The following is a 144,179-nucleotide window of genomic DNA, read 5'->3' on the forward strand; positions in this document are numbered from 1 at the left end:
AAAGCACTTGTTGGCATCTACAATAGTGTCTTGGTTTGGTAACTGTATATGGGATGGATTCCCCAGGTCACTGGATGACCTTTCTTTCCTTCAGTTTCTGCTCCACACTTTGTCTCTGTATCTACTCCCATAGGTATTTTGATCCCGCTTCTAAGAAGGACTGAAGTATCCACACTGACCAAGTAGGCTTCATCCCAGGGATGCAGGGGTAGTTTAATATACGGAAATCCATCAACATAATCCATTATATAAACAAACTCAAAGACAAAAACCACATGATCATCTCGTTAGATGCTGAGAAAGCATTTGACAAGTTCCAACACCCATTCATGATAAAAGTCTTGGAATAATCAGGAATTCAAGGCCCATACCTAACCATGATAAAAGCAATCTACAGCAAACCAGTAGCCAACATCAAAGTAAATGGTGAGAAGCTGGAAGCATTCCCACTAAAATCAGGGACTAGACAAGGCTGCCCACTTTTTCCCTACCTATTCAACATTGTACTTGAAGTCCTAGCCAGAGCAATTCGACAACAAAAGGAGATCAAGGATACAAATTGGAAAGGAAGAAGTCAAAATATCACTTTTTGCAGATGATATGATAGTGTATATATATAGTATATATAAGTGACCCTAAAAATTCCACCAGAGAACTCCTAAACCTGAAAATGTAGTATTAATAAGTAGTGCCTCCAAAATGGCAGTGGGGAAGAATTTCTGGTTAAGCTAATAGTATATAGGCTATGCTATCCTAGGGATATCAGCAGTTATGTAATGCCCTCATGATAAGCCAACCCAGAGGAATAATAACAGTTTAGGATTATAATCTTTGCATGAGGGTACACACATTCTGAATAGAACAGACTTACTCTTTGTAGTTTCCTTGACAAAGCATCAACCGATCCTTTGCTTCAGTGCACTGGCCTTATCTACTAGTTTACACAGTTCTTTGGTTACTTCCATAGGATGAGAGTCCATCAAATAAGCATTATGGATTCAATTCTATCACAACCTAAATTAAAGCCACAAAACTTATTCCTCCCAATTGGTGGTATATCTGAAGTTTGTTTAGGTGCCATTAGCAAACAGATTAAACTCATCTATGACTTCATTATACAATTGCCTGTTTAATCAATAATACTCTTTATTACTAAAATCAAGGGAGTCATTGTTTGCATAAGTGATTCTCAAACTTGATTACCCATGTGTCATCAGGGGGAAACTGATGTCCACACTCATCCAAATTGGGTACATTAGTATCTCAGAGGGTGGGATCCCGATTCTGTATGCACTAACAGTTCCCAGGTGATTCTAACATGTAGCTGAAGTTGAGAAGTACTTATCACAAACAGATTGTTAAATGGCAATGTAATTTAATAATATTTATAATAATAAGGAATACTCACCATGTTCCTGCTATGTACCTATTCAACAGTCTCCTGTTGTCATGAATTATTTCAATATTATCTGCTTATTACCAATATTATTTATGTTCCTCTGGTACTATTCAGATCTCTATGTTAGAGCTGCCAAAATAAGGCATGGATATTAGCTAGGTTGAAGTGGCACATATTTTAAATGAGAGTCATGATTTTTTTTTCTCCATCAGTTCGGCTATGAAGCCCTATTATTCTCCCTCTGTTATTCTATCTCCAGGAGTGTAGCTGTGGCTGTGTGAGACAGCACACCCTCTCAGAGCACTTCCATCAGATGTTCGTTCCTTGGTGCTTCATACACAGAAATGAGTGGCAGATGCGGGAAGCCATCTGCAACAAGCAGCTCTGATTAGAGACTGCTTGGCCTAATACCATTTAGAAAGTGTTATGCTCTGTGAATAAACCTTTTTTTACCTCTCACCTACAATCTCAGGGTCGTAGAAATTGTACGTTGCTTCCTAGGAAATCTTTTTGACACTACTAGTATGCTTTTTCATACACTAATTGAAAATTGCCTTTCCAACATTCTCCACTGACCTCCCATCTGTTTCCTTGACCACGGATCCTCGTGACACTGAGAACTGGCTTTAAGAAAAAAAAAAAAAAAACCAACAAAAAAACCCTGATGTGTGGAATGACTCACAATGGGGCTCTCCTAGTTGTAAACTTAATAAGTGAGCACTCTGACCACCATTTCTGCTCGGAATCTATAGACCTCTTTATTCTAGGAAGATGCTACATTCCTATAAGTCCACATTGTAAGTTCACAACACTGCCTTCAATATGCCTCTTAGATGCCACTGGTTAGCAAGGCAGCAAACTGTAGAAAAGGGGTTGTTAATTCCCTAGATTACAAATCTGATGAGGATCCTTGACTTACTGCACTGCCTGGGAAGAAAGTGCCACATGTCGCCGGCGTGGGAAATAAAATCCTGTTTCATCTAAATGGCACTTGCTTTCTCACATCAGGGCAACCATGTGCAGAGACTGATTGTCTAGCCACAGTGTGTTATCAATGACTGGCTGGCTCCCTGATGTCAGGTCCCCTCTGAGGACCTCAGCTGATGCCACTGAGATGCCGCTGAGCTGATGCCAGCAGAGTCTAGCTGTGATACCTGGAGTCAGTCTTCGGCAAGGCCAGCTGCACGTACACTCTGCCATTCTTGATGGTCCTTTTAGTCTACTTCCAAGTGGTTTGTTAACTTGTTTCCTTGCTGTACTTTATATTTCAGTTTTAAGAACTGGGCCTCTGTTTCCATTTTCTTTACGCTTACCTTCATAGCCAAGAATATGACATACTCCTAACTCAAGGCAATGGTCCTTTCCTGTTTTCTTAAGTCCCATTGGATTCTGTCATCCCTAATTCTAGCTCCCAATCTGGACTTTCCTCCTGCTGCCTGAGGCCTATGATATCCATTGTTTCATAGCCCCATATAGGGCTATTACCAGGATAGCCATTGTCTTAGGCCCTGCTCCTATTGCCATGACTGGCATTGTTTCATGGTCCTACATCTATTGTCAGGCTGCTGATCATCTGAAACCTTCTGGATAGTTTTGACTTTCTTGTTTTCTGCTGTGATTTCTTGCTCTAACTTAGTCTACTTGAAGATTCTGAGGGTATTTATGAATGTTGGTGTTCACTATCCAGACGCATCCTGTGGGTCACTTCAGTCTGAGGTTTGGTAGACTTCTCCGCACTTATGCTAAGATCTGTTATAAATTATTTATATTCCTATACAATTTTGTTTTTACTGAGCTATGCCACACACTTTTTAGCTATTTCCTCTGCTTCTATGGGGGCAATAGATATAGCTGAATTTTTTATTCAAGGATCCAGGTCTTATTTAGTAAAACATCTTATTTAAAATAAGAAAAGCTGGGCAGCTCAGTGGGTAAAAGGACTTACAGAAAACGTGACAACCTTGGGCTTAGTACCCAGAACCTGGAACCCACTGTGGAAGGACAGAGCCAACTCATGACTCTGACATCTGTATGTGTTGCCTATGGCATGCTCAAGTGCATGTGAAAGAAAAAAATCAATAGCAAACCTGCTGGAATACAATAATCCTTAAGGCACCAATACCACAGATCATCACTTCCCATGCACGCTGCATTCCTTATCCTCTCCAGTATCACTGATGAGCCTTCAATATAATACAGACTTATTATTCACTTTACCATGCGAAATACCTCAGTGGCATTGTCAAGGTCACTTTCTAAACTGTATTCATTCTTCAGGCCGTGGCTGAGAACTAGGGTCACACCTGGCTCATTCTAAATTAAATCCAAATGCAGCAGGAAAGATTGGACATTGATCGAATGATTCTAATGAACCTTTCAGCTTGGTAATCTTGGTCTTAGGAACATACAGGCTTCCTGATTTTGCAGGAATGTAAGAAAAGGCTCTGCCTTCTAGAATTATCCACTGTATCCTGTTATTCCTAACATAACATGCTATGTGCCATATTTAGGGAGTACTCATAAAGGACAAGACATTACTACAGGTTCTTGGAGAGAGGCTTTAACAGGAGCAGAGATAGAATGCATAGATATAAGGAATTAGCAGTGAGCCATAAACTGTGGTGGGGGGAGTAGGGGCTGGGAAGAAGAGGGAAACATGGAAGGATAAATAGAGCTCTCTCTCTTCCTCTCTCTCCCTGTCCCCTCCCTCCTTCTCTCCCCCCCCTCTGTTCTGTTTTTTCTGCAGACACCAGAGCCATGTGAGTGTGTCAATCCACATGAGGCAAAAATGGAAATCTGATTCAGCACATCTCAGTAGCCAGTGTTGGTTCAAACTTTAAAATGTGAAACCAGACAGTTTATTTTAGGCATATTTAAGCATAGCACAATTCTGGAGTAAAGTTTCCTGATGGTAACACAACCCTATTTGTACAACAATGCTTGAACACTTTTACATTGAAACTCTTTGTAAAATACAGATGACTTCACCAAGAATGATGGATTCTATGGATTGAGAAACAGTTCTTAAGATAAAATTCTGGGGAGAATGACCAAGATAAACATAAAAGTTAGGTGTAGCCTGGTCCCATAAGTAGCAGAGAGAACATCTGGACTCTGTTTAATGTGTAAAGTACATGTGATATTTTTCATAAATATGTGTTCTATTGACTGAAAAACAATATGCAAGATAAAGGTCTAGGATGCAAAAGTCTGGAATAAATATAAAAGTCTGGGAATTCAGGTGTTGCCTGGCTGTACAGATAGCATAGGTCACCAGGCTACTATTCTCAGAGCCTTCTGGGTGGAAAGCAGGTTATAAATCTCTTCTGTTGAAGAGATTACTCTTGTGTGTTTAACATTTCATTTTCTCTAGAGCTTATCTGTGAGAATAAGGATCTTGTGCCCTCTGCACAGAGACTTAAAAAAAAAAGAAAAGCACTATGAAAACCTACACTAAAGAGGCTTCCTAAAATATATCTATACACATACAAAATATTAAAAATGAAATTATCCAATAGTGAAGCAATAATGTCCCTACTAGACACCAGAGACTAACAAGTAAAAGGCTCAGTGTTAGAAATGCATTGCTTCTTTTAGACTTATTAGCCAACAAGATCCCACTGACCTCCAAATATTAAAGGCCACTGCCAGTGCTCCTGGTTGCCTCCCAGATTTTGATAGTAAATTCCTCCTGCTGAAGATCCCGCATGCCTGAGTGACAGAACATGGAGAAATCAAGCTGCTACTGACCTAGAGGCTTCATCCTTACTAGCTAGGTCGCATAGTATTGGAAGATGTTGTGCACACTAATGAAGAGAGGGAGGGAAGAGAGGGGGAGAGGGTAGGGGGAGAGGGGGAGAGGGGGGAGAAAGGGTGAGGGAGAGGAGAGGGATTGAAGGAGGGGGAGAGGGAGAGGAAAGGGAGGGGGAGGAGGGATGAAGATGGAGGGTGGAGGGAGGGGAGAGAGAGACAGAGGGAGAGGGAGAGAGGGAGGGGAGAAGAAGAGGGAGAGGGTGGAGGACAGAGAGGTAGGAGAGAGGGAGAGGGTGGAGGAAAGAAATGGATGGAGGAAAAGAGGGAGGGGGAGGGGCAGAGGGAGAGAGGGAGGGAAGGAGAGAGAGAGGGATGGGGAGAGGAACAGCAGGAGCAAGAGCTAGAGAACAGGAGGGGGGGAGAGGGGGATGGAAAGGGGGAAGGGAAGGGGGAGGGAGAGAGAGAGAGGGGGAGTGAGAGGGAGAGAGGGAGAGAGGGAGAGGGGGAAGGGGAGAGGAAGAGGGAGAGGTATAGGGAGATTTCTGGGGAAAACATCACTTGGTCCTTCAGTTAATGTGATAGATCAGTCTATTAGTATTGATCTCAAACTCATGGTTTTAAAATACCCATTTTATTTTTAGGGGAATTCAAAATTTGGGAATTTTCACACACCTGGTTTTCCTGGACTTCTTATTGTCAGAGATTTTTAGAAATAGCTCTTCAACTGTATAAATTTTCCTTATGCTTTATAGTTTCACCAACTATTTTCATCTTAATGTAGAATCAAAAGAGTTACCTTATGCAGCAGGCGAACCCCATTTAACCTCTTAATTCTGCAGCAAATCTACTCACTGCTGGACAAATCTTGTCCAGAATCCAAGGATCTTGTTTTAGTCATCAGCAGAGCTTATGTTATTTATCCCAAATAGAACACAGTTCTTGGGGCAAAAACTGGCAATGAGAATTTGTATTCAGGGCTGGTAGTTTGAGACGTGAAGGGTTTCATGTGTTCTAAATTTTCTCTAATTACGTCAAATCATCAGAAAGCAGCACACCTGCTGTAGTTTGATTTGAAAAGTCCCACACAGACTCATGAATTTGAACATGCTTTTTTCCCAACAGCTTTTAGCTGGTGGCAATGCTTTGGAAGGTTCTGCAACCTTTAGGAGGCAGCGCCTTACTGGAGAAAGTGAGTCCTTAGAGATAGGCCTGTAGGTTTGATAGCTTGACCCCATTTCCTGTCTACTCTCTGCTTCCTAACTATGAATGTATGCAACTGACTCTCTACATTAGGCTGCCACTACAATGATGACCCGTCTCCTTCCAAAAGAAACACCTCTTCCTTTAAATTGCTACATGGATATTTATTTGTTCACTGGGACAAGGAAGCAATTACTGAGCTTCTTCATGTTATTCTGTTTCTCCACAGAAATAATTTTTCAGAATTAAGCCATCAGCTTACACCACAGCATGTTTACTCTTAGAAATGACTACTGTAGAATCTTCACTCCCTTATGTACTTCACAGTTTCTTATACAAAAACTAACAAGGAAAATTCCTTCCAGAGGTCAGAGCTAGCTGGTCTCTTCTGGCATGCCACTTCCTCTCCTCAGTTTTCATATAGTGAAACCTGTGCTGTTTCTTTATATTTCCCTCTTGGTCCCGATTCTTCATCGGAAGTTGGGAGCTGCTGTGTGCTGTGTTCCTCCAGTTTGTAATGTCCCCTCCAAACTTCTTCTGGGAGGGAAGGAGATGCTGTGTTACTCTCAGGAGGTAAGTAAAAGGTCACATGTACAGGGGAATAAAAATTTGGAAGATTCTCAAAGGGTCCTACCAAGAGTATAAAAAACGTTAAACCACTGCTTGGGGCAGAGACTGACCAGCTGAATTTCAGGAAAAAGAGATGTTGGGAGTGTTGAGCTCTCTGCATGCTGTGTAGATACCTCCATGGTTGCAGTTTTCGGTCTGCAGGTTGCAATCACCAGTGTTGAGTGGATTTTCTGGTGATACCTGCTCCTAGTAAGTAACAAGGCACCCATACTCCTGTTAGCAACCACAATAAAATAATCATTGATGCACAAAATTGGACATTAGCAAAAATCATTACTGTGGTCTGTCATGCGTTCTCTTTCTGGGGAAGAATAGACTGTGTATTGTGTCATCCCAGGAAAAGGCTGTCACCCAATGATAACTAAGTGTATTATTCAGTTGTTAAAGCTCCCTGTAATCTACATTTACAGGTGGAATTGCCTACTTGGCTTTTGGACTAATCTATGTCATCATCTTTCCCTTGTTTTGTCCTTTTGTGATTTTAAAATACCTCCTTAGAAGTCAAGACAGTGTGGGCTGCAGTCTTAAAGGATGAATTACCTGCTCTTCCCTGTATAACATGAAGTAAATTTCAGTTGAACTGTGTAAGGTGAAGCCTTTTCATCTATCTGTAAGATAAGAATGGTAAATGCTCATTTTCCCTCCTCAATGTTTCCTCTTTATTTTTTTCCTTATTTACTTTCTTCCTCCGTGTTTAATTGTTTCCATTTTTACTTCAATTAAATACTCTTGCAATTCCTATTCTGAATTCATCTTCTTGGATTCCACCTAAGTCCCTCTCATCAGAAGCAATTTCTATGGAACTGGTATTTGATGTGTTGTTTGTTTGTTTGTTTGTTTTGTCTCCTCCCTAGGGCTTGCACATCTGGGCATATCTCACTGGGTGGATGTTTTTATATTTAACTGTCTCATATCATTGAGGTACTTGCAATTCTCATGTTAGATTATATTACAGTAGAGTTGAGGTGTCACTCCCTCCAGATAATTTAGAGTATTGAAAAAAGAAAATTAAATCAAAGGGTGAAATTGGGATATTGTTGTGTTCAACAGTGACTAAAGACTATGAGAGTTATTGAAAGTCATATTTTTTCTAAGAAATGTTCATTTTCACAGGACTCTGGTGACCTTTCTGTGTTCACATCCATGAGTCTGGGGAATGTCCCCTGTAGACTCATGGATCACACTTTGAGCCTCACCTGTACACTGGTGCTGATTCTGGGTTTCCCTGAAGACAGTGTCTTATATGTCTAGAACCAAATCCATCACTCCTCAACTTACTCTTTCTGCAAAGCCTTGGTCTAAGGCAGAAGGGCAGTGTCTCCCAAACACTTCCTGTTGACCTCAGCCTGAGCTCTGTAATATACATGGGCACTGGTTGACCCCTTGTCCTATGTCCTTCATGGACATTACCTGGCCTATGCTTGGCTTTCAGTTATTGCTTACAGGAACCTGGAGACTGATGTGCATCCTGCCGACAGTGCTATTCATGTGGGGGCTTCTGCCCTCCCATCTTACCCACACATCCTGTTTTGACCAGTTGACAATAGTAAACCTAATACATGAATATGAAGTCTCCTCTCACTTGTCTCCTTAACATCTTTCAATAAAAGTTTGTAGTTATCTGTACAAATCATCGTGTCCTTGGTAAAATATATTCTTAAGTATTTTACCCTTCCTGGTGTCATTGTGCAAGGAACTGCTTTTCTGTTCAGATTGTTCACTGTCAGCATACAGCATATATAGGTGATTTTTGAATTGCTTTTGTATCCTCCAACTTGTAGAACCTACTTAACAGTTCTAAGACTTCATCCAGTATTTAGCTACAATTCTCTTTAAGCACAAACCACCTCCAGTTATGTCAGTAGTGAATTAAAATCCTCACTATATACACTTAAACACTTTTTCTTTCCCCTTTTTCTGTAGGCACTTTCAGTCACACATACAAATTATTTTGGACTATCCTGAAGTTTTTATTTCTAGATATTTCTATATTTGTGTGTGTGTGTGTGTGTGAGAGAGAGAGAGAGAGAGAGAGAGAGAGAGAGAAACTCTATTAGAACAGAACAAATGTTTGTTCTCTCACAGAAGTACTAATAATGATTCTATAGACTTTTAATGTACCAGCGGATATAATGTCATTAATTTTTTTTCATTGTGATGTTCTCTATATCCTGTCAGTAATTTCAATGCCTATGCCCCTGACATTTGTCAGCTTCCATTGTGGAAGCTGTAGCCAAGAGACCACTTATTCGTTTTTGTCACCAGTTTGGCTTCTTGAAGCTGGAAATTCCTATCTGGATCACCCTCACCTTCTACTCAAAGCTAACATCAATACCTTCTTGGGCTTCTGTCAGTCTCACTTTGTCACGGAAATCTTGCTCTGGGCTTACTGTGAACTCACAGTGCATGTGATCTTCACTGAAAGAGTTCTCCTCAAACACACAGAGTATAGGTACTTGCATAATAAAATGTGTCAGTCTGTCAAGGAATGAGAATGGACATAGGCCCCAAAACCATCACAATAATTTACATTGTAGACCGTCTTAATACTAGCTCCAAAATCTCTAGAGCTTTTTGTAATGGACTTTGTCCTCTCCCATCTGATCAATAGGATCATTTGGGACAAATCTTATAGGAGGAAGTAAGAATACACAAGGTCCTTTATCAAAAAGCTCTGTGCTAGAACATAGGTTTAGGACTCCTGTAACCATGTTTAATAGTTACTTCTCAATGGCCATCTAGGCAGTTTAGGAGGTCATTTCTCTTCCCATTCCTTTGACCAGCATTTAGAGTCCTACCATTTCTGTTCTTTGATTTGCAATCCATTAATTATGAAGGAGAGACCTCTTCCCAATGTTTGTCAAGATCCTAATATATAACCAGAAACCTAGCAATCTTATTTCAAGGGTTCAGATCATAAAACCATTCAGATTTTGTTCCTGAAGGCCTTCCTGTGAATTCTAACTAGCATCTGTCTTATCTATACAAAAAGAATATTCATGCTTACCAAGTGAGTGAGGCATTCTCTGTTAATATAAAGTTTGATAGCCTGTTACAATCCACTGAATCTATTGGCAAGTTGGTTTAAAGATGGATTGATCACATCAGGGAAGAGACTACATTTACAAAAGAGCATCCATTAAGCACCTCAAGAGGTGCCAAGTGAAATCTGGTATGGACTCTAAGAAGAGGTAGGAAGAGTTGCTTGGCTAAGCTTCATTTATCCTCACTTTCTAGAGACTTTATAAACTACAAGGTTGTTAGCAAATAGTCCGTCCCCTCAGTCTAGTGAATGTTCCTTAGAAATATTATGGCTATATTAACAGGCAGAACGCTACAGACAGAAAACATGCACTGACAGAATAGCTTCAAAGACTTTAAGGGTCCATATCACAGCACACTGATTTCCACCTACGATTCATGTTAAGCATCTCTATGCTTTCTCTAATGTTACCAAAATGTCTGAATTATAGCAAGGATTGTTAATGTGACTAAAATGGGGATGTTCTATTCATCATTCAGCTCATGTATTATAGAAGTCAGGAGCTTCTTTTCTATATTTCAGTCTAAAATATATTTGAAAGAATCAAGGATCATTGACTATAACCAACAGAATATCCAAACTTATTTCTTAATGATGTGAGACTGATTGCTGCCTTCAAAGATCTCAAAGCCAAAGAGTAAAGGCAAAACAAGTAAAATAAACTTCAATTTATAGCGTAAGCTGCAAGTCTAAAGATATATTAATTTTATACAATTATATGATTTGATGGCTCTTGTAGAAATGCTTGCTTAAATTATACACCTGAATTTACCAATTAACACATATTGATAGATATTTTCCTTCCCTACAATAGTGACAACTGGTGAATATTTTCAGTTCTCATGTGACATATACACATTTTTCAAGAAGATAAATATCATATATTTTTCATCTTTTATTAGTTCTTTGAGGATTTTATACATAATGGGTAAATTTAGGTCTGATTAGCATATTTCATCTCTCAGGAGGACTGAGGTCTTTAAAATGAATGGAGATAATATCTAATTTCCACAGGTTTAGCTGTAGCTTGAGTTATCTGGAAAATCAAGGAAGGGCCATTATCACCTTGATGAGATTTTTGGAGGCCAAATGGAGGAATACTGATGTGGAGTACAGCCTGAATAGCTTCAGCAGCTTAAAAAAAAAAAAGCTACAGTAATCATGTTTTTAGCTCTTAGGTTCTCAGGGTTACTTTATGGCATAAGACCTGGTAATATTTCATTTAAATAGGGTAAAGAACTAGATTGGCTCAGAATCTGATTCTGAACTTTATATGATCACCAGCTAAGACACCACAGGTATGGCTAGATGCTGTAGTAATCCACTAGGCACTTTTAAAAAAATCCTATAATGGCTGCCATAGTACTTAGATTCTGTCTAAGTTACTTTTCAATTGCTATATAGACATCCACTGGGACTAAGGTGAATTATAGAAGGAAGGGTATTTGGGACTTACCATTTCAGAGTGTTAGAGTCCATGACCACTATGTCAAAAAACATTGAGGCAGGCAGCGATAGCACTGGTGCAGTAACTAAGAGCTTATATCACGAATCACTGAAATATAGAAAACTGGGAAATGCTACAGGCTTTAGAAACATCAAAGCTTGACCCTAGTAACACATGAGATCTAAGAAGGCCATACCTCCTGATCCTTCCCAAGCAGTTCCACCAACTAGGGACTAAGTCTATATGAGCCTATGGTGTCATTTACATTCAAGCCATTAAGAAGTCTTCAAAATATAGGCTAGTTTATTTGTTTACTTGGTTTTCTATTATTACCAATTACTTCATGGTATGGCTATTGTCTACTATTGAGTGTTTAAGACCATGTAGGTGACTGGAATTTAAGGATTATGCTTTGCTATTTATGAAGAATTTTGTAGGATCACTTAAGTTTTTCATCTACCAGTTTTGTCATTTGTTGTTCAGGGTCATGCAGACCATATGGCTTCAGTTGGTAGTACTGAGGAAGTTTCCTTTTGTAATGACTGTCCTCTCTGTACAGTGTGCACTGGTTAGAATACAATCTCTGATGTCTCTAGAACCTCTCTTGCCAAAAGGATGGTGACTTAGCAGCATCTAGAACCATTTTAGAAGTGCCCTATTATCCTGTAGAACTGGCAACTGAGAGCATAGTTCAAAATATTGTTGTTCTTTTAGCTCCTTTGTCTTCACACCAGATTTTGGCCTCCAAGCATGGTTGCTAAACATCCAGAAGGCCAGTTTCTCCAGCCCTGAGGAAGGAGCTGTGGATTTCAATTCTAGTACACAGCATTTAGCAAAAGCTTGACAAAAATAAGTGGCTTTTAAAAAAGATTTATTTTTATTTTTTATGTATACATGTTTTTCCTGCATGTATGTATGTACACTGCATGCCTAGTGTCTAAAGATGTCAGAAGAGTGTCTTGTACTGTAGTTGCAGAAGGTTGTGAGCCTCCTGTGGGTGCTGGGACCTCAACCTGGGTCCTCTGTTGAGCCATCTCTCCAGCCTGAAAATAGCCTTTAAAATACATCTTGACTCTATGAAAATTCAGGGTTTTTTTTTTTTTTTTGGTAGTTAAAAGTCTATCAAACTCAGGAGAAAAGAAGTAATAATTTTGAAAAAATGCAAGATCATTGAGTTTTTAAATGTTAAGGTTTTTTTTTTCTTTTCTGTTTTTTATTTTTGTGGTTTTGTTTTGTTTTGTTTTTGCAAATGTCATTAAGAGTGGATCGATATTTTGGAAAATATTATTGTAAATAGAGTTTTGTTTCAGGGAATCAAATGCCAATTTAATCACATTTTAACATGAGGAATTTTAAGTAGCAGTATTATTACAATCCATAGCAACTTTGTATTTGTGCCTTTAGTTAGTTAGTTTGTTTGTTGTTCTGGACCTTATTTTTTAAAACAGGCTGGCTTCAAATTCACAGAGATTTGACTGTGTCTATCTCCCAAATGATGGTATTAAAGGCATGGATGCCACCACAACCTGCCATAAACTTACAAAAACAAAACCGTGTTTGACCTTGCGACTTGTCCTAATTTCTATTTCCATTTTGGAGTATTCATTGACTTGTGTAACAAAACTATATTTTACCATGTAAAAAATTTTTATGACAAAACAAGTTTTTTTAAACCAGAAATGTATCTACATAGCTTTGTTTACCCTTTTTAATATTTGTTGGTTTCTTTCTGTCTTTTCTTTACAATAATTTTTATGTAATCTGAGTTTTTAAAACCACATAGGGCATGTCTGAGTACTGTTTTTTTTTTTGTTTGTTTGTTTGTTTGGTTTTTTTTGGTATTTTTCCGTCTAGTTACAGAATCACACTAAACTTTAAAATGCCAATTACCAGGATTATTTTAACACACAACGGGCATTGCCTGGTCAAATTGTCCGTATGTGTAAGGAACTTTTATACTACTTGAGATAATTTGTTTAGTAACTTACAAAAGGGATAAAAATATTAGTGATAATGTCCAGGTCAGTTAACCAGTTCTTCTTTTAAAATTTGGAATCAAAATTCTCCTAATCATGGAGGATACTTATGAATGATGAATTAATGGGCATAAAAGTGTATTTAGCAGTCTAGAAGAGAAAGAAAGAAGGAAAGCAGGCAACCTGAGGCACTTCTCAGGCTCATAAAGACAATACAGGAAAGAGGGAGAGATCTCATAGCTAGAAGATTTAAGCTTATGTTCATACACAAAGGGCATCATAAGCTTAAAGGGACAGAAAATTGCATGGCCTTACTTCAAAGAAGGGGAGACCACAGCTTGATAAATATAGAAAAGCTATGGCCAGAACAGGGAAGAGGCTCCAATGGGTGCTGCTGCAGTCTCATTCTCCCCTCCGCTTGGCTCCTTGACGTTTACCTCTTCAGGAAGCATCTGCAGACAAACAACACAGCATGCAGATGCAAAGATAAACAGAGCCTACTGTAATGTAGTGCTGAGGGTATGCTCTGGGTGATGTTGGATAATGACCAATGGAACATTGTACTAATCTATGTTCTAGACAAATATAGGAAAAAATTTAAATTCATTAGTGCAAGAAGTCTTTTCTGCGGGACTTGGTCTTGTCTAGGTGATTGACAGGCCCATTTGATTTGAGACTTACAGGAGGGGCACTGTCCTTAGCAGAAAGCTTCCTGGTAGACAGGGCTTTTCCTGTAAAGCCCAGGGCTCCTGGAATCAAGTGTAGATAGCTTTTTGGTTTTAGTGGGTTTTTTTGTTTTTTTGTTTTTTGTTTTTTGTTTTTCTATCAATGATCCTTCAGGCAGTCCAAGATGTCACACCTCTTCCCAGAACCAGAAAGGAGTACGGTCCCATTCCTGTGACCAATAATTATGATCCTGCAGTTTTAGTCCTTGATTATGAAGGAGGGATCCATTCCCACATCCTCCAAGCCTGATAATATCCAACATCTAGCAAGCTACAGTTACATCACCAAGTCTTTACGTGCTTATCAGGATTCAGAAGAGGGAACTAATTCTTCTATGGGAAGTTTACTCTGTCTTCCTTGTAGACCAATTTATATTACAGTCTGCTTTCTTTAAGAACCATATACAGTTATAACTGGTTTAGATTCTTAGAATACACCTTTGCTTACTCACTGAGCTAAGGATATTAAAACGAATACATAACCACTCACTCTGCTATACTGACAGAATCAGAGGCTGATAAAATGTCTCCTGCAAAGTGTCAAATAGAAAATATTTTCTGTTTTGGGGCTCTTTCACAAATGGGCAACTGATATGCAACTATTGTATAACAGCAGTGTAGACAATGTATGAATCAACAAACAAGGTTCATTTTAGTAAAACGTGAAAAGTTTTATAGACAATGAAATTTTATGAAACAGCAGAGAGAAATTGGTTTCCACACTCCCAAAGCTGGATGAAGTCTTAGAGCCTTCTGAGAATGTAACAAGCCTTACCTTTATATCACCATGAGACCAGATAGGCAAGGGGTTATTTATACCAGAGAAACTAAGGAAACTGGAGATTTATCGTGACACTTGTGCTTCCTGATAGTCGGGATGCCCCCTTGTGGGTAAATACTCTGGGAGCTACAGTTAAATCTTCTCCACAGTATCAAAGGAGTGGTAGGAGAATTTCCTCAGTTGTACACTAATTTAGGTTTTGTGGACACAGAGAAACTAGCTTGCTGTATGTATGTATGTATGTATGTATGTATGTATGTATGTATGTATTTTGATTTTTTTTTTGAATCAAAGTTTCTCTGTGTAGCCCTGGCAGTCTTGGAATTCACTCTGTAGCCCAGGATGACCTCGAACTCAAGAGATCCGCTTGCCTCTGCTTCTGCCTCTACCTCTGCTCTGGGATCAAAGGTGAGCACTACAGTGCTTGTTGTTAAGCTTTATTAGAATTTCATTTGCATTGTGAGTACTGACCTGCCTCATGATAATGAGATATTGGGGAAAAGTACTCTGAAAGGGAGAACTAATCCATGATTTGGGTGGATAAGCCATCTCATAAAGAATCATCAAACACTCTCTTTTATCAAGCGCTACCTGAGATTTTTTGCTGTTACCCATCCTGGCTCAGCCGTCTGGAGTATGTTATTGCTTTGCCGAATGAAGGTCTGCTTAAAGTGTCTGTCTCTCAACTGGATTCTTCCCTTCAAGAAGATAATAATAGAAAAATTGTAGCCCTCCAGCACTTAAAGTTAAGAAGGGGAGGAGAAAGAAGAGAGCTCAGCAGTTAAGAAAACTCATTGCTCTTGCAGAGGAGCAGGGTTGGGTGTCAGCCTTCACATGGTGGCTTACAACTATCTGTACCTCCAGGATCAGTGGACCCTACTCTCTCTTCTGACCTTCACTGGCACTTACATGGTTCACATACATACATTCAGACAAAACATTAATTCACATAAAGTAAAATTAATAAATCTAAAAGAAATGTAAAGAATGTGAAGTAATAAAAGCTAAGATGTCCCAGATATAGTAAAAGACAGGAGTTCTGAATTCAAGAGCCTCAGGAAACCCAAAAAAAGGATAACCTAAAGACATCAACATGAAGACATATGCCCTACAACTGCTGCTGTGGCAGGGATGGGGATATTTTAAAGAGACACTCAAGCTGGCTATCAGATTACCAAAACAATGGGCATCAAGAAGCTAGAATTTCTCCAGCAAACTCTTGCTGGGAGAAGAAAAAAGAAACAAAATCCTGGGCTAGCCAGAGATTGACAACTGGATAACAACCTTCCACAGAGACATAGATAGTCAATGGAGGTCAGGACAATATGTGGACTAGAGGCTGTTTAGTTATGCATTACTCTGTCTTCAACATCTCATCAGGATCCTGATCACAGACTGGGGCTTCATTTTCCTTCTTCACAATTGAATGCCATTGAATAATTCTCCATTTTCTGCTTTTTGCTATTGTTTGGCTCATTTAATTAATTTAAATAGGATGGATGCTTGAACCTGGCTTTTGGGGGCACAGGTTTTGATTTATGCTGGTAATACCAGCAAAACTTATGAAAGACAAGGACAATAAAGTCTTAAAATAATACCAAGAGAAGACATCACACCTGCAGGAAGAAACATACAGATCACAGAAAACAGACCGAAGTAAGAAAGTCTTTCTCAAATGCTGGGAAAAAAATAAAAAAATCTTCCAATCCAGACATCACAGAAAATGTCCTTCACAAACAAAGGGGGAAATTGAAGCATTCTTTACTAAAGAAAAACAATGAGATGTTGATTCTAGCATCCTTAAAATAGACAACAAGACAATGTCTCCTAAGCACAAAGGAAATAATAAGAAAAAGAATTATCTAGGGCTAAGTGGGAAGAAGTAAATGGCCCAATGACCCAAGTCTGATCCTCAGATTCCATAAGGTGGACTTAGAGAACAGATTCTTGAAAGCTGTCCTCAAACTTCTTAGTTGTGTGTGTTTGTGAGTGTGTGCATGTATGTATGCATGCATGTGCATTGTGGGTCTGCATGTGTACATGTGTGCATGCATATGTTTCTGTGTGTGTGAATTTTAAAAGGAAAAGAATTATTCAAAAGGATATCCTGTCATAATAATAAGGAACAGAAGAAATAAGAAGAGTGAGAGTAAATTGAATAGATTTTCCATTTCCTCTTAATGATCTTGACTTTTTTAAACAGGTGAAGATAAAATTACTAGAATAACAGGTCATTCTAAATGACTGTAGAAGAAATCTTTAAGACAGTGTCTTAGTCAGGGTTTCTATTCCTGCACAAACATCATGACCAAGAAGCAGTTGGGGAGGAAAGGGTTTATTCGGCTTACACTTCCATGCTGCTTTTCATCACCAAAGGAAGTCAGGACTGGAACTCAAGCAGGTCAGGGAGCAGGAGCTGATGCAGAGGTCATGGAGGAATGTTCTTTACTGGCTTGCCTCTCCTGGCTTACTCAGCCTGCTCTCTTATAAAACCCAAGACTACCAGCCCAGAGATGGTCCCACCCACAAGGGGCCTTTCCCCCTTGATCACTAATTGAGAAGATGCCTTACAGCTGGATCTCATGGAGGCATTTCCTCAACTGAAGCTCCTTTCTCTGTGGTAACTCCAGCTGTGTCAAGTTGACACAAAACTAGCCAGTACAGACAGTTATATTGAAGAAAGCTAAAGGGAGATAAAAAGTGAAATTTTTATGCTTGGCTCAAAGTGGTATCCTGATATCAGCAGAGTGTGGTGAGTTATGTATAAATAACATAATGCAACTATTGATACACTTTTGGGTCCTCTACCCATTGGAGGGGTACCCTGACTTCAATACTCAGCTACTCCACTCAACTTCTTTTCTTTTTAAAAAATTAATTATTTTATTTGCTTACATATCAAATGTTGTCTCCCTCCCAGTCTCCCCTCCATGAAGCCTTCAACCCATTAATCTCACCTTTGCCTCTAAGTGGGTGTTCCTCCACCTACCCACCCACTCCTGCCTTACCCTCTAGCATCCCCCTTCTCTGGGGGCATCAAGCCTCCACAGGACCAAATGCCTCCCCTCCCACTGATGCCAGATAAGTCAGTCCTCTGCTACATATGTAGCTGGAGCCCACGTATACTCTTTGGTGGTTTAGTCATTGGGAGTTAGTTGATATGGTTCTTCGTATGGGGTTGTTATCCCCTTCAGTTCCTTCAGTCCTTCTCCTAACTTACTCTACTCAGCTTTAAAAAGCCAGAAAAATCAGCATTCCACGTTCTTAAATGGGAGTCAAGGTCAGAGAGGAGAAGGCTGAGAACAGGACATAGCTGCCAGACAGGCAGTTAGCGTAGGGACCCAAAAGCAGCACTGTCAGAAACATCCTTGGGTCTCTAGTCAGCAATGCAGCCAGGAACTCTTTATCTTCTGGATGAGCAACCTGTCCAAATATTGCACGTGAGGTTGGGGACTAGAATAGCAGTCTAGTCACCAAATTTGTCTATTGAAAAGGTTTGGACTAAATTTTTAAGTTTTCATGGCAATCCAGGTTGTATCTTCTCCAACTTTGGGCCATTTTCTAAATGATTTTAGAATCCCCCCCCCCCCAGCACTCATGTGTTACAATAGCATTAGAGTTTTATTTTAAACTATAGGGCTCCTAGAGCTTTTTAGCTTCTTTTTATGAGGCTAGAGCACAAGTAGCAATACTTTTTCAGTGGTCCAGAATCACCCCAGTAGCTATAAGACATCAGGGCCAAAAGCAGCTTGAGGAGAAAGGGCTTTCTATTTCGCTTACAATTCTCAAGTCATACCCCATCAGTGAGGGAAGCCATGGCAGGAACTCAAGGCAGAAGCCTGAAGACAGACACTGGTACAAGGGCTTGAAGCAGTGCCGCTTACTGGCTTGCTCTTTCATGGCTTGCTCAGCCTGATTTCCTATATCGTCCAGAATCACCTGTCTGGGTTGGCACTGCCTACCCAGATCCGGGCTCTCCCACATTAGTCTTTAACCAAGAAAATACTCCCCAGACTTGCCTATAGGCATTTTCTCAAATGTGGTTTCCTCTTCTCTTGTGCTAAGCTGATAAGAAACTCTGCCTTGTACTAAGATGTTTAAACAAAACAAAAACAAAACAAAACAACTAACTAGAACATCACAGACTAGACAAACTTCTTGATGCTTCCCATAATTAAAGTGCAAACTATAGCCATACAGAAACCAGTCCATGTTTCTTCATAGCAGTTTTATAGCCCAAAGCTGGAGACACCCCAACTGTTTTACAAGGAAGGAATAGTGAAATAAACTAGTATATGTCAGCAATACACCCCACAACTTGGACAGATTGACAATACACTTCACAACCTGGTTAGATTTACAAAACATCTCACAACCTGGATAGGTTTACAGCATATTGTGTCAAGGTGGAGGAGATCACATACACACAAAGTATATAGATTCTGATTCTGTTTATATTATTATACTCTTGACAGATGTGCAGAGACTGCTAGAGGTTAGAGGTCATGAACGGAGGAGCGCGGTCATGGTCATGAAAATGTCCCAGAGTGAGATCTGGGCGGTGATGGAGTTTTGTATCTTGATTTTGTTACACACACACACACACACACACTCTCTCTCTCTCTCTCTCTCTCTCTCTCTCTCTCTCTCTATCTATGTCAATTTTTAGGTTTGTACTTTGTCATACACAGTTATGACAAAACGGAGAAAGTCAGAGTATGCCTGGAACCCTCTTTTTATGACTGCAACTTCTCTTCTGTAATTATTATTTCAAAGCTGAAAAGACTTGAACTCCACTTTGCCATGGGTAGTTGTGGCCCATACATGATTTTACAAGAGGAGAACCAAGAGGCTTTCCAAACCTCAACAACAGTTTTTGTTTTAGTATCATCAACCTGGGCTGGGGCATGGCTTTGGGTGGTTCCAGCAAGGCAGGGCACTCCTTGTTAGGTGCTTTGCTGCAGGAGGCGGCTCTCCAGGGGCTGGGAAGTGCGCGGAGGGGCGGGGTTCAGCTCCACTAAGGTCCAGAAAACTGGACACTGAGCCTCGCGTGGCGCTGCGAGGTTTCTGAGGACCGCAGCGCCTGGCTGGGAACTTTCTTAGAACTGCAAACAGTTTGGCGGCTCTGACTTTGCTCTGGTCACTGCTAGACTCTCTCGCGCCGCTCGCACGGCACGGCAGGGCACGGCACGGCACGGCACGGCGGCACGGCTTCTGGCTTCTCTCCTATACCTCCCGGTCCTCGACTGCCCCACGCGCGGACGAGACGCCTCCCGAGCCCGGCATGTCGTGGAACTTGACCGCGGAGCAGCTCTCGGCGCTGCTTCGGCTGCACAACCTGACGCGCGCTCAGTTCATCGCGCACTATGGGCTGCGGCCACTGGTGCTCACCCCGCAGCTTCCCGCGCGCGCCAGGCTGGCCCTCCTGCTGGTCGGCATGCTCATCTTTGCCCTGGCGCTCTTCGGCAACGCCCTGGTAGTCTATGTGGTGACCCGCAGCAAGGCCATGCGCACCGTCACCAACATCTTCATCTGCTCCCTGGCACTCAGCGACCTGCTCATCGTCTTCTTCTGCATCCCGGTCACCATGCTCCAGAACGTCTCGGACACCTGGCTGGGGGGTAAGGAGGTCCCCGCTAGGCATTTTCCTTTCTGGTCGCCTTTTGTTTTCTCCATCAAGAGAACCCCTGAATTTTTGGAACTTCTCAGCAGGGCTTACTTGCTGAGGGGGCGTTTGTTTCTTTGTTTTATTTTCTGCTTGGGGCCAGCATCCCTCCTTGTCCCATAGATATATTGATTGTGGTAAGATTTAAGTACAGTCCACAGCAGCATGATTCTTCATTCATTTCAGCCCCTCACCGTAATTACATGCTGTTCCCCCACACGCTGTTTAAAATAAACCATTGCAATTTTAGAATAATCTTTCAAATAATAAAACATTTCAAAGGTCATTTTTTTTTCTCTTCTTTCCCCCAACTTCCAGGTTTCCTTCCCAGTTATATATGTGGCTTCCAGACAAGGTTTTGCATGTATTAACTAATAACACACAGACTTAAAACCTTTCACAACAAGTAGACACTGAGCAAAAATGTGTTGGTTTAGTAATATTAAGTAAACATGTCCCCTCTTCATTTCTAAAGGACAGGTGAAATTGCTCTTCATTAGAACAAGGGGTAGGACTGGCAAAGAAATCAGAGACTGGAGGCAATGAGAGAGGCAGTGGGTGGAACAGAAGAAAGGTGGACGCTGGGTTCCAGGGGCCTCGAGATCACTGATAATGATCTCCCACTGCTTCCAGGGCAACTTAGGCAGGAAATAGCAATTCTACCCCTGCTTTCTAGAGTGCTGTATCCTGTGGGTACATTGAAATTCTTAGAAAGTGGTTGTAAATGCATGAGAAATGGATCATTATGCCTTCTTACCCTGCCATTTCTGTCCCTAAGGCTAATTTATTTAAACTACTGGAGGCTCTTTCATCACTCCTTACCTCCTACCACTAGGGGATTACCAGCGAATACCTTCAGTGTTGCGGTTTTTCATGAACTTGAGTTGCATTAATTGTTGGGGATAAGGATAGTAAATTGCTGTCATTTCATCTGATATATTTCCTAAAAAAAAAAAAATCCATCAAATATTGAGTACATAGGTTTGGCTTGAAAGTGACCCAGGGTATATAGATCACTGTAAATAGATTATAGGTTAGAAATGTTTTATCTTCTCTGATAAAATAATTGCATTTGGGCATTCTAGATTTACCTGAGACAGCTAAGTTCATCAATGGAGGGTTTTGGATTATCAAATATTACATTTTTGAGGAGAAGTCATAGAGTTACTACTACTTTTCCTGTATGTACTTAGAAACATATTTGCTCTGCTGAGGTGGTTACATCATCACTGTGACACTGACCACAAGAATTGAGGTTCTCTGCTGGCTATGGAAAGACCAGGTTCACTACTTTGCTCTAACGTGGGGCTAGTTGAACATGTCTGGGCCCCGATTTTTAAATACCATGTTACAATTTGGAGAACTTTGCAAGAAGGAGTGAGACAGACCTTCTGTTCCAAGTCAGGTTAAGGGACGATACTCAGGAAGGTCACAGATCTTCCCTGAGAGGGGAGTCTGAGGAGTCTCTCAAGCTTTCTGCTTCCCCCCCCCCCCCACTCTGGGAAAGATGTGTCACTGTAGCTTCCAACTATTCACTGAGGGTCATATGTTATTCTTATATTTTATGGAGATGGTGTAAAAATAAAGTGTGTCTGAAAAAGTAGTTTGTAAAACATGATTATCCCCAGTTCAGTAGAACACACGTCTAATTCCAGGACTGAGATGGGTAGAGAGGCAGAAGAATTTTATGTTTCTGGCCAGCCTGGGCAGCAGGTGAAGCTGTCTCAAAACCCAGAAATAAGCCAAAAAAGTTGTCGTATCATGGAAGTACAAGGTATTAGAAGTACTATAGATAGCCTCTTCTTACTTATCTAGGACAAGACTTATGGAATAAATAATATTCCATATATTGAGTGACCAACAACAAAACTTTAGAGGAGGAGAAATGGACTACAGAGGGACTGGCTAAGGATACGAAAGAGAAGTAACTTGTATGTTATAGGTTAGGAGAGTATTGCAGAACTTCTTTGATAAATTAACACAGGTTAACCCAAATTAATGAGACCTAAAAACTAATTCTTAATTTATTCATTTGATAAAATGATTAAGAATCTGCTATATGGCAAAGGATTTTTCCTTGCGATTATAAAAACAAATAAGCTTATATAGTCCCTTGCAGGGCCTCGGAGAATAGAATGGAGTCCAAGTGAGCCAGGACAGTAGTTAATATTTAGAAAAAGATTCAGTTTGCTCTCGGACCATAGGGGAGTTGGGAAAGCTTTCTGAGGCTATGTTGTTTGAACTGTGTCTTGAAGGATGATTCAGATCGTTTTCCACAGAGGAGAATGGGTTCATCCACAGTTTGGAGAGAGAAAGGTCTGATGTTTTAAGAGCACTGTATAAGGTGTCTCAGAAATACACAGCTGGTACGTGGGAATTGGTAGGAAATAAGAAAAGAAAGCTACTGTAATGGGGAGAAAAAATGTTACATAAAAGTGTAAAATATAAATACCTCTGAGATGCCTCCAGGCATAAGGTGGGCCAGACAATGGCAGGAGGGAGGCTGCCTCCTAGATGGGCAATGTAGCTTACTCCAGAGCTGTGGGCAAGGCTGTCACATTTTCTGGTGTGGCCACTATTTCCAAATTATTTCCCCTTTCTTTTCCTAAGAGAAACCATGAACACATTTTTACAAACGATACTGGCATCTAACTCAGATGTAAAGAGTGAGATACAATTGCGTAAAATAAAGCAGCTGTCTAGCCTTGGTCACACATAGCCTATAAGCTCTACATGCATGCATTCTCTCAACTAAACAGTGTTGACAGTGGTGGTCTGTGGATGACTGCCTTTCCTTCTAGTTTACTTCTCTCCTGTCCTAGTTTGCTTTCCATTGCTGGGATAAAACACTAACCAAAAGCAACTCGGAGAGGAAAGGGTTTATCTGTCTTACATATCCGGGTCTCTGTCTACCATAAAGAGGAGTTGGGTCAAGAACTCAAGGCCAGAGCTTGGAGGAAGGAACTGAAGCAGTGGGCAGAGAGAAACACTGTTTCTTCCTTGTAGGGTTGCCCTTTCTACTTGCTTATACAACCTAAGAACATCTTTGCAGGGGTGGCACAGCCCCCAATGGGTTGAGCCCTCAAATAGTCTTTAATCAAGAAAATGCCCTGTAGATTGCCAGCAGGCAGTCTGTTAGAAGCATTTTTCTTTGTTATTAGACGCGTTCTCACGACCGGCCAGGAAGAACACCACAGACCAGAATCTTCTGCGGCAAAGCTTTATTTCTTACATCTTCAGGAGCCAGGGTGCAGGAAGCAAGAGAGCAAGAAGCAAGAGAGAAGAGAAAACGAAACCCCGTCCCTCTTAAGGAGCATTCTCCTTCGCCTCGGACGTGTCACTCCCTGATTGGCTGCAGCCCATCGGCCGAGTTGACGTCACGGGGAAGGCAGAGCACAAGTAGTCATAAGATACCCTTGGCACATGCGCAGATTATTTGTTTACCACTTAGAACACAGCTGTCAGCGCCATCTTGTAACGGCGAATGTGGGCGCGGCTCCCAACATCTCCCCCTATCCTTTTAATAAGAGCAAATAGGCCACCCATATTAATGAGAGTGGAGATAGAGGTCAAATCCCCAGTGTGTAGGTAAAGGAGCCATGTACAGGATTAGCTCTTAGGCTCACAGGCTTTTACCCAGAGCAACCCTGACCTGCTCCCGTGTCGTTTTGCCTGGGGGAAGGGAACTAGGACACTGAACCTTCATGAAAGATGACATGTCTCCCTAGAATAGGCTCATATATGCCGCAGAGCCTTTCCATTGCAGTGCTTAGCCTTGCAACTCTCTCGGGCTGCTGAAGCACACTCACTCTATCCCGTGCAATGAGTCTAGCCTCATGGGATATAAGAGCTGAGTGGCCAGCGACCTATTGCCTAAGCATAGATATATCAGGGGAAGCTCCATGTTCTAGTCCTGCAAGCGCCTGGGCAATAACCACCTTGTCTCTCCTAGTTTAGGCCTTAAGCTTACAGACCAATCAAAGAAGCAACACTAATCCACAGCAAAGTGTATCTCCAAATAATATTAATCCCACCCATTTTTTAAAGAAAGAAAATGCTGAGGAGATCCAATTGGGTAATCCTTTGGTCAGGGACAGGTCCAAGCGCGTGGAGTTGACCTGAAGTCTCAATTCCCGAAGGATCTGTTCAAATTCAGCCATCCAATTCTGTAACATATACTGAAAAAGACTTTTTGACAAATTAGCTGCCCTAGTAAATTTAACATACTGAATGGAAATAACACACAATCCCGGAAACTTTTGTTCACAACCCTGCTGAGTTATTTGTCATAATACATCTAGTTGTATCTGGACAAGATCTATGAGTTGATTAACCAGCATGAGACCTCTCTGTATCTTGACATTAGCTGAGGCCTGTTTATCTATGACTGTAGTCACTGAGGCTGACAAAGTGTTAATGGTGTCAGTTGTCTGGACCTGTCCAGACAGAGCCAAGGCTGTCTGAATTAAGGCTAAACCCAGTTCCCAGTTAGTGGTAAAAAAGCAGGAGAATACTTGAGCATTATACATCACCGTCATTGGGAGTGGAAATGTCGACATTATCCCCCAACGCTGCTCTCTCTTTATTATTGACGCCCTGGACATCACCAAGACGAGGGACATTAGTATTCCCTTGGTCAGTCTGGATTTTTCGGGTGAGTCTTTCTGGTACCCAAAATGGGTTGTCTTCATTCTGTGGGAAAACACAGATAGCTCCCCTGGATCTTATCAAGATAGGATCCGGGCCATACCATTTATTATCAAGGACATTTTTCCATTTAACCATCTCATTGGGCCTATCTGGCTCTGAACAATGACGTTCAGCCGCAGTATGGCCATGAACATCAATATTTAAAAAATTGAGTGTAAAGAGTGCCAAAGACACCGACACTCTTGGTGCTCGGGGTACAGTCTCCTCAAAAGTTCCCCTCTTCTGTTTTATAAGATAGGCTTTGAGGGTGCGATGCGCACGCTCAACAATACCCTGTCCTTGAGGGTTGTATGGAAGTCCAGTCAGGTGGGTTACGTCCATCTGACGGCAGAACTGTTGGAATTTTTGAGACGTATAAGCTGGTCCATTATCAGTCTTAAGGAGTCTGGGTTTCCCCCAAGCACTCCATGCCTCAAGACAATGTTGAATCACATGTGAGGCTTTTTCTCCGGTTAACGGAGAGGCAAACATGATGCCAGAACATGTGTCAATGGACACATGGAGATATTGAAGTTTTCCAAAGGAAGAAACATGTGTAACATCCATTTGCCAGACCTGTAGAGGTCGAATACCGCGTGGGTTAATTCCCACATGAGGAACTGGCAAGAACTCACAGCAGCTTTGACATTGAGTAACAATGTCACGGGCTTCTTTTCTTGTCAAGGAGAAACGACTGCGTAATGTTTCAGCCGTCACATGAAAATTGTTATGAAAATTTTTTGCAGCCTCTACCGGGGATGATAGGGCAGCAGCCACCACTTTAGTGGCCTTATCTGCCAAATCATTTTCCAGAGCCATGGGGCCAGGTAGGCCTGAATGGGCTCTAACATGAGTAATATAAACAGGAGATCTTCTAGATAACAAAACTAATTGTATCTGCTGAAAAATATTGGCAACTCTACTGGAAGGCTTAATCACTCCAGCCACTTCTAAAAGATTTACTGCATTAACCACATAACAGGAATCTGACACAATATTAAGGGGTTCTAAAAAGGTTTTTAAAACTTCTAAGACCACTAAACATTCTACCACTTGAGGTGAATTTTCATTATATTGTTTGGATACCACTTTACCATTAGCCACATAGGCACCTATGCCAGTTTTTGATCTATCAGTATATACCACAATCCCATTTTTAAGTGGGTTTCTTACTGTTATTTGTGGAAACACAACAGATTGATTTTGGGCAAACTGTAAGATTGGATGCTTTGGATAATGGTTATCTATTTTTCCTGAAAAGGAGGTAACTAAAACTGCCCAATCATTAGATGTGGCTGCCAAGGTTTGAACCTGTGCAGCGGTATAAGGTACAATTAAAAGATATGGACTTTGCCCAAAGTGGGTGATTGCTGCTTTTAGACCTTTAAGGGCAAGCTGTGCAATTGCATCAGGATACCAATCTATTATTTTAGCTGGGGATACGTTTGGATGGATCCACAACAATGGCCCATTCTGCCACAAAACTGCAGTTGGCAATTGTGCTGTCTTAAAGACACACAAACTGAAAGGCTGCGAATCCTCAATACGTTGTAATTGTGCATTCTGTAAGGCTTTTTCCACTCTTTGTAAGGCCTGGTTAGCAGCTAGAGTAAGAGTCCTAGGGGAGGAGATATGAGGATCTCCTTCTAAAATACTAAACAAAGGCCTTAACTCAGCAGAAGGAATCTTTAAAAAAGGTCTGAGCCAATTAATATCTCCCAACAGCTTTTGAAAATCATTTAAGGTATGGAGGTGATCTCTTCTTATCTCTACCTTTTGGGGCACAATCTTATCTGGGGACACCACAGAGCCCAAGAATTGTCCTGTATCAGAAATTTGGACCTTTTCTGTGGCTATCTGTAAACCCCACTGACTTAAAGTTTTAAGTAGAAGAGGATATGCCTTTTGTAGCATGGTAAGGTCTTTATGGCACAGGAGGATGTCATCCATGTAAAGGAGCAAAATTAAAGAGGGGAATTGTTCCCTCACTGGCAAAAGAGCTTTTTGCACATAAAGTTGGCACATAGTAGGACTATTGGACATTCCCTGTGGTAAGACCTTCCATTGATACCTCTTATCAGGTTCCATGTGATTAATAGAGGGGATGGTAAAGGCAAATCTGGGCCTATCCCTTGGACACAAAGGTATAGAAAAGAAACAATCTTTAATATCTATAATAATTAAATTCCAGCCACGTGGTAAGGCGGAAAGTACAGGGAGACCCCTCTGTACTGGGCCAAATAAGTTCATTTGCTCATTAATGGCTCTGAGGTCATGGAGCAGTCTCCACTTTCCTGACTTTTTCTTAATTACAAAAATTGGAGTATTCCAAGGTGAGGTAGAGGGTTCAATATGGCCTAGTTTTAATTGTTCCTCTACCAGTTGAATCACAGCTTCTAGTTTTTCAGAGGATAGGTGCCATTGAGGAACCCACACTGGGTCCCCTGTTTTCCATGGTATGGGTCGTGCTGCCCCAATGGCCGCTAAGGAAAACCCAGACCCTGTCTGTCTTGGTTTCCATTAGGTAAGATGGGCTCTATCCTTCCCTGTTCTTGATGTCCTAACCCTTTTCCTTCTTTATAACCCATCTTTGCCATGATATTTTTTGCTTTAGTTGAATACCCTCCCGATGGGGCGTTTTCATTGGACAAAATAAGGCCCAAATGCTGCATAATATCCCTTCCCCAGAGGTTAACCGGGAGTGGGAGCACATAAGGTATGAATTTCCCTTGCTGCCCTTCAGAGGATTCCCACGTCAAGGCAATGGAGCTTATAGTGGGACATGATTGATATCCTAGGCCCTGTAATGAATGAGATGACTCTGTGGTGGGCCATGCTTTGGGCCACCAATGTGTAGAGATTATACTTTTATCTGCTCCGGTATCAAGGATGCCTTCAAACTCTTTTCCATTAATCTTAAGGCGGAGCTTAGGTCTATCATTTAAAGATACAACCAAATAGGCAGAATCATTTCCTGAGGAGCCCATTTTCTTTATCTCAGGTCCTGCAGATTTCTCCCTGGTATTATCAGGGAGGAGCAGCAGCTGAGCTATCCTATCTCCTTTACTAATAGAAAAAACGCCCTTAGGGCTTGAGCACAGGACCTGTATTTCAGGGGAATGTTGACAATCCATAACTCCAGGGTGGACTACTAAGCCCTGCAAGGTGAGTGAACCCCGGCCGAGAATAAGGCCCATGGTTCCCGGGGGCAAGGATGGTATAGGCTCCACTGGCACCGGCTGAATACTCATTTGAGGCATTAGTAGGAAGTCGGAGGCGGCACGCAGGTCCACCCTTGTGGGTCTTCTTGGGTCGCCTCTCTGACTGCTTCCTGGGTCCTGACAAACCGGTTCCCATATCTTTGAGGGCCCTGGGACCGAGGGCCCGATGACCCGTTTTTTGGCACATCAGTTGATTGACTATCAGGTGGGGGAAGGACTCTGCCCTTTATATCCCTCACAGAGCGACACTGGTCAGCTCTATGATAACCCTTGCCACACTTAGAGCAAAGAGTGAGAGTCCCTCCCTGTTTATCTGGAGCTCTGCAATCTTTCTTAAAATGCCCAGGCTTTCCGCAATTAAAACATGTCCTCTGATCATTTCTGCTCATGGAGCGGTTCTGAGATTGGAGGATGGCGGCCGCTAAGCCTGCATTGGTGAGAGGTCCCCCAAGCTCTCGACAGACCCTGAGCCAGTCTTGTAAGCCTTTGTTCTTTCTTGGGGCTATGGCCGCTCGGCACTCCTTTGTGGCTTGCTCATAGATTAGCTGTTCTATCAGAGGCGCGGCTTGCTCTGAATCTCCAAAAATACGCTCTGCTGCCTCTGTCATTCTGGCCACAAAATCTGAGAAGGATTCCTGAGGTCCCTGGATTATCTTTGTTAACTGACCAGTGGTTTCACCTGCTCGGGAGAGTGCCTTCCAGGCCCTAATAGCCGTGGAAGAAATCTGGGCATAAGCTCCCCAATGGTAGTTTGTCTGATCAGCAGAATAAGCTCCCTGACCCGTTAACAAGTCAAAAGTCCAATCTCTCTGCTCTGGAGTCAAAGCAGCTGCGTTTGCTCGGGCCTGCGCTTGTGCAGCTTCGTGCCAAAGCGCTCTCCATTCCATATATTTGCCCATACTAGGGAGAGCGGCTTTTACAACCGTTTGCCAGTCGGCAGGAGTTAGTGCCATGCCAGCGAGCCTGTCTAACTGCACCAAGGTAAAATTAGCATTGGTTCCGTATTTACGAACCGACTCGGCAATTTCCTTAATTTGTAAGTATTCTACCGGAGCGTGGACACGCCCACCCTCGGCTCCTTCAAAGACCGGAAATGCCTGTTGTATTTTCCTTTGTTCCTCTCTGGGAATGAATGAGTCTGCGCACTGCCTCTCTGCGCATTGCTGACGCACTACGCAGGGCGGGGACTCCGCATAGGGCGGACCTTGAAGCCGACTGCCCTGAGGTTGAACAGTACGCTGGCTTTCGCCAGCCGCTTTTGGCTTTTTTCTTGACCAATTAGCTGGCTGGTAATGGGCTGCTTCTTCCTCCCAGTCTGTTTCCTCAGAGGAGAATTCTTCATCTGCTTCAGAACTACTAAGAGCTGGCTCCCCGAGCCCATCCAGCGATGAGCACAGGCTCCTTTTCCTAGAGACCTCCGCTAATTGATCTTTCTTCTTTTCCCTTTTTCCTCTTTTTCTTCTAATCTCTCTCCAGGTATTCCTACCTAACCTTAACTTTTCCTCGGGTTCAAGACCCTTGGAAAGGCCTGTATACTTATTTTGTGTACCATATTTTCTCTTTGCTCCTACTCTCTCTCCCCGCTTTACTTCTGATAGCTTGTCCTGAATTTCCTCTAGAATCCGCCCTATCTTAACCACTTGATAACATGTGAAAAGGAACAAAAGGGCTCCTAACACTAGAAAAAATTCAAGGCCAAATATACCTTGCAAAGCCATTTTCCACTTTACTTCTGATAGACTGTCTTGAATTTCCTTAGAAAGTTCAAGATCAGACTTACCTCGTAAAGCTGTACTCACTGGTACTCTCGTTCCCCAGCTGAAAAGTTCTGAATTCATACAGTTGAATCCTTCTTAACAGTCTGCTTTACGGGAACCTTTATTACCGCGACCCGCAGTTCTGGTTCTGGAATGAGGGATCTTCCTTGCGCCAGTCCCGAGTTTTTTCTCGTCCCGGAATTCGGCACCAATTGTTATTAGACGCGTTCTCACGACCGGCCAGGAAGAACACCACAGACCAGAATCTTCTGCGGCAAAGCTTTATTTCTTACATCTTCAGGAGCCAGGGTGCAGGAAGCAAGAGAGCAAGAAGCAAGAGAGAAGAGAAAACGAAACCCCGTCCCTCTTAAGGAGCATTCTCCTTCGCCTCGGACGTGTCACTCCCTGATTGGCTGCAGCCCATCGGCCGAGTTGACGTCACGGGGAAGGCAGAGCACAAGTAGTCATAAGATACCCTTGGCACATGCGCAGATTATTTGTTTACCACTTAGAACACAGCTGTCAGCGCCATCTTGTAACGGCGAATGTGGGCGCGGCTCCCAACAACCAAAAGCAACTCGGAGAGGAAAGGGTTTATCTGTCTTACATATCCGGGTCTCTGTCTACCATAAAGAGGAGTTGGGTCAAGAACTCAAGGCCAGAGCTTGGAGGAAGGAACTGAAGCAGTGGGCAGAGAGAAACACTGTTTCTTCCTTGTAGGGTTGCCCTTTCTACTTGCTTATACAACCTAAGAACATCTTTGCAGGGGTGGCACAGCCCCCAATGGGTTGAGCCCTCAAATAGTCTTTAATCAAGAAAATGCCCTGTAGATTGCCAGCAGGCAGTCTGTTAGAAGCATTTTTCTTAAACAAGGTTTCTTCCATCCAGACAACTTTAGCTTACACCACAATGACACAAAACTAAGCTCCCATCTCCCTTTCCTAGCGATCACAGCACCTACTGAATGACCCTTTCCTAAGATCCTCAGGTGAGGGCTGGATGGCTGTAAATGGCACTGTATGCAACTATTTTCAGACCTGCCTGTGTAGAGACTCTTCTGAAGGGCTCTTAAAAACTGCTCCTGTGAGCCCAAGTCTAGACAGCAGCTCTCAGCTCAGATCCAGCTTCCTGTGACTTTCGGAGGCTGTGGTATGAAGCAGCTACACGCAGAGATTGTGTCAGGTTGTCTTGTTGTGGGCCTAACAATTATCCCTAGTGGGAGTATTTACACCATAGAAATCAACAGCTGTAAATTAGGCCTGCAAAACAAAGAGCCGCACAAATGGAGACACCAGTCAGCCTCTTCTATCGAACCATGGCACAAAGATGTTGTGTTTCTTTTTGATATTACCAGCAACAGCTGAGTCGCTAAATCTGTAAACACGGGATAATTTGCCTGAATTTCATTCTTCAGGAGATACACCTGATTTGCAGCAGTTACTTTACTGTTCAGCAGGAGGTGAGCTGGTGTGCAATCTTCTTTATCAAGCCACATCCCATGCTGCTGTCTTTGGCTCACGCATCACCACTCCCCTCCTCACCAATTCTCTGAGCTAGCAGGAGAGGAGCGTCTCGCCTTGGGGTACCTTCCACAGCATATTCTTATTTCCTTTGCACTTGATGTGAGTTTAGGGTGGGGGTGTACTGAATATACGGGCCTTGGGAAGTTCTGGTCACTTTCCTTTGGGTCTGTTTGGTCAGATGTCAGGGCTGAACTGGCCTGTGACTGTGCTGGGACTCTGACATTTACCTGACCTCCTTTCAAGACTCTGCAAATCACCTCTTCCTTCCTTCCTTCCCTTTGTATCTTTCTTTATGATGTGTTAAAGATCCCTCTAATTTCACTGAGCAAAAGTGTTTTGTTTCTAGATAAATTCAGAATAACTGATTTTGCTCTTACCAATTCTCCAGGGCACTTTCCTCTAGCTTTCACTGACTCCTATCTACCTATTATTCCCTTTGCATTTCTATACCCCTTTTACTTTTAACTCCCCTGTCCTAATGCATGAGCATGGAAGCAGGATGCAATCTCTTCCTTCGAGATTCATTTCTGTGTAGAGGTTACTGTCCGGCGTCAGTCCTGGCAGACTCTAAGCTCTATGCTAATCATTCCTTGAAGTAGTCTTGTACCTGATCTGCAGCAGAGGCTGTTACAATAGGACATCATCAGCATGCAGAATGCCCTCATCATATCTCGTAGTTCTGCCCAGTCTCAACTATAATCACACAGTCGGAATCACACAGGTATTCAGCATTTTGCAGGTGTGCTGTAGGTGTGAGAGAGAGGCTTAATATTCCCGTGGAATATTAAGAAGGGCAGGGAAGTATTCAAGGAAGAGATGGGGGAAGTGGGATGAGTTTGTGGTACTCAGGGTTCCTGAGTGCACAGCACTGCCCAAGAAGGAGCAGGACTCAGCAGGGGCTGTTCAGACCCTGATGGCTGAGACTGGGAACAAGGGTAGGTCTAGGAGAGAGAGGTAACTAGGAAAGGGGATACCATTTGAAATGTAAATGAAGAAAATATCTAAGAAAAAAAAGCTTAAGGGCTGTTTTGAAGATCTTCTAGAAGGAAATGGAAAATAAGTTCTAGTTCTAGCTACACTTTAAATTCTAGGCACTAATAAACGGAGACAGTGGTGTTTGCAAGAAGCCTGCAGTGACCTGTGCCCATTTCTTGCTACCATGGGTACAGCGCAGTCCAGGGCCTGGAGAAGTCTTTTGAACAACACCCTGAGCTCAGGGACTCCTCCCACCATCTTGTCTGGATAGTGACATTAATTTTTCTAATAGTGACTGAAAAACCTACCAAAATCAATTTCAAAAAAGAAGATGTTCCAAAAATAACCTAAGTGATGGTAGCAAGCTCAAGAGTACTTATCCTAGATGACTTCCTTTAGAAAGGTGCTCGTGGGGAAAGGAGAGGTAGGACATTGAATTTCCCATGCCTGATCTGAGAGTTCTTGAACAAGGAATGGCTCTTACCCTTGACAACACAGAACTCCTTGAGTTTTACAAGGTATAGGTACCTTGTTCCCTACAGATACTAAGTGAATTGGCATGAGTGTGGATACCGCTACTATGCTTTCAAAGTTCCAGAGAACAGGAAGCAGCTAAGGCTGAAAACCACAGACAGCCTATGGCACCAACAGTGTTAAAATAACAAAATGATAGATGCAGTGCTTTAAATAGCACAGTCCTGTTCACATGTACCAGCTAAATTTTGATTTTAATTTTTTCTTCTTTTTTTTTCTTTTTTCTTTTCAAGACAGGGTTTCTCTGTGTAGCTCTGACTGTCCTGGAAATCACTCTGTAGACCAGGCTGGCCTCGAACTCAAAAATCCATCTGCCTTCCAAGTGCTGGGATTAAAGGATTGAGCCACTACTGCCCGGCTGATTGTAATTTTCTTAAGGAATAGAATTTGAAAGTGCTTACCAAATGCAGATGGTGGTACATGCAGTCTGTTATGTCTTTATCGAAGCCCTTAATCTTTGTAAAGTCTTTCAAGATGACTTTAGAATATTCAACTCAATCTCTGGCCCACACGTATACACACACAGGTGAGCATATTCCTGTGCACACATGTACAAATACCACACTACCACACATGTATCATATACACATATCACATTGCATATATACCTTAGGGCGCGCACACACACACACACACACACACACGCATATGCATATGCACACACACATATATGCTCACAGAGGCAGGTTGGAATTCAAAACATAGAGTAAAATAAATAGCCTCCTTTCTAGAGAACTTAACTTCATAGTAGTTAGCACAATTCACATCAAAGGCTTCCAGTGTATTTTACAGGTTTTTAAAGGTTTACAGGTAGTATTGTAAGTAGATGATACAGGAAAATGGTTCCCAGCCTTCATCACAACAGCACGTGCATCTCCTATTAACAAGTAGACCTTTGCAGGTGATTTCATGTAAGATAAACAATGGAATGTCGCTAAAATGGAGGGAGGGAGAAGAGAGGAGAAGAAAGAGCGCATCGTGCACTAAGTATATCGTATCCGACTAGATTTAGAAAATACTGGTAATTGGGAAGACCTGCTCAGAGTGATAGCCTGATGCTTTTAAAGCTTGATTACTTGATTAGGGATTATAAAGCATCAGTGATGCTTGTTAGTAGTTCCCTTTTTCTATGACACTTATCAAATTTACATACGATGACATTGCTGTAATATCAGGACAACTGTGGGTTTTTTTTTTCTTTTAAAATCTATTAATAGGAATGATGGAAACTATTGAAAAAAAAGTCCTATTTTAAAAGAAGTATTAAAAAAGGAAAAAATGAGGGAGATCAACAGGAGTTACTCTTGAGGTAAAGGGAGGAATCATGCCATGTGGGGAGCCTCTGGGTGCTCTTTGCTGCCACCACATTTTGCAAGTCAGGAGAGTCACTAAGTTTTCCTGAGTGATGGAATACCAGCAGTAGCAGCCATGAGTTTTTATTTGGGAAGGCCTACTTGGGTCAATTGTAGGTAAAGTTACATCCTAGGAGAAGACAGCAATGGCAAAACCCAAAAGTTCTCCCTGTACCCTTAGCTTACAGCCCAAACTGTGGAACCCTCTTTTCAGATATTACTCCCTTGTCCTGTGATGGTGATCTGCTGGAAGAGGGCTTGTAGGGAGGGCTAGACTCACTCCTAACTGTATTACTTGGGTAGAATAGGTAGGGTAGGCAGGGTATCTCTACAGTGGCACTGTGGCTGACTTACACATTTTCACCCAGACTACATAGGCTGCAACATCCAACCAGAGTCTTCACAGGATATCTAAGGTACCTCTTGGAGCAAGAAGCTACTCAAGGTTGATTCTTGTCCCTTCCTGTGGGAAACTATTTCCAGCCATCTCCCTACTTTGCTTTCAGTTGATCTGAGAACTTCTCACCTCAATTCAGGCTGTACAGGGGCATGGGATACTTGCTTTTGTAACTATGTTATTGGTCATCTTGACCTTCAGGTTTGCTGTCTTTAGCCACAAACCTTCCAGGGAGTGCTTGACTGCTAGAAGGGAAGTTTTGCTGGAGGAGGAGCATATGCTGGGCTGTCCAATGTGTTTAGGTCACATGCATCTTTGGGGCTGAAGTCAATTGATGGGTCTCTAAGGTCCTTGAACCTACATCCTCTGCCTTTGATTTCTTTGATGTTCTTCTTCATAGCCCTAGTACCAACGTAGGCTTTTTTTTTGAGATCAAGATGAACCCCTGTCAAACTCTCCTACTCTGGTATGGATACAGCTCTCTGCCACTCCTTTTATGTTTATGTTCTCTGTGGTGGACAACTCCCCTGCTCAGTTTTCCTGACTGTATTTTTTCACTGAAGTATCATGGTAGGTTAGTGGATGGAGTTCGGTACCTTCTCTGGCCAGCTCTCTTTCAGCCCGTGGTGCTGAGAAAGATTCACAAGAAGCTGTGCTCACTTCTATTCACATCTGAACACTGCAGGTTCTTCATGACTTGTAATGAGACCCACAGGTAAAGGCTTACTGTTTGATCTGATTTCACAAAACTAAAATTAAACAGACTCCATTCATTGTTTCTATGACTGAGTGTTTAAGAAATGTATACTCATACCAACTAGATTGTAAGTCATTCATACAATGGAAATCTAAAAAGATAGTCTGTGCCTCTCCTGGGAGAAAGACAAAGGCAGTGCGGGGCAGGAAAACTAATGTGTCTTGTGGAATCACACAGCCTTGGCTATCAATTCTGTTTTCCCACTTATTGCTGTATTAACTAGATTCTACAATACATGCCTGGCCTTAAGTCAGCTCCTATTAGAGGACAATGCAGAGAAGATTTATAAAATGATGCCCAAAGCTGTCCCAGCAGTGTTAAATGAAGCCACAGAAGAATTATATGGCAAAGATGTAAGTTGTACAACTCGCTGAATTTTAGCAAAATATACTAATACATATCCAGTTCTTAGAAGTTTCAGCTTGACTTTAACATGCATGTAATATTTACACCTCGGAGCTGGAGAGATTGCTCAGTGGTTAGGCTCACTTGTTCTTACAGAGAACAAGAAATGGGTTCCAAGCACCATAGTAGATAGCTCACAATCACTTGTAACTCTAGCTCCAAGGGATTCAACACCCTCTTCTAGCTCCAAGTACACACACACACACACACACACACACATACACACGATTAAAAATAAAAAAATCTTAAAGGGTTTTTTGTATTTGTCACCTATAAAACTCTTTCAAAGCCAGGTATGGTGGTTCATGCTTTCGATTCAAGTACTTGAGAGGGAGGCTGAGGCAGCAAGATTGATGCAAATTTGAGGACATCTTGAGTTATTGGGTGACATTGTTTAAGTAAATGAGGGAGGAGGAGAGGGAGAGAGAGCTCTGGGAGGAAGGAAAATCTTCAGTATATACATAAAAAGTCATTGTGGAACTAAAATGCATTTTCAATCTGTTAACAATATAACTTGGCAAAACATCATGTTTGACATTGGGAAACTATTTAAATTTTTTTAAAGAAAGTATTGTTTCCTCACCTGTACTCTTGGGAAAACATATGCACTTGGAAGGAGTGATATGAGAATAAAGGACCTCAGGCATTAAAAAGGCTGAACACTTATCAAGACCTCACAGGCAGGAGACTACAATTGTTCAAAGTCAAATTATTTCTTTGTATCTATTTGGTGTATTTGTGTGTAGAGTAGATTTTTATCAGATAAAAATGATTTAAATAAAAAAAAGACTGGGGGAGACAAGGAAGCTCAGCTGATAGGATGTTTGTTCAGTGAGATTAAGGCCCTGAGTTTGACGACAGAAACACACAAACCAGGTATAGTGATGTACACCCATAATCCTAGGAAGCTCAGACACCCAGGGTCATTCTCCACACATAATTAGTTCTAGGCCAGGATGTATAGAACCATCTCAAAAAAATAAACCAAAGTGGCATAAGAAATGGCTCTGCAGTTAAGAGTACTGACTTCCAAAAGAACCAGGATCCATTAGAGCTCCTGTACGGTGGCCAACTCCAGTAACTCCTGTTCTAGAGGATTCAACAGCCTCTTTTGACTTTTCTGGGTAGTGCAAGATATATTTTCCAAACAAACATGCAGGCAAAATACCCATACACATGCAACATAAAAACAAACCTCAAATACGATAAAGTGACAAGAAATTTAAAAACTGTCACTATATTGTTAGTAATATCTTAAATACATACTTTATATATTTGTACAAAACAATTGCTTTAATCCTATCTATTTCTAGATAATTTATGTTAACATTGACTAGTTATATAACACTCATCTCTTCTGTTCTGAAAGTTTTAGGATACAGACTGGCCCTTTGTACTTAGCAAAAAGGAGCAGAGTGCTGCTTTCATTTACTGCAGAGGTGGGGACAGATCCCTAGGGCAGGGTAGTGGAGTGGGGCTGTGAAGGCTTTGTTGGGGTCCACACTGCTTGGGCAATACCTGAAAGGCTTCTTTGACTTTCCAAACTGTATTGATAATGTCGACATCCCAGAAGAGCATACAGTGACCCTGTTGACTTGTTCCCCACCCTTTTTATTGAGGAAAGTCACTTGTGACAGCATGGATTTTCTCCATCTGGACAGTCATGAAGTGCCTGGCTCTGCACTTCAGAGAAGAGATAATAACGGTGAGAATAATACCCAGCTCTGAGCAGAGCATTTAATGTGTACTAGGTACATTATCTTCGTTACACAGGTGAGGAGGGGGTGCTCAAATGTACTATGTTATCAATTATATGTTTGTGTACGAAGCCACTCAGAAATAGGGTGATTTAAGAAGCCATTGCTCACATTTTCGGAGGCAGCATGTTCATTTTGGCTAAAACGAGGGCTTCTTATAGTGATCTCTCTGGAATCACTCGAGAGACTGCATTGAACTAATGACCTGTTTGGCACTCATTATACTGGATGTCCCAAGCAATGGACAAACCATCTCTGCCCCAGGTAGTTTCCTTCATCTGAAGAGCCCACAGTTGTTTTTTTTTTTTTAAATACAGATTTGTTTGTTTTATGTATGTACTCACATACATAAAACCAGAAGAGGGCATCCAATCCCATTACAGATGGCTGTGAGCCACCATGTGGTTGCTGGAAACTGAATTCAGGACCTCTGGAAGAGCAGTCAGTGCTCTTAACCACAGTACTCTTTCTCCAGCCTCACACAGGTTTTGGTTGTTGTTGTTGTTGATGATTTTTTGGGGGAGGGTGGGGGGGGGCTACTTCAAGCAAATGAGCACATGGGTTTCCACAAGTGTCTTGCCTCCCAGGATTTGAAGATGAACAGTATTAGGCTGGGCATGACTCCTTTGATCCCAGCACTCGGGAGGCAGAAACAGAAGGATCTCTGAGTTTGAGACCAGCCTGGTCGGCAGAGTGAGTTCCAGAACAGATATGGGTACACAGAAAAACTCGGTCTCAAAAGAAAAAACAAACAAACAAACTAACTAACTAAATCAAACCAACTAAGCAAACAATAACAACAACAACAAAAAGTTGTCACAGGTGCCATCCCATGACAGAGCAAGTCATCTCTGCCACCTCTTCAGAGGTCTGAGCAACCTGCTTCTTCATGAGAAAGGTAGCCAAATCTATTCCCCCGTCCTCTGGTAAATTATCTGTGCTCACTCAGGAGGGAAGAAATGATGCCAGGATATGACATGAAGAATGTGCTCCAGTGTGAGGTTAACTAGAAAATCCTATTGCCTCAGTGAACTGTGCCCCATCCCCTACTTGAGCACTGCCGGTAACAGCTCTGTCTTTGCAGTCGGGTTCCATGAAATGAAAATTTTCCATATTCTTAAAATGTTTATGAAAAAAAAACTTTTCTGTTAACTAACTTTCCTTAGCCCTGCTCAGGCAAAGACCCCAACATTTATCCGTGTTGTGTTATACACATGCTCTGTGTTATCTCAGGATGTAGATGACTGTCGAGCTGCTGCTCAGTCGATGATGCTTCATGCTTGGTGTTTAAAAATGCTTCTTTACTGCAGCATCTAGAAACAATAAAGAATGCGTTTTTAATAGCAAGTGTTTTATTGCAGTAAAAGATAATCTGAATATCAGTATGAGCCTGATTCAAGCAGTGACTTGACCAGCATGTGCGGAGGAAGAAACCTGAGTGGAGTCTGAGACTTTCTTAATAGTAAAGTAGCAAAGCCTTAGCAATTGATTAGTCATGGCTTCGGTTTAAAAGATTAAATGAGTACTTAATGAAATAAAATAAAACTTCAGTTTAATTTATATTACAGAATAATCAATATGTTGGCAAGATGCTAGGGTGATGGTTGATTTAGTAGACACATTCAAAATTCAAATTAAATGTATATTTTTAGCATTGAAAAATAACCTATCTGGGTTTTTTGACTTTTATGACTTTGTGGTCATTTGCTTATTGAATTTCCATTCCACCACCTAGAATATAAGTACCATAAGGTCAGAAGCAGGTCTGTTTAATCTCATGTAGCCTGTTGAACAGTTCTTATCACAGATTCTAGACACTTGTATGAATGAATTTATGAATGTCATTTTCCCATTTTCGTCATGTTTGAAGCTTTTGGAGGGGTCAGTATTCATTTCTGTGATGACCTATGGAATTGCACCTATTTTTTCTGTATTTTCTACAGGTTTTATTTACTTGCAAGGGACATCATTCAATTTACTTCAAGTAGTTGATGCTATTGGATGGCTTATTTTGTGGCAGTAACGAAGGAGGCTAATGTCTTTTGAATATAAGGTAAGAGGTAGGTAGCTGTCATGGAAACTGAAGTAGGACTCAGGGCAACAGCTTTGTGAAGCTAAGCAAAAGGAATTCACAATCACCAGGCTCAGCCACGAATGCAATTTTGTCCTTCTCTGCAGTGAGCAAAGGACAACATATTGCTCTTTATCGCCAATTTCGACTATTTTGATTTATTCCGTCTTGTTGAATTTCCCAACTTCTGCTTTCCTCTTTATTCATGGAAGGGCGAGTAAATCCTTGCCCTCGAGAGTTTACCGAAGCACAATGTAAAAATCAACTAAATGTGGTTCAGTGAACAACGCTATGTAAATGAATTTTACTGTTTAATTATTTATTGAGAGGAAATTTACAGGGATTTCAATTTGTTGCGCATCAAAATCCCCAAATCTCCCTTTCATAGTTGAAAATATTCAGGTCTCTCCTGCTGCGCTCAGTGCTGCCCTGAAGCTTCACTTTGTAATGTTCAAGGCTCATGTGTCTTCTCAGCCCACCAGTAGTATCAGCTCAGAGCTGATGTTCTGACTGGGGCTTGCCTTGTTTGTAGCGAAGACCTCAAGGTCCCTCAGCCCTTAAGCCAGCTCTGCTTCTCATCCTATTTGAATCCCCTTGAATAAACAAGTTCATTGGGTCATTCTTTGGACTTCCAGAGCATCTGATTTCTCCCCTCTGCTGTATGTAGCACAGGACATTTTCATCCCCCCTCTCCTTATCCTTCTCTTTACTCTTGACCTTTCCATCCCCAGCTTCACTCATTCAAATATCCCTTCCTGCTTTCTGGACATCAGCCACCACTTACACCACCTACCTGATTAATTAAATCACCATCAGAGGGATTCAAGATTTTAAATCACCATCCAAGATTTCCTTGAGTTAAGAATGGCAGGAGGCAATGAAGGAGCTAGAGAAAAGACCCAAGGAGCCGAAAGAGTTTGCAGCCCCATAGGAGGAACAACAATATGAACCAACCAGTACCCCTAGAGCTCCCAGGGACTACAAAGAGTACACATGGAGGGACCCATGGCTCCAGCTGCATATGTAGCAGAGGATGGCCTTGTGGGACATCAATGAGAGGAGAGACCCTTGGTTCTGTGAAAGCTCTATGCCCCAGTATAGGGGAATGTCAGGGCCAGGAAGCAGTAGTGGGTGAGTTGGTGAGCAGGAGGAGGGGGGAGGGAATGGGGGGTTTTTAGAGGGGAAACTAGGAAAAGGGATAACATTTAAAATGTAAATAAAGAAAATATCTAATAAAAAAAAGAAAGAAAAAAGAATAGCAGAAGGAAGAGAGGAGGAAACCAGAACAACTCCGACCTTGGTGTGAGTCTTCAATACTGCTGTGATCAAATACCTAAAAGAAAAGACTCCATTTTACTTCATGGTTTCTGTGCTCTCATCCTACCCTAGAGGGGAGAACTTGAAAACGAGAAAGGGAGAGCTGTACTGTGGCAGTTCTATTTCCACATCCTGACGTCCAGCTTATGGAATGATACCGCCCACATCAGGTCCCATGTAGCCTTTTAATTAATCCTCTCTAGAAAGGCTCTTAAAGATCACCAGAGTGTGTCTTGATAATCTTCTAGGCACTTCTTAATCCATGCAGTTAGCATAATGATTAGGTATCACTGCATTAATGAATGTTATTTGTCTCCATATTACTATTTCTGTAAATCCATTTGGTACCATTCTTACCCATAATTTTCTTTATATCTTTATGAATTCAGCTTTTATTGCAGCCTCATTATTTTTTTCTTTGTTGTCAAGAAAGATGAATCTGTGATGATTGAACTGAGCTTTCAACTTGATTGGACTAAGCTTCACATCAAGTCTGTGTGTCTGTGGGGGGTATTTACCAAAAAACTGCCAGGTGGGGCAGAGACCAGACCCATCCTGAATAGCAGGGAATCCCTAAAGTGGACCACCTGCCTCGATGCATAAGAGCTAAGTGAGAAGGCAATGTGAGCAGCATGCTTTTATGTTCTAAGTGACTCTGGCTGTCCCTGATGCTCCCTCCAGATGTTAGACTCCAACTTCTTTGGCCCCTCAACACATATGCCTTGCCAGTCACTCTCTACAGAGCCTCCAAGTTTTCAGTGTCAGATTGGAACTACTGTGGTGTCCCATTTCCTGGGCTAGAAACTTGATTCTCTGCCTTGGGATCACTGAGATGGTCATTTTCTTGGACTGCTTTGTCCTGTTGTATAAGTCAATGCAAAGAAATCCTCTTTGATAGCTGTATTAGGCAGGGTTCTCTAGACGAACACACTGATAGAATGAGAAGACGTGTGTGTGTGTGTGTGTGTGTGTGTGTGTGTGTGTGTGTGATTTGTTAGACTGACTTATAGGTTATGGCCCAAATAGTCCAATAGTGGATGTCTCCTAATGTAAATTTTTTAAAATATTTTTTATTACATATTTTCCTCAATTACATTTCCAATGCTATCCCAAAAGTCCCCCGTATCCTTCCCCGCAACTAATGTAAATTTTAAGAGTCCAATAGTTTCTTCAGTACACAACAGGGTCCTTAGTAATATCAGAATCCTAAGAGTTTGGCTCATTTCAGAGGAATACTTCAGCAGTAGTACATACAATTGAGTTAGCACTGAGAACGAGGGCAAACAGGCAAAAAGTCAAAGCTTCCTTCTCCCACGTATTTTTCTGCAGGCTGTCAGGTGTGGCCCAGGTGTAAGGTGGGTCTTCCTACTGCTAATGATCCAATTAACGAAAGTTGCCTCACAGGTGTACCCAGCCATTCCTTGTCCACCTGTGTCTGAGCCAAAGTCTTATACTAATGGATTAAAACATTTTAGAATCTATTAACTGAGCAGATGGCTTCCACCAACTCAGACAGCATCTTGTTCCTATTAGGGTAGCCTCCCCCCTTGCTGTGCCCTCTTCTCTGATGTCAATGTATTTTAAATTGCTTTGATGCATGGCTGTCTTTGGAAAACTATAAAAACTTCATGAAAGACTGCTTCCACGTTTGAACAGGGAATTTGGAGTAACCCAAATCTGTTCCTGGGCCAGGGTTACTGAGAACGCCCCCAGAATCCACTCTCTATAATCCCCTTACAATGAGAGCTGTGGTCCTAGAACTGACACACCAGTGCCTTATGTCAAGTAGTAGTACTTCTTTAAATTGGATTTCCTGCGGAAGTGCAGGGTGTGCTGCGCTGCTCTTCAGGTTAAGGCAGGAAGATTGCTGGAGCTCAGGTAGGAGAGTTTATATAACACAGTACCACATCTCTCGTTCTACTCCCTTAGAGGGGAGTTGCTTTTCCTTTATCCTCATGAGATAATCTGAAAAGGGAACATGTGTTTGGGGTAGGAGTCAAAGGAGAAAAGACACTAAGGAGAGGGAAGGTGCCATCATGATGAAGCCATCTTATCTCCATTAGAACACGTAGATCGCCTTTTCCAACATGGTTTTAATGCAGCAGCTTCCTTTGTTCTGGGGCAATACACCTTGGGGAGTAGGTAGGGGTTTTGGGGGGTGTGTACATTATCAGTTGGGGCTGACGTGCTAGGAATGCTTCATTTACATGAAGAGGGATTTCAGGTGCTTGCTGGACATATCCTTATAGGCAGAGAAAATTAAACCTCTTTGGTCATCAGGCTTCATAGCTACCTCGATGGAGTTGGAGGTCACAGGAATATGTGCACTAGAGGATATAGGCCAGAACAGGGAGGGAGCAATCTCTGCTTCTGCCAGTCTCAAGATGGGATTTTTGGGGTTCAGACACTCGACCTCACTCCTGCCCCAGGCCTGTTCCCCCTAGTCACACTTGTCCTACATCTCCCCCTCACCTTTTGTTTTAGAAAGGGACAATTTCATCATAGTCATCAGCTGCTATGTTGGCAACAGTTTGGTATTAAAGCAGAACCCAATTGACAGTGATATTTGTAATGCTACTTATCTGACGTTTTAGAATTTGGATGAGGCAAGGTGCCAGGAGCAGTGTGACCAGTGGCCTGTAAGAGTTCAAGGAGGGGGACAAGCCAAGCTACCAGAAGATTTGAGTGCCATGGGCTAGAGGTGGTGGGCTCATAGCATGCCCAGAGATCTTGCCTGAGTTCTTTGAGCATTTGTTTGTCTTGTTTCGCCAGCTCAGATTGATTGACATAGAAGCAACATTTTTTCCCTCAACACAATGCAAGTCCATCCCTGTTCACCAGTCATTACTTTAGTTTTGGAGAACAACACCCTGTAGGGAGGTGATCTGTTGTTGAAGGGATTCGAGACTGTCCATAGTGGAAGTCATAGCCTGGCTAAGCCTGTCCTGGAAGTGGATGACCAGATGGCATGTTTGGATGAGGGCTGCTCCAGTGGCTCCTGTGATGCAGTGAGATTGTGAGACCCAGTCTGATCATTGAAGGGTGAAGATCTCTCGTTCCATCTCCTCCCAGCTGTAGAGAGAACTCTTCAGGCTTATAGAGATAAACCTGTGGAACAATCATTACCGAGGGGCAGAAACCTTGAAATGGGGTTTAATGAGGGAACTGGTAGTGTTGTTGCACCAGAGAAGAAGGGCTGGACATTAGTACATATTGGCTTCGTGACAGGGAACATTTAGAATGAGATCTTGAAGAGTGTCATGTAAGGCAAAAGGGGAGGGGTAGATTAAAGAGAGGAATCTTTTGTGACTTTCATGGGAGTTCATGGAGTGAGATATTAATGGGAAAAGCTGCCAGTAGTGGCCAGGGAAGGGAAGTACAGAAAAAAACATTGAGAGGAGTTGGGTGGGTGGTTTAGGGGAAGGAGGTCTGCTGTATTTTGGACACATTGCAGCCAGGAGAGAGGGGCTTGGATCTCCTTCTGGGTTTGATTTTCCTGTTGAAGAATATTTATGTGGGTAAAGACCAATTTGGAGGCAGGGACAAGCTGGCAAGGCACATGTAGGTTGGCTGTCGGGTGTTTAGCATAGCCACTCAGGTAGCACTTACCTGTGGCTTCCATACTCCATCGTTCATCCCTGGGATCATTGATGGAAAGCTGAAAATGAGCTTTAAGGTTGGTGAGCACACTGCCACCACGGCTGGTGGATTCAATTCAGCATCCCCAGTGTCTGCAACCTGCATATATGAAGGCTTCCTAGAGGCAGTCACCTGTGCTGCAGTGAGGAACACAGAAGAAAGGGCTGGGGACAGTGGAGATGGAATTGGGGTGCAGAGGAATTTCAAACCTGGTCTGGCATTTTTCAACTGGACAGTCGTGGGTTCCTATGATTTTTTTGTGTCCATTGTAGGTCTCCCTACAAAGAATCTCCAGTTGTGGGTATTGGGAGGGCTAGGGAGACGCTGGGCAGTAGCAGAGTTAGAATGAAGAATTACAAAAACAGCCAAAAGAATAGAGGAAAGGGAAGCCTGTGGAGGTGACATGGCTTGGGCGGTGGCTTCCAGATCATGAATTTCCTTCCAGGCCATCATGTTCTGTCGCTGGTGGTGCTTCCTCCACCTCCTCAGTCCTTTAGCTCTGAAAACATACAAACATTTAAGGGTAACACTGTAGGTACATCTCTGCATTAACATATGTATGGAATGTAAGGTGTGTATAAATCAATTAGTGATGGCTCTTTGCTCTAAGTTTCAGCAGGTGAAAGACAGACATCAAACTTTGTAAGTCCATTTGGACTGTGTTTCTTGGCAACCTTTTAAAATGGAATGTAAATGATGTGACCTCTCTTAAATGTACTGAAGACTAAATAATAAAAGCAAAATAAAAGATGGTATAACGTATCTCCCAGTTAATTTTGTACCAAGGTTTTACTGAAATGACATATTAGACAGATTGGTAAATAAAAAAAGAAATAATCCGTAGTTCATTTGATCTGTTAGAGATGGATCTAGGATGATTTTCTGAAGCTTAAAACAAGTTTTAAATTTATTAAAACCTATATAGTAGGGAAGGCAATGGATTTAAAAAGAAGTTTAAAATCTCCCAACTGTCGTTTTTAAATATTAAAATAAGGTACCTTTTAAAGAGGAAAGACATAGAGCATAGTGTTAATTTTAGAAAGCAAAATAACCAAAATACAATCGAGTTTTGGAGCCAAGTAATCCATTTGTGTGCTGATTGGCCTGTACCTGAGAAGCTGCTAAACTACAAGGGTGCACAGTCCGCCCGGGGGACACTTGACAGTGCGCCTGGTGCACAGTCCGCCCAGGGGACACTTGACAGTGCGCCTGGTGCACAGTCCGCCCGGGGGACACTTGACAGTGCGCCTGGTGCACAGTCCGCCCGGGGGACACTTGACAGTGCGCCTGGTGCACAGTCCGCCCAGGGGACACTTGACAGTGCGCCTGGTGCACAGTCTGCCCGGGGGACACTTGACAGTGCGCCTGGTGCACAGTCCGCCCAGGGGACACTTGACAGTGCGCCTGGTGCACAGTCCGCCCGGGGGACACTTGACAGTGCGCCTGGTGCACAGTCCGCCCGGGGGACACTTGACAGTGCGCCTGGTGCACAGTCCGCCCAGGGGACACTTGACAGTGCGCCTGGTGCACAGTCTGCCCGGGGGACACTTGACAGTGCGCCTGGTGCACAGTCCGCCCAGGGGACACTTGACAGTGCGCCTGGCTGTTCAGGGGGTCCTGCCGGGTCCTGTCCATTCTCATTCCACTCATGCCTGGCTGGGTCAAGGGGCCGCACTATTGACTTGAGGCTCATCTTACTTGGGCTACAAAAACTCTTGGCCCTAGAAGTTTCTTAGGAGTGGGTAAGAGGTCTCCAGAATACTGTGCACTTTTTCCTTATTACATGAAGTCAGTTTCATGGGTCAGAAACTTTTCACCTAGAACACTGTTAAAAACACAACATCATTCAGAGTGTGCATGGTTAAGTTTGCTACTGCATCTTCACTTGACCACAGAAAGGAATTTCATGACAAGTTAATATGAAGCCGATTTGGAGTTTATTAGGGATAAAGTTTGACATATATCTAAGCGTAGGGGAGTTAATAGAAAGAGGCTCTTTGGGAAAAGAACGAGACACTCTCCAAAGCCTGGGTGAGGCCTTCTTAAAAGGCAGTTACTTTACTGAATAGCCATCAGTTATGGGCTTTGGGAATTACATTGCTCAAAGGGTCTCAGAAGGACAGAAGTCCATCTCTTTCCCCCTTTCAATAACTGGTATTAAGGGGGTGTCTCTAGAGGTGCACTGCACAGGGCTGTAAACAGATGTTAAAACCATAGACCACAAAGGTTGCATAGACAATTTAATGTCTTGTACATTTAGGTAGATTTTTGTGTATGTGTGTGTATATGAGAGAGATACCAAGAAAATTGCAGGTTCACCGCTGGAAAAGGAGGAATAGAACGTCATATGAGTTTAATATTTATGTGTAACTCATTCTTATTTTCATACTCCTAATTTAAATGTCTCCTTGTAGTGACAGTTGGTTAAACTGCTTTTTGCTCCTGACAGGTCACACTCATACATGAAAGACACACACACACACACACACACACACACACGCCAGTTAATTTTAATATGCCTTGACTAACTCAAAGTTTGGGCAGTTTTAATGTGATAGCACACATTTCCCTCCAGTACTCCTGGCTTAAGACCCTCTAATTCTATATTTTACCTTTGGTGCCCTGGCTCCTTCTGGGCAGCTCCCTAGTCTTAACTGCCCAAGATGCTTCTGGGCAGCCCTTCCAGGAGGCCTTGTTCCTTCTCACCTACATTTCGGATGATTTTCCTTCTGCTGCTCTAAATCTGATCCCTCTCTTCCCTAATCATGGCGATTCCTCTCTCCCAACCCCCAGCCTGTGCAAATCTAAAGATCACCACTCAGTCTACCTGCCTAGCAATTGGCCATTGGCTCTTTATTGATTGGTCAAAAACCAATTGGGGACAAGGACCTTTAGCGTTTGCATCTGTATATTCCACCAGATTAAAAAGCATTAGAATCAATCCCCAACACCTTCTGTTTCTATTGTGACTTTTACACAAATATAGTACATACTACATATATTTACATGTATTTTACATATATTTACATATATCATATATTCTACCATGAGATTACTGGGAACCAGAATGCTAGTAAAAGCCACCAAAACATGAGTCAGACTCTGGCATAGATTTGAGTATGCAGATCTTTGAGAACTGATGACGTGGCTCTGGGGCTGTAAGATATATGTACCCAGATCTCTAATAATGTCACAGGTTCTCTCTTATACTGCTGTCAGCATTTCAAGGCACTTTGGTTTTGTACTAACAACTGTCCTTAACATTGGAATTTAGGTGAGGAAGCCTTTGAGCTATAAATAAACACACTGATGGTTGTGTATTGAGAACCTGCTGAAGATAAAAGCATAATTCCAAACAACTACTCATTGGTAGAATGCACAAAAAAGAAACACAATATGAAATTTTAATTACTGAGTAGTATTGCCAATAGTGCTTAAAAGGAAAATAATGAAGCAAATAAAAACACAAAGCAAGGATACGATTGATCAATTTATTAAATGAGGCTTCTGTGGCCCTACAAACATTATAGGCAGTTGACCCTGCTGTTGCTTGCCCACCAGCACTGGGTAGTAGGTCTTCATTGCTTAAGATGCCACACATCCACCGGGCGGTGGTGGCGCATGCCTTTAATCCCAGCACTTGGGAGGCAGAGGCAGAGGCAGGTAGATTTCTGAGTTTGAGGCCAACCTGGTCTACAAAGTGAGTTCCAGGACAGCCAGGGCTATAAAGAGAAACCCTGTTTCGAAAAAACCATAAATAAATAAATAAATAAATAAATAAAGCCACACACCCTGTTTGCAGGAAAGGTTAAGCTGAAATTTTTATTCTTTCTGGTTAGCCCCATATTGACAGAAACTGCTATGTAGGATATCCATCATCAGCAAGATTGCTTAGCTATCGTCCCTGCACACTACATTACTAACCAGTTTCTAATTAGATCTGAGGCTACTCCAAAGGAGAGATTTCATGTCTGGCACTCTAAACCTGATCAAATCCCATAGCTAAGAGAATACAGGCCCTAGTGTGGAAGCCATGGCCGCTAATATGTAAAATGTGGATGATGTACATGTATGTTCATAGGGTTTGACTGCTGCTAGCTTTGGTTGGAGAAACTTCTTATTGCGGGGGGAACTAATAACAGAAAAGATCCATAACTTGTCAAAGTGCTGAAAATAAGTGATTGTTGAATACTTAGCCATGAGTGAGGCATCCCTGTCACTCTTTGCAAGGTTCAGGTGACATCATTGAAGACGAGGCAGAACAAATGTAAGAGATGGATGAAGGAATAGAGTGACAATGAGTGCTGTCACCTGGGCACAATGATTTCTTTGCATTCTTGGATTTTTGGAGTCACAGGGTTAGGATTATTTGGACAAGGCCTATTTAAGATTGGGTCCATCAAAATCCTGCCATGAAGAATAGTGGACTCATAAGAACCCACCCCTCCCTGAGCATCAGTAGGCAGCTACTGTTGCTGGTGGAGGAAGAGACTTTTTTTTTTCATTGGCTTAGTTACTTTGAAACTGCCCATGATCCTGCAGATAAAAGCTCATGTTCTTATAAATAACCCCAAGGAAATACAGAAAAAAATAACAATACCTCAATGAAAACAGAAAGATGGGGTAGTTGGGGAGAGGAAGGGAGTGGAAAGTGGATGAGAGCGGTTAATAGAACTAGTGTAGTGAACATGATTAAAGAGACTATATACATGAATGAAAATGTCACAATGAAACTTGTTATTGTGTGTAACTAATATATGCTAAAACACTTTTAACAGAAATATTTTTTTAGAATTTGTTTTGGAACAAAATGCTTATCAAAGTGTATATCCAATTTAAAATGTGCAGTTTAATATGTTTTATGATTACGGTGAATGCTGTTTTTGCATAAACGATCTATGTTCTCAGCAAGGTATTTTAGATATTTATTGTTTCTCTAAAATACTTGCTTCAGAAGATTGGTTATGTAGAGTAGCTATCACACATTCTGTGTGCTGTCTCTCTGGGTGTTAAAATAATAAGCCCACCAAAAGGCTTTCATGCCTACTTTTCAGCTACGTGGACAGAAAAAGTCAGCAGACAGAGGAAAGCAGGGAGCTGGCTCTGGATAAGAAGGATTGGCCAGGATAGGAAGGATTGCAGGAGAGATAGAGACTAGGGGAGGGTATCGAGCTAAGTCTAAAGAGAAATAAAAAGCTACAAGTATGGGGAAGAGAACCCGCAGGCCCTGGTCATAAGAGGAATTTCAGAGAATTGTCAAGTCTCCAGGTCAAGTGTCTCAGACAGTTGGCTGAGAGCTGTGACATTCACTGTTACCAAGAGCTTAGGAATCACAACATTCAGACATGGGAACAAGCTGCAACACCAAGGATGATTACCAGCTGTGAACTAGCTCTAAGAGCTGCTTGCTACCTTTGGGACTCAGGGTCCTAATATCCCATGCCTGGACATCACCTGCAACACTAGAGGGCACCAAGTGCTGCCACTCACCTTCCTAAGACCAGCACTTGAAAAATTTCAATTTGAGTCTACCTACAGGCAGCTGATACACCACTGCAAACTCCAAGTCAATTCTTGCTCTCATTAGAAAACAGACATCTAAAACAACAGCAATAATAATAGATAAAATAAAATCAAACAAACCTGAATAGGACCAAACAAACAAACAAACAAATGAAGAGCCAAAGAAAAAGCACAAGAAACACAGAGATACATATATTGGCACACAGAGATGCTCTAAAAACACAAAATTGGAAATCAGAATGTATAAGGAAATGTCCTGTAGGGAAAGAAAGCAAGGACGAAGGAAGCAAAGAAGCAAGGAAGCAAGGAAGCAATCAAGCAACAGAGAGAGAGGGAGAGAGAGAGATGGAGGGAGGGAGGGAGGGAGGGAGGGAGAGAGAGAGAGAGAGAGAGAGAGAGAGAGAGGGAGAGAGAGAGAAGGGGAGAAGGGGAGGGGAGGGGAGGGGAGGGGAGGGGAGGGGAGGGGAGAGGAGAGGAGAGGAGAGGAGAGGAGAGGAGAGGAGAGGAGAGGAAAAGCCTAAATAAATCTTGTAAAACAAAGAAATTCCAAAAATGCCATCGAGTTTGTTTTGGGTTGGCCATCTACTGGTGGGCATGGGGCCAAGTTTGTATAGCAAAACTCTGCAAAACCCAGTGATACTCTGTTGGAGAAAACTAATTTTTAATTTGTGAGTAGTTAGCAATTGGAGATAGCTTCTCAGAAATGTGGGCTTCAGTTTACCATTCTTCTCAGTGCTGGGACCTCACCTGGTACAGATCCATGCATGCCCTGTGCATGCTGCCATAGTTCTGTGAGTTTATATGAGCATTGGTTCTGAGGTGTTTAGAAGGTCTCATTTGCTTGATGCTCTCTATCCCCAGTGGTGCTTACAATTTTCCCAGCTCATCTTTCACAGGGTTCTCTGAGCTCTGAGGGTAGGGAATTAATGGGGCTGTCCCACTAAGGACTGAATTACAGTGTCTCTCCTTGTCCATCTGTGGGTCTACGATTCTGTCTAAAGGAGGAAATATATCTGATGATAACTGACCAAGACACTGTTCTATGAGAACAGCAGAGCATCATTAGGAATTATTTGTCGCTACTTTCCTGTAGCAGAACAATAGTACTTGATTTTCTCCTAGGCCCTTTGCCTGTCTAGTCTCAGGTTCTGGGCCACCTAAGCAGGTATAAGTTCTATCCCGTAGAATAGGTCTTAAATCAAATAAGATATTGGTTTGTTAATCCCACTAGCTTTGTTTTACACTAGTGCACTAGCAGGTAGGTCACTATTATAGATCAAAATATTTCTATCTGGATTAGTGTTTACCTTCTTTGGTATCATACAGAGTACCTTCAAATACCATGAATACTAATCAATAGGAGTGAGGCTGTAAGTAGGCATCATCTCAATTTCTCCATGTTCAATGAGTTGTTCAGGTGCTGTCTTCAGCAATTGTGCTTTAGTTAGTAGAGAGCAGCCTATAGTCTTGGCAATAGCCTGGGGTTTGGGGTTCCCATGGGGCCCTTTTGACCAACCACTTGATTAGATGTAACCTATTTCCTGAACAGGAGGCTTCATTTGGTGACAAGAGACGTCCAATTGGGTCTCTGTCTCCCCTGCTATTTGATGATTCAGTTTAGATCACATTCATGTCTGTAGGCATTTTAGGATTTAGATCACATTCATGTCTGTATGCATTTTAGGAAGCTTCTACTGTGTTAGTCTTCCATATAAGACTTCAAATGACCTTTCCTTTTGGCTGTCCTTTCCTATATTCCTTCCCTAGGCCCCCCTTTTCTTAATCTCTCCCTGTTTGGTCCTCTCCTTTCTGTCTCCTCCTCCATCCATGTATAACTATACTATTTCTCCTTCCTAGGGTGATCCAATTCACCCCAGTCCTTTATTTTATACCTAATTTCTGTTGTTATACGGATTATACTCTATTTATTAACTACCTAACAGCTAACATCCACATATAAACTAATATGTATTATGTTTGTCTTTTGGGGTTTGATTTACCTCACTCTATGGGCTTTTTCTAGCTCCATCCATTTACATGTGAATTTCATTACTTAACAACTGAATAATATTCCATTGTGTGAATGCACCACATTAAAATATCCGTTCATCTATTGATGTACATCTAATCTGTTTCCACATTTAGGCTATTTATGATTAGGTCAGTAATAAACATGGTTGGGCAAGTGTCTCTGTAGTAGGAAATGGAGTTTTGGGAGCATATGCCCAAGAAAGCTATAAACGGATCTTGAGGTAGACCCATTCCCAGCTTTCTGAGGAAACATCATACTGAGTTCCATAGTCACTGTACAAGTTTGAATTCTCACTAGCAGTGTATGGATGTCCCCTTTACTCTACATCCTCTTCAGTGTGAGCTGTTGTTTGTTTTATTGATCTTGGCCATTCTGACTGGTATAAGATGAAACCTCAAAGTACGTTTGATTTGCATTTCTCAGATGAGTAAGGGGTTTGAACAGTTCTCTAAGTACTTCTCAGCCATTTCTGTTTCTTCTTTTGAGAGTATTGTGTTTAGACATGTACCACATTTATAAAGTGCCTCGCTTTGTTTTCTTAATGTCAAGGGTTTTTGTTGTTGTTGGTTTTTTTTTGCTTTGTCTTGTTTCTATCTCTTTACATATTTTAGATATTACTCCTCTATTAGATGTTTAGTTGATAAAAAAAAAAATCTTTCCCCATCCAGTAGCCTGATGCTTTGCCGAAATGATAGTGTCCTTTGCCTTTCAGAAGCTTTTCAGTTTCATGAGGTCCCATTATGAATTGTTAATCTTAATTTCTCTGCTAATGATGTTCTCTCCAGAAGGCTTTTCTTGTTAAAGACCATCCCTCACGTTCACTTCTATAAGATTCAGTATAATTGTCTTTATGTTGATGTCTTGTGCAGGGTGGTAAGTATGGATCTATTTGCATTCTTCAACATGTAACCATCCAGTTTAACTAACACCATTTGTAGATGTTGTCATTTTCCCAGTGTGCATTTCTGATTTCTTTATAAAAAATCAGATGTCTGTATATGTGTAAATTTATGTCTGGGTCTTCAATTTGATTTCATTGATCAACATGTCTGTTTTTATGCCAATACTATACTGTTTTTATTGCTATAGCTCTGTAGTACAATTTGAAATCAGGGATGGTGATACCTCTAGAAGTTCTTTTTGTTGTTAAAGATTGTTTTAGTAATACTGGGTATTGTGTGTGTGTGTGTGTGTGTTTCTATATAAAATTAAAAATTGTCCTTTCAATTTAGGTGAAGAATTTTGATGGAGATTGAATCTGTACATTGCTTTTGGTGGGATGGTGATTTTTATTATGTTAATCCTACTGATCCATGAGCATAAGAGATGTTTTCCTCTTCTGATATCTTTTCCATTTTTTTCTTCAAAGACTTGGGAGTTTTTATCATTCAAGTCTTCACTTGCTTAGTTAGAGTTACCCCAAGATATATTTTTCAAAGAAGTAACGCTTTGTTTCATTGCTTCTTTGATATTTTTGTTTTGTTTTGTTCTATTTTATCGATTTCAGCCCTGACTTGGTTTATTTCTTGCTGTCTACTCCTTTTGGGTGTGATTTCTTCTTTTTGTTCTAGAGCTTTCAGGTGTGATGTTAAGTTACTAGTATGAGATTTCTTTCTTTCTTTCTTTCTTTCTTTTTTTTAAATTTAGATACTTGGTGTCATAAACTTGCTTCTTTGAAGCACCTTCATAGTGTCTCATAAGTTTGGATATGTTGTGGTTTTATTTTCATTTAGTTCTAAAAAAATAATTTCTGCCTTGATCAATTATTTTAATTCCATAGAGAGGTTTTCAGCTTCCATGAATTTGTAAGCTGTCTTTTTTCTGTTTTTGTTGATATCCAACTATAGTCTGTGCTGGTCTGATAGGATACAGGGGTTTATTTCAGTTTTCCTGTATGTGGTGAGACTTGTTTATGTCTGAGTATGTCATTAGTTTTAGAGAAAGCAAAGCTCCATAAGGCAATGAGAAGAAGGTATATTCTTTTGTGTTTGGGTGAAATGTTCTGGAAATTTGTGTTTCCAGGGTATTGGCTAGTAAGACAAAGGTCTGGTGTAAGGAAGAAGGCAGTGGGAGAGCATCTCCATGGTTCCCTGGGAATCTGGCAGAGAGGGAGGAGAGGCTATATATAGTGGTCTACTACAAAGCTGGGGATTAGCCTGGGGAATTGGGAATGGAGGGTGGGAAAGAGAGTGACTATCACCTACCTGGCTGGAGAAATGACCAGTGGGATTCCACGGAGGGAATGCAGTAATGAGAAGATTTACACTTCCAAGCAGCTGGAGAGCTGGAACAGTCAGGAACACATAGCAGAATGTTGGTATGAACCAGACATGCCTAATAGCATAGACAAAACTTATAGGCACTTCCTTCTTAAGATAAAAACAAAACAAAACAAAAATTTGGAAAAATAATTACAGAGGACAAAAACTTTTGGAAGACAAAGGTCATTGTCGTAAGTTTAGACCATTCAGAGACTGCCCCACCTGGGGATTCATCCCATATACAACCACCAAACCCAGACACTATTGTGGACGCCAATAAGAGCTTGCTGTCAGGAGCCTGATAAAGCTGTCTCCTGAGATGCTCTGCCAGTGCCTGACTAATACAGAAGTGAATGCTCACAGCCATTCACTGGATGGAGCACAGGGTCCCCAATGAAGGAGCTAGAGAAAGTACCCAAGGAGCTGAAGAGGTTTTAGCCCCATGGGAGGAACAACAATATGAACCAACCAGTACCCCCCAGAGCTCCCTGGGACTAAACCACCAACCAAAGAAAACACATGGTGGGACTCATGGCTCTAGCTGCATATGTAGCAGAGGATGGCCTAGTAGGTCATCAGTGGGAGGAGGGGCCCTTGGTCCTGTGAAGGTTCTATGCCCCAGTATAGGGGAATACCAGTGCCAGGAAGCTGGAGTGGGTGGATAAGTGAGCAGAGGGAGAGGGGAGGGATAGGGGGTTTTTGGAGGGGAAACCAGGAAAGGGGATAACATTTGAATTGTAAAGAAAGAAAATATCTAATAAAAAAATTGAAAGTAGGCAAAGGCCTGGTGTAAGGAAATAAAATAAAATAAAATAAAATATAAACAGCAATCAAAACCAAACCAAACCAAACTAAACCAAACCAACCAACCAACCCAGCAAACAACCAAAAACCCTGAGTCACAGTGGAGAAGAAGGGGAGGAAGATGATGCATATTCATGATTTCTGGAGAGGACCTGTGTCCAGATGATGCATATGCAGCGCTCCCTGACAGGAAGCATGTCCTGCAGTTTGCTTGTGCCAGCAAAACCCAGGAGAGCTTTCATTCTATCTTCTAAACAAGCTAATGAGAATCTAATTTTAAGGCTGCTTTAGATGCTCAGAAGTCTTTAAAGGATACAGCTAACTGTTCTACAGTTCCACAGGAGCAGGCAGTTCTGGGTGCTTCCAAAACTCAGTCTTCTCAAAAAGAATTGCTAGCAGAAATGGTCCAGGGACAAAGCAGGATACCCAGAATAATTCCTTCCATTAAAGAAGAGCAAACAAAAGGAAATAATACAGAAAGAAGTTAAAGAAACTCAACAGAGACGATTCTTATCCTGACTGCAAATTGACCCAGTGAGTAAGAAACATGGAGATGAGTTAAGCCCAGGAGAGTGGCCTGAGTGGCCCAGAAACCAGAGTAGCTTTAGGATCAATGTCAGTTCTGGGCTGCTCATAAAAGTGGGGATGAGTGTGTATATAATCACCCATTTCATCTTGCTGAAAACAGTGCTTGTTTGTGCATCAAAATGATAGTGCAGTGTATAAAACCAGATTGGCCCTTTATACATGTGAATGGAATTTGAGGACTGGCACCAGCGTCTAATGATCAACTGTGCTAGTACTTCCCAGCTAGGAGGAAATGAAATGTCCCTCCTACCATTCAAGTCACTTGTAGTTTAACACTCGTTATCTGATACCAGACTGTACAAATTGTCATCTCACCAAGACATGCCTTGAAAGGGATTCAATCTCCAACCAGAAAATGATAGCCCAATACCTCTGGCAGATAATCATATAGTTTGAACGCTTATCCTGTGAAAGATTCTACAGAGCTTACCATGTTTTTGAAATTTAGAATAGATCACTTTCATAGTGTTAATCTTTTTTTTTTCCATTTTTTATTAGGTATTTAGCTCATTTACATTTCCAATGCTATACCAAAAGTCCCCCTTACCCACCCACCCCCACTCCCCTACCCACCCACTCCCCCTATTTGGCCCTGGCGTTCCCCTGTACCGGGGCACACAAAGTCTGCGTGTCCAATGGGCCTCTCTTTCCAGTGATGGCCGACTAGGCCATCTTTTGATACATATGCAGCTAGAGTCAAGAGCTCAGGGGTACTGGTTAGTTCATAATGTTGTTCCACCTATAGGGTTGAAGATCCCTTTAGCTCCTTGGGTACTTTCTCTAGCTCCTCCATTGGGAGCCCTGTGATCCATCCATTAGCTGACTGTGAGCATCCACTTCTGTGTTTGCTAGGCCCCGGCATAGTCTCACAAGAGACAGCTACATCTGGGTCCTTTCAGTAAAATCTTGCTAGTGTATGCAATGGTGTCAGCATTTGGAAGCTGATTATGGGGTGGATCCCTGGATATGGCAGTCTCTACATGGTCCATCCTTTCATCTCAGCTCCATACTTTGTTTCTGTAACTCCTTCCATGGGTGTTTTGTTCCCACTTCTAAGGAGGGGCATAGTGTCCACACTTCAGTCTTCATTTTTCTTGAGTTTCATGTGTTTAGGAAATTGTATCTTATATCGTGGGTATCCTAGGTTTTGGGCTAGTATCCACTTATCAGTGAGTACATATTGTGTGAGTTCCTTTGTGATTGTGTTACCTCACTCAGGATGATGCTCTCCAGGTCCATCCATTTGGCTAGGAATTTCATAAATTCATTCTTTTTAATAGCTGAGTAGTACTCCATTGTGTAGATGTACCACATTTTCTGTATCCATTCCTCTGTTGAGGGGCATCTGGGTTCTTTCCAGTTTCTGGCTATTATAAATAAGGCTGCTATGAACATAGTGGAGCATGTGTCCTTCTTACCAGTTGGGGCTTCTTCTGGATATATGCCCAGGAGAGGTATTGTGCTGGATCCTCCGGTAGTACTATGTCCAATTTTCTGAGGAACCGCCAGACTGATTTCCAGAGTGGTTGTACAAGCCTGCAATCCCACCAACAATGGAGGAGTGTTCCTCTTTCTCCACATCCTCGCCAGCATCTGCTGTCACCTGAATTTTTGATCTTAGCCATTCTCACTGGTGTGAGGTGGAATCTCAGGGTTGTTTTGATTTGCATTTCCCTGATGATTAAGGATGTTGAACATTTTTTCAGGTGCTTCTCTGCCATTCGGTATTCCTCAGGTGAGAATTCTTTGTTCAGTTCTGAGCCCCATTTTTTAAGGGGGTTATTTGATTTTCTGAGGTCCACCTTCTTGAGTTCTTTATGTATGTTGGATATTAGTCCCCTATCTGATTTAGGATAGGTAAAGATCCTTTCCCAGTCTGTTGGTGGTCTTTTTGTCTTATAGACAGTGTCTTTTGCCTTGCAGAAACTTTGGAGTTTCATTAGGTCCCATTTGTCAATTCTCGATCTTACAGCACAAGCCATTGCTGTTCTGTTCAGGAATTTTTCCCCTGTGCCCATATCTTCAAGGCTTTTCCCCACTTTCTCCTCTATAAGTTTCAGTGTCTCTGGTTTTATGTGAAGTTCCTTGATCCACTTAGATTTGACCTTAGTACAAGGAGATAAGTATGGATCGATTCGCATTCTTCTACATGATAACAACCAGTTGTGCCAGCACCAATTGTTGAAAATGCTGTCTTTCTTCCACTGGATGGTTTTGGCTCCCTTGTCGAAGATCAAGTGACCATAGGTGTGTGGGTTCATTTCTGGGTCTTCAATTCTATTCCATTGGTCCACTTGTCTGTCTCTATACCAGTACCATGCAGTTTTTATCACAATTGCTCTGTAGTAAAGCTTTAGGTCAGGCATGGTGATTCCACCAGAGGTTCTTTTATCCTTGAGAAGAGTTTTTGCTATCCTCGGTTTTTTGTTATTCCAGATGAATTTGCAAATTGCTCCTTCTAATTCGTTGAAGAATTGAGTTGGAATTTTAATGGGGATTGCATTGAATCTGTAGATTGCTTTTGGCAAGATAGCCATTTTTACAATGTTGGTCCTGCCAATCCATGAGCATGGGAGATCTTTCCATCTTCTGAGATCTTCTTTAATTTCTTTCTTCAGGGACTCATAGTGTTAATCTTATTGCCCTACTTAATATCTAATTTTTCCAAGTTCGTAATTTGTTTTGTTCATGTTGTCTATGAAAAAGCTTAAAGAAGAGGGAAATTTATGAAGCCCTCAAGGCATTTATACACACGGCTCACTGGTACTGCAGCTCAGGGCAGCAGTATTATGGGGAGGCCTGTATCTTCAAATCTGACATTGCTTTCAATTTTCCCAAAGATGACTTGGTGTTTTCTACCTACCACAGAACCAGCAGTGGCCACAAATGTCAAGGCATCATTTAACCAGCCATTCTGATTTGCTTCTAAATGTCTAATCGATTTGTTTTGAGAAACCTGATAGAACTCAGGCCTTCTGGTTTGAGTGCTACATTGGCAAAATGGTTCCTAGGTCATTTGCTTTCTGTGAGAGATGACAAAAGAGGGAACAAAACCAAAACTGAGTCTACATGGCACACCAAAACCCAGGACCATGAAGTAATGGCTGGCAGACATGAAGCCCTAGCAAGCTCGGAGAGTGGCAGTGCTCTCAATGCTATGTATCTCAGAAAAGAGGAGGAGGTGGATGAGGGGAGGGAGGAAAGGTTCTTGGGGGAGGGGAAGGGGGAGAGAGGGGGGGCAGGCTGAGGTGAGGGACAACCCCCCCCCCCAAAGCCTTGCCTTGTTTCAGCACTAAGTGTTAGATCAGGACTGATGGAGGCCACTCAGAAATAAAAGGAAGCAGAGATGTATCTCCAGGAGCAAAATTGCTCTTTAAAGCAGAACAAATGAAGTGCTACAGTCTCTGTGGAAGTGAAACCATGCACAAGTGGCATGGGACACTGTAACTTTATAGGACTGAATGGGGGAAATTTGGGAATGGAAGAGTAACTGTGCAGATCATTTCCCCTGTAGCCAAGGTATTGCTATTCACAGATGATATGATAGTATAATAAAGGACCCCAAAACTTCTACCAGAGAATTCTGTTAGCTGATAAACACCTTCATCAAAGTGGCTGGGTACAAAATTAACTTAAAAAATCAATAGACCTCCTTGATACAAATGATAGGCTGAGAAAGAAATTAGGGAAACAACATCCTTTACAATAGGCACAGGTAATATAAAATATCTTGGTGTAACTCTAACCAAGCAAATAAAAGACCTGTACGACAAGAACTTCAAGTCTCTGAAAAAAAATTTAAGAAGAAATCAGAAGGTGGAAATATTCCCTCATGCTCATGGATTGGCAGGATTTACATAGTAAAAATGGCTATCTTACCAAAAGCAATCTACAGATTCAATGCAATCCCCAGCAAAATTCTAACTCAATTCTTTACAGACTTTAAAAGAACAATTCTCAACTTCATATGGAATAATAAAAAGCCCAGGATAATGAAAACAATCCTGAACAATAAAAAAAACGTTTGGGGGAGTCACTATCCCTGATTTCAAGCTGTACTATAAAGCAATAGTAATAAAAAGTACATGATATTAGTATAGAAACACACAGGTAGACTGAAACCAAAGATCCAGGAAAATAAAACCATACACCTATAGACATTTGACTTTGATTAAGAAGCCAAAACCATACAATGGAAACATGAAAGCATCTTCAACAAATGATGCTGGTCTAACTGGATGTCTTCATGTAGAAGAATGAAAATAGATGCATATTTATTACAAAACTCAAGTCCAAGTAGATCAATTACCTGAAGATAAAACTGGATGCATTAAATTTAATAGAAGAGAAAATGGGAAATACACTTGATAAAGGAGGCAACTTCCTGAACAGAACACCAACAGCTCAGACACTAAGATCAACAATTAATAAATGGGACCTTATAAAACTGAAAAGCTTCTGTACTGCAAAGAACACCATCAATAGGAAAAACTGGCAGCCTACAGACAGAAAAGATCTTCACCAACCCTACTTGTAACACAGGCTAATTTCCAAAATAGAAAGAACTCAAGCACCAACAACCCAAATAACCCAATTAAAAATGAGGTACAGAGCTAAACAGAGAATTCTCAACAGAGGAACCTTCAGTGTTTGAGAAGCACTTAAAGGAATGTTCATCATCCTTAGTCATCAGAGAAACACAAATCAAAACTACTCTGAGATTTCATCTTACACCCATCAGAATGGCTAAGATCAAAAACTCAATGTGCTCACTTTGGCAGCACATATACTGAAAAACTCAAGCAGATGCTGGCAAGGATGTGGAGTAAAAAGAACACTCCTCCATTGCTGGCAGGAGTGCAAACTGGTACAGCCACTCTGGAAATCGGTTTGATACTTCCTCAGTAAACTGAGAATAGTTCTACCTCAAGACTTAGATGCAACATTGCTGGGCATGTACCTAAAGGATGTTCCACCATACAATAAGAACACTTGCTCAACAACATTCACAGCAGCTTTATTAGTAATAGCCCGAAACTGGAAACAACTCAGATGTTTTGCTATTGAAGAATGGATACAGAAAATGTGGTAATTAGCACAATGGAATGCTCCTCAGCTATTAAAAACAAGGAAATAATGAAACTTGCAGGCAAGTGGATGGAACTAGGAAAATATCATCCTGAGTGAGATAAAACCCAGACTCCTAAAGACATGCATGGTACGTACTTGCTTATTAGTGGATATTAGCCATAAAGTATAGGATAACCATGCTATAGTCCACAGACCCAAAGCTGAGTAACAAGGAGGGACCAAGGAAGGATGCTTGAATCTCACGTAGAAGGAGAAATAAAATAGACACTGGAAGTGGAAGGAGAGAGGGAACTGGGTGGGAGAAGGGTTGGGGAAGGGAATGAAAGTTGGATCAGGTATGGGGAGAGGAGGGGTGTGTGGATAGAGGGCTGGGAGAGAGAAGGAAAATCAGCAGCAGGAGGGATATCTGTGGGACAAATTGGAGACCTGGGAGGATATGGGCCTGGTCCTAGCTGAGAAGCAGAAGGTATGGAGCCTGAAGTGCCCACCTCCTCTAGCCAGGCAGGACTTCCAGTGAGGGGGACACCAAGCCACCCACAAAACCTTAGACCCCAAATTTGCCCTGCTTATAAGATGTGCATGGATAAAGATGGAACAGAGATTTTAGGGAATGGCCAACTAATGATTGCCCCAACTTGAGACACTATTTATGATACTTCACTATGCTTGCAGATAGGAGCCTAGCACAACTGTCTCCTTGGAGGCTTCACCCAGCAGCTGGTGGAAATGAATGCAGAGAGCTACAGCCAGACATTAGGTTGAGCTCGGGGAGTCTCATGGAAGAGTCGGGGAAGGGAGGATTCAGGGGGCTAGAGGTATCTAGAATACCACAAGGAGACCTACAGATCCAACTACCCTGGGCCCATGGGAGCTCACAGAGACTGGTACACCAATCAAAGAACATGTATGAACTGGACCTAGGCCCCTTTTCATAGTTAGCTGATATGTAGCTTGGTCTTCATGTGGGTCCCCCAACAAATGGAGCAGGAGATGACTCAGACTCGAACTCTGTTGCCTGTCTTTGGATTTCTTTCTCCTAGCTGGGTTGCCTTGTCTGGCCTCAGTGGAACAGTATGTGGTTAGCCCTGATGAGACTTGATGTCCTAGGGTGAGTTGGTACTTAGGTGGTGGACTTGCCTTCTCTAAAGAGAAGGGGAGGGGATTTGGGGAAATGGAATGAGACAGTGGAACTGGGAGGAGAGGAGTGAGGGGCATAGATTGGGATATAAAGTGAATAAATAAATAAATAAATAAATAAATAAATAACAATAGATTTTTATTATCACATTCAATCTATATAGTTTTGGGGAAATTGATATCTTCATAGTGTGGTGACTGTATGATGCTGAGTTAAGTTCAAGGTGTTAGTGAGAAATAAGATACTTTAAGGATTGTTTGCCAATACTTATGCTAGTGAGCTAAGATCTGTCGGTGAGGTATGGATTATCCAGGGTTCAGTGAAACTAACAAGGACATTTATGAAAGGAAGAGGTTGGCAGAGACATGTGAAGATTGTCTGAGAACTTGGGCTGATGAAGGGGAACAGATGAGATTATCAGTGTGTCACCTTTTGACCTATAGTTGACATAGACCAATCAACCCACAACCAGGACAGTTCTTGAGTTCAGAGTTGACTGGGACTGAATCTCCTACTATCTCTTCCCAATATTTTGAGCCACAAACACTACACCAATGAAATATGAGTGCTGTGTCTTTATCAGATGCTTGTCTTTTATGCTGAAATGATATTAAATCACTAATGTTGATATTCTTCAGTGTCGCTTCGATTTGACTCTAAGCCCAGAACATGTTCCTCAAAGGAAACTATTTTGTTTTTAATAATGGACTCATGGATTATATACAGGTCTATGAGGAAGGGAACAGCAAAACACGGTATATGAGAATTTTGGTGGATCTCTGGATGTAGAGTCTCTCTCTCTCTCTCTCTCTCTCTCTCTCTCTCTCTCTCTCTGTCTGTCTGTCTCTCTCTGTCTCTCTGTCTCTGTCTCTCCCTCCTCTCCCCCTCTCCCTTTCCTCCTTTCCTCCTCTCCTCTGTTTATTTGCACATAGATATTCCACAGGGGGTGTGTGGTATCAGAAGAAAACCTCAGGTGTTGGTCCTTGCCTCCCACTTTGTTTTGACAGGGTATCTTGTCCCAGAGATTCTGCTGGTGTTGTCTCCCATCTTCCTAGAAGTCTGGGCTATAGAGTGTGCACTGTTGTGCCTGGCAGTTATGTGAGTTGTGGGGCTTCAATCTCAGTGCTGTCAGGCTTGCACAACGGGAGTGTTACCCACTGAGCCATTGCCTGAGCCCTAGATGCCTTTTACAAACTTATTTGGAGGACATGGGAGATGGCTCAGTAGTTAAGAGTGCATGCTTGCTGCTCTTAGGCTGTGTTCACAGCACCCACATGACAGCTCACAGCCATCTGTAATTCCGGTTCCAGAAGACCTGATACCCTCTTGTGATCACCGAGTGCACCAGGCATACTCATGACATACAGACATACCTGTAGGCAAAGCAGTTGTACACATAAAATACTAAATAAGTAAACCTTTAAGAATCACTTGGACTGAGGCAGAGTTACCTGTTTTGCTTTGCTTTGCTTTGCTTCCTTTTGTTTTTCTTTATTTTAGTCAGGTATCAGCTCTTCTGAGTTCTCAGGAGAAAATGAAATCTGCACACCAACTGTGGCTAGAACTCTCGCTGTAAGAGAGAAAATACACCGGAATTGAATGAAAGAATAGAGCCTAGGAAGTTTTCTTACAGTGTACTGTACTGATTGTCAGCTAATGTTTCTGAAGACAGTTTGATTTCGCTCAGACAGGCTGAGCTCCTGGTGTGCTTAGAAAAGCCCATCCCCACAGGATATTGACATGACCATAAAGTTGTAAAGATATGCTTTGTGAGACACACTGTATGTACAATAGTTATGTCATATTTACTTCCTGGGACAGTGTTTATTTCCTGTTTGCTTGTTTGCATATTGTCTCACTCAGTAGTACTGGCTGCAGGGACTTGTGATCTTGTTGCCTGGGCCCCAGTGCCTTATTGACAAGTGTATGCCATCCAACCCAGTCACATTGCTGATTTTGTTCATAGCTGTTGGAATTTAACAAGCCAATTGATGTCACAATATCAGATGCAAAAGTCATGCAATTCTATGCTTTGGCATGTGTTTTCCAAACAATTGCTAAAAGGAGCTACTTATGGATACTTATTAAACTGATCTCTCAATTAATTAAAACCATCCCTGCTATTCCTTCATGATTAAGTCATATGCATCTGAAAGGGGAGTTTTCCACCAGAACCAATGATTCTAATAGTGTGGTTACAGTTAGAAATAACTATAGCCACACAAGGTGTTACTCAGGGCTTAGTAAATGTCTCAGATAGTGTTTGCCTTGTGAACCTGAAGACCCCAGAACCACATAAAGAAGGTTAGACACAGTGGCACACATCTGTTATCCCAGTGTCTCTAAGGTGAAATGGAAAGTGGGGACAGACGAATTGTAAAGTAGATGATGAGACAGCTAGCTTGGAGAGCACAGCATGGCAGCAACAAAAGGCCATGTCTCTAAAACAAGGTGGACGAGGAGAAAGTTGTCTTCCGATAACCATCCCCTACCCTGTAACACAAATCCATGCCTACACCATATACGTTTGTATGTCTGAATACACATACTAAAAGAGAAAAATTCAGGTAGAACACTCAAGTAACAGTATTTTTAATATTCATCTCTTAACAAAGATTTTGTGTTTCTTGCCTATAACTTAAATGAGTAGTGATTTCTTCTCTGCCTCCAACTCAATTCTACTTTAAAAATAATACTTTCTATTACTAGAAATTTAGAAAATAATCCAGAAATGATCATCATTCAGCATTCTTGTAGAGAAAAATCACTCCTAATTGTGGAGCTCAGTCTTTGAGAGTTTGATATTAGATATAGAATAACCTTGTTTTACTGAGTATGCTTGCTATTTCAGAAAATTTTAAATTGAGTATTGAATGAGATATATTAAGGGCCCCTAGGTCTTGTACATAGTTAAATTAGGTAAATAAGTAAGTAATAAAGAAGATAATAGAAGACAGCCATCCAATGTTATCATTCACAATGGCCAAATAGCACATTGATTTCTTAATTCTAACATATTATGTTCCCAACCCCATGTTATTGCTGAAGGCCTCTACTGAGTTAGATTTCCTCTGATTAAATAAATGGCTCTTCTATTATATCTTCCATGAGCCACCAACCAAAGAGCATTCAGGGGTTGAACCAACCCCCCCCCCACACACACACACACATTTGTAGCAGATATGCATCTTGGTCTTCATGTGGGTCCTCTAACAATTGGAGCGGGGGCTGACATTAGATTCTCTTCCCCTATTAGACTACCTGATTGGGCCTCAGTGGGAGAGGATGTGTTGAATACTGCTGAGACTAAATGTCCCAGAGTGGGGTCATACCCAGGGGGGGGCTCCCCTTCTCTGAGGAGAAGGAAAAGGAGTATGTGGGGAGGGGTTTGCAAGCACAGGACCAGGAAGATGGAAGGGAGGGCTGGGATTGGTATGTAATGTGAATAAAAAAAACCCAAAAACTGAAAATAAAGAAAAGTGGCTATTTTTCATGTATAAACCTGAAGAAGTCATTTGTATGGTGTGGAGTTCACTGGGTTTGCTAAAAACCTTCCTTACTGAAAGTGAGGAAGCAGTGACACACTCCATGTGACCATGGAAAGTCGAGATTTATTTAAATATGGAACTGCAGCATGGCTGTCTCTTGGCTAGTAGAGAGAGGATAGCCAGAGGCATTTGTGGAGTCTAAGGCTGCCTTAGTTACCTCTTGGAGACAGGGAGAGGAGCCAAATGAGGAAAAGCCTTGTCAATTTGAAAGAGAGCAGTGGGGGGAGGAAGCTGGAAGCCAGAACAGCCTGGGAGCTAGCATAGTCTGGGAGATGAGCGAGCTCGGAGGCCAGTGCTGCTCTTGGACACGTGTTACAGGTATTCATCAGTAGGGACTGATGTAGCCCGAGGGTTAGCGTGGAGCATTTGTGCAACCAGATGCCCACTTATATGAAGCGATAGCGGCAGTAGCTCCGCTTGACAGGCAGCCCCCTTTCACAGGTTTCTAAAAAGTGTTGAGTGTAGGCTTTTATCTCCCCACCAGAAACTGTGTCAGTGGAAGCAGAGTCCAGAGTGTCATTTTGAGGCAGTCAGTAGTACTGACTTCTTGTTGTTTGGAACCTAACACTTCATATTTCTGTCATAGAGGAGTCTCTGCCAGTTGTAGTAAATGTTCAATTGATTCAAAATTGAATCTCCAGAGGAAAATTCCATTGCATTTACACCAGTGAAAATAAATGACCTGGGCACAGAAGCAAATCTGACTCATTAACACTTTAATTTATTAGCCAACCTTTGACTTTTGACATTAATTCTGTCAACACAAAACCTACAGCTCCTATCTTAGAATAGGAGATAGTTTATTCTGGACCCATCTTGAGATACCATGGCTCAGACACACAGATTTAGTTTATCCCAAAATCCGTGTTTCAATTTGGAAACAGCTTCATGTAGTTTTAGAGGATGAAGAAAGTCATAAATAAAGGCAAATTTAAAGTATATTGCTGTACACATCAGAGTGATGGACACAAGCAAGATAAGGCGAGTTTTGCTACTGGTCCAAGACCACATTTTTAAACTTTGGGGTTGGTGGAAGCTAGTGGTCTGCTAAGGTAATGGCTTTTCTCTATTAGCCACAAGATATTAGCTCTGACATGGAGGTGGGCAGGAAATGGATACTAGGGTATAGAGCTAAATGCCGCTGCAGTTCTCACCAGTTAGTCTCTGCAAGACAGAGAGCTGTATATTTAGTATGTGTACATAATGAGCTGCATAAAACCTCTATTTTGTGTCCTGTATTTTGAAGGCATTTTCTGAAGGGCACATTATAATACATTTTGTTGACTCAACAAATTTTTCTAATGCTTACTCTGAGAATTTCTGTTCATTTCTCAGTATACAGAAAAAGTACCTCTCCACCCCCTGTTAACTTCACAATGGATTAATTTAACATTCTGAGCATAATAAAACGATTATTTCTGATTTTTATATTATTGCCCCAATGTTTAATGGGTGCTCATTTTAGTCCATTATTTGAATGGTCTAATTTCTGGTCATTAGTGGGAATTAGAAAGTCAATTCAGTTATTTTTAATAGCATTTTTAGCTATTATAATAATAAAAATTAGAGGCTAATATTATAGATAGGTTTACTCTGGTGAATTAATCTTTTGACACAGGTACATCAAAGACATTTCTTACAGTGTGATTGAAGGAGCATCCCAAGAACAAATACAGAATTCCTGTGAGCTACAGGACTGCTAGTTGAACACCTCCAGGTGTGGAATCTGTGAGGTCCTTAGGATGGATAGGACCACGTGGGTCCACCTTTCTAAGCATGCTCTTTTGGTTTCATGAAGCCTAGGTAAGGAAGGGCTGCCAGTCTTTTCAATGGTGCTGGTGTTTATATGTTAATCTCTGGAAACTTTTCCTTCTCCACATGTCCTGTTCTGCTGTCTCATGTGGGCTACCAGGGACGATTGGACACAGAAAGTAACATTTTTTGGAGTAAAGGAGAACCAGAGAGATGACTATGAAGAAGAGGTTTCGTTTGTTTGTTTTTATAGAAGGGAATTTAGAAGCAAACATTAAGTTGTAATTCTACTTTAATGAGATATTTTAATAGATGTTTCTTCACTTGCTACTTTCCCCGCGGGATTGTTGTTGTCCTCTGAGAGGAATGTGTCAGCCAGTCTTGATGATTATGTATGAAGAAAAACGGCCAGCAAGATGGCTCAGCAAAAAAGGCTTGCACTGCCAAGCTTGATGACCTGAGTTGGATCCCTGGAGGCCCACAGAGTGGAAGGAGAGAATGGATTTCCTAAATTGTTCTATAATTTCCATACATACACCCACCCACCCACCCAATAAATAAAAGGAAGCTACACTTAATAAAACACTCTTAAAAAATTCATATATATATATGTATATATATGTATGTATGTATGTATGTATGTATACACATATATATGAATGTTCTCAAGCTTTATTCCAAATGAAGTTGGAAGAACATCAAGATCACAAGTAATTACTTTGGAAAACATGCCTGGTATTCTCAAAGGGAGGTCTGTACTTAGGGTTAATGATACAAGAGGAGGATGCGCTACCTCATTTGACTCAGTGTGAGATGTTCTCAGCAATTGTTACTTAATAAAAAAAGAATGGCTTTAAAGGAGCCAGAAAATATGCTAAAGGATCATTTGGTGTCGTGCTGTGAAATAAGATCTTCAACTTCATTTAGAATATCGGTTTGCAAAAGTTAGGCACAATGATGGCCTGAAATGCACCAAACAAATGGACATCACTTGCAGGCTACACCGTGAGAGTGGTATAAACTTGACGCTGAACTTGGTGGCCTACAATTGCTTCATTTTTTTGTACCACTATGCAAAGAATTCTGTAAGCATGAACCTGAGACTGAAATGAAATGCAGCTCTCTAGTTTTGCAACCTGGAATGGCAGCTACCTCTGAAAATCTATCTAGAAGTCCCTACCACAATATAAAGAAGATATGGAATGTGCCAGTTTTTGAGGTTCATTGTTTGACTGACTTCATCCCCTTCCACCCAGTCATCCATTATTGCCCTTCACACTTACTGTAAATGAAGATATCTTCATTCCTGCTTTCCTTTTCTCGGGTTTTTCTCTATTTTTTATGAATTACAGGTCACCTGTTTCCCTATTTCTCCTGCAGATTTTACCTGAATCTCTTTACATATTTATTCATTGCTGTGTGCTGGCTGCTCTGCTTTGTTAGAAACATGTTACTAATATAGAACAGCTGAACACAACTAATTTATATTTTTAAAAAGCTTGCAAGAATATTGTAATCAAGCCAGGAAGTAGTGGCACATGCCTTTAATTCCAGCACTTGGGAGGCAGAGGCAGGCAAATTTCTGAGTTTGAGGCTAGCCTGGTCTACAGAATGAGTTCTAGGACAGCCTGAGCTATACAGAGAAACCCTGTTTCAAAAACAAAAAACAAACAAAATGAATATTGTAACCAAAACAACAACAAAGAATATTGTAATCAGAGAGAATGTCAGGTCCAAAGGAAACTCCAATTTCCCCCCACCCCAAGTCCAAATACCCAGAAATGTGCTCAACCTGGACCGTGGGAGGATTTCTGGAGATTAGATAAAAGGTAGCATTCCTCAGGAACTTGTAAAACTGCTTCCCACCTACTAAAAGAAGTCATTTTCCTCATCTCTGGCAGAAGAGACATATGGCCACCTGTGGGACCTATCAGCATATCAAAGCCCATGCTGACCTCCAGGCTCCCTCAACATCACAAATACCTATTACCTAGGTCAAAGTACAGGCTACTATCCTAACCTTTCTCACCTCCTCCTCTACCCTAAACTCTCTCCAGCTTACAGGCTTCCTCCCCCAGCTATTTGTTATCCTTATAACCCTACTATTCTTGATAGTCTCTGTCTCTCTGTCTCTCTCTGTTTCTGTCTCTCTGTCTGTCTGTCTGCCTCAGCTCCTGCTTCTCTCATGATGTTGTCTCTATTCCCTACCCCCTGCTCTTCTCTCCTCTTTTTTTTCCCCCCCACAGATCACCTTGGCCCCATTCAGTTCCTTTTTTCTTTCTCTGCTGTGGACTCTTCCAGATTCCTCTGGCCATGTTATCTTTCTCTCTCTCTCTCTCTCTCTCTCTCTCTCTCTCTCTCTCTCTCTCTCTCTCTCTCTCTCTCTCTCTCTCTCTCTCTCTCTCTCTCTCTCTCTCTCTCTCTCTCTCTCTCTCATAGACAAGAATAATCTTTCCTTTAACCGTGACATGGAGAGGTTATGCTGTTAGTTTCATTTTAAGGGATCAGAACACATTTTCACATAGACTGCCACACTTTCAGAGACAGGTTACTAAGGTGAACTGCTGCTACTTGCTCTAAAAGTATAGTGACTTTGCAAATCAGAAGCAGTCTCCATTGGAAAGACTATTAAGAGCAAGAGAAGATCCTTACCAGTGAAACAGGCATGAGAGTACACTTAAAAAAGAGGAATCATAAGACAAAGGCAAAATTTCTATGTAAGGGGATTTATTCTTTAAGCATAGATGCCATTTAAACATTTATTCTTTAAACAAACAGGAATGTCATGAAAAAATACAGGAAAATAGTCACTAGATTTAAAAGAATCACCATGGCTTAGAAGGAGCAGAAAACAAACAGATGACTTTCCCCCTTACCAACTCCCAAATTAAACAGAAAAAAAATATATGTATGCATCAGCATATCCTCATCTCAGGATTCTAATAGCAAAGAAATCAATAAAGGCTTTCAAGTAATACACCACTATGTCTATAAAGAAACAAAAAGTAGGGCGGCAATGTTTATACATTAGCACTGGCAGTGCATGCCAAAAGGCAGTAAAGCTAGGCCCTCGTTCTCATTTAAAGGGAAGACAATATTGAGTATGCCATTACGATAGCTATTTCCAAATAGCTTAGTTTGCTCACTTTTCAAAAGTTACTTGGTAAAGACTTGTTAAGAGTAAGATTCAGATCTAAAATCACTTCTCGTGATGATTATAGAAGACATTAAGAATGACATAAATGCGGCTCCGGGGTGTAAAGCATGTGGCTCAGAGCACAGGTAGTGTGGAAGCGAAGGGCCCTGCCAGCCAGCCGTGATCCGAGGTGTCCGCGGGACCAGCCCCAGCCAGCATGCTGCTCCTTCCGAGCACCGTGGAGGGACAGGGCACTGCCATCACCCACGCCCACGCTCTGACCTACGGAACTGGAAGATAAGAAAGAGTTGTCAGAGGAATCAGAAGATGAAGAGTTACAGTTAGAAGAATTCCCCATGCTGAAAACACTTGATCTCAAAGATTGGAAGAATCAAAGATTGGAAGAATCAAGATCATTATGCAATTCTTGGACTTGGCCACGTCAGATACAAAGCTACACAGAGACAGATCAAAGAAGCTCATAAAGCAACGGTCTTGAAACATCATCCAGACAAACGGAAAGAGGCAGGGGAACCCATCAAAGAAGGAGACAATGACTACTTCACTTGCATAACTAAAGCTTATGAAATGTTGTCTGATCCAGTGAAAAGGCGGGCATTTAACAGTGTAGATCCTACTTTTGACAACTCAGTTCCCTCTAAAAGTGAAGCTAAGGACATTTGTTTTCAAGTGTTTTCTCCAGTGTTTGAAAGGAATTCCAGATGGTCAAATAAAAAAAAAAATGTTCCCAAACTTGGTGATATGAACTCCTCATTTGACGATGTAGATGGATTTTACTCTTTCTGGTATAATTTTGATTCTTGGAGAGAATTTTCTTATTTAGATGAAGAAGAAAAAGAAAAAGCAGAATGTCGCGATGAGAGGAAATGGATTGAAAAGCAAGACAGAGCCATGAGGGCACAAAGGAAAAAGGAAGGGATGAACAGAATAAGAACATTAGTTGATAATGCTTACAGTTGTGACCCAAGGATAAAAATGTTTAAGGAAGAAGAAAAGGCCAAGAAAGAAGCAGAAAAGAAAGCAAAAGCAGAAGCCAGGCGGAAGGAACAGGAAGCCAAAGAAAAGCAAAAACAAGCTGAATTAGAAGCTGTTCGGTTGGCTAAGGAGAAAGAAGAGAAAGAAGTTAGACAGCAAGCATTGTTGGCCAAGAAGGAAAAAGATATCCAGAAGAAAGCCATTAAAAAGGAAAGGCAGAAACTTCAGAACTCGTGCAAGAGCTGGAATCCCATCTTGGACAATGAGGCAGATCGTGTTAAAATGATGGAAGAGGTGGAAAAACTCTGATCGGCTTAAACTACAAGCTTGCAGGACTTGAATGAAATACTGTCTTCATCTATGAGAGAAGCAGGAAAAGCTGCACGTGAAAAACAGATAGAAGAAGTGAATGAGCAGATGAGGAGAGAGAAAGAGGAAGCTGATGCTCGGATGTGGCAAGCATCCAAGAATGCAGAGAAGTCAACTGGTGGAAGTGGGAGTAGCAGTAAAAATTGGTCAGAAGATGATCTGTAATTATTAATTAAAGCTGTCAATCTCTTCCTTGCTGGAACAAACTCAAGATGGTAAGTCATTGCTAATTATATGAATATACATTCTTCTTCTCGCGTCAAAAGAATTGCCAAAGATGTTATTAGCAAGGCCAAAAGCCTCCAAAAACTTGACCCTCATCAAAAAGATGACATTAACAAAAAGGCTTTTGATAAGTTTAAAAAAGAACATGGAGTGACTTGACAGTGCAGCACCATCAGAATGGTTTGAAGGTCCCTGCATAGATTCTACCCCTTGGACAACAGAAGAACAGAAACTTTTAGAACAGGCTTTGAAAACATACCCAGTAAATACTCCTGAAAGATGGGAAAAGATAGCCGAAGCTGTTCCTGGCAGGACGCAGAAGGACTGCATGAGGTGATACAAGGAACTTGTGGAGATGGTGAAAGCAAAGAAAGCTGCTCAGGAGCAAGTGCTGAATGCAAGCAGAGCCAGGAAATAATGCAGGCAATCCTGGTTGTGTGTGCACTTTTATAATAAAACTGAAATACTGTAAAAAAAAAAGAATGACATAAATAACTCCCATAAAGAAATACAGGAGAACACAGGTAAACAGCTGGAAGCCTTTAAAGAGGAAACACAATAATCCCTTAAAGAGTTACAGGAAAACACAAATAGGCGAAGGAAATGAACAAAACCATCCAGGATTTTAAAAATGGAACTAGAAATAATAAAGAAATCACAAGGGGAGACAGCCCTCGAGTTAGAAAACCTAGGAAAGAGGTCAGGAATCATAGATGCAAGCATCACCAACAGAATACAAGAGATAGAAGAGAGAATCTCAGGTGCAGAAGATACCATAGAAAACATTGACACAGCAGTTAAAGAAAACACAAAAAGCAAAAAGCTGCTAACCCAAAACATCCAGGAAATCCAGGAAAAAATGAAAAGACCAAACCTAAGGATAATAGGTATAGAAGAGAGTGAAGATTTACAACTTAAAGGACCAGTAAATATCTTCAACAAAATTACAGAAGTAAACTTCCCTAACCTAAAAAATGAGATGCCCATGAACATACAAGAAGCCTACAGACCTCCAAATAGACTGGACCAGAAAAGAAATTCCTCCTAACACATAATAATCAAAACACCAAATGCATTAAAGAAAGGATTTTAAAAGCAGTAAGGGAAAAAGCTCAAGTAACATATAAAGGCAGACCTATCAGAATTATACCAGACTTCTCACCAGAGACTATGAAAGCTAGAAGTTCCTGGGCAAATGTCATACAGACAGACCCTAAGAGAACACAAATGCCAGCCCAGGCTACTATACCCAGCAAAACTCTCAATCACCATACATGGAGAAAACAAGATATTCCATGACAAAACCAAATTCACACAATTATCTTTCCACAAATCCAGCCCTACAAAGGATAATAGATGGAAAACACCAACACAAGGGGTGAAACTACACCCTAGAAGAGGCAAGAAAGTCATCTTTCAACAAACACACACAAACATAATTCTACATCTAACAAGAAAATTAACGGGAAGTAACAGTCACTTTTCCTTAATATCTCTTAATATGAAAATTAATATTACCAACATATCCTAATTGACTGAAATTCAAAAACATGAGGAATTGGAAATTTGTCCACTGTCATTTCATGGTCTCTTTAAATTGGTAATGGGAGAAATAGGTCCAATATTGTACAATCCATATACACTTTCTGCTTGTTTGTACATAGCAGGGTCTTGCTATGTGCCACATAATGGTCTTGAAATCATGCTTCCCCCATCTCAGCCTCTCCTTTAGATTGTTTATTTGATGTTTTTACACTATAATATGATTTTCAGAGCAGCTTGCATATTTCAAAGTTATTTATACAAACAAAAGAAATGTAGACATTTAATTCAGGAGATGGCTTGTAAGAGAATAGCAAAGAGTGAGATTGAAGGCTTTGCTTGATATTTATAATTATTGTATCAGTTTTGAAGAAGAGGACTATAAATAACTCTTATTCTGAGATGAATGCTTTTCAAAATCATCACAGCCAACGCACCAGAGTCTTACCATCACCTAACGTCTGTGCCGTCCTCCAAGGAGAACCATTGTTCATTGAAACAGTTGATGAATGACTTCATGGATAGACCATCTTAATACACACACCATTTCTTAAATAAATGTAAACTGTTCCCTGCAGGCTGAGAATGATGACAATCACTCAAGTCAAATAGCTTTGGCTGTAGCAGGAAATCTGTATCCAAAAATCATGCCTACAGTTAATTCCTTGGCACAGCAAAACTGTCAACTCTTAGCTTATCTACTATGGAGATAAAATCCTTTGGTGATTGAGGGACATTCAAGTACAGCCTTATTTCAATGAACTCCAATGTCTAAAAACTGTTCTTATTTTGTGTTTGTACCACGGTAAGAGACAAGATTTTAAGCTCTGCTAAAAACAAAACAAACAAACAAAAATACTTTATCTATTTATGTTCATTTAAAAAACTAATAGTGATATATTATTTTAAAATATCATACAGTTAATATATCTGGAGTCATCTAAATTTTATATTGAGAAAAACGTATGTATTTTCAGTATTGCTGTAAACAAACATCTATATAAGACTTCAATTGATTTTTGTTTTATATAAAACAACTTTTATAATACTTTTATTGTTACAATATTTTATAAATTTTAAAGACTATGATAAAAATGAAAGGTATTGCAGGTTTTGAAGGGAGGTCTATGGGAGGAGTTGGAGTACAAAAGAGAAAGAAGAATGTGATGTAAGTCTATTTACTCAAAATATGTTTTCAAATGTTAACAAATTCAGATAAATTGAAATTATGTTTCTTTTCTCATCATAATTCAGTAAAACTTAAAGGAAAAAAAAAGAAAGAAAATGAATGAGATTTTCCCATTTGGGTTCCCTCTGGTAGCTAAAGAGCATCTAACAAAAACCTCAGTCCAGGGACGAGAAGCTTTCTTTTGAGTTGTTGGTCAGAGCTGTTCAAGAGATGCCCCAAACATTACAGGTTATTGCTATTGCCCTTGGTTGCCAGGGGTGCAAGTTAAATTCCTGTTGGTAAGGACTCCATGCACTTCAGAAAAAGGGCCCAGAGGCCCTTGAGTTATAATTGGCTTCAAAGTCTTCTCCATGAGGACTATCTTTAGTGGTATCAAAAGGTACCATGCAAGCTTCCAAAAGAGGGAATCAACCAACAGAGCTACACATCTACAGAGCTATATAACATGTATGCACCATCATGTTAATCAGCATGCCATGGGTGGGGGTGACGGATGTTTTAGAGAGCAGGTTTGGTTTCTTCATCATTACTTTTTATTCAAGTACTCAACAGGTTAGATGTTGGCTATCTACACTGAAGAGAGATGATCTTTATTTAGTTCATTTATCAAAAGGTTAATTTCTTTCAGAAACACATCCATAGGTGTAGTCATAAATGGTGCTTCATCAGCTGTTTGAGACACTCGTTAGCCCAGTCAACCTGACATACAGAATTAATCATCATAATGGCACTTGAAGAGAGATTTCTGTGACCTATATGAGGAAGTTATTTTAGAAGGAACATTTCAAGGATAAAGAAACTCATTGAAAGGCTTCAGGTAGATGTGTGCAAGAAAGGAGACTGCCTTGGAGATGAGAGAAATTTGTAAGAAATTCTTGAAGAATTATAAAAATATCTTTAAAATTCTGTGGTTAAAGTGGGTTGACCTCATTGTGACAGAATGCAGTGTTGTTCAGAGAAGCAGAATGGGTGTAGCATTGAACTACAGAACCTTTTAGGTCTCCTCCATGAGTTGCTGGTTCTCTAATAGCAAATAATTAGGAAAAGGCAAGAAGAATAGATGTTATATTTAGTCAGTGTTCTCCAGGGCAGGGTTCTCAACCTTCCTAATATTGTGATGCTTTAATATAGTTCTTCCTGTTGTCATGACCACCACCCATAAAATTATTTTTTGTTGCTACTTTATAACTGTAATTTTTCTGTTGCTATGAATCATAATATAAATCTCTGCATTTTATTAGAATCTTAGGAGACCCTGTGAAAGGGCTATTCAACCCCAAAGGGTCATAGCCCACAAGTTAAGAACCACTGCTCTAGAATAACAGAGCTTATAGAATAAATCTCTCTATGTGTACCAAAAGGGAATTTATTAGAATGACAAACAGACTGATCCAACAATGACTAGCTGTGAATGGAAAGTCTAAGTGTCTGGTTATTGTTCAGTCCATGAAACTGGATGTCTCAGCTGGTCTTCAGTATGTACCGGAAGAATGAGGCTCTAATGACAGTGAGCCCTTGCTAGCAAGGTGAGAGCAAGCTGGCAGAGGGAAGATTCTTCCTTCTTCCAATGCATTTATATATGTTTCCTGCAAATTAGATCTGGATTAGTGGCATGTCTTCCTACTTAAAAACTCTAGATTAGAAGTGGATCTTCCTATCTCAAATTAAACAAAATCTTCTCATTCCTTAATTCCACATATAGTCAAGGTGACAACCAAGCATAGCCATCACAGACACCAAAAATAGCAGACATGGCAAGAATACAACTTACAATTCAAATGGTAAAGGGCCAGGCAGAACAGATAAACATCTAACATGTTTAGCAATGTATTTAAATATTTAAAAATGATCACACAAACCAAATGAAATGTCTTCATAGTGCAGCATCTTGTCCAGCCACCACAGAGAAAATACACTCAGTCAAAAGAAAAGTGTTAGAAGACTTATATAAAGCTTTGGACAGAAAGCCAAAAGAAAAGTAAAAAGTAAAAGCTGCATTTTGGGACTCTGATAGCAGTTATCCCTTTGCTATGATTTCACAGAAAAGCTAAAGGGGAGGAAACAGATGACCCTGAAGCTAAGAGCCTAAGACCATGTCATACTTAGCCCTTCCTTAAACAACAGTCATTGCTGTTGTTGTCTTTTTGTTTGTTTGTTTGTTTGTTTGTTTTTAATTTATGAGTCAAGGTTTTATTATGTAATCCAGGTTGATTTAGACTTCATTATATAACCCCGCCTGAACTCAAACTCTGGATCCTTCTGCATTTATCTCCTGAGTTCAAGAAATGTAGATATGTTCCATAATCTCTATCTACTTATATGAACTTGTCCCTGCCTATTATCAGTAGCTAGGTATGGATTTGTTCTCTCATTGTTTTGGGATGCATAATTGCTTGACATTAAAACATTACAACCAGTCAGAGAAAGAAGATATAAGTCCAAATACACATTTTCAATTCTGTTGTGTCTGTAACGTTGTTGTAATTATAAAGCCTTCTGCAGAGGCTCAGAATTAATTTATTGTGGCAATTAAAGGGAGGTGAACTGTTACCTCTCTCAGGATGATACCATCCAGATCCATCCATTTGCCTAGGAATTTCATAAATTCATTTTTTTAATAGCTGAGTAGTACTCCATTGTATAAATGTACCACATTTTCTGTATCTATTCCTCTGTTGAGGGACATCTGGGTTCTTTCCAGCTTCTAGCTATTATAAATCAGGCTGCTATGAACATAGTGGAGCATGTGTCCTTCTTACCAGTTGGAACATCTTCTGGATATATGCCCAGGAGAGGTATTGCTGGATCCTCTGGAAGTACTATGTCCAATTTTCTGAGGAGCCATCAAACTGGTTTCCAGAGTGGTTGTACAAGCTTGCAATCCCACCAACAATAGAGACGTGTTCCTCTTTCTCCACATCCTCGCCAGCATCTGCTGTCACCTGAATATTTGATCTTAGCCATTCTGACTGGTGTGAGGTGGCATCTCAGGGTTGTTTTGATTTGCATTTCCCTGATGATTCAGGATGCTGAACATTCTTTTCAGGTGCTTCTCAGCCATTCGATACTCCTCAGTTGAGAATTCTTTGTTTAGTTTTTGTACCCCATTTTTTAATGGGGTTATTTGATTTTCTGGAGTCCACCTTCACAAAAGAACTCATCTGATATTTACTCACTGATAAGTGGATATTAGCCCATAAACTTAGAATACCCAAGATATAATTTGCAAAACACATGAATCTCAAGAAGAACGAAGTCCAAAGTGTGGATGGACACTTCGCCCCTTCTTAGAATTGGGAACAAAACACCCATGGAGGGAGTTACAGAGACAAAGTTTGGAGCTGAGATGAAAGGATGGACCATGCAGAGACTGCCCCACCTGGGGATCCATCCCATAATCAGCCACAAAATGCAGATGCTATTGCATACGCCAACAAGATTTTGCTGAAAGGACCCTGATATAGCTGTCTCTTGTGAGGCTATGCCAGTGCCTGTCAAATACAGAAGTGGATGCTCACAGTCAGCTACTGGATGGAACACAAAGCCCCCATTGGAGGAGCTAGAGAAAGTACCCAAGGAGCTGAAGGGGTCTGCAACCCTATAGGTGGAACAACAATATGAACTAAGCAGTACCCCCAGAGCTTGTGTCTCTAGCTGCATATGTAGCAGAAGATGTCCTACTCGGCCATCATTGGGAAGAGAGGCCCCTTGGTCTTGCAAACTTTATATGCCCCAGTACAGGGGAACGACACAGCCAAGAAATGGGAGTGAGTGGGTAGGGGAGCAGGGTGGGGGGAGGGTATTAGGGGACTTTTGGGATAGCATTTGAAATATAAATGAAGAAAATGCCTAATAAAAAATTGAACAGCAATGGCTTGCCCCAACTGGTAAGAAGGACACATGCTCCACTATGTTCATAGCAGCCTTATTTATAATAGCCAGAAGCTGGAAAGAACCCAGATGCTCCTCAACAGAGGAATGGATACAGAAAATGTGGTACATCTACACAATGGAGTACTACTCAGCTATTAAAAAGAATGAATTTATGAAATTCCTAGCCAAATGGATGGACCTGGAGGGCATCATCCTGAGTGAGGTAACACATTCACAAAGGAACTCACACAATATGTACTCACTGATAAGTGGATATTAGCCCAAAACCTAGGATACCCAAGATATAAGATACAATTTCCTAAACACATGAAACTCAAGAAAAATGAAGACTGAAGTGTGGACACTATGCCCCTCCTTAGAAGTGGGAACAAAACACCCTGGGAAGGAGTTACAGAGACAAAGTTTGGAGCTGAGATGAAAGGATGGTTCATGTAGAGACTGCCATATCCAGGGATCCACCCCATAATCAGCATCCAAACGCTGACACCATTGCATACACTAGCAAGATTTTATTGAAAGGACCCAGATGTAGCTGTCTCTTGTGAGACTATGCCGGGGCCTAGCAAACACAGAAGTGGATGCTCACAGTCAGCTATTGGATGGATCACAGGGCTCCCAATGGAGGAGCTAGAGAAAGTAGCCAAGGAGCTAAAGGGATCTGCAACCCTATAGGCGGAACAACATAATGAACTAACCAGTATCCCGGAGCTCTTGACTCTAGCTGCATATGTATCAAAAGATGGCCTAGTCTGCCATCACTGGAAAGAGAGGCCCATTGGACACGCAAACTTTATAGCCCCAGTACAGGGTAACGCCAGGGCCAAAAAGGCAGAGTGGGTGGGTAGGGGAGTGGGGGTGGGTGGGTATGGGGGACTTTTGGTATAGCATTGGAAATGTAAATGAGCTAAATACCTAATAAAAAATGGAAAAAAATTGGAAAAAGAAAAAAAAAAAGAAAATGAAAAAAAAGAGAGGTGATCTGAATATCATTGTTTTACATATGTGATTCTTTTTTTTCTTTTTGGTATAGGTGCCTTCATTTGCAAAATGGTCCCATTTGTCCAGTGCACTGCCATTGTGACAGAAATCCTTACTATGACCTGCATTGCTGTGGAAAGGCACCAGGGACTTGTCCATCCTTTTAAAATGAAGCGGCAGTACACCAATCAAAGAGCTTTCACAATGCTAGGTATGTTGATAATTTCGTGTCACGGTCACAAAGCACCTGAGTTGAGGAACTTAAACAAAAACAGATTCATCTTTGCTGATTATTTCAGTCTATGGTCTCTTGGCTTTGTTGGTTCTGGGCCCTTGTGTGGTGAGGCAGAGCAGGGTCCTTACCTCATGTCAGACAAGAGGATAGAAAGCAGTGGTGTAGGGATAATGATGTCTGGTGACCTATGCCTTCCATCCAAACCCACCTCCCAATAGACAACTCACCTCAATTTTATCAATGGATTAATCTGCCTTTGAAGTTAGAGTCCTCACTTTTGAATCCCATCAGCTGACAACCAAGCCTTTAACATAGGAATCTTTAATGTCCATTTCAAATTCAAAGTGTAACACCCAGTAAGACCAGCTCTATGCTAATGCCATTAGAGAACAAACCCTATCTAGGAACTTCTGGAAGTAGCTTCTCATGGTGTGTATTAGGATGTGATTGGAGGGGTCCAGTCTTTCCTTTTGAGTATACCCCACTGGTTCTCTCCTTTCTGTCTCAATCCTGAAAATGTGTCATTTTGAGTATTCTTGAGTTTAAAAACGTTATCTTGTAAGCCTTTCTTTCACCTAACTAATGATAATACATCAGGGGCATTGCCACAGTAACATTCATTAGACCATGAGGCTGCTACTTTGAGGTAGGCTTTAAGCTTACAAGGACAAGTAGATTTTGCCAGTGAGAAAGAGATGTGCTTTTTAAAGAAATAACAAAACTAAACTGCTTTCCTGAGAAATGCCAGGTATTCAATATCTCTTACAGAAGGTCACGGGGTTCTTGGAAGGCAAGTAGAGCCCTAGAGTTGCCTGACAAAGACCAATGCCTTCCTTTTTATAGTTTAATTCCTGAAGACCATACATGTTCAGTTTACTATAACTGTCCCTGAGGAGTGTGTAGTGACAAACAAGAGCTTTAAGTGAGTGTCCTAATGCCTAGCACAGTGGAATGGGAGAGTTAACTGCTCATTGATTGTGAAAACTCGATCAGAATCACTGTTTGCATCTGTCATTGCTAAAGACTCAGAAGTATGATGAGCAGCTAACACCACAGTGAACGAGAGAAACTTTACTAATATTCACGTGGCAGGAATAAGCACAGTTATTTTAATTACTGGAATGTACCCAGTAGCAGAATGTAGAATTCTAGAAAACACTCTTGACGTCTTGCAACCCAAATTAATTTTTATTTTTTAATGTTCTTTTTTTATTGGGTATTTATTTCATTTACATTTCCAATGCTATCCCAAAAGTCCCCCACATGCAATTTTTATTTTTAAGCCGTTGGAAGTGAGCAGACAAATCGGTAGGAAAAAAAATTCATTAGTTACTGTGAAATTTATGTCATAACTTCTTTAAAAATAATGCAGACATCTCTGGGTTTCTAATAATTAACAACTTTCCAATATGCCACACCAAAGTATAGGTGTGGAAGGAGTTTAAAGTAAGGAGAAGGAAGGCTATTAAAAAGGAAGAGAAATAGGGTGAATCTCAGTGTCGTAAAAGGGCAGATGGTAGCAGGCAGTTAAAGCTGTTCCAACTAAAATAATTCAGAGAAAGCAGCAATGCCTGAAATCCAGGTAACTCATCTCTCCATGGGGCTGGTGTGCACTCTTCCCGACATCTGTTGCTTTAACACCACTGACTCTGTCAGTCACAGATTATGTGCCTTCTGCCTGAAACTGCCTAGATTACAGGCTTATGCTGAGGGCAGCATCCCCTATCAGTAATGTTCTTCTCACCCAAAGGATTCTGTATCTGGAAGGTCATGGGCCGCGTAGAGACAATGAGCTTCATTCAATTAGACTCAATCCCTTCAGAATTCGATACATTGGGAAAATGATTGGGAATAAGATAATGCTATGCAACCAGAGTAGTAAAGAGTTTATTGATGTGGAGACAGAGACACACAGAAAGACTTAAAAGCCTTTTGAACTGACTTGGATCATTGAATCATGGCGATATTCTATGGGTAATGTCAATTTGTGTGTCTTTCTAGTAAGCCCCAATCATAGTTTGAGTCTCAGTTCCTTGAAGCTATAAGTAATATCCTGTTTTCTAGATGATACAAAACCAGAAAATAATGGACAAATAAAAATTTACCCTCCTCTTATTCTGTTAAGATTCATAGAGTGAAATGGCCTTTAGTAGTTAATCTGTTTTCTTTGCCAATGGCACATATTTAAAGTAATTTCTCTCAACAGACTCACAAAGGACAAGGAGCTTGTAAAGAATGCTGTTTTCTTATTTGTGTTTGTTTTATTAATACCCATTTTCTAAGTAAGTAAATGGTGCCATATAATAGTGCCCAAGAGAAATTTATTTTGAGCTTTCTGAGTAAAATGATGACAAAACACAGTAGCTTCTCTTTCCACAAATAACAGATTTTGCAAGAAAAAAAAGGAGGGAAATGCTCCATTCACACACTAGCTTCAAAAATGCATCATAGAATAAACTTAACCAGAGAAGTTAAAGAATGAAGGCTTGGGAATGCATAAGGAAGAAACTGAGGAGAGACTGGACATGAGAAAGGTCCCTAGGCTCACAGAGTTAATATTGTGACAGTGCTTATATTATCAAACTCGGTCCACACACTCAATACAATTTCCATCAAAATCCCAATGACATTTTTCAGAGAACTAGGAAAAGCAATGTTAAAGTTCTCACTCACAAAAGACACAGACTAAAACAAGCAATGCTGTGGGTATCACAATAAGTGACATCGAATTACATTACAGAGATATGATTGAAAAGCAGCCCAGTGCAGGCAGAAAACCAGGCATGGAGACCAATGGCACAGAAGACCCAGATCTAACTCACACTGCTACAAGTACTTAATTAAAATTTTATTATATTTATTTATTTTATCACACTGTGTGTGTGTGTATGTGTGTGTGTGAGAGAGAGAGAGAGAGAGAGAGAGAGAGAGAGAGAGAGAGAGAGAGAGAGAGAGAGAGAGGGAGAAGAGCAATGTGTGGCGATCAGAGAATCATTTGCAGAAATCAGTTCTCTTCTTCCATCCTGTGGGTTCTGGGGCTAAAACTGAAGTCATGAGACTCAACAGCAAGCACCTTCACAAGCTGAATCATCTCCTTGCCCCCAGCCACCTGTGTGAGAGGAAATGGTGTTCGGAAAAGTGCTTTCTATATGTTCAAGAGTATATATATGTATATTTTACCCTGAAAATCCATTGATCCAAAATCAATGAAAAAATGGATTAAATAAGTAAGAGTAGATCCAGGAACTTAGAACTTGCTGACGGAAAACATAGTAAAGGCATACTTACAGCATAGTAGCCTACAGGATGGAAAAAGTCTGTACCAAGTACTCATCAGATGGGACTAATATCTAGAACATATAAAGAACTGCAGTATTTAAACACTAGAAAAGTTATCCAAACATTAATGGGCTAAAGAACGCAATAAATAGTTCCCAGAAAAGGCAACACAAATAGCTAATAAATACTTGAAAAGATATTCACCCTTAGCCGTGGAGAAAATGAAAATTTAAATTCCCCGAGATTCCACTGTACCACACCCAGAGTGGTCATCATAAAGGAAAAAAAATGCAGCAAACAGTGATGATGTGGGTAAAGGAACACATCACTGCTGTGGGATGTGCAACTACAGCCAGTAGGAAAATCAATACGGAGCTTTCTCGAGAAAAGACAGCCATCATGTATGTAGAGCTTTCATGTGCACTAGCTATGATACTCAGCTATACTATATATATCCAAAGGGCTCCAAATCAACACCCCACAAGCGTGCATCCGTAATTATTGCTTTCATTCACAATAAGTAGGCAGTGGGAGTAGCCTAGGATAAAGAATATGTAGGAGGAATTTTTCAAGTCATGAAAAATTAAGTTATGGTATTTCCATGAAAATGAATGTAAAATTGAATGATTATGTTATATCTGTTTTTCCTTTTATACCTACATTTCCAGCCTCTCCTCTCCCCTCCCCTCCCCTCCCCTCCCCTCCTCTCCTCTCCCCTTTTCTTTTCTTCTTTTCTTTTCTTTTCTTTTCTTTTCTTTTCTTTTCTTTTCTTTTCTTTTCTTTTCTTTTCTCTTCTCTTCTCTTCTCTTCTCTTCTCTCTCCCCCCTTCTCCCCTCTCCCTCCCCTCCCCCTCCCTTACCCTCCCCTCCCTTCCCCTCCCCTCCCCTCCCCTCCTCTCCTCTCCTCTCCTCTCTTTCTGCATGTGTGTGTTTCTGAATCTGTCTCTCTCACAAACACATTTTTCTAGCTTTTAAGTTTCTACATATGAGATAAAACATGAAGAACACATCACTGCTGTGAGGTGTGAAATTGTATCCTCTAGGGAAATCAGTCTGGAGCTCTTTCAAGGAAGTAGAATACCATGTTCCCCCAGTGTATTCTGTATACCTGAAGGACTCTAAGTCAACATCCCTTATGAAAACAGAATGGGTCTTGCTATTGAGGTGTGATACGCTAATGTTGGATGTAGGAAGGAATTGGCTGGAGTGGGAATAGAATATTGGGGAGAGCAGTTGGGAAGTGGACTTGATGTACAACTAGGCCTAAATAATGTAAGCGTCATAATGAAACCCACTTTCTTTAATGTTAACTTTAAGATTAATGTAAGATACATGTTTTGGATGCTAAAGAGATTGCTCATCAGTTAAAAGAGCATACTGCCTTTTGAGAGGACCTGACTTCTGTTTCCAGTTCTAGGTCAGATGGCTAACAACTGCCCATAACTCTAGCACCAAGGAATTTGATACTTTCTTATGGCCTCCAGAGGTATCTGCACACATGTGTCATTCACACACACACACACACACACACACACACACACACACATACACACACACACTACACATAGATAAAAATAATAAAAATAAATCTTTTAAAATGATACATGCATGTTATACTTGAAGAATAAATGAAAGAAGATGGTCTGTAAAAATAACTAAAAGTTTTTCATTTCAGCACTGGAGAAATGGCTCAGTGGTTAAGAGCACTGGACATTCTTTTGAGGAGTGGGGTTTGATTCCCAGCATTCACATGGTGACTCATAACTGACTTTAATGCCAGTCCCAGGAAATCTAACACTCTTTCTTAGACTCCCTGGACATTAGGCGTGTACCCAGTGTCCATTTATGCATGCAGACAAAATACCCATACACATAAATAAATTTAAAAATTTAAGAAGTTATTCATTGGTCCAACAAACATGGATCAACTGTTGGTAAGGGCTGAGACTTTTCCTTAGATTCTCATTTGGAGGAACAAAAATGTAAGTGGATTGTCCTTGCCCTCCTTGACTTTAAGGAAGACTGACAAGACATGTGTCGTGATGTGGTTAGGCCCAGAATCATTGATGAAGTAGTTCACTAGGAAATGACAGCAACCTTCCAGTCACCTCTGAGTAATCTTGGAAACAAGTCCACAGATGGACGTTGATGACAGAGTGGCCCATCCAAGATATAAATATGAAGTGTTTCAGTGCGTGGCATTCTGGGATCCAGGAAGGGAAGTGAACCATATATATCCTTCTCCAGTAGGGGTCTAGGTGGGAAGACATGCAGTGGTGAGAGGAGAGAATGAAGACCTGGTCAGGATGTGCATTCGATTTTGGATTCTTACCTTCTAGACAACACAGTCATATAAATGAAAATTTAACAGTTAAAAAATGTGGGGGCTGGAGAGATTGCTCCGTGGGTAAGGGCATGAGAACCTGGATTTGGTTACCCAACCCTGACATAAGAAGATAAACATACGATGTGCTTGCAGTTCTGCATGCCATAATGTGGAAAGTGCTACATCCAGGAGACCTGACGTGCTCTAGGATTCTCTCACACACGGGAGAGCACACACACATACACCTGCACACACACTTTTAAGAAGACCAGAGGTAAGTGTTCTACTCCATGACAGAGAAGATGGGGACACTGGAGACCGGGCATCTTGATGATTAGAGATTTAGGCATGCTGTGCTACATTTTATAACTGACATATTCTTTGCAGGTGTGGTGTGGCTGGTGGCCATCATCATAGGATCACCCATGTGGCATGTGCAGCGACTTGAGGTAAACTCAGGCTTGAAATATTTTCTCATTCCTCCCCCTTTTCATTTTTCTTCCTCTGAGAACATTGTGGTGAATTTATACGACCTCATCCATTTCACTGAAATAAAAAAAATGTTTTAAAATTTTCTTCTCTGCTATTTAAATCTACTGGATATTGCATTGCTAATATTTAATGTTAAATTTACAAAAAAACTAAATTCCAAATAACCTTCACCATTTTCTTAGCTTAATGCATTCTTTCTAGAATATCCTAGTCTTGTTAGATATGACAGTTCAATTACTGTTTTGACTTTCTAAGTCACTTAAAATTGTAAGAGATTGTCTCTTTGTTAGCTGATTTTGTTGTCCTAGCCTTTGGCAACTGAAATATAAATTAGAAACATGTACAATTCTTGGGTTTCTCCATCTTTCTTCTATTCTTACATCTTTTGTGAGATTCTCTTTAAATGAATAGGAATTTATAGTAAAGGAACAGGCAAGGATGGTGGTTTTGGACAGCTCAGCCTATCTACTGGGGTGTATGTTAGCATGGCTTGTAGTGTACCACAGTCATTTGTCTTCAAAGTGAGTAGAATATCTGTCATACAGCCTGGAACATAATTTATTTATGTTTTTATTAATTTTAAATCCAAAATTCAAATCTAACTTTCTTTTTGACCACATAAGATTCAGGCCCCAAAACCAGATTGCTGTGACCTTCAGTCAGGGAAAGTGATTCTGGTGGAAGGGGCCTGTGGGAAACTTTAAAGAGAATGATACTTTCAAAACAGGTAAAACAAATAAAATTTAGAAGTAAACAATTAGAGGGTAGCTTACTAGTAACAGTCCTGACTCATTATAAGAAGCCAGTTATACAGACCACAAACAAGAGTGTTTCTCTCTCTCTCTCTCTCTCTCTCTCTCTCTCTCTCTCTCTCTCTCTCTCTCTCTCTCTCTCTCTCTCTCACACACACACACACACACACACACACACACACACACACACACACATGCTAAGCAGACACAAGAGTAATGTCAACCACCAGTCTGGTTTTAGCTGTGTGAAGCTGATGTTAGACAGTGAAGCAGTTTTATGCAGAGCACTGAAGAAACAGTCCAGCCATGAAGCGCCCCTCCCCCCATCACCTCAGAGAGAAGGTTCATATGCCCTCCTGAGCAACATGTAAGGCTTCATACTGCAGGGGAAATAGATGTTCTGAAAACTATCCATCCAGTCATTAGAGACTCAAACAAAACGATCTCAAAGGACTGATGAAGTGAATCGGTACCCAGAGCTGCTGCACTGAGCAATGGAGAGTCCACCTCTGAACCAGCACAACAGTGCACAAATAAACAGTGCGGTGTGACACACAAACGCATAAAAAAAGAAAAAAGAAAAAACAACAAAACAGTTTTGCCAAGCACAAATACAGTGCAGCTTCTATATCAAGGCTTACTGCAAAAAGTCTGGGTTATCGTTGTGCAGTGTTGGTATGGTGATAGGCACATTAATGTTTAAGTGTGACCTGTGCACAAATAGACCCATGCTTTAAACATTCTGCGGCCAGCTGGTGGTGCAAAATGGGGGTGGTTGTGGCACCTTACCAAGATGAAGGAAGTGTAGGCCTGACTTATAGATTATATGGCCACCCTGTTCCACAACTAACTCTCTGCTTCCTGTCTTTGATGAGTGTAATCAGCCACTGTGAGTTCCTGCTCCCACATCCCTGAACTACCCCCTGACAGCCTTACCTTCTCCACCATGAAATCGTGATCCCAAATTGTTCCTTCCCAAAATGGTTCGTGTCCGATATTTATTTGTCACAGAGAGAAAAGCAGCTCAAACAAGGACCAATGGAACTGAATTGAGACACTAGAAATCAATGTTTTTAATCAGTTGATTTGAGCAAGGATACCACACCCTGCAACAGAAAGAGCAAAGTTTCATCAAGGGATCCTGCAATCACCTGCAGGTTCCTACCCTGTCCACTTTTCAAAATTAACGCAAAATATACTTGAGACTGAACACTGAGTGGTAAAACCACATACAATTCAGAGAAGAATGAAGAAGCAGAAACTTGAATTAATTTGGATTTATCAGTAATATGTTGTTCTAAGGATATGTCAGGAAAATAGCAAGCCAGGGGAAAAGTCATTACACATTGCTCGATTCGTGCAGTTCAAAGTCCACGTGCAGGAAAATAAACCTTGGAGATGAAAATGTGTTTAGTGACACTGAAGTAGCATTTTGTGCATTTTTTAATTGAGAAGGTAAAAATACCTCTGTAAGATAATGCTTTTAATTAGAGGTACAATGTAAGCTAATTTGAAATATATGCCAATGTCTTCATTATATTTCAACACAGAGAACCTAGACAAAATTGAATTCTTGCAGAAGGTTTTGAAAAAGGTTATTTGTCTTAAAATAACTGGAATGTAATTTATAAAGCCATGTGTGCCTTTGTTCTTTTGTACCTTGTTAAATGGAGATAGACAAATGTGAAACTTCCCAGAGCATGCTACATCCCTTAATGGGGATCCCAAATGAGATCTGAGGTGAAAGACACTGAAGAAAGGGGCCCCAGGATGAGGGTGCTATCCCAGTGTTAGAGTGCTTGTTCAGCAAGTGCACCCCCAATACCAAAAACACAAGAATGAATAAAAGGTAGTCTCTCTCTCTGTCTCTCTCTGTCTCTCTGTGTCTCTCTTTCTCTCTGTCTCTCTCTCTCTCTGTCTCTCTCTCTCTGTCTCTCTCTCTCTCTCTCTCTCTCTCTCTCTCTCTCTCTCTCTCTCTCTCTCTCTGTGTGTGTGTGTGTGTATGTGTGTTACTGATATATTGAGTGAGCTGGCCTGTGTGAGAGCAGAAAGTGGCTTTACTCTGTTGCCAGCTTTGAAAATGTCACCCGAGAACTTAATAATGAAATACGTATGAAACTTTCAGCAGGCCCTGAAACTCCTCAAGTCATATAGATGATTAAATTCTTGTGACTTCTGTCAGTCACAAGAAGAGTATCTGCTCTGCTACAAGATGTCCAGGTCAGTGCCATGGTCACATAAGACCATAGTAAGGATCAAGCTAAAACTTGTGACCACTCTGGCAGCACACATACTAAAATTGGAATAATGTAAAATCTTGTCTTTGTCCTAGCTTGAAATGCTTATGGGTTCCTGGGTCTATCATCTCCTCCCCACACTTAGGTGCCACTCTCAGAGAGCAATACAGAGAGGAGAGAGGACTGAGAACATGTCTTGGTGCTGACATGGGTATGGCCCAGGGCTGACTCTTTCCAAATCTGGAATTCCTGATAACGTCTTTGAGGTTCTGAATGGGCCTCCATTCTCTAGCCTGTTACTCATCTCAACAGCCACTGTGGCTGGCTCCTTCTGCTGGTAGACCCCCTACACCAGTAGCATGTTTTATAAATGAAAAAAAAATCTGATTTTCAATCCTAGACCTCATTTCCTGCCCACATAAATCAAACAGATTTATCACTTTAATAAAATTTTTATCATATATTCTACACATATAAATCATTTAATTTGTAGAAAACGTGTCTGCCTGATCTAATAGGCAGAGCCATGCTCATTGCTAAACACCAGTAAGATCCGATTTGCTTCTTGTCAGGAAATAGTCAGATTTTCAGTTTTGAAATAGACATATTAATGTGCATCCCAGAACTCCGTGCTCATTCTGAAACTCTATTAGAGAGAATGGAATTGAGTGTGGGAGACAAAGCCTGTTCCAGATGACAGGCAGCATCAAAGCCAGCCATTCTCGATGATGCTCTCTTACTCTGGTTTCCCTGGGCTCTCTCAGCAGTGAGTTGACTCACAGTCTTCAGGGAGGTAAATGAGAGGATTCAACTAAAATCATGCTTAATTTTCCCCTCAGTGAATAAAAATATGAATTTACAACACTCCAGACCTCATCAAAATGCCATGACTCCCTAATTCTGGACTGCTTTGAATAGAAGTTTACTCAGGAGAGGGAAACATTAGAAGGCTTTCTCAGTGAATGTATGATACCTGGATCAGAACATGAGTCATTCAAATTGTCCTCAGCAGCAAGTCTTAGCTTGGATAAGGGATATGATATGTCTGAGTCGGAGTAGGTGGTGGTAGAAGTGGGAATATAGATGGAGCTCAAGCCCAGCCACAGTTGTAAACAGTGGAAGATTACAGAAACATTTGCTTAGAAATAACAAAATCAGGGTCAGTTGCAGCAACTCTCTGGAAGTGCATTTGGCTTGCATGTATGCAAGGCCCTGAGTTTTATCCCTATGGCCATAAAAAAAATGACAAAGAGAATATGAAACTGGTTGCCATGAATCCATCTTAAGATGTGTTTGGGGAGCCTTTGTTTGTGTACTGTATGAATTCATGTGGAGACTCACTATTTAGGAGTGTTCGTGCTTGCCCACTATGTCACTAACTCTAGGATGTGTTCATGCGTGGTCACGATGGTCACTGACCCTAGGATGGGGCATGGGCACTATGGTCAATGGCCCTTTGCAATGAGGGCTCTACTCTCATTGAGTCAGAAATATTTTCATTTTCACATCTGTTTTCATTAAGCTCATTGGTCATTAAGTGTTACGATTCCTAGTTGTAGTTATGAACAAAACCAACTCAAATCATCTTAACTTTCAACTCGATGCTGAAGACTAGTGATTAAATTTGTTGGGATGATAGGCAGAAATCTATTATTTGGAGCTCCACAGTGACTGATATTCAATATGTTTTCTCCTCTTCATTCCTATCTCAGAGATAAGAATTGGCATATATTTTAAATGCTTACTTTGCCTCCAAAAGGAACCATTAGCATTTGGTGCTATCTATCATTGTTGTGAACAGTAAATTTAGAACTTGAAAGATGAGTCCAGTGGAAGACTCAGAAAAGCAATATATTAAACAAATACAATTGAAATATTGGCAATAGGCTGAATCCAACATGTCATTCACCTCATTATTTAAAAGCTACGAGCTGCCTTTCCATTGTAAAGACAATCTGGTGATTCTGACCTGAAATGGTGGTACACACAGCTAGGTTCCTCTTACTCTAAAGCAGAGGCTTGCCAAGGTCATTTCATCAGAAATTAAGGAAGCAAATGTATCAGCTGAATTAATATTCAACTGGCTAGCATATGATGCACAATATGTTCCCATGTATGCCTTCTCAGCAAACTGAAAATAAAACTGTGACCAGGGGAAATAAAAACTGAGAAAGGTTAAACATGAATGTAGCAGACACTGTCCTGCATTCCATTTAAAATCACAAAGTACAAAAACCTTAGTGGTCCAGGGAAAAACCTACAATTTACAGAAAAATAGCTATAGAAATTGATTCAAATTTGAAAATCCAGCAGCAGCTCGCATCTGGGAGGTCTTAAGGATGTCTCAGTGGAATGATTTTGGGCTGCATCTGCCCTTTGAATGCGGATTCCTGGGGTTTGTAACTGAATTGTTCTTACTGTAAAGATTAAGTATGACTTCCTATATGAAAAAGAACACATCTGCTGCCTGGAAGAGTGGAGCAGCCCCGTGCACCAGAAGATCTACACCACCTTCATCCTTGTCACCCTCTTCCTGCTACCACTGTTGCTGCTCTCTGTCCTCTACGGGAAAATCGGTTATGAGCTTTGGATCAAGAAAAGAATCGGGGATGGCTCAGTGCTCCGAACTATTCATGGAAAAGAAATGTTCAAAATAGCCAGGTCTGTTTATTGTCAAATTCACCAGTGTTTTAAATATGTTTTATTAGTTGTCCTGGAAGGGGCTACCTGGGTAATTTAGCCTTAGCATCATTTATAACTCAATTTGACAGCAAGGGCTCACTTGAACTCATGATACTGTGGGGTGCTGTGAAGACCCCCTGTCCTCCTCCTTCACTGCGGGCAATATCAGAAATTGCCAGAAAGCCTTGCTTCAGAGGACCCCGAGAGAACTCCCATGTACAAGGCCACGTGATTACACCCGTCCCTAGTCCCTCTTACTTGAGGATAATGTTAAAATACTGAGATGGCCTGAGAAAGTTTTTGAAACCCTAGAATGCTACTTATTCTAAATGGTTATAACTGATGCTTTGTATTTTAACTCAAAGGCAGTGCTATCTCATTTCATTTATTACCATCAATTTCAAGTACACTTCACTGATGTATTTGGAGTTCCCATGACATAATCTATGTTGAATGACTGTAAAACAAACAAGCTGTACCTAGATTAGTGAGTTGATGGTAGCTCATTAATTCTTCAAGTGTGCAGTGACCTCTAGTGCCCAGTTTGTATAAAGAAAACCTTGCTCTGAATATACAATAGAGCCTGAAGACAGGGCAGAACACTTCCCCTGAAAGTTATCAGGCTGAAATGACAGACTATGAGCCTGAATATTGGAAACTGAAAATAGTAAGCAAATATGTGGATCTGTACAGATGTAAATCTAATTTTTGATGGACAAAGAAAATTGAACCTATGGTTTACTGTATTATAAAGTTTTAGTTGTATACTTGAGACTCACCATATTTTATAAGTAATAATGTTTAGCTATAGGAGGTATGAACTGCTGTAAACACATGCAATGCATGTCCCTAACAAATGAACAAATGAAATGCATGTCCCTAAGTTTGGAGCTAAGACAAAAGGATGGACCATTCGAAGACTGCCCCACCCCGGGATCTATCCCATAATCAGCCACCAAACCTAGACACTACTGCATATGCCAGCAAGATTTTGCTGAAAGGACCCTGATATAACTGTCTCTTGTGAGGCTTTGCCAGTGCCTGCCAAATATAGAAGTGGATGCTCACAGTCATCTATTGGACGGAACACAGGGTCCCCAATGGAGGCGCTAGAGAAAGTACCCAAGGAGCTGAAGGGGTCTGCAACCTTATAGGTGGAACAACAATATAAACTAATCAGTACCCCCAGAGCTCATGTCTCTAGCTGCATATGTAGCAGAAGATGGCCTAGTCAGCCATCACTGGGAAGAGAGGCCCCTTCGTCTAGCAAACTTTATATGCCCCAGTACAGGAGAATGCCAGGGCCAAGAAGTGGGAGTGAGTGGGTAGGGGAGCAGGGTGGGAGGAGGGTATAGGGGACTTTTGGGATAGCATTTGAAATGTAAATGAAGAAAATATATAATAAAAAAAAAGAAATGCATGTCCCTAAATTAGAGACACCCCTAAATTTAAACCCAGAGAGCATCATTTATGTCATCCTACTGTGAATTAAACTTCTCTCCTTCCCAGTTTTTACCTCTGACCACTGGCTTATTGGGAAAACGAAAGACATACTGTATGTCTATGCTTTAGTAGAGTCCCAGACCCGCACTGAACACATTACAGAGATGTGTAAGGATGAGAAAACTGATAATCTTCCCATAGCCTCAGGAACTCCACCAGTGCATGAAAACATGTGGTCTAGTGCAGTAGGCTCAAGCAGTAATGCATTTCCTATTCCTCTGACATGTTTGCTGACACAAAGTTAACCAATGCAATGTTTGTTGCGGTAGAAAGAAGAAGCGAGCTGTGATCATGATGGTGACAGTCGTGGTTCTCTTTGCTGTGTGCTGGGCACCTTTCCACATCGTTCACATGATGATTGAATACAGTAAGTCTCCCTCCCTCTCCCCCTCACCCATCTCATGTGTAGTCTTTTTTTTTTTCCCACTAGAACATACAAGAAGTCATTGATTTCTCTCTGGTGGCTGTCCACTTGGATAATCGCATGTCAAATACTGAACAGTGCTTTTGTATCAGGTCATCATGTGGTAGGTGACTGTGCTTGACTAGGACTAAGTTATTAATAATTACGAAAGATAAAGAAAAGCTCTGTAAGTTTCTCAGATCTTTTCCTTCCTTTCCCTAAGCTGTTAGGCATGGGGAGACACCTTGAGAGTCTTCTCTGTTTAGAACCTTGCCTTACACTTAGTGAATTTAATGTATCTTGGATTCAAGTCAGATGCCTAGAAACACTTACTCTTCGTGTGTTCTCAGGGACTCAATATGATTGTGTTTCTGGAGTGCAGGAGAGCATTTGAAGTGCAACTGAGCTTTCAGGGTATGTGAAGCTTGGCGTCTTAGTTTGGGTTTTATTGCTGGGATGAGATACCATGCTTATGACAACTCTTACAAAAGCATACATTTAATTGGGATGGTTTACAGTTTCAGAGGTTTAGCCCATTATGAGCATGGTGGGAAGCATGGCAGGTATGATGCTGGAGGACCTGAGAGTTCTATATCTAAATCTGCAGGCATCAGAAGGAGACTATGTATCACTCTAGGCCTAAAAGCCTCAAAGCCTACATCCTCAATGACACACTTCCTCCAACAAGTTCACACATGGGCCAACAAGGCCATACCTCCTAATAGTGCCACTGCCTATGGGGCAAGCCTTCAAATGCATGGGTTTATGGTGGTGACACTTTCTCAAACCACTACACTTGGTATCATCGAGTTGAGATTTTTTGAGTTCTAAAGTATATATATCCCAGGCACCAGCCAATGCATAGATGAATGAGTACATGTTACACAGGTACTTTTATCCGGATACCAGACTCCTTTTAGTCATGAGAATGTTTCACATCATTTAGCCACTTGCTCAACTGCAAATCTTTATACATACACATGATACAACTTTATAGTTATTTCTTGTTGAAGTCAGTAAGCATTCTAAAGTATTACTTTCTTTCAGGTAATTTTGAAAAGGAATATGATGAAGTCACAATCAAGATGATTTTTGCTATAGTGCAAATAATTGGATTTTTCAACTCCATCTGTAATCCCATTATTTATGCACTTATGAATGAAAACTTCAAAAAAAACTTTGTGTCTGCCGTTTGCTATTGCATTGTGAAGGAAACACCTTCTTCAGCACGGAAGCATGGAAGTTCAGGAGCTATGGTGATGCACAGGAGGGCAAAGTTAGCTGCAAGAGAGAATCCTGTAGAGATCAAAGGAGAAGCATTTGGGGGCAGCAACATCGATATCAAGTGGTGTGAACAGCCAGAAAAGAAGAAGAGGAGATCAAAAGTGGCATCTTGTCCTCTTTAGTTCCGAATTTCTGAGAGCTCTGCTGTAGACGTGAACACTGTACCAATGTCTTCAGAATGAGTATCTGTCATACTGTAATCGAAAGAAAATGATTTTGAGAAAAAGCCAGAGAGCTTTCATATTAAAAATGTTGACAAACACTCAGAAGGCAGGGACAGGGGATTCAAGAGTTTAAAGTCATCCTTAGCTGCACGATAAGTTTGAGGATAACCTGGGCTACAAGAGACCCTGTCTCAAGAAGCCATAATAATTAAAACAACCATCCTTAACTAATGATAATGACAAAGTATTTTTCCATTGAAAATACATGTAAGCTGCAATTTTGAAAAATTATTGAACCACCCTTGTGATTAATAGATGAAGTTTAAAAAAATTTAAATGTGTTTTTATTGTATGTATATGGTTGGTTTACCTGTGTATATGTCTTTCAGTAACTTGTATAAAACTCAATGATCTCAGCTAGTAACTTTCTTCTGTGTGGTCAATGTGATATGATTTCCTATATATTGCTAAATTGAATGAAAACATTAACAATTCATTTTCTTCCTAGAATATTAATTTAATAGTTGAGCATCACACGTGACTGCCGAAGTTGTGCCTCATTCTTTTGCAAAGAAAGCATGTACCAAAGTCAGAAAGTCCAAAAAAGTGGAGGAGCAGCCAAACATGAGTGCAACTCAGCAACACATAGATCGGAGCTTCTTACAGCCCGAGGGACCATTTCTGTGCTCTCATAACCCCCTTTTTTCTTTTTAAATATCTATTTCTGTGCAAACTGATGTTGATACCGGCTCTACTTGATGAAGTCACCAGGAAGCTAAATGAGACACACGTAGAAAAGCATTTTGCGGTCTAGAGCAGTCTTGCATTCGGAAGCATTGTCCTGTTCATATATATCTCCAGCCTCTTCTGTCCCTGCTCTGAGTTTATTCTTGACACTGTCCAACTTTTTCCTCATACACACATCTGCGTTCTTTACTAGAGAAGAGTTTGAGGGACCTCATGTATCGACAGAGTTGATATATAATATAAATAGGGTTAAAATATAAGTATTAGAGATAAGCTCTAGTGGTAGGAAAGAGCTTTCCTTACATAAGTGTAACATGTTGACGAGGACTGAACTCTACCATGAAATTTTGCCATTCCATGACTACCCAGGTTTCTTCCCTCAAACCCATTTAGTCTTCTGACTCCCACATGTCACAGATCCAGGGGCCACCATCATCAGAGCACATGACCCTTTCCCATCAAGCATCTAATACTTTCAAAGCTTAGTCATATATCCTTGTAGCCTAAATGTTTCTGATGCCTCCAGTTTCTAGTCTTGATTGTTTTCAGCTGATAACAAAAATGTCAAGAACACCCAGGCTGCTTTGTGGTTTGAGCATTAAAACATGGGAACCAAACAACTGAGGCTACTAACTCCTCAGTACAACCTCAACTCCTCAGGTGTGTCAGCGAAGCATGCATGGAAAAGATGAAGATGAAATAATGTGTGGTAATAGAGGAGGGGAAATGCCAAGATGACAGTAAAATTATCAAATCAAAAAGAGGGAGGCTGGATCATGTGTTTGGGAACGGATTGTTTAGGTCGTACTGTGAACTGTGTGTCTGTTGTGCCTAGCTATCCTGTTACAAAGCAGTGTTTTGTTAAAACACCAAAAATTAAAATAAATCCAAATCACTGTCTTTGGTTACCTTCATTTGTTGGCCATATCTATATGACTTCTTCTATTCCAAATATGATAGCAGAAATCATGTAAGCCAGCTGGTAAAGCCGCTCCATTATTGAATGTTAAAATTGTGGCTATCCTGTGAAAGTGTCTGCTGCCTAAGAATGTCAAATGCTTCTTCAGATGTTCACTGACTGGATATCTGTATTTACTCCTTCAACAACCATCTCTTTAACCATTAGTTCACTTATTTATTGACTGGATTATTAAGGATGTTTAATTTGGGAAGATCAACATAGATTCACCATATTAATGTCATTTTATTGAAAAGGGCAAAAATTAATAGATTTTGTGCACTTCTAGTAACACTCCTTTTTATTTTGCTAATATGTAAATCATTTCTTAATATACATGTTTAATTTAAACACTGATTAAGATACATTAATTCTTTTGTACCGGGAGCATGATTTTTCAAAAAGAAAATAGACACTTCATTGAATCGAGATTTAAAAGGTGAAGCATAAAATTTCTTTTGGCTAAAACACAGGGAATTGAACAAAAAATATATGCTTGCCCTGAAATTGCAATCTAAGTCATGAGAAAGAGAAAAACATTCAGATGAACTGGACAAGTTAAAGAAACTAATCTGGGACTTCAGAGAGTTGGCTGCTATGGCACGGGGAGTGTTGGAGATGAAGAGGAATGGGAGTCATGAGTAAGGAAGAGCCTAACAGCAGTTGACCATAAAGCAGAAGGCGAAAAAGGGCTGAGATAAACAGGGGTGTTCTTGAAGCACTAAGCATCTTTAGTCAGAAGGTGGTTTATGGGGTATTAAATTTCTGTGCTCTGAAACTTTTGAGAGTTTTGGGGTATTTCTGCCTTCTGCTATTTACTTACTATCCTGGTTTAATTTTTTTTCTGGAAGGTTCCTCTTTTTCAATGGCAAAATCCACATAATACAAACCCATGTTCTTCTAGCTTACAAACCTGACTCCCAGACCCGTGACTGACATCTTGTCACTCGCCCTTCTCCTGCCCCAGCAGCCTCACTCCATTCATATGCTCCTGATTCCATTTATTTCCCCAGGGAAAGGAATTCTGAGGCCTTGTTTAAAGAGACAGGCTTACAAGTGATGCAATTTGAGTTTATTTCTGTTCTCGTTGCTTTACATGTCCCTCACTAATTTGCTAAGAGTCTAACAGGACATAGATTATGGGAAGTTTATATAGTGTCTGATTTATTCTCAATTTCAGCATTTCTGACATAAATGTATAATTGCATGTGTATCCGATGTTTCCTCCAGTTAGTGTACAGTGTCAGTTTGAGAACTTTTGGTAGGCATGCTGCCAAAATAGCCGATTCCCTTCTGGATCTTCTCATGGCTTTTTGACTCTCTACTACCTTTACTTAAATTCTTTCTGAGTGCTGTCAGTTTTTTCCTGGAACCAGACAGGGAACTGGCACCTGTGTCACCTCTCAGTCTGCTTCTGATAAGTGTTTTCCCCGTACAGACTCTGTCCTTGGTTTTCAGAATGTCTCTACCCATTAGCTCAAAACGAACTTGATGCATGAAGCAATAACAAGTGAGTTGATGGTCTTGGCTGAGAGCAGTTTCATATGAAATTAGCCAGAGTTTTTGGGCTCTGCTTGGTGCTTCTGCAATTTTAGATGTACTAGATTGAAAAATCCCATTGTGTCCTTATTTTGTGTCACTGGCTGCCTTTGGTGTCCCTAGACATCTTTTGTAAAACAGAGTCAGAGCCTTCAGCCTTTGAGCTGCATGTGTGAGGTATTGAGATGGGTATGAGTCCTGTGATCTTATGGCTGTATGTCATCCTCTCAGTATGCTTGTGCTGTGGGCTGAGATGTGCTTTCTCTCTTTAGAGAAATGACCATTAGTTAGAGGGAAGTAAAGGGACAACATCTGATCTGTGACCTACTCCCTATGTGCAATACACTTCTAGTGATGGCTTTTCCCACGGGGAGCAAAACTTCTGAGAAAGCATGCTGTTTTGTGTATTTCAACATGGTGGTTTTTCTTTTCTTTCTGTCATGAGGAGTTTTTTTCCTGTCTCTTCATTGTGAAACATTGCGGGATTTCTTGGAGGTAAAACCCATATTTTGTCTCTCCATCAGCACTACAGAAACGGATCATTCCCCATTCATTTTAGTAGCATAAGAACATTTAGCTTGTACACATTTAATAAAATGTCTCAGAGTGTTCACAAGAGCCACTATGCTCAAAGGGTGACAAATGCATAAAAGCAAAGCTTACGAACAATAACATTCAAGTTTGGTCTCTACAATGTGATATCCAAGCGAGCCACGTCGGTGGGGACTCAGAATAAGTTCACAATGAATTGAACACTGCTGTTTTCTCTTCTCTGGGGTGATTGCCAGATACCTGAAAGTTTGTTTGAGTTTTAGGTGAGTTATCCTTTCTGTATTTGTTTCTTCTTTAATAGCATCATGCAATGTTGTTGCTGCAAGAGTTTATATCACGATATTTATTAAAATCCATTTGTGTGGCGCTTGCAAATTATGCATGTCTCAGGGTTTCTATTGCTGGGAAGAGACACCATGACCAAAGCAACTCTTAAAAAGGACAGCATTTAATTAGGGGTAGCTTACAGGTTCTGAGGTTCAGTATATTATCGTCATGGCAGGAAGCATGGTAGTGTCCAGGCAGGCATGGTGCTGGAGGAGCTGGGAGTTCTACATCTCATCCAAAGGAAGCCGGGTGCAGACTCTTTCACAGGCAGCTAGAAGGAGGCTCTCAAAGTGACACACTTCCTCCAACAAGGCCACACCTCTTAACAGTACCACTCCCTATGAGCCAAGCATGTTCTAACCACCATAATACCTGTATCTGGATTATAAGAGCAGGCTTGATGCTAGGTTTACTTTGTTTTTTTCTATAAGTCATGATGCCTTTAAGTCATGATCACAGGAGAGAAAATTCTGAGCTCTTTAAAGCATAAAAGAGAGATGAGTGTGGACTCACACTCTAATGGGCAAAGCAAATTCATGTGTGTTGAAAACAGCTTTCTTTTTTCACTTACTGATTTTGTGATAGAGATAGGGTACACATGTGGATAATTAGGGGACAACTCTCCTTTTACCGTGTGGGGACCAGGGACCACACTCAGGGGACAGGCTCCACAACAAGTACCTAACCCGATGAGCAATATTACCAGCCTACAGCAAAACAAATAAGATTGACTGCATCGTTCACCTAACAAGATAAATGTTTTCTTTCGGATTACAAGTTTATTTGATAGACTCTAAGCTATTATTAGAATGAACAGACAAGGTAATTTTTTCAACTGGTAGAAAGGCATGATTTAATAGAAACATTATTTGAAATAATAATCTGGAATTGATAGCAATGACGTTCGAATAAAACCAGCAAGTGGGTATAGGAGTAGATGAAATGAGCTCAGTCCACAAGCCACTAAGAACAACTATGATAGACTGCTGTTACTGTCACAGTGGGAAACACGGCCATGAAACTCAAGGTCCTGACACTGTCTTCTGCCTTTTTAACAGAGAAAGCATGACACTATAGCTGTCTCCAGGAGAAGAATAATTTTAGGAGTTGGTATAACTACTAGGAAGAAAAAACACTGCCATAGCCTCACCTCACACAGCATACCAATATAAACTACACCGTTATTTGCATGATTTGATGCTACTACTAATCACATCACCCTGACTGGGGAAACCCCTAACCTTGAAGGTCGTCAGCTGGTCATTTGGTTGGTGACTGGCACTCCTCTATGCTTCTCAGATGGGCAATGATACCCGACCAAGATTGTGCTTCATCTTCTCGTTCTAACAATGGTTCAAAGCCATATTCCTTGATCAATGTGTCTATTCTTTAGGATATATATTTTTCCCACGGGCAGAGACAGGCCATGGTAGGTTTGGCAGGGAGACCTGGAAGGTTATTTGACTTTCCCTCTGAGTCATCATCTTTAGTAGAGCTTCAGCAGGAGTGGAGCTTTATTCTGTTTTCGATGTCTTGACTCTTGTCTGGGGTGTGCAAAGGGTCTATGTCAGACCCTCAGCACCACGAAAAGAAAACAAATAAAAACAAGAGTATGAAATAAAATGGAAAAAATGTAGAGAGATGATAAATCATTACTACTAAATCTCAAAAAGGAAAGCTTTCTAAGGTTGCAAACAGGTCCCCTCACTCTCACCACAGCATTGTGATAGCCGTGCAAGGAGGTTTGGGTAAAAACAGTGTAGAAAGAGGACAATAAATGAATGTTTTGTCTATAAAATACTCTCTCTCTCTCTCAAACACACACTCACACATACACATGTACACACCTAGAATCAAGTAAATACACAGTTATGAGATAGAAGGTTAACATTCAACCCAATTTTATATTTTGTGCTAATGAGAGAAACAGATATGTACACACAGAAAGATATTTACTTAACGAAACTCATAAGACAGAGAGGCTTTTTGAATCAAATCCAAAGGCTATCTTCTGGAAGCCTGGGAGAAGCTGATTAAATCCAAACCCAGTCTACTAGAGAAACACCTTGTGCCTGGAGAGGGCCAGGCTTTCAACTAAACACATGAGACCCACTTGCATTATTGCATAAAGAATTTAGAAATGGACACACAACTGCTCAGGCAATTTTGTCAAAGGTGAGATGATAATTGAAGGCCAGGAGGGACAGAGAAACAGCTGGCAAGCCATTTGCAAAACACCAAGCCTTGAACTAAACTGTGTGCAGAATTTAACTTAAAATGAATTATGGAACTAAATTTAAATGTATAATAATATAACGTTAAAAAAATACAGACACACAGCACAAGAGTTCTTTGAACTGCCCCCCTCCCAGAAGCACATCTTTAAATGGAAAACTGAGAAGTTGACAAGACAGAGATAGATTTTATTAAAGAGGATGCGGACTCACAGATGGAAAAGATGTTTAATGTCCTGAGTCATCATGACCTTGCAATTTAAAAGCAAATGAGCAGCTTTTCTACACATCCATCTCAATGGTTAAATAAAATAGTGATGATGTGATGCTGGATGCTGAAGAAGATGCTGAGAAAGGCATCATGGGTTCACTGTTCTGGGATGCACAGAGCTTCATAGCCTCTCGGGGAAGCAACCTGACTGTGTCTATCAAAATAAGGTTTGAAATGTACTCATTGGTGTGGTCATTTTAAAAAAAATCATTCAGGAAATAGCAAATATTGAATCAGACATGGAGAAATTGGAAGTTTTGTATTGCCGGTGGTTCCTCCAAAGAACAAACTGTCAAACTGCCATGCGGTAACCATATGATGAACAAATCCCATTTCTGAGCTTATGCCACAAAGAAGTGAAAGTAGTGGCTCCAACAGACTGCTACACACCATACTCATGCTATCATATCCACAATAACCAAAAGGGAGAGCAGCATAGCTGCCCAACAATGGACAAGTGAACAAATGTCATACACACTTGCAGTGGTGTGGTGCTCAAAATTAGGGAACAGTGGACTCCTGTCCATGCTGTGAATGAATTAACCTTAAAATATACTGGGAAAAAAAAGGATTCAAAGAAAAAACATTATAGAATACGTCTTCCCTTCTTCTCCCTCCTTCTCCCTCCTTCTCCCTCCTTCTCTTCCTTCTTTCATCTTACCCTCCTTTCCTCCCTCCCTCTCTCCTACCCATTTTCTATTCCCATTTCTCTTTCATGCTGGGAATCAAACGCAGGAAAATGCTGTACTGCTTAGCTACATCACAAGGCTTGTATGACTCCTCTGACACACGGTCCCTAGAATATGACAAGGCAGGGTCTGAAAACAGAATCCAGTTGCAGGGGTGGAGGTACTGCAGAGTGATTGAACTCTGGAGATGGGCAGTGATGGATAATAAGAGTATACTTGGTGCAGTTTAACCACACACCTAAAATGGCCAAAGTGGTGAATTTTATCACGTGTATTTAGCTGTATACATTAAATCAAGGCAAAAACTAAACAGGCTGCATCTGTGAGATGATTCACTGGGTGAATGCACTTATCTGACAACCCAAGCTTGTACTGCATGGCCTACATGGTAGGGGCAGAGAATTGACTGCCCCAAAACTGTTCTCTGTTCTCCACACACATACTGTGGCACACACATGTCCCCACTCCACCCATATAACGAAAAATCTAAATCTGCAATTTTCCTATGACTGAGCAACCCCATTCTTGGATAGTTATATAAGAAAAATTGAGAACTTGTGCTCAAATGAATGATAGCACACAAATATTGAAGGATACGTTAGCAGTAGTTTAGACTTGGACTCAACTGAAGTGTTCTCCAATAGATGACTGATTAGATAATTTGTGGATATACTTAACATAATAAATGTATGCTAATAATTATAACTTTAAAATATGTTTATAAAACATGGATATTGTCAACATTTGATACAGAAGTAAAAATAAATTGATTCAATAATAATGAAAATTCTTAATGTTTATAATCTATCATTAACTTATACCCAGGAAATCGCCAATGACAATGAGCAGAAGTAATATTTAAAGACTCACTTTAGGAATGATGTGTTTTCCCCATGAATCCCTGGAGGTTCCCAAGATACTCTGTGTTTATTTTTGACACAGCAAGGATGAGAATTAGTAAATTCCTCCCTAGGCCCCCAACCTCCCACCTATAAAACTCTGACCAGGCATGTATTCTCTCCCATGGAGGAGGCCTCTGACCTAATCAGACATGATTGGTCATGGAGGAACAAATTTTGAAAATGGCATCACTTTTACTTTTTTGCACCCCCTCCCGAAATATAGCCACTAGTCTACATGGAAGTCACGTTAACACATTCAGAGGGTATGTAAAAGCTTTGCTGGCCAAATAACCATCCATTTGGGCAATTGTATAGCGGATGTCAGATGACTCAGTCCTGGCCTTGAAGTTATCCTGACAGCGAATCAAATAGAAGTCTCCTTGGGGAAACAGATGAATAAACACCCATTTTTGTTTTCAAGAATGGTATGGTTTACTAGATAGCAGTAGAAAATGACAGTGTATCTGTCACCCAACTCTCCATCCAACATGGTGAATTCCTTTTTGCTGTTACTATCAGGGAAGACATAGAGTTTTGTTCATTTTTCCCTGCATGAAAAAGTACATAGCTCTATTTTTTTTACAAGAACTCATTTGCATGCATACACACAGCTTCTAAGTTTTGTATTTGAGGATCAGCCAAAAAGGCATTACTGTCACATGATTTGTTTCAGTACTAAGTAGTCCCAGTCTCAGCTTCAGGCAGATGACTAAGAACAAAAGTCTGGAGATATCATCTGGAGATGACACAGCTGATTATACCTGGTGGCAGGCCTGACAGGACCAAGAGATGCCATTTCCGGCAATCATTAGTATCTTGCTATGACTCACTGTGACTTTGGACAGTTCCTTCACCTTTAAATACCAGAGACATTTCATGCATATACTGAAACATTCAAAGAATAGGTGACTAAGCATGAAGAATGGCAAATAGCAGTAACTCTTCTGACTGTCTTCACATGGCCCAATATGATGATATCAACCTTTAATTAAACCTTTTTTATCTGATGGCCCTCACTTTAAGTAATGTGTGTTTGGCTCCCCTTCTTTGCTGGGCACTGTGGTAGGTATATGAGTGACTACCTGGAACAGGGCGCAGGCGAGATACAGACAATCCCACATGGATGATGAAAACTGCAGTAAGAAACAGTTTCTAAAACACTTGAGAAGTGCTGGTTTTCAGGAAGACTTTCTGCAGATTATGGGATCAGAATCCAGACTGGAGGGAAGGTTAGGAGAGAGGAATGGGAACTGGGTATATGTTGTGTGCAGACCAAGATAGAGGTAGGCCAGAGGATGCAGTCTCATACAGCTGTTATTCTGTATTTGATTGATTATCTTCTACACTTTCATTTATTAATTAGGTATTTTCTTCATTTACATTTCCAATGCTACCCCATAAGTCCTCCAAACCCTCCCCCCCCACTCCAATACCCCTACACAATCCCACTTCTTGGCCCTGGCGTTCCCCTGTACTGAGGCATATAAAGTTTGCAAGACTCTCTTTCCACTGATGGCCGACTAGGTCATCTTCTGATACATATGCAGCTAGAGACAAGAGCTCCGGGGTGTACTGGTTAGTTCATATTGTTGTTCCACCTATAGGGTTGCAGACCCCTTTAGCTACTTGGGTACTTTCTCTAGCTCCTCTCTTGGGGGCCCTGTGATCCATCCAATAGCTGACTGTGAGCATCTACTTCTGTGTTTGCTAGGCCCCAGCATAGCCTCACAAGAGACAACTATATCTGGGTCCTTTCAACAAAATCTTGCTAGTGTATGCAATGGTGTCAGCGTTTGGGGAATTTAGTCTGTTGATATTAAATCTGTTGATATTAAGAGATATTAAGGAAAAGTAATGGTTGCTTCCTATTATTTTTGTTGTTAGAGTTGGTATTCTGTTCTTGTGGCTGTCTTCTTTTAGTTTTGTTGAAGAATTACTTTCTTGCTTTTTCTAGGACGTTGTGTCTATCCTTGGATTGTTTTTTGTTTTTTGTTTTTTCTGTTATTATCCTTTGAAGGGCTGGATTCGTGGAAAGATAATGTGTGAATTTGGTTTTGTCGTGGAATACTTTGGTTTCTCCATCGATGGTAATTGAGAGTTTGGCTGGGTATAGTAGCCTGGGCTAGCATTTGTGTTTTCTTAGTGTCTGTATAACATCTGTCCAGGATCTTCTGGCTTTCATAGTCTCTGGTGAAAAGTCTGGTGTAATTCTGATAGGCCTGCCTTTATATGTTACTTGAGTCTTTTCCCTTATTCTTTTAATATTTATCTTTATTTAGTGCATTTGTTGTTCTGATAATTATGTCTCAGGAGGAATTTCTTTTCTGGTCTAGTCTATTTGGAGTTCTGTAGGCTTCTTGTATGTTCATGGTCATCTCTTTCTTTAGGTTTGGGAAGTTTTCTTCTATAATTTTGTTGAAGATATTTGCTGGTACTTTAAGTTGAAAATCTTCATTCTCATCTACTTCTATTATCCGTAGGTTTGGTCTTCTCATTGTGTTCTGGATTTCCTGCATGTTTTGAGTTAGGGTCTTTTTGCATTTTGCATTTTCTTTGATTGTTGTGCTGATGTTCTCTATGGATTCCTCTGCACCTGAGATTCTCTCTTCCATCTCTTGTATTCTGTTGCTGATGCTGATGCTGGCATCTATGGTTCCAGATTTCATTCCTAGGGTTTCTATCTCCAGCATTGCCTCACTTTTGGGTTTTCTTTATTGTGTCTACTTCCCTTTTCAGGTCTAGTGTGGTTTTGTTCATTTCCATCACCTGTTTGGATGTGTTTTCCTGTTTTTCTTTAAGGACTTATAACTCTTTAGCAGTGTTCTCCTGTATTTCTTTAAGTGAGTTATCAAAGTCCTTCTTGATGTCCCCTACCATCATCATGAGATATGCTTTTAAATCCGGGTCTAGCTTTTTGGGTGTGTTGGGGTATCCAGGTCTGGCTGAGGTTCTGATGATGGTGAGTGGTCTTGGTTTCTGTTATTAAGATTCTTACGTTTGCCTTTTGCCATCTGGTAATCTCTGGAGTTAGTTGTTATAGTTGTCTCTGGTTAGAGCGTGTTCCTCTCGTGATTCTGTTAGCCTCTATCAGCAGACCTGGAAGACTAGATCTCTCCTGAGTTTCAGTGGTCAGAGCACTCTCTGCAGGCAAGCTCTGCTCTTGCAGGGAAGGTGGACAGATATCTGGCATTTGGACCTGCCTTCTGGCAGAAGATGAAGACCTGAAACTGGACTTGTCCCAGAATCTTTGTAGCTTCTGTAGTCCAGACTCTCACCTGTGCAGAGTAGTCTTGGTGGGATTCGGGAACCAAGATGTCTCCCTCAGATGCTGTGGTGAAGCCCTCCCGGACGGGGCGGATACCTGTCCTCTGTCAGGGAAGGTGCCCGGATGTCTGGAGCCTGAAACTCGGTCTGCCCCAGAGGCTCTCTGGTTTCTGCCTGACCCAGATTCTGTTAGCTTCTGCAATCCACACTCTCTTCTGTGCAGACTACTCTAGGAAGAATCCCCTCTTCTACACTTTTATTTATTTTTATTTTTGTGTTAGTAATGGGATGGAGAGTTATACTAAAACTGAGTTGTGAGAATGGAGACCACTGAAAGAAACAATATGTCCATGTTTATGCTTTGGAAAAATCACTAGAGAAACTAAATTAGGAGAGGATCAAATGAACAGAGCTGTTGCTTAGAGCTACTGAAGTGGAGAGCTATTCCAGTAACTCTCTCAATGCCAATCCTCACTCAGAGCCTGGGTTATGGTGATGGTGGCTCTTAATTTCCCTTTCGAGCATATCCAGTGACATACCATACCCTGTGTTAGTCTGTGTGGTCAACATCTTTCCCCCATGTCTTTGTTTGAGTTTCTATTGCTGAGATAAAACATCAGACCAAAAGGTACTTGGGGGAAGAAAGGGTTTATGGTTTATTTCAGCTTACAGCTCCACATCAGACTCCATCATGGAAAAGGGTAGGACAGAAACTCAAGAAAAGAACCTGGAGGCAGGACCTGAAGCTGAAGCCATGGATGAACACTGCTTACTTGCTTATTCCTCATGGCTTGCTCAACTCACTTTCTTTGTCTTTCTTTCTTTCTTTCTTTCTTTCTTTCTTTCTTTCTTTCTTTCTTTCTTTCTTTCTCTCTCTCTCTCTCTCTCTCTCTCTCTCTCTCTCTCTCTCTCTCTTTCTTTCTTTCTATTTATTCATTCATTTATTTATTTATTTATTTATTTATTTATTTAATCGTTTTTTACAGTCCAGACTTTATCCTCTTCCAGGTCTAGCCTCTAACTGTTCCACATCCCATACCTCCTTCTCCCAACCCCACCTCTGTCTCCAAGAGGATGTCCCCACTCTCCATCCCCACCGCATCAGAACTCCCCATTCCCTGGGGCCTCAAGTCTCTTGAGGGTTAGGTGCATCTTCCCTGACTGAACCCAGACCTGGAAGTCCTCTTGAGGGGCATCTGGGTTCTTTCCAGCTTCTGGCTATTATAAATAAGGCTGCTATGAACATAGTGGAGCATGTGTCCTTATTACCGGTTGGAACATCTTCTGGGTATATGCCCAGGAGAGGTATTACTGGACCTCAGGATCACCGGTGAGTGGAACATAACATCAGCTCCAAAGAATCACAGAGGATCTTGTGCCAGCAGGAACACGGACAAAGGAACCCCACCGGACCAGAGGCTGGGATCCATTCAGGTCGGGCATCTGACTCTTTAAGCTGCTTGTTGGGTCTTTTGGAGGGCAGTCATGATAGGCCTCTTTTTGTGAGCACACCATAGACTCAGTAATAGTGTCCGGCCTTGGGGCCTCCCCTTGAGCTAGATCCCAGTTTGAGCCTGTTGCTGGACCTTCTTTCCCTCAGGCTCTTCTCCATTTCTTCTCCCCACAGTTCTTTTGGACAGCAACAATTCTGAGTCAGAGTTTTTGACTGTGGGATGTCAACCCTATCTGTCCATTTGGTGCCATTTCTTTCTACTGGAGGTGGACTCTGCAAGTTACCTCTCTCCACTATAGGGCATTTCATCTAAGGTCTCTCCATTTAAGTCCTGACAGTCTCTCAATTCCCAAGTCTCTGGTACATTCTAGAGAACACCCCATTACCTACTACCTCCAAAGGTTGCCTGTTTCCATTCTTTCTGCTGGCCCTCAGGGCTTCAGTCCTGTTCACCCCACCCAGTACCTGATCAACTCACTTTCTTATACAGCTAAGATGTCCTGATGAGTCACCAGTTAACAAAATGCACCCACAGGGCTGCTTACTGACCGATCTAATAGAGGCACCTTTTCAGTTGCTTTCACTTGTATAAAGTTGAAAAACAAAGCAAAAAAAACAGCCAGGACAGGACACCCTCCCTCCAGAACCCATACATCTGGCTCAACATCTCACTTTCTCACCCTGACTTTCCTTTAATTGTGATAACTGTCTTGGATGAGAAATGAAAAATAATTGCCCTATTTATTTCATGATCACTACTTATGAGACAAACGCAGTATCACAACACCTGGTTCCTTCTGAATAGCTGCCAGTCTCTGCCCATGTGCAGTGCTACTGGAGGGTGAGCCAGGAATGGTGGTCACTAGAAGTAGACATGATTACTCCCTGTAAAGCCAATCGGATTTTCAAAAACAAATTAGGCAATTTAGTTACAATAGTAACTAATAGTTACACAGGGAGTTGTTCTGAGTAAATGCATAGAAACTAGGCACCCCACTCACATTGCACTTTTTTCATTGCAAAATTCAGAAGGATATAAAGCCCATGGGCTAGGTTACACACTGCGAGTGAAATCAGTTGCTAGCACTTAATATGCATACGGCACAGCTTATGATAATCAGTCTCCCAGAGTGCTAGATGGTTACTCCCTGCATTAGTTTTGAAGATCAATTAAAATTATACATGTAAATTACTTACTGTGGGTGTCCGGCCTGAGGTGAGCAGTTAAATGATGTCAGATGTGATCAAGAGTTTTAAATGCTACAAGCAGCGGGGGAAGAGAGCAGAGACTAGCTTTTTAGGTTGGCCAGCAATGCGACCAGCTTTTAATTGACATGAATACATTGCTTCAACTCTGAGCACCTGACCTTATGTTCTCATCTGACCCACCATGTTCTCAAATATCTGACCCTGAGAGATGTATCTCTAACCTGATGCAGAAGGGGAATAAGACAGGAAGAAATCTCAGTAATGTGGTGAGTTTTGTTCCGCATCTTCAATGAGCCATGTTTCATGAACTACAAGCTTTAGGGTCATATTCTTTTAACCCTCAAGACTGCTGTATAACACAGGCCAGGATGAGCTCTTGCTTAGCTGTGTTGAAATTCCCAGTATTATTTGATTTCTGCTTGAGGAAAAAGAATACAACTGCAAATGCAGGTATAATTATTGATTTAGATGAGAAATTATAAATTCTGCATATTTTAAAAGATCTTTAATATAAAGAAGATCAGCATAATTTTATTACATCTTTGGCAAGCATATACATGTATATGTAGCACTTTTTGGTGTAATTTTTCATGGCATAGTCTTTAATCACCCCTTAAATTTTATTCATGTTATGAAGTGTTCAAAATTACTCCAATTTCATTCCTAACTATATTGTCTTTGCCATGTCCCTTTGCAGAGACCTGCACTTTGACTTTGGACTTAGCCATCTATAGTGTTTAGGCATTTCTCTGTTTGACAAAAGGTGGGATCATCTGGGAAGAGGAATGTCAATTGAAAACTGCTTCCATCAGATTGCCTCTAGGCAAAGCCTATGGGCATTTTCTTGATTAATAATTGGTGCAGAAGGACACAGTCCTTTGTGGGTGGTACCACCCCTGGACAGGTGGTCCTGGGTATAAAAATTAAGGCTGAGCAAGCTCTGGGGAGCAAGCCAGTAAGAAGGATTCCTCTGTGGTCTCTGCTTCAAGCTCCTTCCCTGTCTTCCCTCAGTGATGGACCTATAAGTTAGATAAACCCTTTTCTCCTCACCATGTTGCTTTTGGTCATGAACTTTGTCTCAGTCAGTAAGCTGGGGTCATGCAGCTATATTTGGCTATGGGTGTTAGGTGAATCTGAGCCAAGTAACACTCAAGTGGCACTTTCCCTGCAGTGCTCTCCTCTTGAAATTCGCTTTTATAGCCAGGATATACCTGGAGGAGCCTGGAAAGACATGCAGACCAGAACCCTCTTTGTTACACCTCTCTTTGTTACAACTAAAGCTGGTTAGCAAGCCAGGACCCAAAGAGCCACCTACTCAATTGCCCTTCAATTCTATCCTCAGCAGCTGGGATGCTTATGATTGAATGTCATGACCAGTTTCAGCCTTATATTACATAACCTTCCTGAAGCAGCGGACAAACATAAATTAGATATTATTTCAGTATAGTTAAGTAACAACCAACTTTTATTATTGATTTAGAAAATTTCCCAAGGAAAACTATGGGCAATGTTATTATTTTATAATGTCCTTATTGGAAAAGGAATTAGTTTTGAAGTCTCAAAGATGAGAAAATTTGAAGATGAAAAGGAACTTCAAGTGACGTAATAAAGAGTTTTATTGATTTTTACTAAAAAAATCTAATATCTCCAACTCTTATTAAGTTTAGATTTCCCTGTGGAACAAAGAACATTTTAGTGCCTTCATCAGAGACCTTAATTTCTAATCTTATACATGTTTCTAAACTCACAATGAAGTTGCATTCCCTTGTAAGTTGAAAACATCAGTCAAACTAATGCATTTAGCACAGCTGACAGCCATAGCTCAGCCCCGACTAGCTTACATACTCTCAGAACCCTAACTTTGCATTACTCTAATGTTAAACAAAATTGTCTGGCACAAAACCTATTTTATAATCAGTTTTAAATATCTTTGTGGAAAGTGTTAAAAAGGTCAAGACACAAAGTTCAAAGGATGGTTTCGACAGAATATGGACGGCTTCATGATGTCATAACAACAAAACTCTCTAGTTGAGTCATCGTGACCCAGTGACACTTGCAGTAGTGCTTGCTTCTGAATACTCATTAGATTAGGGTTATCTCATTCTCAATAACAGTATCTGTGAGTGGACTTATTCATAAATGTGTCATGGTTATCTGTTGAAGGCCAAATTAGAAACGGAACTTCGTTCCTATGAGAAAACTGCGCTGCTGTTGGTTGGTGGTTATGCTAACTCTATTGTGGAGGACCCCAGGCACACTGTATCTGATGAAGATTTTAGGACCTTCAAAGTCTGAACTAATCAGCATCTCCACAGTCACCATCACTGCTGCTCTTAGAGTCCACGAGCCTGCTGCATCCATGATTACTGACTCCAGTACCTACAGAGACACACTTGCTCTCAGCACACAGAACCAAGGCATCCTACATTGACAATGGACCATAACATTTATTTTTTTGTAGTACTTCACATAGAAGAGCTATATTTGTGTACTGTAATAAGCTAGATTTGTGTACTGACATGGTGTTTTGTTTTGTTTTCCTTAGTCAAACAGTGAAATGGAGACCCACCTTTTCTTTAGTTGCTTTCTGCTTAGATTAGAACACTTTTATTTTCTCTTAGGTGAAAGAGACCTCAGGTTAAAGGGAAACTGAGTATAGGCAGCATAGGCAGCAATCTGAGTGATTTCCTTTACCCGTTGGCCTACTTATTTGTCTTATAGGCTTTGTTTTAGAGAGAGAGAGAGAGAGAGAGAGAGAGAGAGAGAGAGAGAGAGAGAGAGAGAGAAAGAGAGAGGGAGAGAGAGAGAGAGAGAGTTCATTTCTGAAGCTTTAAGACATCATTAAATCGTGACATGAATGATGTTTCTGTTATCCTGAGAATAATTTCATCTGGTAGCTAAACTTTCAACTGTATTTTCCAAAGAACACCGGGCCATGAGCCATGAGTTGTCAGTGGCACAAAGAATTCAAATCAAACAGCCTTCAGGGGAAATAGCTTACTATAAATTTAGTGCAGGTTGGGTTGTGGTCACTCAATGTGGAGACACAATCAGAGATGCTTGCGGAGCTCTTCACTGGCTATTGAGAATACATCAATCAGATTGGAAATAGAAGTTTTTAATGCAAACCTCTATGTAGCACATTCTCCATTTCAAATTATTTTAAGCTTTACAAAATTTCTTCATAAGCATGAATTTCTTTTGCTGGTACAATAAGCTGCTGTAGGGAATAGGGCCTTCATTTTTTGTTAGTGTGTATATAAAGAGATTGAAAATGTGTGCTGTAAAAGTCACTTGTAAAAGATGACATAACAGGCAAGAGTCGGAGCTTATGCTTGTTCCAAGGATCCCGTCCTTTATGAGCTTCCTATGTAGAAACCCATTTTTAGTATTTATTATGTACTTATATTTGGGCTGTAGAAAGACTGCCTCTCTCCCTGCTATCTAATTTCTAGAGAAAAGAAAAAAACACTTTATTTACATATCAGCAACAAATCCAACATTCCTCCCTCAAACATCTCCTTTCTTTGACTCTCATAAATCAACTCACTGTTGTCAAACCCTAAACCACTACAGAGCCAAGAACCTGATGGCTAGCGACCATTCTATAGCCTGGATTCAGGCAACATTATTCACACCAGCCAATCCCAAACAGCTCACCACACATTGCTCATTTCTCCCAGAGAGGAAGGAAAGAATCATATGTAATGAGATAGAAAAAGGAAGAGAAAGAAAAAGAAAAAGGAAGAGATGGAGGAGATGGGGAGGGAGGGAGAAAAGCCTTCTATTGTCTAATCAGTAAACTAAAGATCTGTGTGATTCTCAGATCCTGGGCCTTTTTTTTTTTCATGTTCTTTTGTTGTTTTGTTTTGTTTTGTTTTTATACAATATATGCATGGCTGTGATGCTTGAACTTCTGGCTCTTATAATCTTTCTGTTCCTTCTTCCACAAAATAGTATGAGCCTTAGGTTCAGGAAGGTTTTTTTCTTAGATGTATTCATCGGTACTTGGCTTCACAATTCTACATTTGACTGTGTTTTTTCTGTAATGGTGTTTCTCTGTTGCAAAGAAAAGTTTCCTCGATGGTGAAGAGCGTAGTTGTCTGTGGTAGTGATTATAATTAAAGATTGTGCTTAGGGAGTATGATGGTTTAGTAAATTAGTGGTTGTAGATTCTACTTCAAGCATGACTTGGCTAACACTGAGTATCAAAGTAGGTTTCCACTACCGGGCATGGTTTCCTTTTTGTTGCGTAGAACTTAAGTCTCATTAGAGAGCTGTTGGTTACCACCAAGGTATGGGTGCCACTACTGCACCTGGAGAATTACTGTGCCATGCTGCTTATTGTCTGATTCATAGGGATCATAGTTAGGTAGGAGTGCTGGTTGCTTCCCTCACTTGGAAACTTGTATTGTGCCATCTGATATCATGAAAGCTACTACTCAGGGAGGAGGCATTCAGGTCAGTTATAGCTCAGGGGTCTTTGGGCCCTGTTATTGAAGTGCATGATATCTTCAGAAATAGGGGCTTACCTTCAACTTCTGCAGGGTAATCAAGGGCAAAAGAAATAGGCTGCATGTTTTGAGAGTCTCTTAGACAGGTCAGGACAACAACTTCAAAGAAGGCTTCTTATGTCTGCTATTGGGTTTTTCGTTGTGTGGTCTTTGGCTTTTAGAGGGAGCACCATCAGCACAGAGGAGAAAAGTTCATTAAAACCATATATGTGCATTTTTCTGCTGACTTACATGCATTATAGCTTTATGTAGGTAAATAATAGTATGATTCCATGTGCATTTTTCAGATATCAGTATTGTTGTTTTATCTGTGTCCCTCCTTCTGCTGTATGTACCTCCCTCCCCCTCTCCTAAGGAGACCCACTTTTTCCATTTTCAGGATCAGGTCACTGTATCCTCCCATTCTTCTTTACCTTTTCCCCACTTGCTTCAGTATTTACCTTCCTCCCCTTCCCTAAGAAGCCCTCCTTTTTTTCTTTTCCCTAATCATATTCGTCTCCTTTCTAAGCCATCTAGCCTTGTCCCACTCTGGAAATGGTCCTGTTTATTTTCCTGATTTACACAGTTAGCACAGACTGTATGTATTTATTCTTAAAGATTTGGAGCTAGGAGCATCCAAAGATAGACTGTGCAGTGTTTGTCTCTCTGGGTCTGGGTTCCCCTCACTCAGTAGGATCTTTTCTAGTTCCATCTATTTACCTACAAAGTTCATGATTTTATTTTTCTTTCCAGCTGAATGGTATTACATAGTGTGTATGTACCATCTATTTTTATCTATTTCTCAGCCAAAAGACTTCTAAGTTGTTTTCACTTTCTAGCTATTGTGACTACAGTAGCAACAAACATGGCAAGTGCCAGTGGAGCACAATATTGATTCCTTTTGGCAGATGCTAAGGAATGGAGTAGCTGGGTCATATTGTACATTTCTTTTTAGCCATTTGAGAACACTCTACACTGGTTTCCTTAATGGCTGCACTAGTTTGTGATTCCACCAACAGTGAATGAATGTTTCCTTTTCCTGTGCCTTCTGCAGCTCTATTGTCATTTGTCTATTGATCTGTAACATTCTCACAAGGGTAAGATAAAATCGCAGTTACTCTGATTTGCATTTCACTGATCACTAGAGGCAATGAACAATTTGGCGGCAGGATTTTTAATTTATTTTTAATTTCTTAGCCATTATTTTTCTGCTTTTGTAAATGCTTTGTTCAAGTCCTAGGCTAATTTTTTTTTAATTTTAAAGGTAAATATTTTTAAAAAATTTAATTAGGTATTTTCCTCATTTACATTTCCAATACTATCCCAAAAGTCCCCCATAACCTCCCACCCCACTGCCCTACCCACCCACTTTTTGGCCCTTGCGTTCCCCTGTATTAGGGCATATAAGGTTTGCAAGTCCAATGAGCCTCTCTTTCCAGTGATGGCCGACTAGGCCATCTTTTGATACATATGCAGCTAGAGTCAAGAGCTCCGGGGAACTGGTTAGTTCATAATGGTGTCAGCGTTTGGAGGCTGATTATGGGATGGAACCCTGGATATGGCAGTCTCTAGATGGTTCATCCTTTTGTCTCAGCTCCAAACTTTGTCTCTGTAACTCTTTCCATGGGTGTTCTGTTCCCAATTCTAAGAAGGGGTAAAGTGTCCACACTTTGGTGTTCGTTCTTCTTGAATTTCATGTGTTTTGCAAATTGTAACTTATATCTTGGGTATTCTAAGTTTCTGGGCTGATAACCATTTATCAGTGAGTACATATCATTTGAGTTCTTTTGTGATTGGGTTACCTCACTCAGGATAATGCCCTCCAGGTCCAACCATTTGCCTAGGAATTTCATAAATTCATTCTTTTTAATAGCTGAGTAGTACTCCATTGTGTAAATGTACCACATTTTCTGTATCCATTCCTCTGTTGAGGGGCATCTGGGTTCTATCCAGCTTCTGGCTATTATAAATAAGGCTGCTATGAACATAGTGGAGCATGTTTCTTTCTCACTAGTTGGAACATCATCTGGATATATGCCCAGGAGAGGTATTGCTGGATCCTCCGGTAGTGCTATGTCCAATTTTCTGAGGAACCACCAGACTGATTTCCAGAGTGGTTGTACAAGCTTGCAATCCCACCAAAAGTGGAAGAGTGTTTCTCTTTCTCCACAACCTCGCCATCATCTGCTGTCACCTGAATTTTTGATCTTAGCCATTCTGACTGGTGTGAGATGGAATCTCAGGGTTGTTTTGATTTGCATTTCCCTGATGATTAAGGATGCTGAACATTTTTTCAGGTGTTTCTCAGCCATTCGGTATTCCTCAGGTGAGAATTCTTTGCTTAGCTCTGAGTCCCATTTTTTAATGGGGTTATTTGATTTTGTGGAGTCCACCTTCTTGAGTTCTTTTTTTTTTTTTAGGTATTTTCCTCATTTACATTTCCAATGCTATCCCAAAAGTCCCCCATACCCTACCCCCCACCCTCCCTACACTCCCACTCCCATTTTTTGGCCCTAGCATTCCCCTGTACTGGGGCACATAAAGTTTGCAAGTCCAATGGGCCTCTCTTTCCAGTGATGGCCGACTAGGCCATCTTTTGATACATATGCAGCTAGAGTCAAGAGCTCCGGGGTACTGGTTAGTTCATAATGTTGTTCCACCTATAGGGATGCAGATCCCTTTAGCTCCTTGGTTACTTTCTCTAGCTGCTCCATTGGGGGCCCTGTGATCCATCCAATAGCTGACTTTGAGCGTCCACTTATGTGTTTGCTAGGCTCCGGCGTAGTCTCACTAGAGACAGCTATATCAGGGTCCTATCAGCACAATGTTGCTAGTGTATGCAATGGTGTCAGTGTTTGGAGGCTGATTATGGGATGGGTCACTGGATATGGCAGTCTCTAGATGGTTCATCCATTTGTCTCAGCTCCAAATTTTGTCTCTGTAACTCCTTCCATGGGTGTTTTGTTCCCAATTCTAAGAAGAAGCAAAGTGTCCACACTTTGGTCTTCATTTTTCTTGAGTTTCATGTGTTTTGCAAATTGTAACTTATATCTTGGGTATTCTAAGTTTCCGGGCTAATATCCATTTATCAGTGAGTACATATCATTTGAGTTCTTTTGTGATTGGGTTACCTCACTCAGGCTAATGCCCTCCAGGTCCAACCATTTGCCTAGGAATTTCATAAATTCATTCTTTTTAATAGCTGAGTAGTACTCCATTGTGTAAATGTACCACATTTTCTGTATCCATTCCTCTGTTGAGGGGCATCTGGGTTCTATCCAGCTTCTGGCTATTATAAATAAGGCTGCTATGAACATAGTGGAGCATGTTTCTTTCTTACTAGTTGGAACATCTTCTGGATATATGCCCAGGAGAGGTATTGCGGGATCCTCCCGTAGTACCATGTCTAATTTTCTGAGGAACTGCCAGACTGATTTCCAGAGTGGTTGTACAAGCTTGCAATCCCACCAACAGTGGAGGAGTGTTCCTCTTTCTCCACATCCTTGCCAGCATCTGCTGTCACCTGAATTTTTGATCTTAGCCATTAGAACTGGTGTGAGATGGAATCTCAGGGTTGTTTTGATTTGCATTTCCCTGATGATTAAGGATGCTGAACATTTTTTCAGGTGTTTCTCAGCCATTCGGTATTCCTTAGGTAAGAATTCTTTGCTTAGCTCTGAGTCCCATATTTTAATGGGGTTATTTGATTTTCTGGTGTCTACCGTCTTGAGTTCTTTATATATGTGTGTATATATATATATATTAGATATTAGTCCTCTATCTCATTTGGGATAGGTAAAGATCCTTTCCCAATCTGTTGGTGGCCTTTTTGTCTTATTGACAGTGTTTTTTGCCTTACAGAAGCTTTGCAGTTTCATGAGGTCCCATTTGTCAATTCTCGATCTTACAGCACAAGCTTCTATTCAGGAATTTTTCCCCTGTTCCAATATCTCTGAGGCTTTTTCCCACTTTCTCCTCTATAAGTTTCAGTGTCTCTGGTTTTATGTGGAGCTCCTTGATCTACTTAGATTTGTCCTTAGTGCAAGGAGATAGGAATGGATCAATGCACATTCTTCTACATGCTAACCACCAGTTGTGCCAGCACCATTTTGAAAATGCTGTCTTTTTTCCACTGGATGGTTTTAGCTCCCTTGTCGAAGATCAATTGACCATAGGTGCGTGGCTCCATTTCTGGCTCTTCAATTCTATTCCATTGGTCTACTTTTCGGTCGCTATACAAGTACCATGCCGTTTTTATCACAATTGCTCTGTAGTAAAGCTTTAGGCCAGGCATGGTGATTCCACCAGAGGTTTTTTTTATCCTTGAGAAGAGTTTTTGCTATCCTAACTTTTTTGTTATTCCAGATGAATTTGCAGATTGCTCTTTCTAATTAGTTGAAGAATTGAGTTGGAATTTTGATGGGGATTGCATTGAATCTGTAGATTGCTTTGGTCAAGACAGTCATTTTTACAATGTTGATCTTGCCAATCCATGAGCATGGGAGATCTTTCCATCTTCTGAGATCTTCTTTAATTTCTTTCTTCAGAGACTTGAAGTTCTTATCATACAGACCTTTCATTTCCTTAGTTAGAGTTAGGTATTTTATATTATTTGTGACTATTGAGAATGGTGTTGTTTCCCTAATTTCTTTCTCATCCTATTTATTCTTTGTGTACAGAAAGGCCATTGACTTGTTTGAGTTAATTTTATATCCAGCTACTTCACAGAAGCTGTTTATCAGGTTTAGGAGTTCTTTGGTGGAATTTTTAGGGTCACATATATATAGTATCATATTATCTACAAAAAGTGATATTTTGACTTCTTGTTTGATATTTGTATCCCCTTGATCTACTTTTGTTGTCGAATTGCTCTGGCTAGGACTTCAAGTACAATGTTTAATAGGTAGAGAGTAAGTGGACAGCCTTGTCTAGTGCCTGATTTTAGTGGGATAGCTTACAGCTTATCACCATTTACTTTGATGTTGGCTACTGGATTGCTGTAGATTGCTTTTATCATGTTTAGGTATGGGCCTTGAATTCCTGATCTTTCCCAGATTTCTATCATGAATGGGTGTTGGATTTTGTCAAATGCTTTCTCTGCATCTAAGGAGATGATCATGTGGTTTTTGTCTTTGAGTTTGTTTATATAATGGATTATGTTGATGGATTTCCATATATTAAACCATCACTGCATCCCTGAAATAAAACCTACTTGGTCAGGATGGATGATTGTTTTAATGTGTTCTTGGATTCAGTTAGCGAGAATTTTATTGAGGATTTTTGCATCGATATTCATAAGGGAAATTGGTCTGAAGTTTTCTATCTTTGTTGGATCTTTCTATGGTTTAGGTATCAGACTAATTGTGGCTTCATAGAATCAGTTGGGTAGAGTACCTTCTACTTCTATTTTGTGAAATAGTTTGTGCAGAACTGGAATTAGATCTTCTTTGAAGGTCTGATAGAATTCTGCACTAAACCCATCTGGTCCTGGGCTTTTTTTTGGTTGGGAGACTATTAATGACCGCTTCTATTTATTTAGGGGATATAGGACTGTTTAGATCGTTAACTTGATCCTGGTTTAACTTTGGTATCTGGTATCTCTCTAGAAATTTGTCCATTTCGTCCAGGTTTTCCAGTTTTCTTGAGTATAGCCTTTTGTAGAAGGATCTGATGGTGTTTTGGATTTCTTCAGGATCTGTTGTTATGTCTCCCTTTTCATTTTTGATTTTGTTAATTAGGATGCTGTTCCTGTGCCCTCTAGTGAGTCTGGCTAAGGGTTTATCTATCTTGTTGATTTTCTCAAAGAACCAGCTCCTCTTTTGGTTGATTCTTTGACTAGTTCTTCTTGTTTCCACTTGCTTGATTTCGCCCCTGAGTTTGATTATTTTCTGCCGTCTACTCCTCTTGGGTGAATTTGCTTCTTTTTTTTTTCTAGAGCTTTGGTGTGTTGTCAAGCTCCTAGCTCAGAGCTATGAGTTTCCCTCTTAGGAATGCTTTCAGTGTGTCCCATAAGTTTGGGTATGTTGTGGCTTCATTTTCATTAAACTCTAAAAAGTTTTTAATTTCTTTTATTCCTTCCTTGACCAAGGTATCATTGAGAAGAGTGTTGTTCATTTTCCACGTGAATGTTGGCTTTCCATTATTTATGTTGTTATTGAAGATCAGCTTTAGTCCATGGTGGTCTGATAGGATGCATGGGACGATTTCAATATTTTTGTATATGTTGAGGCCTGTTTTGTGACCAATTATATGGTCAGTTTTGGAGAAGGTAGCATGAGGTGCTGAGAAGAAAGTATATCCTTTTGTTTTAGGATAAAATGTTCTGTAGATATCTGTTAAGTCCATCTGTTTCATCACTTCTGTTAGTTTCACTGTGTCCCTGTTTAGTTTCTGTTTCCACAATCTGTCCATTGATGACAGTGGTGTGTTGAAGTCTCCCACTATTATTGTGTGAAGTACAATATGTGCTTTGAGCTTTACTAAAGTTTCTTTAATGAATGTGGCTGCCCTTGCATTTGGAGCATAGATATTCAGAATTGAGAGTTCCTCTTGGAGGATTTTACCTTTGATGAGTATGAAGTATCCTTCCTTGTCTTTTTTGATAACTTTGGGTTGGAAGTAAATTTTATTCGATATTGGAATGGCTACTCCAGCTTGTTTTTTCAGACCATTTGCTTGGAAAATTGTTTTCCAGCCTTTCACTCTGAGGTAGTGTCTGTCTTTTTCCCTGAGATGGGTTTCCTGTAAGCAGCAGAATGTTGGGTCCTGTTTGTGTAGTCAGCCTGTTAGTCTATGTCTTTTTATTGGGGAATTGAGTCCATTCATATTAAGAGATATAAAGAAAAAGTAATTGTTGCTTCCTATTATTTTTTTTTTTTGTTAGAGTTGGCATTCTGTTCTTGTGGCTGTCTTCTTTTAGGTTTGTTGAGGGATTACTTTCTTGCTTTTTCTAAGGCGTGGTCTCCGTCCTTGTGTTGGTTTTTTTCTGTTATTATCCTTTGAAGGGCTGGATTCCTGGAAAGATAACGTGTGAACTTGGTTTTGTCATGGAATACTTTGGTTTCTCCATCTATGGTAATTGAGAGTCTGGCTGGGTATAGTAGCCAGGGCTGGAATTTGTGTTCTCTTAGTGTCTGTATAACATCTGTCCAAGCTCTTCTTGCTTTAATAGTCTCTGGTGAAAAATCTGGTGTAGTTTTGGTAGGCTTGCCTTTATATGTTACTTGACCCTTTTCCCTTACTGCTTTTAATATTCTATCTTTATTTAGTGCATTTGTTGTTCTGATTATTATGTGTCAGGAGGAAGTTCTTTTCTGGTCCAGTCTATTTGGAGTTCTGTAGGCTTCTTGTATGTTCATGGGCATCTCATTCTTTAGGTCTCAGAAGTTTTCTTCTATAATTTTGTTGAAGATATTTGCTGGTCCTTTAAGTTGAAAATCTTCATTCTCATCTACTTCTATTATCCGTAGGTTTGGTCTTCTCATTGTGTTATGGATTTCCTGGATGTTTTGAGTTAGGATCTTTTTGCATTTTGTATTTTCTTTGATTGTTGTGCCGATGTTCTTTATGGAATCTTCTGCACCTGAGATTCTCTCTTCCATCTCTTGTATTCTTTTGCTGATCTATGGTTCCAGATTTCTTTCCTAGGGTTTCTATCTCCAGCATTGTCTCACTTTGCGTTTTCTTTATTGTTTCTACTTCCCTTTTTAGGTCTTGGATGGTTTTATTCAATTTCCATCACCTGTTTGGTCGTGTTTTCCTGCAATTCTTTAAGGGAATTTTGTGCTTCCTCTTTAAGGTCTTCTACTTGTTCAGCAGTGTTCTCCTTTAAGTGAGTTATTAAAGTCCTTCTTGATGTCCTCTACCATCATCATGAGATATGCTTTTAAATCAGGGACTATCTTTTCGAATGTGTTTGTGTGCCTAGGACTGGATGGGGTGGGAGTGCTGGGTTCTGATGATCATGAGTGGTCTTGGTTTCTGTTAGTAAGATTCTTATGTTTGCCTTTCGCCATCTGGTAATCTCTGGAGTTAGTTGTTGTAGTTGTCTCTGGTTAGATCTTGTTCCTCAGGTGTTTATGTTAGCCTCTATCAACAGACCTGGGACTAGCTCTCTCCTGAGTTTTAGTGTTCAGAGTACTCTCTGCAGGCGAGCTCTCCTCTTGCAGGGAAGGTGACCAGATATCTGCTGTTCGAACCTGCCTCCTGGCAGAAGTTGTGATCCACTCACAGAGGTTTTAAGATCCCGTGGAGGGTCCTGTGTATACCTTGTGCGTGTCCGCAGACTCCGCGCCCAAGCTACCCTGGTGCTGGCGGGGACCAGGGGGGCTCATTTTTTGAATGTATCATTTGTTTTTGACTTGTTCTTCAAGCTTTTTGACATTCTGGATATTAAGCTTTGGTCAGATTTTTAGCTAGTGCATAATTTTTCCCATTTCTTTGGCTCCTACTTCAACCTATTAATTGTTTCTTGGTTGTACAGATGATTTTTAGGTTTATGAAGTCCAATTTGTCAATTATTTACCATAATACTTGGGCAAGTAGAGTCCTATTCAGGAAATTCTTTCTGATTCTTATGTCTTTTTTTTTTTTTTTTTTTTTTTTTTTTTTTTTTTTTTTTTTTTTAGAAGTTTCAGTGTTCAGGTTTCACACTAGCTCTTTAATCCACTTGGAGTTAGTTTTTGTGCAAGATAATAGATAAGGCTAGAATTTAATTCTGCAAATGGATATCCAGCTATCCTAGTTCTATTTGTTGAAGATGCTTTTTTTCATCATTTTTGTCTTTTCCAACTACTAAGTGGCTTAAGTTATATGTGCTCCTGTTTGAATCTTTGTTTCACTAGTCTTCATATTTGTTTTTGTGCCTTTACTATATTGTTTTTATCACTATTGCTCTGTGATATATCTAAAGATCTTAAATGGTTAATTCCTCTAAGCACTACTATTTTTGCTTGAATTTCCTTGGGCAATCTGGAGTCTTTTGTGCTTACATATGAATATAAGGGTGATTTTTTTTCTATTTCTGTGAAGAATTAAATGGGAATTTTAATTGGAGTTACATTAAACCTATAAATAGATTTAGGCAGAATAGTCATTTTTACAATATTAATTCTACCAATCCATGAGCATGGGATGTCTCCATTTTCTAGAATCTTTATTGCTTTTTTTCAGGGGCTCAAAGTTTTCATTGTAGAGGTTCTTTACAGTTTTGATTAGATATTTTCTTTTCTTTTTGAGGCTAGTGTCAATTGGAATATATCTATGATCTCTTTCTCTATATGTTTCCTGCTGGAATATACAAAAACTATTGATTTATGCAAGTTGATTCTGTATTTTGCCAAATTGCATTTTTTTAATTTCTAGAAGTTTTCTGGTAGAATTTTTGAGACAGCTAATGTATAATACCATATGATATACATATGAATAATTTAATTTTTCTCAATCCCATAAATTTCCTTCTCTTGTGTTATTGCTCATGAAGGCATGTTGGATTTTTGTCAATGACTTTTTTGCATTTATTGAGATAATCTTGTGATTTTTGTATTTAAGCAGATTATTACACATACTGACTTGCATACATTGAACTATTTCTGCATTTCAGTGATAAAGCCAGCCTGATCATGGTGTGTACTCTTTTCAACATAAGTCTTTATTCTGTTTGCAAGAATTTTATTTAGTATTTTTCAGTGTATATGCACTGGGGATGTTGGTTTGCAGTTTGTTTGTTTGTTTGTTTTCTATGTCTTTACATGATTTTGGTATCAGACTGATAATGGTTTCATAGAAGGAGTATGGGAGTGACCACTCCCATTTTCTCTATTGTTTGAATAGTTTGAGAAGGACTATTTGAAAACCTTCTTTGAAGATCTAGTAGAATTCTGCCATGAATCTATATGGTCCTGGGATTTTTTAGCTGAAAGAATTTTTATTACTATTTCAAACTTCTCATCTGTTATGAGGCTGTTCCTCTTGGTTTAATTTTGGTCCTTAAAATTCATCACGTTCTTTAAGGTTTTCCAGCTTAACAGAGTACAGACTTTTTAAGATATTAAAAAATATTAGATATTTAAATAATATATATCCTCATAATACTCTGAATTTCTTTTGTGCTTGTTGTAATATTTTCATAGTCATTTGTAACTATTGATTTGAGTCCTCTCTTCTTTTCCTTTGCTTAATTGGACAATGATCTTTCAATTTTGTTTGTCTTCTTAAAGAATCAGCTCTTAGATTCATTGATTCTTTGTCTTATTTTCTTTGTTTCTATTTCATTGTTTTCCACTCTATTTTTTTATATTTCTTGCTGTAAAATGTGTTACAATGTTGATTTTCTCTTGTGTTTCGATCTTTTTGAATTGCATTACTAAGCCATTTATTTGTATTCTTTCTGATTTTTTTTGAGATAGGATTTCTCTATATAACACTAGCTGTCCTGAAACTCACTTTGTAAACCAAGCTGACTTCAAACTCAGAGATCCACTTGCCTCCTGAGAGTTAGCAAGTGCTGGGATTAAAGATGTGACCCACCAGGGCTGGAGAGATGGCTCAGCCGTTGAGAGCATTGACTGCTCTTCTGAAGGTCCTGAGTTCAAATCCCAGCAACCACATGGTGGCTCACAATCATCTATAATGTGTCTGATGCCCTCTTCTGGTGTGTCTGAAGACAGCTACAGTGTATTTACATATAACAATAAATAAATCTTTAAAAAGAAAAAAGAAAAATATGTGAACCACCATTGCCTGGCTTCTTTCTGACTCTGTAATACACACACACACACACACACACACACACACACACACACACACATTGTTTTCAGTACATCCTTACCACAGTTTTCCCTCCCTCCATTCCTCTCAGTCATTTCCCCAACTTCCACTATCTCTTAGATTCACTCTTCCTCTATTTTTCTTGAGAAAAAAAAATCAGGTCTCCCAAGGATATCCACAGAACACAATTTAAGATACAATAAGGCTATACATAACCCCTCTTATCAAAGCTGGGTAAAGCAATAGGGTAGGAGAAAAGGGGTCTCAAGAGCAGATAGAAGATTCAGAGAAACCCCTCCCCACTCCCATTGTTATGAGTCCCACAGAAACATCAAGCTAACAACCATAACATATATGCAGAGGACCTAGCACAGGCCCATGTAGTCTGCATGATTATGGCTTCAGTCTCTGTGAGCCACTGTGAGCTCTCCTTAGTTGATGTCTGTGGGCTGTATTCTGGGTTTTCATTAATGTAGGATCTTAGAGCTAGAAATTGCCTTCATAGGACTAATTTCAACGTGTCCCAGAGGTTATTTTGTGTAGTGTTTTCATTTTCACTTAGTTCCACAAAGTTTTCCCCCATTTGAGCCATATATCCTTTAGTAATGAAGTGTTTGATCTCTATGAGTTTTCATATTTCCTGAAGGTTTTTTTGCTGTCAATTTTAAGTCTTATTGCATTGTAGTCAGGTAGAATACAAAGAATGATTTGAAAATCGTTTTGAACTAGTAAAGATTTATTTTTTCTGTCACAGGATGTGGTCTACTTTAGAAAAAGCTTCCATGTGCTGTTGAATAGAATGTGTATTCTTTGGTGTTGTCAGTAGAATATTCTGTAGTAATCTGTTAAAACACTTGATGTGTGATATCAGTTAATTCTGATATTTCTCTGTTTATTTATTTTTGTCAAGATGGTCTATCTATTGGAAAAAGTGTAATATTAGTAGGTCAATGCTAATCTGTGTCTTTAAATGCAGTAGTCTAATTTTTTTTTTCATGAAATAAGGATAACCAGAGTCTGGTGCCTATACATTTTCTGGGTCACTGCTCCAATCACTGGAATACATTTTCCCTCTTTAGCTCCTCTGATTACTTTTCATTTAAAGTATATTTTGTCAGATATGAGGGCAGTGATGCCTACTGGCTTCCTGGTTCCATTTGATTCTTGTATTTTTGTTTATCCTTTTATTTTAAAGTTATCTATCTTTAAAACTAAAATGTATTTCTTGGAGGCAACAAATAGGTGAATTTCATTTCATCTTTCATTCAGTTGGTTCCTGTTTTTGACTAGAGAATTAAAGCTGGTTAAATTAATATTTAAAGTTATTATTGAAATGTATGTGTTAATTTTAGTGTGTTGCTGATTTTTGTGCTGTTTGTGTTCTCAGTGTTGTTTTATGATTTAATGATTATGGCTTCATATTTCTTTCCACAATCTCATGCTAGGCTTATTCTTCTCTTTGTTGTGAAATAATGCTTTAAATTTTTTTTAGGTTTGATTTGTTGAATATAAAAAAATTTTTAGGCTGTTTATGCAGTGGGAAACTTTTCTTTCTTCTTCAACCATGGTAATTAGTTTTGCTAGGTAAATTATTCTAGGTTTGTTATCATAATCTTTTAAGGCTTGGAATGCATTACTCCAGGCTTTTTGAGTTTCCATTGAGAAATAAGTTTTAATTCTGATGGATTTTCTTTATATGTGATTTATGTTATTATTCTTCTTGAAGCTTTCAATATACTTTTTTCATTATACATACTTGGTATTTTGCTATGATGTACTGTGTGGCTTTTCCTTCTTCCCACCATCCCTCCTTTCTTACTTTTTGCTCCCTCCCTCCCTCCCTCCCTCCCTCCCTCCCTCCCTCCCTCTCCCTTGCTTGCTTCCTTCCTTCCTTCCTTCCTTTTTTTGTCTTGTCTATTTGGTGTTCTGTGTGGTTCTTGTATTTTTTATGGTTGTGTCCTTCCTTAGTTTGGGGAAGTTTCTTCTATGATTTTATGGAAAATCTGGTTTACACTATTGACTTGGTATTCTCCTTCCTCATCTATGCCTATCTCACATTTTCTATGTATTCCTTTTCTGTATTTATTTCTTCATTTATTTGTAAAAAAATTTGTGTTCCTTGATTATTTGGTCTAGATCCTCTACTTCACCTTTGAGGCTGGATATTCTGTCTTCTGCTTGATTTCTTTTTAGTTGTAAGGCATTCCTTTGAGTTTTCTAGTTGAGCTATTGGGTTCTTCAATTACATCTCGACTGAATTCTACTTTCAAGACTTCAATTATCTTTATTCAAATTAGCTTTGTTTGTGTTTTCTTGGGCATCACTCAGATATTTTATTCTCTTTAAGCTCTACCTCATTGATTTCATTGAGCTGTTTCTTTCTGTATCTTCTTTAAACTCACTGAATTCTCGAATGAAGTTTGTGATGTCCTTTTAGTTTCTGTGTCCTGGAGCTTCTCTCCAGGTAGTTCTCATTGACAGTCATATCTCCAGGACTGGTAGTTTTTAAAGAGAAGATTCAGGCTTGATTGATATTCATATTGTTGGTATTCCTACAATAATATTTGAGCATGTGGACTTTCTTCATTAATTCTAAGTTTGTTATGAATGGAGCAGTTGAGAAAGAAAGAATGGGCTAGGAGATCTAGAGGTTGGAAATGTCTTGGGTGGAGTGATGTCAGATTGGCAGAAGGGATTGGGCTGGTGTGCCGAATGTTCTTGCTGTTCTGACTATGGAGTGTGATAGTAGATCTGTCTGGGTGGGAAGGTTAGATGTAACTTGAAAGATTCTGTGGTGAGAAAGATAGGTAATGAGGATACTTTTCCAAGCCTACAGCTTTTTTTTAATGAAGGCAGGGAAGGTCAGAGTAGCCTGATGCTTTGGTTGTAGAACCCAGGCTAAATCTGGTGAGTTGAGGAAAAAGTGTGGATGGGGAAGTCAGGTATACTCATTAGGTTAGAGCCTGAGGAAATATAGAATGATATAGGAAGAAATACATAGGATGTTGAGGTGCCTAGCAGGGACGTGGAGGCAGCACAGAGGGACCTGTGGTAGTCTCAGGCTGCACCACAGACAGGGGTGGTCAGACTAGGCTTGGGCAAGAGATGTTGGATCTGAGCTAGTTCTGACAGATTGTAGAAAACAAAGACAGGGTGGTCCTGGGTACCATCAGGGAAGGTAAACATTGGTGGGTAATGTGGGGATTTTGGGTATGGAGTGGCTTGGTGGAGGCAATGAAGAAACTTTTCTTTGTGACATATTCTCACACTAGTTTTGGAAGTCACAACATGGGTGAGGCTGGCTAGCCAGTGACCTCAAGGAATACCTACTCTGCATCCCTCTTTGGCACTGAGTTTACAAGCCTAAAACATTAGGCCTGGTTTATTTTACCTAAGTTCTGAGGAGTGAGTTTTGGTCTTCATGTTTGTAAGATAAGCTGTCGCTTCTGCTCTTAATGGCTCTTGACACAGATATAAATTACAGTATGAAAATGTCAAAACATAGGCTGAGCAGGTGGCTCAGCAATTAAAGTGCTTGTCTCAGAAGCATGAGTATTTGAGTTTGGATCCACAGTAACCATGAAAAAAATTTAAATATCAAGGCATGACTGCACACATCTCTAACCTAGCTGATGAAATATGAACAGAAACAAGTTGATCTCTGGTGCTTACTGGCCAGCCAGTTTAGCCCAGCTGATGAGCACCAGGTTCAGTGAGAAACTCTGCATTAAAACAGAAGGTGAGTACAGAGTCTGCAAAGCTCATGCTGTAATGGCACTCATTGAAGTTTGCTATGTCAATTTTTAGAGTAGAATGTAGACAAAGGTGTCATTCAAGCTTATGAATTGTGGTACTAAAGTTATTTAGTGAGGACATTTTACTGGTAGATGCTAGGAAATATGGAGGAAGACTCAGAGAAGTAAAGCCTAAACAAAAACCTTCCAGGCTGCTACACACCCATGAAGCCACTGTTTATTTCTGTTGTTATTTAATGCTCAATTATCTAAAAATACATAAATGAGAACTCAGGTTCTGATGTGCTCTTCCACTGCGACATGGACTATGCATTTGAAAATGACTAAGTTTGGAATTATGTTGTAAGCATGTGGCTGTATTCTGGAGTTTCCTTGTAATTATTTTAAGTCTTTCTTTCTCTATTGACTTTTGGTTGTGGATGACAAAGCATTTCACAAATCAGAATTAAGCCCTTAGAGAAATAGTATTTACAGTAGGAAATACAAATCCAAGTGTTGCCAAACAAACAAACAAAAAACAGAAGGTGACATGGGGATGGAGAGATGGCTCAGCGGATAAGAGCAATGACTGCTTTTCCAGAGGTCCTGAGTTCAATTCCCAGCAACCATATGGTGGCTCATAACCATCTCTAATGGGATCCAATGCTCTTTTCTGGTGTGTCTGAAGACAGTGACACTGTGCTCATATACATTAAATAAATAAATAAATAAATAAATAAATATTTTTTAAAAAATAAGGTGACAAAGGGGAGATGGAGAGATGACTCAATCAGCAAGAACATATTCTGCTCTGCTAAGGGAGTAGTGTTCAATTCCTAGCATCCATGTAGCTGCTCACAACTATCTGTAATTCCAGGTCCAGGGGATCTGATGCCATCTTCTGGCATTTGATGGTACCAAGCATACATATGGCACACAAATATACATATAGTCAAAACATTTTTAAAAAATTGAAAATGACTGAGGAAGACTCCCAATACTGATCTGTGGCCTCTGAATGCATGTATATACAGGCAAGCATACATCTCTGTACATACATTCACATATTCACATAAATACACACATACACAGTCATATATAATTTATATATATGTATATATATATATATATATATATATATATATATATATATATATATACATACACACACACACACACACACACACACAAACCCATACATGCACAAATAATAATATAGAAAGTCAAATAAGAATTGTTCTTTCCATGTCTTTGAAGAATTGTGTTGGGATTTTGAAGGGGATTGCATTGAATCCATAGATTGCCTTTGGTAGAATGGCCATTTTTATTATGTTAATTCTGCCAATCCATAAGCATGGGGAATCTCTCTATTTTCTGAAATCTTCTTTGATTTCTCTGAAAGGCAAAAAAAAAAAATAGCAAAAACAATTCTTAGCAATAAAAGAAGAGCTGGGGGACTCACCATCCCTGACCTCAAGCTTTACTACAGAGCAATAGTGATTAACAACTGCATAGTATTGGTACAGTGACAGACATGTTGATCAATGGAATAGAATTGAAGACCTAGAAATAAAACCACACACTTATCCCCACTTAATCTTTGACAAAGATGTCAAAAATATACAATGGAAAAAAGAAAGCATCTTCAATAAATGGTGCTGGTCTAACTGGCTGTCTGTATGTAGAAGAATGGAAATAGACTCATATTTGTCACCTTGTACAAAGCTCAAGTCCAAGTGGATCAAGGACCTCAACATGAAGCCAGATACACTGAATCTAACAGAAGGGAAAATGGGAAAGAGCCTTGAACTCATTGGCACAGGTGGAAATTTCCTAAACAGAATTCCAGTGGCTCATGCTCTAAGATCAAGAATTGGTAAATGGGACCTCATGAAACGGGAAAGCTTCTGTAAGGCAAAGGACAGAGTCAATAAGACAAATCTGCAACCTACAGATTGGGAAAAAATCTTCACTAACTTCACATCCGATAGAAGGCTAATATCCAAAATATATAAAGGATTCAAGAAGCTAATCATGAAAAAACCAAACAACCCAATCAAAAAATGGGGTATAGAGCTAAACAGAGAATTCACAACTGAAGAATCTTTAATGGCTGGGAAGCACCTAAAGAAATGCTCAAAGTCCTTAGTGATCAAAGTAATACAAATCAAAATGACTCTAAGATTCCACCTTACACCAGTCATAAATGGCTAAGATCAAAACCTCAGGTGACTACACATGTTGGAGAGGATATGGAGAAAGAAGAACACTCCTCCATTGCTTTTGGGATTGCAAACTGGTACAACCACTCTGGAAATCAATCTGGAGATTCCTCAGAAAATTGGAAATAGATCTACCTGAAGACCTAGCTATACCACTCTTGGGAATATACCCAAAAGATGCCCCACCATGTCACAGGAGCGTATGGTCCACTATGTTCATAGCGGCATTGTGATATCCAGAAGCTGGAAACAGCCTAGATGTCCCAGGACAGAAGAATGGATACAGAAAATGTGGTTCATTTACACAATGGAATACTACTCATCTATTAAGAATGAGGGCATCCTGAATTTTTCAGGCAAATAGATGGAAGTAGAAAATATCATCCTGAGTGAGGTAACTCATACCCAAAAGGACATGCATGGTGTGTACTCACTAATAAATGGATGCTAGCCAAAAAAAAAAAGTTTAGAATATCCAAGAAACAATTCACAGAACTCAAGAAGGTCAACAAGCTGAAGTGCTCAAGTGAGGATGCCTCAGTCCCACTTGGGAGAGAGAAGAAAACAATCACAAGTGGGGAAGGAGGGAGGGATCTGGGAGGGAAAGTGGACAGCGGGGGAGAGTGGGGAACTTGATCTGGTAACTCAACCCCTCCTGGAGCAAAGGCAGGTAGAGAGCAGGGCCCGGTTGGGATTGGCAGGAGCAGATCCCAGAGCCAAGCTGGAGCAAAATCCGGTTATAAAAGGGAGCTGGAAGGGGCCAGAGCATGGCAGCTCCCAGGCAAGATGGTAGCATGATTTTATTAACTACACACCAAAAATAAAAAGCAATTGTGATGTTAGGGTTTCATTGAAGAGACACCCATGACCAAGGTAACTCATAGATAGGTGAACATTTAACTGGGAATGGCTTACAGTCACAATGGAGGTTTAGTCCATTATCATGTCATTTTGCAGGCAGACATGGTACTGGAGGAGCTGAGAGTTCTACATATTCCACCAACAAGGCCACACCTCCTAATATGGGACAAGCATATTCAAACCACCACAGCAATTATTCCTTTTAAACACATTGACCTAGAAAGCATTAACTCTCAACTGGATACAACTTAAAGATCACCTAAAAAAAAGGATCGCTTAAAATATCTTCGGAGAATTTCAGGCATGCATTTTTCATTAAATCTATTTCCACTTCCTCCTCTCCACTCCTTTCCCATCACTGGCAGCAGTGGTGTCATAATGCCTGGGAAATACTGACTCGTACCACTGGTTCTTGTAATTTTTCCAGCCTCTCTCCGGAGATGATTCAAGAGTAGTGAAAACAGAGTTGAAATTGAGTACTTGTCTTTATCAGATTGGTCTATGGGCATATCTATAAAGGAACAATTTATGTGATTCAGTCTTCTGCTATGGGCTAAACAATCCCCAGGCAACATCCCTCAGTAGGTATTTCTGCATCATATGAAGAAGCTAGTCTGAGTCTGAAAGAGCCAGCAGTCTGCAAGCAGCCAACCATTGGACTGAGCACAGGGACCCCAATATAGGAGTTAGAAAAAGAACTGAAGGAGCTGAATGAGTTTGCAACCCCATAGGAAGAACAAGAATATCAACCAACCAGACCCCCCCCCCCCCAGAGCTCTCAGGGACTAAACCACCAACCAAAGTATACACATGGAGGAACCCATGGCTCCAGCTGCATATGTAGCAGAGGATGGCCTTGTTGGTCATCAATGGGAGAAGAGGCCCTTGGTCCTGTGAAGGCTGGAGGCCCCAGTGTACAGATAGGTCAAGGCAATGAGGTGGGAGTGGGTGGGTGGGTGGGGGAATCACCCTCATAAAAGCAGAGGGAAAGGGGATGGGATAGGGCATTTGTGGAGGAGAAACCAGGGAAGGAAATAACATTGGAAATATAAATAAATAAAATATCCAATAAAAAAAGAAGTCTGGTTTGCAAATTCATCTGTAATAACAAAAAAACTAAGATAGCAAAAACTATTCTCAACAATAAAAGAACCGCTGGTGGAATCACCATGCCTGACCTAAAGCTGTACTCCAGAGCAATTTTGATTAAAAGCTTCATGGTACTGGTACAATGACAAACAAGTAGATCAATGGAATAGAATTGAAGACCTAGAAATAAACCCACATACCTATGGTCACTTGATTTTTGACAAAGGAGCTAAAACCATCTAGTGGGAAAAAAGACAGCATTTTCAACAAATGGTGCTGGCTCAACTGGAGGTTATCATGTAGAAGAATGGGAATTGATCCATTCTTATCTCCTTGTACAAAACTCAAGTCTAAGTGGATCAAGGAACTCCACATAAAACCAGAGACACTAAAACTTGTAGAGGAGAAAGTGGAGAAAAGCCTCGAAGATACGGAAACATGGGGAAAAAATCCTGAACAGAACAGCAATGGCTTGTGCTGTAAGATTGAGAATTAACAAATGGGACCTCATAAAATTGCAAAGCTTCTGTAAGGCAATAGACACTGTCAATAAGACAAAAAGGCTACCAACAGATTGGGAAACAACTTTTACCAACCCTAAATCAGATAGGGGACTAATATCCAACATATACAAAGAACTCAAGAAGCTAGACTCCAGAAAATCAAATAACCCCATTAAAAATGGCGGACAGAGCTAAACAAAGATTCTCAACTGAGGAATACAGAATGGCTGAGAAGCACCTGAAAAAATGTTCAAAATCCCTAATCATCAAGGAAATGCAAATCAAAACAACTCTGAGATTCCATCTCACACCAGTCAGAATGGCTAAGATCAAAAATTCAGGTGACAGCAGATGCTGGCGAGGTTGTGGAGAAAGAGGAACACTCCTCCACTGTTGGTAGGATTGCAAGCTTGTACAACCACTCTGGAAATCAGTCTGGTGGTTCCTCAGAAAATTGGACTACCGGAGGATCCCGCAATACCGCCCCTGGGCATATATCCAGAAGATGTTCCAACTAATAAGAAAGACACATGCTCCACTATGTTCATAGCAGCCTTATTTATAATAGCCAGAAGCTGGAAAGAACCCAGATGTCCCTCAGCAGAGGAATGGATACAAAAAATGTGGTACATTTACACAATGGAGTACTACTCAGCTATTAAAAAGAATGAATTTATGAAATTCTTAGGCAAATTGTTTTACCTGGAGGGCATTAGCCTGAGTGAGGTAACCCAATTACAAAAGAACTCAAATGATATGTACTCACTGATAAGTGGATATTAGCCCAGAAACTTAGAATACCCAAGATATAAGTTACAATTTGCAAAACACATGAAACTCAAGAAGAACGAAGACCAATGTGTAGACACTTTGCCTCTTATTAGAATTGGGAGCAAAACACCCATGGAAGGAGTTACAGAGACAAAGTTTGGAGCTGAGACAAAAGGATGGACCATCTAGAGACTGCCATATCCAGTGATCCATCCCATAATCAGCCTCCAAATGCTGACACCATTGCATACACTAGCAAGATTTTGCTGAAAGGACCCTGATTTAGCTGTCTCTTGTGAGACTATGCCGGGGCCTAGCAAACACATAAGTGGATGCTCACAATCAGCTATTGGATGGATCACAGGGCCCCCAATGGAGGAGCTAGAGAAAATACCCAAGGAGCTAAAGGGATCTGCAACCCTATATGTCAAACAACATTATGAACTAACCAGTACCCCGGAGCTCTTGACTCTAGCTGCATATGTATCAAAAGATAGCCTAGTCGGCCATCACTGGAAAGAGAGGCCCATTGGACTTGCAAACTTTATATGCCCCAGTACAGGGGAACGCCAGGGCCAAAAAGTGGGAATGGGTGGGTAGGGGAGTGGGGGGGAGGGTATGGGGGAACTTTTGGGATAGCACTGGAAATGTAATGTAATGTAAATGAGGAAAATAAGGGAGAAAATAAAGGAAAAATATAAATCAGATAATATATTATTAGCAACAAATTAAGTTGATATTTCTGTGCATAAAAATAAAATTTAAACTTCTACATGTTCAAAAAATATTCAGAGCAGTTCATAAAAAAAACCTCACATATATGCACTTACTGATAAATGGATATTAGGCCACAAACTTAGAATCCCCAAGATACAATTTGCAAAACACATGAAACTCAAGACGAAGGAAGATGAAGTGTGAATAATTCGTTCTTTAGAACGGAGAACAAAATAGCCATGGAAGGAGTTTCAGAGACAAAGTTTGGAGCTGAGACAGAAGGAAGGACCATCCAGAGACTGCCCCACCCAGAGATCTATCCCATAAACAGCCACCAAACCCAGACACATATGCCAGCAAGATTTTGCTGAAGGGACCATGGTATAGCTGCCTCGTATAAGGCTATGCCAGTGCCTGTCAAATACAGAAGTGGATGCTCACAGTCATCTATTGGATGGAACACAGGGTACCCAATGGAGGAGCTAGAGAAGGTACCTAAGGAGCTGAAGGGGTCTGCAATCCTATAAGAGGAAGAACAATATGAACTAACCAGTACCCCCAGAGCTTGTGTCTCTAGCTGCATATGTATCAAAAGATGGCCTAGTAGGCCATCAATGGGAGGAGAGGCCCTTCGTCTTGAGAAGTTTATATGCCCAGTACAGGGGAATGCCAGGGCCAGGAAGTGGGAGTGAGTGGGTTAGGGAGCAGGGTCGGGGGAGGGTATAGGGGACTTTCCGGATAGCATTTGAAATGTAAATTAAGAAAATATCTAATTAAAAAATTGTTTTTGAAAAAAAAAAAAAAAAGAAGTCTGCAAGCAGAATCCCTCCATGTTCCTGCTTTGAGTCCCTGCCCTCGCGTCCCTTAGTGATAGATTGTCACTGAGGCAGATAACCTCTTCTCTCATCAAGCTGCTTTGCAGCTTTGGTCATGGTGTTTATCAAAGCAAGAGAAGGTACACACATGCCATTTTTAGGCCTGATATGGACACATATACACTAAGTATAAACTGTTCAATTATTTAATATGAATTAAAAATTGCTACTCACCAGCTGTATACAACTGCTACGGATTCCTTGGTAATCCATAAAATGTGCTTCAGACATACAAATTAGCATACAAAAATAGAGAACTCTAACACTTGACTACCAACAAACAATCCTTGCCTACTCACAGTGTCTGACACTTAGTTGAGGAACTGAAGACTGTAATTATTTATCCTAACAATAACAAAGTGGCTGTAGACATTTTAGTTCTGGTTTTATGGTTTTCCTTTGCTCTTTGTTGCAGAGTTAGCATATGACTAATTTAAATAAATAATATCATTTCAGTTTCTCCTATAAATATTCCTTATGCTCTTACTCTAATCCAATTGAAAGAGTAAAGTGTTATCAGTTGCTTTAATTATTAAATTATGTATAAAAATAGTTTTTATAGATAAAATAATTACTTTATTGCATATATCTTTATCTATATTTATATATGCAATAAAATATATATCTAGATATAGATATAGGTATACACAGAGAGGAGACAAAGGCAGAAACAGCGACAGAAACAGCAAGAGAAGATACACACACAGAGAAAGACTGGAAGTCAAGGCCTCAAACAGCTTAGGCTGTATGAACTCACAACGTAGCTGAGGTTGAACTTGAACTCATGAAGTCCCTCTTACATTTTGAGATTATAGATTATCACCATGTATAGCTAGTAAAATGTTTGATTCCAATATATTTTGAGACAAATTGTCCTTGTAACTTGAGCACTGAATCTTGGCTTCTGATTTCAAAAAGAAACATTAACCACACAGACAATTTTATTCCAAACACTGAATTTGCACACTATTATTACTAGTATCTTAGTTTATCATCTTTCATGAGCATGCAGGTACAAGCCTGTGGTTCTAGCAAGAGGAAATCTCAGCAGGATCATTCAAGCCAAGGAGTTCAAGGCCATGTTGGGTAACATAGAAGCCCTTTAAGCAATCTTTATATTCAGTTGTCTTCTGTCAGTTTTCATTTTCATTGCTATTTGTCTTTATTAACTACTGTATTTTGTCATTCTTTAAAAACCCACTCACGACAACAACAAACAACAACAAAAAAAGAACCTTATTCTAAAACTGCCAGAAATATCTCTCAATTTCTGCTATAGAAGCACTCTTCAAAGAATAAAATGGAACAATTTATATTACAATAAAGTGTGAGATGGTACCCTACTGATTCTTTATTCTCCCAGAGTCAGGAAGAGGTTAGAGATTTCAAGTCCTTTTCTCAATATGGAATAATTATTCCATACTCCTCAGGCACTCCTAAAATTCCCCAACACTTTCTGATCTGGTCAAAGAAAAACCTTAAGACATGTGGAAAGACCCCACATTTTGTCCCCATTGAATGCAGATGATTCAGGCCTCCCAGGGATCGAAGTGGATGTTTCTAAACACCAAGACACAAGAATGGGTTCCTGGAAACTGGGACAGTAATGTGCCTGTGAATGGGGCAGTCCTGTGGGAAGATAGCCAGTACATCTGTCCAACCCCTCAAAGACTTAGAACGCTGGGACTGCATTTCCACTCCTACTGTCACGAATTAAAACACGGTAGAAAGAGTTGACGGCTTGGATGGTGCTACAGCGTTAGAAGGAAGCAGTGTGGCAGCAAGGTCAGAGGTTATGTGGAGAGGCATAATTCTGCCATTCCAAAAGGGAGTAGCAACAGAAATAAGACCATTACTATGTTCACGCTTTTCAACCGAAGCTGCCATATCTGTTTATAAGTTAAATACAATGCCTAGTGCATAAATATGTTGTGAGACTAGCCTTTCTTTCTCTCTCTCTCTCTCTCTCTCTCTTTTTCTTCTTCCAATCGAACATTTTGTGAACTACAGATTCTTACATTGGAACCCATTAAGGAAACTAAAAAAGGGGGGAATGTATTGTAATATTTTAAAAATGTCTTTGACCTAGGAAGCTCTCAAAACCTTAGTTGGCCATGAGTGATTACTCTGGGACTCAAAAGACAGAATTTGTGCAGGGGTGGAAGATCTCCATCAAAGCAGAGCAGAGTACTGATGAATAAATGTGAATACACATATGCACATGCACACATCCTCCAGCATCTGCATACAGTGCAGCTGTTCCAGGGCTCAGCCACAACTGGATCTGCTCATTTCTGATTCATAAGCAGCATTAAGTGACTTCCTGCACTCTACTGAAATGGGTTCTCTCTCTGCACACCCAGTTTCCTGCAGGCTGAGAACTTACTTCCACTTCAGGTGACTCACTGCTCTCCTTTCTACCAACAGATTTCTTGATCCAACTTCAGGGAAAAGATAACTAAGCTCTTTGGCAACTGCAACAGTCTATCATGTAAGGGGGGCAATAGGATCTCAGTGGTCAACTGCGCAATTCCAAAAGAAGTAATACATTGTTAACATTGGGCTTTTTATTTCTTAGCCCGAGGTATCTAATAGGAATATCATCACCCTGTTACAGAGTAGTTCCATTTTAATTTTTTCTGTCTCGGTCTTTCTGTCTCTGTCTATATCTCCGTGTCTCTGTCTCTCTCTCTTGCCCCTCCCCCCCCCCCTCTCTCTCTCTCTCTCTCTCTCTCTCTCTCTCTCTCTCTCTCTCTCTCTCTGTGTGTGTGCTTATTTTAAGAAGCTTCTCCAGCCGTAGGTTACCATCCAGAACTTACCATCTTAGTAGCCTAAGAGGTGCCAGAGTTCAGACATCCATATAATAGAAAAGAGTCTCACGTGTCTCAGTTAAACCCTGCTGCTAAAGATACCCAAGTCATAGAATATGGAGAAACCAGTCTGGGACTAAGTTGGATATTTCATCCCTGCATAAATTTTTCATAGTGCTGAAAAGTTCAATGCACTTTATCAGAGGAGAAAATAATTCACCAATCTTACTCAGCTGTGAATCTTGTGAGCTACAATAATGACTGTCTTTCCACATTATTTGCATGTCATTTGCAATGACATTTGTTCAATAGTGGCATTACTATTGTGGGTGTAAACCATTTTCTGATAGGATTAAGCCTGGTTCCATAGGATGAAACCTATACCTGTTACCATTATTTGGCCAAGAACCTGTGGATAGTAATGTTATAAGATGGTGATTTACACAGAGACTCCCAACTGGCCTAGGTGCAGAGGATAAGAGAATTTGGAAAGTTCAGCCCTTGATGGAACATGCATACCATAATTCCTCTTACTAAGACTTTCAGAAAAGGGGCTGGAAAGAGTCTAAGGGGCACTAGATGACAATTACAAGAAAAGAGTGTCTTCTGAACACAGTAGGGAACTTGCACATATGAGTTCATACTGGCTGTGATAAGATTGAGAAGACTTTCACAGCTCAAATCAGACCAAATCCCAGTATGGTATGGGAAGTTGGAAAGGCACGTACGCCCTGCACATAGGGGCTTATGGATATCAGAAGTGGATCTCTCTCTCTCTCTCTCTCTCTCTCTCTCTCTCTCTCTCTCTCTGAGATTTATTTATTGTTTTATGTAAGTACACTGTAGCTGTCTTCAGACACACCAGAAGAGGGTGTCAGATCTCATTAGGGATGGTTGTGAGCCACCATGTGGTTGCTGGGATTTGAACTCAGGACCTTCAGAAGAGCAGTCAGTGATCTTAACCAGTGAACCATTTCTTTAGCCCCTCAGAAGTAGACCTCTTATCTTTTATAATTCGAGTTACAGGTGGTTGAGAGCAAGCTAGGGAGCTATTGGTGACTGATAACTACAGAGAGTCAGCTTTTCCAAATAGTGTAGTCCTTGATGAGTTGACCATGCTACAGTGTTCATGTCTAAGAATAGTTGATCAGCACAGGTTGGAATTGATGAAATTAAACAAATAAGAATTAAAAAGGATGCAAACTTGGGTGGGAGGGAATGTGATCAAAGCATGTTATACAAATTTCTCAAAGATATATATATAGTTGCATGAAGTCTAGATGTTCCATTTGAAAACTCCTTTGGGACTCGAGCCCCGGCTTCCTTGCCAGCAGAGTCTCGCCCAACACCCGCAAGGGCCCACACAGGATTCCCCACAGGATCCTAAGACCTTTGGTGAGTGGAACACAGCGGCTGCCCCAATCCAATCGCGCGGAACCTGAGACTGAGGTACATAGGGAAGCAGACTACCCGGGGCCTGATCTGGGGCACAAGCCCCTTCCGCTCCACTCGAGCCCCGGGCTACCTTGCCATCGGAGTCACCTGACACCCACAAGGGCCCAAACAGGATTCCACACGGGATCCTAAGACCTCTAGTGAGTGGAACACAACTTCTGCCAGGAGTCTGGTTCGAACACCAGATATCTGGGTACCTGCCCTGCAAAAAGAGAGCTTGCCTGCAGAGAATACTCTGCCCACTGAAACTAAGGAGAGTGCTACCCTCCAGGTCTGCTTATAGAGGCTAACAGAGTCACCTGAAGAACAAGCTCTTAACAGTGACAACTAAAACAGCTAGCTTCAGAGATTACCAGATGGCGAAAGGCAAACGTAAGAATCCTACTAACAGAAATCAAGACCACTCACCATCATCAGAATGCAGCACTCCCACCCCAACTAGTCCTGGGCACCCCAACACAACCGAAAATCTAGACACAGATTTAAAAACATTTCTCATGATGATGATAGAGGACATCAAGAAGGACTTTCATAAGTCACTTAAAGAATTACAGGAGAGCACTGCTAAAGAGTTACAGGACCTTAAAGAAAAGCAGGAAAACACAGCCAAACAGGTAGAAATCATTAAAGAAAAACAGGAAAACACATCCAAACAGGTGATGGAAATGAACAAAACCATACTAGAACTAAAAGGGGAAGTAGACACAATAAAGAAAACCCAAAGCGAGGCAACTCTGGAGATAGAAACCCTAGGAAAGAGATCTGGAACCACAGATGCGAGCATCAGCAACAGAATACAAGAAATGGAAGAGAGAATCTCAGGTGCAGAAGATTCCATAGAGAACATCGACACAACAGTCAAAGAAAATACAAAATGCAAAAGGATCCTAACTCAAAACATCCAGGTAATCCAGGAAACAATGAGAAGACCAAACCTACGGATAATAGGAATTGATGAGAATGAAGATTTTCAACTTAAAGGGCCAGCTAATATCTTCAACAAAATAATAGAAGAAAACTTCCCAAACATAAAAAAAGAGATGCCCATGATCATACAAGAAGCCTACAGAACTCCAAATAGACTGGACCAGAAAAGAAATTCCTCCCGACACATAATAATCAGAACAACAAATGCGCTAAATAAAGATAGAATATTAAAAGCAGTAAGGGAGAAAGGTCAAGTAACATATAAAGGAAGGCCTATCAGAATTACACCAGACTTTTCACCAGAGACTATGAAAGCCAGAAGAGCCTGGACAGATGTTATACAGACACTAAGAGAACACAAATGCCAGCCCAGGCTACTATACCCGGCCAAACTCTCAATTACCATAGATGGAGAAACCAAAGTATTCCACGACAAAAACAAATTCACACAATATCTTTCCACGAATCCAGCCCTTAAAAGGATAATAACAGAAAAGAAGCAATACAAGGACGGAAATCACGCCCTAGAACAACCAAGAAAGTAATCATTCAACAAACCAAAAAGAAGACAGCCACAAGAACAGAATGCCAACTCTAACAACAAAAATAAAAGGAAGCAACAATTACTTTTCCTTAATATCTCTTAATATCAATGGACTCAATTCCCCAATAAAAAGACATAGACTAACAGACTGGCTACACAAACAGGACCCAACATTCTGCTGCTTACAGGAAACCCATCTCAGGGAAAAAGACAGACACTACCTCAGAGTGAAAGGCTGGAAAACAATTTTCCAAGCAAATGGACTGAAGAAACAAGCTGGAGTAGCCATTTTAATATCGGATAAAATCGACTTCCAACCCAAAGTTATCAAAAAAGACAAGGAGGGACACTTCATACTCATCAAAGGTAAAATCCTCCAAGAGGAACTCTCAATTCTGAATATCTACGCACCAAATGCAAGGGCAGCCACATTCATTAGAGACACTTTAGTAAAGCTCAAAGCATACATTGCACTTCACACAATAATAGTGGGAGACTTCAACACACCACTTTCTTCAAAGGACAGATCGTGGAAACAGAAACTAAACAGGGACACAGTGAAACTAACAGAAGTTATGAAACAAATGGACCTGACAGATATCTACAGAACATTTTATCCTAAAACAAAAGGATATACCTTCTTCTCAGCACCTCACGGGACCTTCTCCAAAATTGACCATATAATTGGTCACAAAACAGGCCTCAATAGATACAAAAATATTGAAATTGTCCCATGTATCCTATCAGACCACCATGGCCTAAGACTGATCTTCAATAACAACATAAATAATGGAAAGCCAACATTCACGTGGAAACTGAATAACACTCTTCTCAATGATACCTTGGTCAAGGAAGGAATAAAGAAAGAAATTAAAGACTTTTTAGAGTTTAATGAAAATGAAGCCACAACGTACCCAAACCTTTGGGACACAATGAAAGCATTTCTAAGAGGGAAACTCATAGCTCTGAGTGCCTCCAAGAAGAAACGGGAGAAAGCACATACTAGCAGCTTGACAACACATCTAAAAGCCCTAGAAAAAAAGGAAGCAAATTCACCCAAGAGGAGTTGACGGCAGGAAATAATAAAACTCAGGGGTGAAATCAACCAAGTGGAAACAAGAAGAACTATTCAAAGAATTAACCAAACGAGGAGTTGGTTCTTTGAGAAAATCAACAAGATAGATAAACCCTTAGCTAGACTCACTAAAGGGCACAGGGACAAAATCCTAATTAACAAAATCAGAAATGAAAAGGGAGACATAACAACAGATCCTGAAGAAATCCAAAACACCATCAGATCCTTCTACAAAAGGCTATACTCAACAAAACTGGAAAACCTGGACGAAATGGACAAATTTCTGGACAGATACCAGGTACCAAAGTTGAATCAGGATCAAGTTGACCATCTAAACAGTCCCATATCACCTAAAGAAATAGAAGCAGTTAATAATAGTCTCCCAACCAAAAAAAGCCCAGGACCAGATGGGTTTAGTGCAGAGTTCTATCAGACCTTCAAAGAAGATCTAATTCCAGTTCTGCACAAACTATTTCACAAAATAGAAGTAGAAGGTACTCTACCCAACTCATTTTATGAAGCCACTATTACTCTGATACCTAAACCACAGAAAGACTCAACAAAGATAGAGAACTTCAGACCAATTTCTCTGTGAATATCGATGCAAAAATCCTCAATAAAATTCTCGCTAACCGAATCCAAGAACACATTAAAGCAATCATCCATCCTGACCAAGTAGGTTTTATTCCAGGGATGCAGGGATGGTTTAATATACGAAAATCCATCAATGTAATCCATTATATAAACAAACTCAAAGACAAAAACCACATGATCATCTCGTTAGATGCAGAAAAAGCATTTGACAAGATCCAACACCCATTCATGATAAAAGTTTTGGAAAGATCAGGAATTCAAGGCCCATACCTAAACATGATAAAAGCAATCTACAGCAAACCAGTAGCCAACATCAAAGTAAATGGAGAGAAGCTGGAAGCAATCCCACTAAAATCAGGGACTAGACAAGGCTGCCCACTTTCTCCCTACCTTTTCAACATAGTACTTGAAGTATTAGCCAGAGCAATTCGACAACAAAAGGAGATCAAGGGGATACAAATTGGAAAAGAGGAAGTCAAAATATCACTTTTTGCAGATGATATGATAGTATATATAAGTGACCCTAAAAATTCCACCACAGAACTCCTAAACCTGATAAACAGCTTCGGTGAAGTAGCTGGATATAAAATAAACTCAAACAAGTCAATGGCCTTTCTCTATACAAAGAATAAACAGGCTGAGAAAGAAATTAGGGAAACAACACCCTTCTCAATAGTCACAAATAATATAAAATATCTCGGCGTGACTCTAACTAAGGAAGTGAAAGATCTGTATGATAAAAACTTCTAATCTCTGAAGAAAGAAATTAAAGAAGATCTCAGAAGATGGAAAGATCTCCCATGCTCATGGATTGGCAGGATCAACATTGTAAAAATGGCTATCTTGCCAAAAGCAATCTACACATTCAATGCAATCCCCATCAAAATTCCAACTCAATTCTTCAATGAATTGGAAGGAGCAATTTGCAAATTCGTCTGGAATAACAAAAAACCTAGGATAGCAAAAACTCTTCTCAAGGATAAAAGAACCTCTGGTGGAATCACCATGCCTGACCTAAAGCTTTACTACAGAGCAATTGTGATAAAAAACTGCATGGTACTGGTATAGAGACAGACAAGTAGACCAATGGAATAGAATTGAAGACCCAGAAATGAACCCACACACCTATGGTCACTTGATCTTCGACAAGGGAGCTAAAACC

The 144,179-nt window shown here is 40.5% G+C and overlaps 1 protein-coding gene and 2 pseudogenes across 1 annotated transcript; all 3 read left to right on the forward strand.

Moving 5' to 3' along the window:
• Window positions 1-20,238: 20,238 nt before the first annotated feature.
• Qrfprl (pyroglutamylated RFamide peptide receptor like) lies at window positions 20,239-97,095 on the forward strand. The gene is made up of 6 exons (NM_175524.4): window positions 20,239-20,575; window positions 80,132-80,290; window positions 86,306-86,367; window positions 91,825-92,060; window positions 93,854-93,951; window positions 95,035-97,095. The coding sequence occupies exons 1-6, from the start codon at window positions 20,239-20,241 to the stop codon at window positions 95,391-95,393; spliced, it is 1,251 nt and encodes a 416-aa protein (NP_780733.2). The 3' UTR covers window positions 95,394-97,095.
• Window positions 55,718-56,562, forward strand: Gm18716 (predicted gene, 18716; annotated as a pseudogene).
• On the forward strand, window positions 70,997-72,947 carry Gm18913 (predicted gene, 18913; annotated as a pseudogene).
• Window positions 97,096-144,179: the final 47,084 nt, after the last annotated feature.

Source organism: Mus musculus, chromosome 6, assembly GCF_000001635.26.
Source record: "Mus musculus strain C57BL/6J chromosome 6, GRCm38.p6 C57BL/6J".
Lineage (NCBI taxonomy): Eukaryota > Metazoa > Chordata > Mammalia > Rodentia > Muridae > Mus > Mus musculus.

What these genes read in the sequence shown, in the direction of transcription:
- Qrfprl (NM_175524.4), top strand. Translation starts at nt 20,239, where the DNA reads ATGTCGTGGAACTTGACCGCGGAGCAGCTCTCGGCGCTGCTTCGGCTG. An exon ending in CTCGGACACCTGGCTGGGGG is followed by an intron (nt 20,576 to 80,131) that starts GTAAGGAGGTCC and finishes TTTTTGGTATAG; the next exon opens with GTGCCTTCATTTGCAAAATG. An exon ending in AAGAGCTTTCACAATGCTAG is followed by an intron (nt 80,291 to 86,305) that starts GTATGTTGATAA and finishes TATTCTTTGCAG; the next exon opens with GTGTGGTGTGGCTGGTGGCC.